Below are 134951 nucleotides of genomic sequence, written 5' to 3'. Positions count from 1 at the left end.
CAATGATTCTATAGTACAAAGGTCGCCATTTTCCTTGCAATTTACTTTTCCTCAAATGGTTCTTGTAAAACACTGGTGTTACCACCCGAACCGAGCAGCTGACTATTTTTGTCGGCATATTTAGCCTGACGTTTATTTGCCTTCTTTAAATGCCGGTGCACTAGAACGAAGGATTTATGCTGTTATTCAAGCGCTATTTTGTGCTGTTCTAAGTATTTTCGTCTTGGTTTTAACAAATTGTCTACCGGAAGTACTACGTCTCTGTTATATAACAAGAAAAATGGTGAGAACTTTGACGACTCGCTAATATTAAACCTTACTGCTGCTAATGTTTGATTCAAATACAAGTCCGACGTTGTTAATTCATTGTCTAATTTCTTGGATAAGACGTCATGTAATGTTCTGTGAAACCGTTCTACTTTAGCATTACTCTGTAGGGTGGTCATATGAAGTCTTAACATGACTTATCTTGGACTTTTGCCAGAACGTGCTTTGCGACCCGGTTGTCGTTTTCTGTACCCGTTATCTGTGATAATTTGTAGAGGCGCACCATATCGGGGAAATATCTCTCTATTAACAAATGAGCAATGTTTTCGGCTGACTTGTCAGGTACAGCAAATGCTTCTGGCCAACCACTGTGAATGTCAACAAAACTCACAATATATTTGTTTCCTGATTAAACTTCTAGGATAAGGGCCTGATAAATCTAAAGGTATGTCTGTTTCCTGTAGGGGAGGCTTCCTTTTCTTCAGACTACGAGTCTGACATATGACAACTATTTATATATTCGTGCAACTGTTTGTATAAATTTGGCCAAAAATACTTTTGTCTAATGGCGTCAAACGTTTTGTCAATACCCACGTGACCATTGCCTTCATGGTATTGCGTAACCACTTCCCTCCTGACATGGTCTGGCACATACAACCTAAGTACGGGCTCATCATCGGGGTCAGAAATATAATATACTATTCCGTCCAATACTATGTAATGTCTGTGCACCTGACTTTTGGCTTTACCGCTTTCTAATTGGTCCCTAATTTCCTGTATTTCTTTATCTTTCATTTGTTCCGTCATTAAGTCAAATCCTTTTAAATCATAAACAGTCTTTTCTGGGATATCTGACGTATCTAACTTACTACTAGCAAACTCTTTAGGATCAAATCTATTAGAATTCAAAGTACAAATCTCAAATGCTTTGTCACTTATGTCTGGCTCATAGGATATTTCGTTACTGTTGCCTAAGGTTTCCATACTCTGCGGGGTGCGTGACAATAGATCGGCACAACTATTCTCGGGTCCTGCTATGTACTCTACTTTACAGTTATAACCAGCTATGCCTAAAGCCCAGAGCTGAATCTTTTTGTTTTGCATAGGAGACTCTAAAAGGTATTTCAATGGTTTATGATCTGTTTTTATAACAAACTCTGCATTATGTAAGTAATGGTCCAATTTTTGAAGGGCATAATGGATAGCAAAAGCTTCCTTTTCCACGGTAGACCACCTTGTTTGTGTATCCAAAGTCTGTGTGATAAATAATACACAGGTCTTCATCACTAAGAGTTTGGGTGAGACATGCTCCTACACAGCTGTCGCTTGCATCCGTATAAAGTGTATATGGCCAACTGGTATCTGGGTATACTAACAAGGGTACAACTGTTAAACTGTTTTTCAGAAAATCAAATGCCTCCTGGCATTCGGATGTCCATTTAAATTTTGCATACTTCTTTGTTAGATTAATTAATGGCTCTGCTATTTTAGAGAATTTAGGAATGAATCTTCGGTAGTAGCTACCCATACCTATGAATCCGCGGATCTCCCTGATATTTTTAGGAGCTGGCATTGCTTATATGGCTTTTACTTTGTCTGGATCAGGTTTAACACCATTTTGGTCTATCACAAATCCTAAATATTTTGTTTCCAGTTGTGCAAAATAGCACTTTTTGAGTTTCAATTTTAAGTGATGTTCTCTTAGTCTATCGAACGTCTGTTGGATGTGCGTCAAATGTTCTGTCATGGTTGAGGAAAATATCAAAATGTCGTCTAAGTACGCGATAGCAAAATCTTCATAACCTTGCAATACTCTAGACATAAGTTCTTGAAATACGGCTGGGGCATTACATAATCCAAATGGCATTACATTGAACTCGTACAAACCGCGGTGGCAGCAGAAGGAAACCTTCTGTCGATCTTGGCGGTCCATAGCCACCTGCCAATACCCCGATTTTAAATCTAGAGTGGTAAAATACTTTGCTTTTCCCAATAAAGCCAATATATCGTCTATTAATGGCAAGGGGTATGAATTTGTCTTGGTAATTCTATTTAACTGCCTAAAATCTACACAAAACCTTTTTGTTCTGTCTTTCTTATCTACTATCACAACCGGAAAACTCCATGGTGACGTGGATCTACTTATCACCTTAGCCTCAAGCATTTCAGTGACAGCGTTGTCTATCGCTTCCCTTTTATTCAATGGCGTCCGGTAAGGTCTCATTTTAATTGGTGGATGTGTACCTGTATCTATTTTCATTTTAACCGTTTTTGTACATCCTAAATCAGTGTCAGATTTAGCAAACAGGTCTTGATTCCTCGTAATTATGTCGGCAATGTCTTGTTTTTGTTCTGTTGTCACATGAAGTTCATTCGTCAAATCTATCAACTCAACACTCTTGACATCTTTTGTACTACTGGTATGATCTATGGACACTACATTTTGCTCAGGGATACTGGTAACCTTCCCTACTGTACATCCCTTCCTGAGTTTAATTGTTTTGTTGGTGTTATTAGCAATCATAACCGGAAGTCTGAGGTTGCTGTTAGTTCTAGCTATAGAGTTCGTGACCATTAAGCCTGGTTCCTCATACACATATCCTTTGTCTATAGCGGACACTTGTAATGTCGTATTTTTAAGATATTCTCTATTTTTAACTTTACCCTCAAAAACAGAAACAGTTTGTGGTTTTAGAATTACTTCCTTGTGATTTTGACAAGTGCAGAGATATGAATATCTTCCTCTAATGGTACATACGCCTTACGTATTCTGAGACAGCCTAAATCGAAATACAATCGAACACCATTGTTTTGCAACCAATCTCTACCCAAAATGATATTCCTATTCATGTCCTTGACCACATAAAACTTGTGCGTCAGAGTCTCGTTTCCAACCTGGAAACTTAGAGTTGTCGCCCCGTCAATAGTCAGTGAACTACTGTTTACGGACTGTAAGTAAACCTTGTTTCTGGTCAGCGGCGGAGGATCTTTCAATCTCGATATACCCTCCTATGTATAAGCGACACTTCTGCTCCTGAATCTACCAAGGATCTAAATTTTTGCTTCCTAATTTTAACAAGAATGGAGTTAGTATTAGTTGCCCAAGTTTATTTTCGTATGTTTTTACTCTATTTACTTCCCCCTGTCATCGGCCTTAGCATGACAGGAGTTCTCTAGTTTTTTGTAGGCTGGTTTAAGTTTAATCGTGGACACCTGTCCCTCTTGTGTGGCCCCCCACACTCTACATTCGCAACTGTTCAGTGCTCTGCTGGTAGGCGTTCACTTGACGCCTCGTCGTGGGCTTTCAGCAACCACTCCTACACTGCGTATACATGACCTAGTTTGTTACAAGAGTAACATCTCTTGTTCCGGAGTGGTTATCTTCCATAGGTTGTTCCTAGATGCCCACCTTCATTGTGTGACATTGGTCCCGGTCATTGAATGAAGAGCAAACCTCTTCCTTAAGAATCTTGCTTACGTCTAGCTACAGCCAGTGCAGCAGCAAGCGTATTGGGGTTGTCCCGCATGATTCACACGCAAATAATTGTGGTACAAACCCTTTGTAAAAAAACCAATTAATCTTGTCTCTCCACCGTAGGGCCATTTTCTACGGCGTCGGGAAATGCGTCTTGCGCCACGTAATCATTCTTTCGCAAACAAGATTTCTACATTTTCGTTTTTGTTTTGTTTCATGGAGGCCAAAATTTCTACCGCGTCCTTGCACGATTGTATTGCTACAAACTTTTTTTTATCGTCACTAATTTGCATGGCTGAGGAATAGCGCTTTATTTCCTTCATCAAGCATTTAAATTTCTTGGCATCTCCCTCAAACGGGGTTATTGCAGTACCCACCCCTTGTATTGCTACGGCAGCATTTAAACTGCCGACTTGTGTTGCCAAATCTTGCATGGCATTAGCCACTGGATTGGTTGGTTCGACCATGACTGAATAGGTATAGTAAAAAGAATTAAGAGCCACTTACCCTTATTACGAAGTCTGGTCAATAGCAAGGTGGCGGAGAGTCTGCAAATCGTTGTAGTCAAATGGGGCATAGTAATTACCCTGTGGCAGTAGCCTTTCTCCTACCGGTCTTAAGGGAACGTCGCGGCGGACCAATCCTCTTGGTCTATTACGTCTGGGTAGTTGGGTATCGGTACTGACTGTAATGTCGGGCTTTTTCTTTTCCTCGAGTTCCTTCAGTTCGTGGTCAGAAGGTCTGACAACTGCAATAATTTTCTTCTTCCAATGTACAGGAAAGTTTTCTCGTGCCCGTTGAATAATAACTTCGTTGTCAGAGTTCATAATACAATGCACTTCTTTGTATAATATCCTTTCTGTTAATTCTCGATCCTGGTCACGGCACCAAAAATCAATAGTAACATATAACACTTCAGGTGTTCATATGCGTATTGAAATGACAAAAGTTCAACAACCCAAGTTCCAAAGGTTCGAAGTTTTATTTAACATAATTCACCAGGTATGGCTCCACGAGAATAACAACAGGATACGTTACAACTATAGTAAAACAGTGGACCAACGACCGTCACACTGGTGTATAACTAAGTAATTTTCTTGGCGAAAAGTTCGAAAGTTCCTATAACATTTTAGGTTTCATATGGCCGAATGTGAGTAGCCGGAGACCGCAGGTTGGCGTCAGCAAAGGTTCTCCGAGCTGACTAACTCCGCAAGTCTCCAAGGCTGCTTTTATAATATCTGTGACATATGAATGTCAGCGATTGGTCAACTCCCCTGCCCACAACATTCCAGCGGGAGTCAGCATACCTGTTCTGCCCCAGGTCGGCTGACCTGTATCTATACAATCAAATTGTGTAAATTGAACTTAATTGATTTGTATTAATTGATACTTTGACCATCTTGAAATGGTACTCTATTTGGCTCTTGACCAACTGCCACGTACGTTCATTCTTTCTACCCATCTATTTTATTAGCCTGTGTTATCTCCATGGTCCATTATCGTCCAGTTAACCCATTACCCTAATGCACAATACACACCGTATTAGCATTGTTTACGCTACCACAGGAAAACATGATTATGTTGCACTAATATATATAATATAGAATTCATATCTTGAAATAGTAATGAAACAGGATCATGTAATGATCATGTAATCATTACGTAATAAGGCCATTGTGTTACACCGGTTTCTTTCTATCACGGGCTCGGAGTTGGATTCTTCAGCTGTAACAGTTGCTGGCCGTAGAATCTGTGTCAGAAATGGTCTGTCTCCAGTATCTTTTGCTACCAGGGAAAGTCCATCAGGACTAGGCTTGGTGATCAGCTGAAATTCCTGGATGGTCAGTCTTCTGGTCAGAGCTGGTCTCTCTTCTCTGGTGACAGGTACTTCAGCATCTTCATCTTTAAATGTCTGGCCCTTATTCTTTGGAACATTTCCAGACTTGAAATAATTGTTCCTTCTGTCTAACTTCATATTGGTAATGGTCAGTAGTGGTCAGCACTGGTAAGTCAGAAGTAGTCAGATGTATTAAGAATACAAAATCAAACTGACCATTTGATTGGTCATTGTGATATACACATCATTGCCTATTTGATAATATAACATCAAAGGTGTTTCAGAAACAGGGAGAGCCCCATAAGTAAACAGAAAGGCCCAAAGAGAACATCCCCTCTGCCTTTGGCATGGATAGTCTGTGTATGTATGCAAGTGGCTGTTAGTTAGTCCAGTGGATGTCATTCACGGTGATTGTCATTGCAAAGTGTATGTAAAACTTGAGTTAAAATCTCGGTCTGATAGGGGTTTTCAATTCTCCATAACTCCTGTTTCATTTTACCTACGCTGATTCTGTTTACGCCAAAATGCTCACAGTTGATAATATTTATTTCAAAATTACAAAAAAAGTGTCCTATAATATTATATGTATAACTTGTAAAATGTCTAGCAGCCATTTTCGCAGTATGGGTGAAATTTAAATTCAGTTGTTTTGTACTCTCCATTCTTATGGTCAAAATGATATAGCGAGGACTTGTTTTAAGAAATTTGAACTGCTTCCCTCTCAATGCGTAGTAACCTAATTGTCTTTTATGAAGCAAATTGAAAACATTTCACACCTAGCTAAGTCCTGAACCCAATGACTTGACACCCTTGCTGCTCATAAACTATCCGTCATTGGAACAGTAGTAAGTCATTTTCAATATCAAACTCTTGCTTCTTCAGGAACGTTATCCACGCATGTTATATAGTAGTGTCTATCACACGAATAACACCACAGCCATTCTGTACCATCACCATCAAAGAGAGTTGTGTGCTCATTTAATGTTGTCTGTCCTTCTAGTAGTATAATGTCAATTGCCTTCTTTTCATAGATAAAGCATGGCCAACATTCTTCAAGGCTTGGTTCCCGTCCTTCAGATCCTGATTCAGAAATGAGGACTATATTTTTTCTATGATACGCATAAGTTATATTTCTAATAATTTAATGTGAAGTTGTAAAATAACATTTAAAATAAAAAAAAATTTCGTATTCCAAAATCAAAGGGAATGATTCACAACGAGTAATTACCACAGAAACAATAAAGGAAGTACCAACATTTCAACCGTATCATAATCTAAAAAATCACAAAAAAGTGACTGAAATAAAACTATTTTTAGAACAATCACCAATGCCAATACTATAATTTGATACATGGCAATGCATGTAATTCCTGACGATCATAAAATTTTGTTTGCAATTGACTTCTATATAAATATCGTTTCGTGAAAAATATCACCACATAGACATCTGAATGAAAAGCACATTCCAACAGCATTGAGGATTCCTTCTCGATCTATTCTTAAAATAAGCTCTAAGTCACAAAGTACACTTTCAACAAGTCAAAAATACTTACTTTTTGCAGAAATGTGTTCTGTCACCGCTCGACAGTCTCCTTGTAAACACCGGATTGGGATACATTTGAGATACGAGATTTTGAGTGTGCAAACACAACTTCAATCAGATACTAGATAACAATCATAATGCAAACGGGTCTTCTGATTGGAGTAGAACTACGTGCTTTTGACACACTATAGATTAGGGTGGAGATTTTTTAAAGACTCGGCAAACCCTTATTAAGTTAGTAAGTGTTTTGCTTTAAAATGCAACTCTTCCTTATTGCTTGAAAGAATGTCAATCACATTTTGTCTCAAAACTCAGTAGATATTGGAAATTAATTCTTAAATTCAGAACGTTGATACGGCCCCTAATGTAAAACATTAGGCGTTAAGACACGTACTTGTTGGTAATAGCCATGTTTATTACATGATGAATGATAATAATGTTACATGTACCAAAGCAACATCTCATCAACTCATACTAGTACTTCATGCTGTGTCTCGTATCAGAACTGTCCATCTGGTGGGCTGTTCCAAGGCCATGTGTTCTAATCTTAAGATCTCCGCCCTTTTTAGGTCGCCTGAGCTGATTTCATTACAACTAATAGAAAATGTACTTAGATTGTATATCTTTAAAAACTGTTTTTACATTGGTGAATCTTTTTTTTTGTTTCAAAACGCTACTCTTCCTTAATGCTTGAATGGATTTCAACCAAATCTGGTTTGAATTGGGAGTGGGGGATCATTTCATGTGTTGACGGGCCAATAAGAATGTCGTAATAATTTGTATTCAGATATTTGATTCAACCCCTAAGGACTTGTGGAGCAGGCATTTTGGTAATCTAGATAATGCTCTATTCAAAAATTTAGGTTTGTGAAAAAATTACCATGTTTTTCCTACAATTCAATAGAATTGCAGAAAAGGTTGTAGCATTGTGAAAACACAAATCTTTCTATACATTTTTAGAATTTTTTTTCTTTCCTCTATAGTCATGTATGTGTCAGAACACTGATCAATAAGGTTATCTCTGATGAAAACTTGATTCCAAAGACCTTTGCCAAAACATGTATTTCATTATGACGAACAAAAAAATGGGCTTTCTCTCATTACCTTCATACGAAAATAGTTATGGTATAACCCTTTGGTGAAAAATCCAACTATTTGTTGGTCTATCACGGCATTACCACCTACCCTATGCCCGTTATATGCGTCTTGTACTACATCAAGTATATGCTCGGCATACACTTCTACATTCTCGTCCTTCTTTTGTTTGATCGCGGACAGCATATCAATAGCATGTTGCGGATCTACCACGTCAGCGAAGCGTATTCTTAATTGAGTTTTAAGTTGATCCCAAGTGATTTCTGGTTGAAACGTCAGCTGTCGCTGAATAAAATCTCCTACCGCCCCCTTTGCTGACTGGAAAGCTACGAATTTAACTCTACCCGTCGGGGTCTCGGTTAAAGTGGAATAACGTTCTGTCTTTTATCCACGTTTTGAATTTCTTGGGATCTCCATCGAATGGAGTTACTAATTGTGCCACGCTTTGTACTGCGATAGCTGTACTTACATTGTTCATCTGTACCGCCAACCCTTGAATAACATTACCCATAGCTTCTACCTCGGCCATGATTATTAGGTATCGTAAATATCAAGACTTAGAGCCACTTACCTAGTTATGGAGTCTACGGGTCCTCTTGTTACAAGCGGAGCGTAGTGATTACTCTCTCGACGTGGATTTGACGTTTCTTCCTTCTCCGTGAATAGTCTAATTTGTTGCGGTTTGAGTTCCCCTTGGTCGTCCTCTTGCTCTTTGAGATTCCTGTTCCTTTGCTTTTTTTTTTCTTCCAGTTCGATGCTGTAGGAAAGTGGTCTTACAACAGCAACAGGTTTCCCTTTCCAGTGTTCTGGGAAGTTTCTTCTGGCCTCTTTGATATAGAGTCGATTGAAATCTCTTATTATGTGATTGCTCATACCACTTCTCTGGTGTAATGTTAGTGTTCTTTTGAAAATCCTGGTCACGGCACCAAAAAATAAGACATATATAACACTTCAGGTGCTTATATATGCTTAAAATAACAATCCAACCCGGTAGTACAGGTTCTCTAGTCTTCACATGCAGTTAAAACGAAAGAGTTCGAAAAGTTGAAATAAAGTCTACAGTTAACAAGTTTTAGGTTCCATTGGCCGAATATGGAAATGAGGAGAGAGAGTAACACTGGTGATGTTCTCTGGCCAGTCGTTCTCCCCAAGTCTCTTAGCAACAGTGCGAGCCCCTATTTTATAGACAACGATCACGTTGCCAAACATGGGATATGGTCAAGTGTTCCTAACCCTACCAGAATTTGCCCAAATTTGGTAATACTCCGGTCAAAATATGCTGATCTCACAAATTGAAGTTTCATAAGTATTCAATGACGTAGCTCCAGTTCTATAAACTGACCATAAATGCTTGAATTATGTATTTAACGTGAGACCTTAAGTACTTGACTCTGAAAATGTCAACACTGACCACACTTGACTTTGTGTATCCCGTTACTGACCACACTTGACTTTGTGTATTCCATTACTGACCACTTCACTTTCGTATAATCTTGACTCTAAGACTATGTACCTATCTAATTCCTTGACCGATAAACAGTTTGATAGCTCTGCACTAAATATCTTCAATTATATAAAATATATTATTAATTAACTCTGATTGGTTATTAACTGCATAATTATTAATCGGATCTTATTTTGTTACAAATGTTACATGTACCAAAGCAACATCTCATCAACTAGTACTTCATGTTGTGTCTCGTATCAGAACTGTCCATCTGGTGGGCTGTCCCAAGGCCATGTGTTCTAATCTTAAGATCTCCGCCCTTTTTAGGTCGCCTGAGCTGATTTCATTACAACTAATAGAAAATGTACTTAGATTGTATATCTTTAAAAACTGTTTTTACATTGGTGAATCTTTTTTTTTGTTTCAAAACGCTACTCTTCCTTAATGCTTGAATGGATTTCAACCAAATCTGGTTTGAATTGGGAGTGGGGGATCATTTCATGTGTTGACGGGCCAATAAGAATGTCGTAATAATTTGTATTCAGATATTTGATTCAACCCCTAAGGACTTGTGGAGCAGGCATTTTGGTAATCTAGACAATGCTCTATTCTAAAATTTAGGTTTGTGAAAAACTTACCATGTTTTTCCTACAATTCAATAGAATTGCAGAAAAGGTTGTAGCATTGTGAAAACACAAATGCTCGATGCTCAAAATGCTTTGTTTCTATACATTTTTAGAATTTTTTTTCTTTCCTCTATAGTCATGTATGTGTCGGAACACTGATCAATAATGTTATCTCTGATGAAAACTTGATTCCAAAGACCGCTTTGCCAAAACATGTATTTCATTATGACGAACAAAAAAATGGGCTTGGTTTGTTTATCAAGAAAATGGGTTTTTACCTTAGTGATTCTCATTCTACTATTGTACATCAATGCTACCAACATATTTTTCTCTCCCATATATCATCAATGAAAGAAACGGTTCTCCTTAATGCTAGGGTAAATTTCAACCAAATTTGTTCTGAAACGTTGTAGGTGGGTTATCATTTCTTAATTTAGGAATTTGATTTGATCCTTAGGGACCTGGGGCGGAGCTCCAAATTGCAAGTTAGTCAGTTTTGCTTTAAAACACAACTCTTCCTTAATGCTTGAAAGAATGTCATTCACATTTTATCTCAAAAATCAGTAGAGATTGGCAATTAATTCTTAAATTCAGAAAGTTGATACAGCCCCTGATGTAACACAGTAGGCGTTAAGACACGTACTTGTTGGTAATAGCCATGTTTATTACATGATGAATGATAATAATGTTACATGTACCAAAGCAACATCTCATCAACTAGTACTTCATGTTGTGTCTCGTATCAGAACTGTCCATCTGGTGGGCTGTCCCAAGGCCATGTGTTCTAATCTTAAGATCTCCGCCCTTTTTAGGTCGCCTGAGCTGATTTCATTACAACTAATAAAAAATGTACTTAGATTGTATATCTATAAAAAGTGTTTTTACATTGGTGAATCTTTTTTTTTGCTTCAAAACGCTACTCTTCCTTAATGCTTGAATGGATTTCAACCAAATCTGGTTTGAATTGGGAGTGGGGGATCATTTCATGTGTTGACGGGCCAATAAGAATGTCGTAATAATTTGTATTCAGATATTTGATTCAACCCCTAAGGACTTGTGGAGCAGGCATTTTGGTAATCTAGACAATGCTCTATTCTAAAATTTAGGTTTGTGAAAAAATTACCATGTTTTTCCTACAATTCAATAGAATTGCAGAAAAGGTTGTAGCATTGTGAAAACAAATGCTCGATGCTCAAAATGCTTTGTTTCTTTCTATACAATTTTAGAATTTTTTTTCTTTCCTCTATAGTCATGTATGTGTCGGAACACTGATCAATAATGTTATCTCTGATGAAAACTTGATTCCAAAGACCGCTTTGCCAAAACATGTATTTCATTATGACGAACAAAAAAATGGGCTTGGTTTGTTTATCAAGAAAATGGGTTTTTACCTTAGTGATTCTCATTCTACTATTGTACATCAATGCTACCAACATATTTTTCTCTCCCATATATCATCAATGAAAGAAACGGTTCTCCTTAATGCTAGGGTAAATTTCAACCAAATTTGTTCTGAAACGTTGTAGGTGGGTTATCATTTCTTAATTTAGGAATTTGATTTGATCCTTAGGGACCTGGGGTGGAGCTCCAAATTGCAAGTTAGTCAGTTTTGCTTTAAAACACAACTCTTCCTTAATGCTTGAAAGAATGTCATTCACATTTTATCTCAAAAATCAGTAGAGATTGGCAATTAATTCTTAAATTCAGAAAGTTGATACAGCCCCTGATGTAACACAGTAGGCGTTAAGACACTTACTTGTTGGTAATAGCCATGTTTATTACATGATGAATGATAATAATGTTACATGTACCAAAGCAACATCTCATCAACTAGTACTTCATGTGTCTCGTATCAGAACTGTCCATCTGGTGGGCTGTCCCAAGGCCATGTGTTCTAATCTTAAGATCTCCGCCCTTTTTAGGTCGCCTGAGCTGATTTCATTACAACTAATAGAAAATGTACTTAGATTGTATATCTTTAAAAACTGTTTTTACATTGGTGAATCTTTTTTTTTGTTTCAAAACGCTACTCTTCCTTAATGCTTGAATGGATTTCAACCAAATCTGGTTTGAATTGGGAGTGGGGGATCATTTCATGTGTTGACGGGCCAATAAGAATGTCGTAATAATTTGTATTCAGATATTTGATTCAACCCCTAAGGACTTGTGGAGCAGGCATTTTGGTAATCTAGATAATGCTCTATTCAAAAATTTAGGTTTGTGAAAAAATTACCATGTTTTTCCTACAATTCAATAGAATTGCAGAAAAGGTTGTAGCATTGTGAAAACAAATGCTCGATGCTCAAAATGCTTTGTTTCTTTCTATACAATTTTAGAATTTTTTTTCTTTCCTCTATAGTCATGTATGTGTCGGAACACTGATCAATAATGTTATCTCTGATGAAAACTTGATTCCAAAGACCGCTTTGCCAAAACATGTATTTCATTATGACGAACAAAAAAATGGGCTTGGTTTGTTTATCAAGAAAATGGGTTTTTACCTTAGTGATTCTCATTCTACTATTGTACATCAATGCTACCAACATATTTTTCTCTCCCATATATCATCAATGAAAGAAACGGTTCTCCTTAATGCTAGGGTAAATTTCAACCAAATTTGTTCTGAAACGTTGTAGGTGGGTTATCATTTCTTAATTTAGGAATTTGATTTGATCCTTAGGGACCTGGGGCGGAGCTCCAAATTGCAAGTTAGTCAGTTTTGCTTTAAAACACAACTCTTCCTTAATGCTTGAAAGAATGTCATTCACATTTTATCTCAAAAATCAGTAGAGATTGGCAATTAATTCTTAAATTCAGAAAGTTGATACAGCCCCTGATGTAACACAGTAGGCGTTAAGACACTTACTTGTTGGTAATAGCCATGTTTATTACATGATGAATGATAATAATGTTACATGTACCAAAGCAACATCTCATCAACTAGTACTTCATGTTGTGTCTCGTATCAGAACTGTCCATCTGGTGGGCTGTCCCAAGGCCATGTGTTCTAATCTTAAGATCTCCGCCCTTTTTAGGTCGCCTGAGCTGATTTCATTACAACTAATAGAAAATGTACTTAGATTGTATATCTTTAAAAACTGTTTTTACATTGGTGAATCTTTTTTTTGTTTCAAAACGCTACTCTTCCTTAATGCTTGAATGGATTTCAACCAAATCTGGTTTGAATTGGGAGTGGGGGATCATTTCATGTGTTGACGGGCCAATAAGAATGTCGTAATAATTTGTATTCAGATATTTGATTCAACCCCTAAGGACTTGTGGAGCAGGCATTTTGGTAATCTAGATAATGCTCTATTCAAAAATTTAGGTTTGTGAAAAAATTACCATGTTTTTCCTACAATTCAATAGAATTGCAGAAAAGGTTGTAGCATTGTGAAAACAAATGCTCGATGCTCAAAATGCTTTGTTTCTTTCTATACAATTTTAGAATTTTTTTTCTTTCCTCTATAGTCATGTATGTGTCGGAACACTGATCAATAATGTTATCTCTGATGAAAACTTGATTCCAAAGACCGCTTTGCCAAAACATGTATTTCATTATGACGAACAAAAAAATGGGCTTGGTTTGTTTATCAAGAAAATGGGTTTTTACCTTAGTGATTCTCATTCTACTATTGTACATCAATGCTACCAACATATTTTTCTCTCCCATATATCATCAATGAAAGAAACGGTTCTCCTTAATGCTAGGGTAAATTTCAACCAAATTTGTTCTGAAACGTTGTAGGTGGGTTATCATTTCTTAATTTAGGAATTTGATTTGATCCTTAGGGACCTGGGGCGGAGCTCCAAATTGCAAGTTAGTCAGTTTTGCTTTAAAACACAACTCTTCCTTAATGCTTGAAAGAATGTCATTCACATTTTATCTCAAAAATCAGTAGAGATTGGCAATTAATTCTTAAATTCAGAAAGTTGATACAGCCCCTGATGTAACACAGTAGGCGTTAAGACACTTACTTGTTGGTAATAGCCATGTTTATTACATGATGAATGATAATAATGTTACATGTACCAAAGCAACATCTCATCAACTAGTACTTCATGTTGTGTCTCGTATCAGAACTGTCCATCTGGTGGGCTGTCCCAAGGCCATGTGTTCTAATCTTAAGATCTCCGCCCTTTTTAGGTCGCCTGAGCTGATTTCATTACAACTAATAGAAAATGTACTTAGATTGTATATCTTTAAAAACTGTTTTTACATTGGTGAATCTTTTTTTTTGTTTCAAAACGCTACTCTTCCTTAATGCTTGAATGGATTTCAACCAAATCTGGTTTGAATTGGGAGTGGGGGATCATTTCATGTGTTGACGGGCCAATAAGAATGTCGTAATAATTTGTATTCAGATATTTGATTCAACCCCTAAGGACTTGTGGAGCAGGCATTTTGGTAATCTAGATAATGCTCTATTCAAAAATTTAGGTTTGTGAAAAAATTACCATGTTTTTCCTACAATTCAATAGAATTGCAGAAAAGGTTGTAGCATTGTGAAAACAAATGCTCGATGCTCAAAATGCTTTGTTTCTTTCTATACAATTTTAGAATTTTTTTTCTTTCCTCTATAGTCATGTATGTGTCGGAACACTGATCAATAATGTTATCTCTGATGAAAACTTGATTCCAAAGACCGCTTTGCCAAAACATGTATTTCATTATGACGAACAAAAAAATGGGCTTGGTTTGTTTATCAAGAAAATGGGTTTTTACCTTAGTGATTCTCATTCTACTATTGTACATCAATGCTACCAACATATTTTTCTCTCCCATATATCATCAATGAAAGAAACGGTTCTCCTTAATGCTAGGGTAAATTTCAACCAAATTTGTTCTGAAACGTTGTAGGTGGGTTATCATTTCTTAATTTAGGAATTTGATTTGATCCTTAGGGACCTGGGGCGGAGCTCCAAATTGCAAGTTAGTCAGTTTTGCTTTAAAACACAACTCTTCCTTAATGCTTGAAAGAATGTCATTCACATTTTATCTCAAAAATCAGTAGAGATTGGCAATTAATTCTTAAATTCAGAAAGTTGATACAGCCCCTGATGTAACACAGTAGGCGTTAAGACACTTACTTGTTGGTAATAGCCATGTTTATTACATGATGAATGATAATAATGTTACATGTACCAAAGCAACATCTCATCAACTAGTACTTCATGTTGTGTCTCGTATCAGAACTGTCCATCTGGTGGGCTGTCCCAAGGCCATGTGTTCTAATCTTAAGATCTCCGCCCTTTTTAGGTCGCCTGAGCTGATTTCATTACAACTAATAGAAAATGTACTTAGATTGTATATCTTTAAAAACTGTTTTTACATTGGTGAATCTTTTTTTTGTTTCAAAACGCTACTCTTCCTTAATGCTTGAATGGATTTCAACCAAATCTGGTTTGAATTGGGAGTGGGGGATCATTTCATGTGTTGACGGGCCAATAAGAATGTCGTAATAATTTGTATTCAGATATTTGATTCAACCCCTAAGGACTTGTGGAGCAGGCATTTTGGTAATCTAGATAATGCTCTATTCAAAAATTTAGGTTTGTGAAAAAATTACCATGTTTTTCCTACAATTCAATAGAATTGCAGAAAAGGTTGTAGCATTGTGAAAACAAATGCTCGATGCTCAAAATGCTTTGTTTCTTTCTATACAATTTTAGAATTTTTTTTCTTTCCTCTATAGTCATGTATGTGTCGGAACACTGATCAATAATGTTATCTCTGATGAAAACTTGATTCCAAAGACCGCTTTGCCAAAACATGTATTTCATTATGACGAACAAAAAAATGGGCTTGGTTTGTTTATCAAGAAAATGGGTTTTTACCTTAGTGATTCTCATTCTACTATTGTACATCAATGCTACCAACATATTTTTCTCTCCCATATATCATCAATGAAAGAAACGGTTCTCCTTAATGCTAGGGTAAATTTCAACCAAATTTGTTTCTGAAACGTTGTAGGTGGGTTATCATTTCTTGTAATTTAGGAATTTGATTTGATATATAACCTTAGGGATATATGCCTCCAACCAGGTAGTACAGGAGTCTTCACATGCAGTCCAAATTGCAAGTTAGTCAGTTTTGCTTTAAAACACAACTTCTTCCTTAATGCTTGAAAGAATGTCATTCACATTTTATCTCAAAAATCAGTAGAGATTGGCAATTAATTCTTAAATTCAGAAAAATGCTTGAATTATGTATACAGCCCCTGAAAATGTAACACAGTTTGTGTAGGCGTTAAGACACTTACTTGTTGGTAATAGCCATGTTTATTACATGATGAATGATAATAATGTTACATGTACCAAAGCAACATCTCATCAACTAGTACTTCATGTTGTGTCTCGTATCAGAACTGTCCATCTGGTGGGCTGTCCCAAGGCCATGTGTTCTAATCTTAAGATCTCCGCCCTTTTTAGGTCGCCTGAGCTGATTTCATTACAACTAATAAAAAATGTACTTAGATTGTATATCTTTAAAAACTGTTTTTACATTGGTGAATCTTTTTTTTGTTTCAAAACGCTACTCTTCCTTAATGCTTGAATGGATTTCAACCAAATCTGGTTTGAATTGGGAGTGGGGGATCATTTCATGTGTTGACGGGCCAATAAGAATGTCGTAATAATTTGTATTCAGATATTTGATTCAACCCCTAAGGACTTGTGGAGCAGGCATTTTGGTAATCTAGATAATGCTCTATTCAAAAATTTAGGTTTGTGAAAAAATTACCATGTTTTTCCTACAATTCAATAGAATTGCAGAAAAGGTTGTAGCATTGTGAAAACACAAATCTTATTTATTGTTTTCTTTTGAAATCCTGGTCACGGCACCAAAAATTAACGCCTATGTAACACCATACAGGCGTAATTTGAATAAAGTTCCAACCCAGGTTCTTTTGGTTATAACGTAAAGTTTTATTTACACATCGACGTTAAATTACACAACAGGCATCATCCCAGGAAGTATACACAGGTGAGGCGAAAAGTTCGAAAAGTGAAACAATCCTACGGACTTAAACAATTTTAGGTTTCAGGGCCGAATAGTGAGAATTGAGGAGAGAAAGTGTATAGAGGTGCTGCCGGTTCAATCGCTCTCCCCAAAACTCTCTGAGTAACAAACTACACCTCGATTTATAGATTCTGGTCACACTGCCCATACGGATTTAACCTTTGACACGAAACTGATAAGAAATGTGACCATATTTGGGCATAAGTTGTGTATTTCTTGATCATGTGACCACTCCATCCCCCCGATACTTCACCATCCTCTTCCCAATTTTGACCTACCAATTCTAATGGTCAATTTATGTGATTTTGGCCAGGTACTAACACTTGAGAACAAAGCTTGAAGATACATACTATACTATTTAGGCGGTCCTGGTCAGGATTTCAATTTCGTAACGAAGTTTGACATCCCAATTCTAATAGTCAATATCAAAGGCCTCAATAGCCATTTCTGTAATTACCCTCACGTTACACATGTACATTCCCCTATAATGAGTTAACCAGTCCACCTGCGATCTCAGGTGCGTCGTTATGGGATACACCGACTGACCTGTGTGTACTTTCCTGTATATAAGATACATACGTATATAATGAATATATGTTTGTATATATTACGTAATTGACCCTTATTTTGTTACACCTATTTTATAGACAACGATCACGTTGCCAAGCATGTGAAATGGTCAAGTGTTCCTAACCCTACCAGAATTATCCCAAATTTTGTAATACTCCGGTCAAAATATGCTGATCTCACAATTTGAAGTTTCATAAGTATTCAATGACGTAGGTCCAGTTCTATAAACTGACCATAAATGCTTGAATTATGTATTTAACGTGAGACCTTAAGTACTTATCTAATTCCTTGACCGATAAACGGTTTGATAGCTCTGCACTAAATATCATCAATTATATAAAATATTATTAATTAACTCTGATTGGTTATTAACTGCATAATTATTAATCGGATCTTATTTTGTTACACTTTCCTGTGTCGATTCAATGTCTTTCCTGTGTCAATTCAAATTATGACGTCTTTCCTAGTGTCGATTCAGTGTCTTTCCAGTGTCGATTCAATGTCTTTTGTTGCATAGCATCGTACAGTGAACACATACATGTATTTGATAACAATTAGCTGGTTGTTCATTGCTTCTTTTTAAAAGTCATAGTACATAACCATCCGACATGTTTCTTCGCTCTCTAACTCGGACCCGTACATTGCCCCGCTCTCCTCTCTGTCCAGTGTACCGGCTTCAACTCTCCCTCGGACTCTCTCGCAATACCTAATATCCCCTATAATTAAGTTTTACAATTTTTCATTGTGCATATAATTAAAAGGGTACGTGCGTCTAGGAGTACTTGTTATCAACTCCCCATCCTTGATCTACCTTGTACATTGCTTCTTATCTTGTTAAATTACATATATGTTCGACAGCGCGAGACATGAGAGAGAGCATCTATCTGTCCTGGTCAATCATACCAGCGATATTCTGCCACGGTGCTTCAACACTGGGTGCACACCCCGCCCGTTATCGTACGGGCATCACTACCTGTCACTCACGGGATTGTTTACCTCGGTCCAGCATTGACTGACTTTTGACCTGATGACTTTAACTAAGATGCTGCTATCTACGATACTGTAACAAAACAGGGTTTAAATATATTTTTACAAAATGCGGTTTCGATATTAGTGTAACTCGGATACATAAGTCAATAATCTTCGACTGACTGGTTGATTAATTTTATCAATACGTAATATTGGGTAGACTGGATGGGAATTATGAATGCACACCGATATTTCGTAATTGTATTAACAGTGGATAGCACTGATATCTTCTATTCTATTCTGTAACACAGCTGAGTTTTCATATGGGATTGGTTGAAATAAGTTAGCTTAAACAATAGTTTGTTTAATGTTCAATAGTATATCAATATAACACATATAGGTAGTTCACAGCCCCCGTGGGTGTGGATAATCACTTGCATATATATACACTTAGGTTGGTGTAGTCTGGGCCCCGAGAATCTTATCAGTGGGTGTACAGCCTTGACCAGTTAATTAATTAGAGACTATTCCCACTTCCTTGATAAGAGATCTTTAGGTTAGAACACACGGCCTTGGGGAGCCCACCAGATGGACAGTTCTGATACGAGACACAACGTGAAGTACTAGTATGAGTATATGAACTCTGTATGTTGACGAGATGTTGCTTTTGTACATATAACATTATTATTATTCAACATGTAATAAACACGGCTATTACCTACAAGAACGCGTGTTTACGATTACAGTGTAACAATACATATCATTCCAAAGTTACCGTTAAACCTATTTTTTACTCATTTTGTTACACTTTCCGGTGTCGATTCATCATATGATGTCTTTCCAGTCTTTCCAGAGTCAATTCAGTGTCTTTCCAGTGTCGATTCCATGTGTTCCCAGTGTCGATACCATGTCTTTTGTAACAACGTAGGTTAATTATATAAAACAATACCCAGATTCTAATGAAAGTTTATGATCCTTTTATTGAGACTAAAATTACACAGTTCTTAGGAGTTCACAACCGAACCGGAGTCCCGAGCGCCCTTTCACAGGCCAGGTGACACCAGTCTCAGCGTCGTGGCCGCTAGCTATCCGTGCTTAGACAGCCGCTTCTATTTATCTGCTCTGACCACTGGAAGTCAGCCAGCACTCCTGGTCAGCGTTAAAAAATCTCCCCGGTCGTAAATTTCCTCAAACAGCAAAGCAAATACATTAAGGTTGTCATTAGCTTTAGAAGTAAACATACTCGGGAAATGCACATCGCTGGACACACGATTTGTAAACATAGGTCGATTAAGTTAACAACACAAATTTCCACAATTTGTTGTATAACATCAACACGTTTTCTGGTTTGATCGTATAGTTTTTATTATGTCCATTGCGCTGTGTCTATGTCCCTCAGCCACACAGGCCTCATAGGATTATGATGTCCACTCTCCCCCTCCGCTCACGTGGTCTCCCCCCCCCCCCCCCCCACCTTAATCTTCACACCTCGAGCGTCGCTTTCAGTCTAATCTCTCAGACCCCAGTATGACTATTTTATATCCGCAAAATAACTTTACACCATGAGAACAGAGAGAAAACATGTGTCTAATTGCTGCTAATGTTTCAACTATTAACCTCTTAAGGTTATCATATATTATTGTAACTTCCACACGGACTCGCAGAATTAATAATCTTATAAACAATTAAATCATTGAAATCATTAACTTGTCGCTGTTGACCACTGTAAGAGAGATTGAAAGCTTCTCTCGCCAATTAGATGTCAACCATCTCCACTGACTATTGAGATTAATGATTGCAGGTGTCCATTCCAAGCTAACTTAATCGGAATTTAATTGGAGATGAATTCAGAATAGCATTGTATTGGTATAACTATCCTTCTCTCTGCACCACTCTATCCATGCTTGGTTAAAGTATATATATATAGAGAGAGAAAAAAGAAACATACCGATTTATATTATACATCCCAACAACCAAAACATACTAACTTATACTACCAATTACCAATGATTAATAAATTGTAATTAATTAATAAACTTGCATTTTACAGCTATTTTGTCACAAAATCTATGAGTCATTGAAGAAATTTTGAATTGAACTTTGTTTCAATATCTTTCTAGTGTTGATTCAGTGTCTTTCCAGTGTCGATTCAGTGTCTCTCAGTGTCGATTCAGTGTCTTTCCAGTGTCGATTCAGTGTATTTCCAGTGTCGATTCAGTGTATTTCCAGTGTTGATTCAGTGTATTCCCAGTGTCGATTCAGTGTCTCTCAGTGTCGATTCAGTGTCTTTCCAGTGTCGATTCAGTGACTTTTCAGTGTCGATTCAGTGTATTTCAAGTGTCGATTCAGTGTCTCTCAGTGTCGATTCAGTGTCTTTCCAGTGTCGATTCAGTGACTTTCCAGTGTCGATTCAGTGTATTCCCAGTGTCGATTCAGTGTCTTTCCAGTGTCGATTCAGTGTATTTCCAGTGTCGATTCAGTGACTTTCCAGTGTCGATTCAGTGTATTTCCAGTGTCGATTCAGTGTATTTCCAGTGTCGATTCAGTGTATTTCAAGTGTCGATTCAGTGTCTCTCAGTGTCGATTCAGTGTCTTTCCAGTGTCGATTCAGTGACTTTCCAGTGTCGATTCAGTGTATTCCCAGTGTCGATTCAGTGTCTTTCCAGTGTTGATTCAGTGTATTTCCAGTGTCGATTCAGTGTATTTCAAGTGTCGATTCAGTGTCTCTCAGTGTCGATTCAGTGTCTTTCCAGTGTCGATTCAGTGACTTTCCAGTGTCGATTCAGTGTATTCCCAGTGTCGATTCAGTGTCTTTCCAGTGTCGATTCAGTGTATTTCCAGTGTTGATTCAGTGTATTCCCAGTGTCGATTCAGTGTATTTCAAGTGTCGATTCAGTGTCTCTCAGTGTCGATTCAGTGTCTTTCCAGTGTCGATTCAGTGACTTTCCAGTGTCGATTCAGTGTATTCCCAGTGTCGATTCAGTGTCTTTCCAGTGTCGATTCAGTGTATTTCCAGTGTCGATTCAGTGTGTTCCCAGTGTCGATTCAGTGTCTTTCCAATGTCGATTCAGTGTATTTCCAGAGTCGATTCAGTGTCTTTCCAGTGTCGATTCAGTGTGTTCCCAGTGTCGATTCAGTGTCTTTCCAGTGTCGATTCAGTGTATTTCCAGTGTCGATTCAGTGTCTTTCAGTGTCGATTCAGTGTCTTTCCAGTCGATTCAGTGTCTTTCCAGTGTCGATTCAGTGTATTTCCAGTGTCGATTCAGTGTCTTTCCAGTGTCTTTCCAGTGTCGATCCAGTGTCTTTCCAGTGTCATTCAATGTCTTTCCAGTGTCGATTCAAATTATGATGTACAGTATTTCCAGTGTCGATTCAGTGTCTCTCAGTGTCGATTCAGTGTCTTTCCAGTGTCTTTCCAGTGTCTTTCCAGTGTCGATTCAGTGTCTTTCCAGTGTCGATTCAGTGTGTTCCCAGCGTCGATTCAGTGTCTTTCCAGTGTCGATTCAGTGTCTTTCCAGTGTCTTTCCAGTGTCTTTCCAGTGTCGATCCAGTGTCTTTCCAGTGTCATTCAATGTCTTTCCAGTGTCGATTCAAATTATGATGTACAGTATTTCCAGTGTCGATTCAGTGTCTTTCCAGTGTCGATTCAGTGTCTTTCCAGTGTCGATTCAGTGTCTTTCCAGTGTCGATTCACTGTATACTACTGCACGTCGTATACATAGACCTGTAAGTCCAAGTTCCAAGCAATATTTTTGTTCGAATGCATTACAGAAATTTACGAAGTACAACACATCAAACTCAGTAATCCGCTCTCACAATCAGGACCCAATAGTCGAGCGGACCATAGACAAAAGCTAGAGGTACCAAATTAATCTGCTTGTCTAATACTCCTCAACTTAGCTGAATGGCTTTCCTTTAATACATTCAAGGGGAAAGTTGACGTATCACTTAAATTACACAGCAAAATCATCCCCAATACATCAAGCATTTTTCTGTCCGACCATATCGTTTTCAAGCCGACATTTGGGCTCGCACTGACCATAACTGACCATAGGAAATTGGATGTTCACACGACTTATAGCATTACAACATTCCGTTCGTGACTTTAAATGCTTGGCCATAGCCTTTCAAGTATTCTTTCTGGCCGTATTTAAGAATATAAGTTTATTACAACAACACCTAAAGTATGGCCGTAAAGAGTTGCAGAGTCCAGTTCCCCGGTATCTGCACCTGAATGACCTATACTGACCAGTACAAGATGTATGGTCTCTGGTTCTGGTCTCGTGTGATAGTTTGTTTCATCGTACACCATTTTAGCCGAGATATTTGGATAACGTCACCTCTTGTTCATCTTTATTCAAGGAATTGTAAACTCGGAGAATTTTACACTTTGTTAAAACCAAACTTTAGGAGAGGTTGACATATGACAATGATATGGTGATTTTGGCGATATCACAGGTTAAAAGGGTACATTTTAATGGATACACTGACAGCAGCAATACAAACACAATTCACAAAACAGTTTTTTCAAACACTACAGCACAGTATCGATAAATACTTGGTGTTAGGCACATGTGTGCTAAAAGTGTAATGTCTTTGCTATCCGCCTGTCAGTAATCCACCCACCATAGATCGAACAGGGTTGATGAGTGATGACTTTCCTAGTGGTGTTATAACATCCAGTCATTAAAGCATATCCTCCTCATGAACGTTGACATCTGGACTCTACACTGGCCCCGCTCTGTGATATAGAAATTGTAAATAAGACGGAGCTTCATAAATCTCTCTCTCTCTCTCTCTCTCTCTCTCTCTCTCTCTCTCTCTCTCTCTCTCTCTCTCTCTCTCTCTCTCTCTCTCTCTCTCTCTCTCTCTCTCTCTCTCTCTCTCTCTCTCTCTCTCTCTCTCTCTCTCTCTCTCTCTCTCTCTCTCTCTCTCTCTCTCTCTCTCTCTCTCTCTCTCTCTCTCTCTCTCTCTCTCTCTCTCTCTCTCTCTCTCTCTCTCTCTCTCTCTCTCTCTCTCTCTCTCTCTCTCTCTCTCTCTCTCTCTCTCTCTCTCTCTCTCTCTCTCTCTCTCTCTCTCTCTCTCTCTCTCTCTCTCTCTCTCTCTCTCTCTCTCTCTCTCTCTCTCTCTCTCTCTCTCTCTCTCTCTCTCTCTCTCTCTCTCTCTCTCTCTCTCTCTCTCTCTCTCTCTCTCTCTCTCTCTCTCTCTCTCTCTCTCTCTCTCTCTCTCTCTCTCTCTCTCTCTCTCTCTCTCTCTTGCATATGTCTAATGTAAGACACCGGTCAAACGTGAATGAGGTTTGAGGTAGGATTTCATAAATAAACAGCTCACCAAGATAAATTCTCCAAAACGGCAACACCACTAGCACAACCCAGCATGCATCGCTCTCTCTCTCTCTCTCTCTCTCTCTCTCTCTCTCTCTCTCTCTCTCTCTCTCTCTCTCTCTCTCTCTCTCTCTCTCTCTCTCTCTCTCTCTCTCTCTCCTTTTATAGGCCTACATCAACAGAATTTCTAGACATACTGAGAGGGCACAAGTTCATCCAGGGGACAGTAGTCGTTATCTAACCAGCATTTATAACATCTACTAAACTTTCTCCCGGTTTTAGAATAATAAACACCATTGATGAAAACTTCAAAATAAAGATGGATAAGCTATACTGTAAGAATTCAGCAGGGCAATTTTATAGAAACTCGCGGGTTAGTACCCAGTCCTATTACACTTGTGACACTCCATTACAACGTACCTAAAATGAGTTTGCATTTCTTGTTTTTTTGTTTTTTGTTTTTGTTTTTTGTTTTCGTTTTTGTTTTCTTTACCTGATTTTGAAGTTTTAGAACCAGAAGTTGACGAGACAGATATTCAAAAGCCTTTGACATCTCAGTATGCAACCTACATACTTATTCTGATCAAGTGCCCTTCTCCAGTTCTCAATGACTCAGAATTCACAGAAGGGTGTATGGAACTGTAAAGTGTCAAGATAATTGGTCTATAGTTTCCTTTGTTGATAATACTGTTGTGTCTTGGACCAAATTAATGTCTGATTTCATCATTAAATATCTAAGTCATTGCAGATCTTAAGAACATATGAAACATTTTTGTAGGGATTTTTAATTTTTGAAATAAAATTAGAATACGCGACTTTCATCAACCGATAAACACAAAAAAGATTTGGAAAATAGATTAATTAACAATAGTGACCGGGAGCCAGTCCAGGACACATTGCGAGTACCTTACTAGTCTGTATATTATCAGGATCCGATTTCCTACAGAAACAAGGTACAAATAAACATTCTGATGGATCATTCATTACCACCAACGCGATGTCGGTTTTATGTGCCTGTAATAATCTGTCTATTGTGTGCTTAACCATGGACATAGAATGTAATACTGGACGTCCCTAGATGTTTTATGGATTTCTTTAAGATCTCATGCCGAACATTTTGTTTCAATTAGCGATATGAAGATGTGTTTGGTTCTCAAAGTATGTCTGTTGGTTTCGTTGTCGTTAGTCCTTTTTTGATTGGCAAAGATTTACATGGTCGAAAGCAGAAAACCTTTCGTCATCCGAAACACCTGGTCTTATTCGCCGGGATCACCGTGACAAACGCTGTTTGTCGAACGTTGAATACTTGATAGTGACGTCGATGGAGTTGCCGAACGTTGAATGTTAAACGCCGTTCGCCGAATGCTAAACGGTAATCCCTGTTTGCTGAATGTTGAATACTAAACGCTGTTTGGCGAACGTTGAATGGCGAACCCTTTGGGCGAAACTTGAATGCTAAACCCTTTTTAACGAAATGTGAATGCTAAAGTTTTTTTTCAATGAAGGTATAATGCTAGACGCAGTTTCCCGAATGTTGGATACTAAACGCCGTTTTCCAAATGTTGAATGCTGAACACTGTTTTTCGAATGTAGAATGTTAAACGCCGTTTCCCGAATTTTGAAAATGTACGCTGTTTGCCTAATGTTGAATTCTAAACGGCATTTGTCTAATGTTGAATGCTGAATGCCGTTTGTTAAACGCTGTTTGCTAAAGGCTGTTTCCCAAATGCTTAACGCGAAATGTTTGCCAAATGCAGATTGTTTGCCAAATATAGATTATTTATCAAATGCTGAATGCTAATAATGATGCTTTCCAAATACAAGTGACTTTAGCAGCAGTAACTATGTTTTTGATATGCAAAGTTTTTTCTTCTCATAAAAGAGTTAATAGCCATACGAAAATGTTTAAGATGTATGACAAGTGGCCATATTGAATATCTAAAGATACCTTATGTATGTTATCACTAGATTTAGGAAGTACTGATAGAATCTAAAGATATGTTCCAATAATCACAAGGTTTCTGTTTTTTAATTAATTAGAAAATGTATAAAAGTAAGTTTTGTATTGAAAGTGGATTTCCCTAATATACTGTCTTAGAAGGTTGGTTTGTTGATTCACTCTGTGACATACGAAAAAGGAGTGACAAGTTCCTCCTACAGCGACAATGATGTAATTATGGTGATCACTAAGTTTCCATGTGGAAAGCCCACTATTTATGACTGTCTCTATTAGCTCTAGTAGCTTGCAATGTCTATCAAGATTTTTTCTTTCTCATTTTCATTGATACTACAAAAAATTGTACAGGAGTTGTATGGAGAGTATCATTTGCAAAATATATACCTTACCAGCCTTTCTATGGTGTGCTAGAAAAGGAACTTTTGAATCTATCAATAGTTGGAAAACTGCCAATATCATTATAATCAGCATATCTTTCAATGTCCACTCAAGCCATTGTCTTTATCTACCAATACTTGCCTGCTTTTGCATGTTTTCAAACAATTGTCACAATTTGTGTTGATGTGGAATCTGATAGTCCAAACAGAATTTTTGTGTCCTACATTAGAGAGGCATTTCACATCATTAAACAAATGTCCTTAAATAAGTATATGAAATAAAACACAGAAAAATAATGCAAATTTTATATTTTATATTATCTGAGCAACAAATACAAGCATATAAACAAATATAACTTTTTTTCAAAAAATACTATATACTTAATTATAGAGACATGAATGGTTCATCCTTTCCTAAACACCTGTTGAGACTTAAGTCAGCCCCTACATCAGGAGGTGATTTCTATTCTGTCCCTATACATCTATATGTATACCAATTCAGTTACAGAGGGGATACAATCTACAAACATTTTAAGATAACAATTTCTACTGCTTTTAAAAAAAATTACATAAGGTTTTTTTCCCGATATTCAGAAAATTGGAAAGTGTTAAAGACGGATAATAATTCAAATCTGTGTTATACCAGAAGTAAAATCGTAAGGCAGAAATGTTGTAGAATGAATATTTTCCCCATACAATGCAGGAATACATCCAAATGGATAATCTTGTCAAGATATTATGCAACTGTTCACCATCCATGTATGTTTAGAAAATCTTTATACATGTATACTGTGTTTAGACAGTATAACACAATCAATGTAAATTCCTGATTGATTTCTTCATTATTACAAATCTATTATATAGAAGCTGGTTGGTACTGCATGGCCTCCTGACTTTGAGGGTAGGTTTGGATACCACAGAGAGGGAGAATTGTGTGTTCACCTGTCTAAATCAGCGTAAGATCTGGTATTAATGTTACGATTTTGTGCTCTAGTATTCAGGTAATTAAGGTACCATAATTGAGCTACTAGAAATACTTACCATGAAAAGTTGAACGATTTCCACTTCACATACATAACATCACATAAACTAAGGAGAGAAAGGCATATTAAAACACACAGGGGAGGTCACTCCTGGTCATGAAAATTAAAAGTTCCATCCCTAAGATATTAAATGCAATACATAAAATATTTCCATGAGATGAGGTTGGAGATTTGGTTTTCCAAATAAAGATTTTGAATCAAACCAAATATTCATGTCAATCATACCAGTTTTAGCAAAGAAAACCTAAGAACAACTTCAACAAATTTTATTTCAGAGAAAGTCCCCATTTTTATAGCTCAACACTCACAAAAGAACTAAATGGTAACACGGGTTAAGCATTTGGATGAAAGAATAATTTCTAATGATTGCAGAGAACGTCTCCTCTATTTAAAGTCCAGCACCCTCCACAAATAGGAACAAAAAGTAATACAAAAATACAAAACAACTTTAATTATAACTTAAATCATAATAACAATTATTATTCCATAACTAATTAACATATTTTACGATAATTAATCATATTGTAAATAAGTGCAACCTTGATCCAGTGATTATAACTTAATAAATCATCTGATTATTCCCTTTTAACCTTGGACAGAGGTCACCAAATGAGTCTCATAAGGTGGCAACATCCATCTGTATTACAATATTAACACAGGGTCACATGTGCAATAAGCATTTACCAATACATTATACATACTGATGTATACTTTACACATTGATTCATCCCTTCAGTGTTCACAGTGTGTTAATCATATAGTAAACTGACTTTCAATTCTATTCAAACAATTAGTTTTAAATAATCATTAATAACATTTCTAAGAATACTAAATATGATATGATTAACAAAACAATGGAATAAATGCAAAAACTTGCATGCAATGAGTATTTTGTGTTCACATGCACAAATCTACAGATAGCATTCATTCTGTGAGTGTCTGAAGGCAAGACATCCCCACATTTTCACTTATGTCAGATATTTAGAATAAATTATCATAAGTCAATGCAACTGCACACAGCACCAAGAATATTTCTTTTTTACTCAATCATCAGTCATTTTTAGGGTTATTTTTATAACACATCTATATAGAGACAATATAATGGTGTCTGTATTTCTTTCTAGAATCAAACCTACTAGACACCTTTTTTGTGAAATTCTTTCTGTAACAGTAGAGTCCATCATAAATTGATAGTATGAATTAAAGAATGATGGCGTACATAATTTATTATCAGTAATGTTCTTAATACAGTGTAACAAAAATAAATACTACAGTAAACTGTCCATTGTAAAGTCAGATAATCTAAAGTTTCAGCTAAATATTTATCTCTATAATTGATAGCTTGGTTTAAAACTCTGCACTAAGTTATCTGACATATTAATTAGGTCTACATGATGTCAAACAGTTGTCTCTCCACATTATGCTGTGTCATCAGTTACTCACTATATCCTACCATAGCCAACCAATGTGAGTTACTGTTGATGTTACAAAACCTTCTATGCTTCTTAAACACAATTATGACCATCGTAAGACAATATTGCTTGCACAGAATAAAACATATACACAATAAAATATTTATTACCACTAACATATGGAACTGTACTCAAATCAGAATTTTAATCATAAGTAACAAAAAGCAAAAACAAACTCAAAAAAGCACCAAAATGCCCCTATAACCTTTATCAGTGACTTATTTCTACATCTTATTACTGTATTAAATGCCATAGCAGGCACTTTAAACTCATTAAAAATATTTATTTATATAACTTACTCAATACAGTAAATAATTTTTCTAATTGCATTATGACAGTTTGTGTTAAAAATTATAATCTTCATCTTTGGAATCTTCGTTAATTCAATTCAATAATTCAATTTTTAAAAACCTTGATTGTTAGAAGATACAAGTGTAAGATCTACAATGCATTAGATTGTATCTCACTCCAGAATGATACAAGCAACAATTGTAAGACATTTAACTGTAATGTAACATTATTACCTGACTCTTTGAAGTCTACTGACAAGTGAGCTTAAAACTAATCAGTATAAATGTATAAATGACCAAACCTACCAAATGCTCATATCTCTTACACCATGAAAGTTAATCGTACGATCCCACAATTAATAACATGTACATCAAAATCAATATCCTATACCTAATATAAACAGTGACAACACTGAACACAAAGTGAATGGCACATGTGAATTGATATGGTATTTCTTTTCCTTCTACTATACTATATATTGCACCTTAGTCAAGGAGGTCAAAAAAAGACATTAATTACTCAACTAAATGTATAAATCAATTGTGTCCATATTCAATTGGCCGTCAGTTGGCTGTCATGTCCAACATTCAAACTGAAAAAACTGATATTACAATTGGCAAGTAACTAGAGTTATCTCCCATATACAATTGAAAACTAGAAGTAAAATCAGTCAATAATTATTAGGATTACTTGTATCATACAGCATTAAAGTGGCTTCAAATGTTTACAAGTTTAATTTTGTTTTCAAACTTTCAATAATTATTAGGATTACTTGTATCATACAGCATAAAAGTGGCTTCAAATGTTTACAAGTTTAATTTTGTTTTCAAACTCAGGTTTCCTGTGAGTCAATTCTCAGTGACTTTTCTTACAAAGATATAAAAAAGACACTTTCACTTCTCTCCCACATTTTACCAGACAAAAACATCTTTCTGAATGTTTAATGTTGAGCTACATAACATTGTAATCCTGAATACTGAATTTCACATGTTCAGTCTCTGATTTTACTGACCGTCTTGTGTTCCACTTTCACTAACATTTGAGTTATCACATACTATAACTGTGCTATGTCAGTCTTATATGACTTGTTTAAAGGACAGTAAAATTCCTAAACCACTACAGACGGGAATGATCAATCCTTACATACTTCAACTTTCACCATTCAATGAGTATCAGGGAAATTGAGGTAACAATAAAACAAATAAGCTGGCAAATGACTGGAAACTTAAACAATACATCCTTTACAGTACATGCATGCAAGAACGATTTATTAACCAAGACTAAGAATTTTTCCCTAGAAACGCTATGCTAAAACAGGAAAACAAACATTGTGATCTGTTTTTTACAAGTAACACATGAAATGGGAAGTTTACAATAATTTCCATCTTGTAGAAAATTTGCTTCTATATGACACTCTTGAAGTCATTTTGGTTCTGTATCTATCGTCTAAACTGTGGTGATTAAATGCTTTTCATGACGTCACAATACATCTAGATCACACACGAAAACAGAGATCATTCACAGAACACAACAATAATTACATCAAAGTATCTTCACTACATCATTTGTTTTCATATGGAATTCATGAAACCTGCTTGTCATACATGTACAAATGTATTGTAAAACAAGTATAAATCTAGATAATTACATGATTATAAATGAGTATGGAAAAATTATCATGAAAAATATAACAGTGAAGGAAGAGGCTTCATGATGTCAAATTGATTGGCAGGTTTCCAACTGTTTAAGTGATTTGATTTCTCGGTTACTTAAACAGAATGCTACTGTAGTAGTGCATCTGTAGTGACTGATATAGTGAGTATTCCTCACTGCTAATACAGTAGTACATCTGTAGTGACTGATATAGTGAGTATTCCTCACTGCTACTGTAGTAGTACATCTGTAGTGACTGATATAGTGAGTTTTCCTCACTCCTGGAAATCTAATAAAATCTAAATGACGATGAGTGAATTGCTGATTAACTTCTGATTTGCAGCTTTAGCAAATCAACTTAGGAACCTGTCAACCAGCCTACCAACATAAAGCCAGTTATTCTTTAATGACAAGAACCATTTCATTGGAATGAACTGCCAAAAACATATTAATCAAAATGGAATGTCAAAGACAATCACACTACATGTGTGATTTTGAACTGTGTATGGACTATGAGCTTCCAGGCAACTAGCAAAGTGATTTTGATGTATGTGCAGGGACTTCCATTGTGTTAAGCATTTGGGGAAAAGTCTCAGTAGGCCATTTTTGGGGCAAATCCCTTCAAAAACTACAAAGAAATAAGGATAATTTGGTAAATAATTTGCGTCATTTAGGGATGATATGTATGTAGCTGCTTATTTGTGTAAAGTCAGCTACATGCCTAACATTCCATGCCATGAGCAAAAGTTAGGTAAGCAGATGTGTTATGCACCAGCAAATACAGCAATTATCAGACAACTAATATATCCATGTTCTTTTCTTTACCCTATGATTCATTTATAAACTGGAAACTTGTACACTTGTGTAATAAGAACCTACTGGAGGTAAAACAAATACCCTGATTAAAAGCAATACATGTACAATAAAAATGCAATCATGTTTAATAAGTTTTTCTTGTCAAAATAATTGTTTTATAGTTTTTAACTCCAGAAAAAACATCATAAGGCAATCACATTATTTTTTTTATAGGAGCGTCTCTATGAATAAAAAACTTCACCCTACAAAAGACAAAATATTGATTTCCACATTTAGCAATCTTAGCTGAAAGTTACATTCTTTAAAATTTTAAATGTTTCTAAAAATTCAGCACTTTGTTTGCATTTTGGTCACATTCCTCCAGTACTCAATTTAAATGTAAGGTATAAGCAAAGGACCTTATGCTCAGTGCCTGATGATCAAGTAGTTCCTGTTTGACCTTCAAAATGTAGAGCACCAAATAGCTAGATAGGGAATGTGCTACATAGATATTGCATGTTGACAATACTGTGTATTTAATGACAATTTAATCAAAGTTAACACCAAATTTTGGTTAAAAAAATTGTACACTTTTTGAAGTTGATGCGGGTAACTTAACTTAATGATGATAAAGATGTCTATGACACTAAATGAAAATCAAAGAAAAGATATTAATTTAAGAAATGGTGGAAGAAAAAAAATGAACCAAATGAACATGTATAACTTTTATAAGTTTTCCTTTCATTTGTAGAAAACACAAGTAAAACACATACATGTATATGTTTCTTTCGATTTTGATAAGCTTTCTTCATATGGCTTTTGACCTTGTCACCAGAAGATCTTCCATCAAGATGATCATGTTGGATTTTCTTTCATTTTTATGGATGAAAAAGATGAAACTTTTCTGTTTCACAGTTATATATATGAAGAGACTTACAATCTCTGACAGAGAAACAAATCTGATGATGATATGTAGGTATGTACAGGTGAGCTTTAACATCAGTTAACCGTGGAGAATGTAAAGACCTACAGGATAAATGCCTGACATTAGGTTTATAGAGGGCTAAGTGTGGTGGTCAAATTCATACTGTATAGTCTAATATTGGGAAGGATTTATTTTCGAAATATAAAGTCATTAAAGAGAGCATGAAAATAAATACCCACCAAATGTTTTACTGTGAATCAAAGAAAATAGGTCTTTATACATGAATGCCAATGTGTAGACATGCACAAAGTTTAATCTTTGTGTACCCAAGAAAGAAGTTAAATAATAGTAACCTTAGAAAACTATAGAGTGAAACAATCACTGCAACATTCAATATTCTGTATGCATCAAAGTTGAAATATCTTGACACAGAATGTAATACACGTCATAGTGGATGTGCAAATTGATCATTGAATTAAATTACTGACAAGAATTACAATCATGTCTCGCTTATGCTGCTTCGTTACTATGGTAATATCTGAGCAGAATGCAGTGCCCAGTTTCCCCCTGAAGAAAATTGGGGGGAACAAAAATAATGGGGTTAATTTGAATCAATATATGTAAACACCATAGATACGTTGCTGTCCTCTTTTAATAACGATACATTTCAATTGGAAAGGGAAAATTTTGTAAATTCTTTTATTTCAAAATCACTAAAATGTAACATTTTGATTCCGAAAATATCACTGTTTTAGAGACGTAAAAGTACTAATTTCCTGTACCTTGTAATCCATCTGGTGGCCTTAGATGTCCCGACTACAATGAAGGTATATTCCAGGTTTGATTGGAAATACACTACTTCATGAGAAACTGAGCAAAATGCAAGCTGGACCTTAAACTTTCAAATTTGGATAAATTTTGACTATGAAACTGTCAGAAAAAAAATCATCATAGTCTCACTCCCCTCGACTTTTTGTTGCAGAGAAGACAAATAATTGAAATGGCATTTAAAATTTATTGCAATAAAGTAAATGTATTTAGAGTAACTGGATAATTTAGCCCACAGACGAGTGATTAGTTAGTGATCACATGGTCCAAGTTACTTACTTCATGAATGAGGAAGGCAGAGGGATCCTGCTGAAATATTTGTAGATAGTATTATTTTTTGTGTCAAGATATTTCGACTAAACAATAAGAACCCACCAATGGCTAATTCTAGTAATTAGCTGTTGTAATATTGCCTCATAAAGTGGCGGTATCCACGGTTTTAAGTAAAGACACCTATGACATGATTTAACACTAACACTTTTAGAAATAGTTATATAACAAACATTTTTTATACACTGAATGCATGGGTTACTCCCTAGATTTCTTCATTCTTCAATAAGTCAACAACTGTATATCACTAATTACTTTGCAGAACCCTTTCACTCAACTTTCAAAAGTTTACTGAATTCTTCCTGTGGTTTAGACTTCCAGGAGTCTTTTACTCTCATCCTTTTCAGCTGCCCATCCCTGCAAAAACAATACTGCATCAATGAGCACTCTTTCCATCAATCACACTATTTGAGGTCATTAATGGCTTATTACTATATTACTATCAGGGGAGATAACTGTACTTTGGGTGATGATAACTGTAATTCATTTTGGGTAATGGCATGAGTTATTGAACTATACATACTCAGGGAGTTTATGTTAACATGACAGATGCAGAACATGCATGTATTTATTAACTGTTCTTATGAGTAAAGAGCTTGTCATACTTTAATGTCATGTCCTGTCTACTCTCGTGCTGATCCCATGTTAGCTTCAGATTACAATGCATATCTTACCATTCTAAATCAACTAATCCACCTCGTCTCGCAATTTCCTTTTTCACTCTATTTGCAAAAGTAACTGCATCTTCATTAACCTGTCAAAACGGCAAAAATGTTAAATATTGTTGACAATCATACTTTTAGGGCCTATGAACCCAACATTTAGCAATTGATGTAGTTAAGTAATGAAAATGAAATAGATTTTCATTGTTTACTCTTTTTTATAGGTAGATGGGTACCATATATCTGCTACAAGTGTCTAACTTACATTTTTCTCTATAGGTAGGTAGGTAGGTACTATACATCTGCTACAAGTGTCTAACTTACACTTTTCTCTATAGGAAGATAGATACCATATATCTGCTACAAGTGTCTAACTTACACTTTTATCTATAAGTAGGTAGATACCATATATCTGCTACAAGCATCTAACTTACATTTTTCACCATAGGAGGTAGGTACCATACATCTGCTACAAGTGCCCAACTTGTCAATATCTGGAAAACATGGCTTAACATCCCCATTTTACTGCTGTCCCAGAATGCATCACCAAAACGTGGATCATACTGTATACAAAAACATATAAACCTATGTACAATAAATTGCATAAAAAGCATAATTTATTCAGTTCTATTAAACATGAAACATTTTTTTTATAATGCTTGGCCATTAATTCTGTACAAGGGACATGAATCCTGACAGAGTAATTATCACTAGCTTCTAAAGAATAACTAGGTTATATCATTATGAAAACAAGACTACTGCTGTGTGTAACAATTCATGCCCATCAAATGCCAAAGAAAGAAGGATTTGTTGTAACAAGAAGATAACAGCGGCATAACTCTGACAATGCCTGGTCACATGAAAAACCAATAAAAATGTCAAATCCTTATGATTCTTCCACCACCATATCAAATTTTAAAGGAATTGAAACAGAGAATTTCAAAAATTGTTGTCTTTTCTATACAATGTCCATATATAAGGGACATAATTCTGCTAAAACAATAGCAAAATTCTGTAACAAGAACTCTTTTGACTATCTTGGTATGGTATGTTTGAGGCAAGATTCATTAATATTAGAAATAAAGAAAGCAGTAACAAGGTAAAGTTAATGACAAAATGACAGCACAGGGCTTACCATCATATGACCCACTGTTGATGGGTGTATAAATTGATATTTGGAGATAAGCTGAAAATTAGCACTCAAGACTTAATACCAATTGACTTTCCAAGCTTATTGGACAAAACTGACCAAAAATACTGCAGAACAGCTATGAAGTGGTCTTCTGAGACAGTAGCAATTGGCCTGTACCTGTAAGGTGTAGCCTATTCAGTTAATCATAAACAATGGTACATACCTTTATAGCTACTGGATATATTGTGGAACCCACTTCAAAACTCCCCTTCTTAAACATCACTACTGAAGTATTGTTTATACAAGTACCTGAAACAGATCATTAGGACATATCTGCTTAGCTTTTGCCAAAATCCTCAGGTGAATGAGTCAAGAGACCACACAAATTGGGACAGAAAGCAACAAAATTAACAACGTATATCACATCTCTTACTACATGTATCTGGTTTACTGAAGAGCTCTCAGAAATGCATTATGCAATGTACTTATTCTTTGACTAAACACCAGAAATATCCACCAGCATGCCAGCATTAATCAACTCATGAGAGAATGTTTACATGTATACATACAGGAAATTGTATGATGGGAGGTAACTCTTACATAATTCAAGTTTACAATATGTCAAATGTCAATAAAGCATGATTCTGTCGAATCATTTGGACTACTCCAGTAAAACTCTTTGAAATAGTCTGTAAACTGATTTTTGAGATGACTGCTACAATCCAGACTTGTATATATCTCACCTTCAGGAAATATCAATATCGGTAGTTTATCTTCATTATCTACATGCTCTTTTAACCTGTAACAAACAAAATAACATTACATGACAAACACAATCACTGCAAAACACTAAAATTCTGTTGCTACAATAGTAAAAGTGCTACATTTACATACCAGTGTGCAGATCAAAATATTTTATGTATTCATGGCAAACTATGATGTCTGTTTTTGAGTATTTTGATCAAACAAATTGTATGCTCATATAATATGTGAAAGAATCAATGAACTATGACATATTCCATTGTCCATGTCTTCTTTTACATACCTTCTAGCTACTAAGTGTCTGTCCCTGACCTCTGACCTTTCAAACCAAATATGGGATGTGGCCCTGGAGAGGGCTCGCTGCACAATACCAAGAAATCCATTATGGGCCTGTCCAACCTAGTAAAATACATAAATATATACTTTTAGTACCATTCACCATGATAAGTCAAACAACATGTTCCTTATAACATAGTGTTTTACAAAATTTAACAAAAATATTTTCATATACCTTATGTGAAACACTAAACAGATTTTCCCCATAATCATCCTATCTAATACAAGAATAATGAACCTTGTATTTTTTTCCCATTTTTCTTTCTATTTCGTACCTTGTCTGAAGCTTAGAAAAAGAAATCTGTCTGAGAATGATATGGCAACTAATTGAAGATCATATATTTTCTCCCAGATTAACTACAAAATATTTCAAACAAGCACATACTTGTACAATTTTACTAGGTAAAACAAATTGCAGATTGTGAAATTTCTACCTGCTCACACTCCCACCAAGAGAACTCATAATTTCAACCTCTAGTTCATGTTGCTCTTAATATGCAGTTATCATATATCTGTACAGTCATGTAGCATGCTGTGCATACATTTTTGGTAACAAGATAAAATCAAAATTTAATGTTTAAAGATTGCCAAAATTTTAATTGTTCATCATATATCTCTGACATAATTCATGATAAAAATTCCGAAGTAGTACAACCAAATTGGTTACCATAGCATAACAACTATCACAGGAGAGAATGATAACATCAATTGGTGAGGTATGGTTGGCAACACATATTCCATTCTTTGCAATGTTCTCTCGATTGTGGAATGTCAGTACTGCAGAACATGCTCTTGCCAACATACGATGAGACATCAGACTCGCTCGTTTGTTTAATCTTTTCTTTAGACTGGAAAATATTAAAACATAAAATTCAGAAGAGTTTTAATTCTGTAATAATAAATGAGGTATGTGAGTATTTTTGGAGTAGAATTTAATTTTGATCCAAGGTTTCAATTTATTATCCAAGAATGCCAATCTTGAATAACTTGCAGGTAAACAAAAACTTATGCCATAGCATAAAATTAAAAGACCAGTAAGTTTATCTCTGATATTGCGAATGAGCCTAGTGCTACAGAATAACAAGGGACTAGAATCATTTAGCCAGTTTGATTTATCATAACCAATAATATATTTCAAGAATCAACAAATTAAAGAAAAAGATAACACCACATCTATTAAATTAGCTATATAGGAGCAGAAAAACATCTGTAATTCTATTTGGCTCCATTACTTTATTGTATTAAAACTCAAAAACATGAACAGAGGAGACATCCTAATCCAGACATTTAGAGCAGAGAAGGCTGGATATTGATGGCCAAGATACCATATCAGTGAAACAAAAAATGCATCCTTGTTGGATAGAGGAAAGGGTGGATGGAAATTTGATTAGTGGATCAACAGAGTAGTGAGAGCTAGATAGTGGGATTAATAGAGTAGTGAGGGCTAGATAGTGGGATTAACAGAGAAGTGAGAGCTAGATAGTGGGATCAACAGAGTAGTGAGAGTTAGATAGTGAGATTAACAGAGTAGTGAGGGCTAGATAGTGGGATCAACAGAGTAGTGAGGGCTAGGTATTGGGATTAACAGAGTAGTGAGGGCTAGATAGTGGCATTAACAGAGTAGTGAGGGCTAGATAGTGGGATCAACAGAGTAGTGAGGGCTAGATAGTGGCATTAACAGAGTAGTGAGGGCTAGATATTGGGATTAACAGAGTAGTGAGGGCTAGATAGTGGCATTAACAGAGAAGTGAGGGCTAGATAGTGGGATCAACAGAGTAGTGAGGGCTAGATTGTGGGATTAACAGAGAAGTGAGGACTAGATAGTGGGATTAACAGAGTAGTGAGGGCTAGATAGTGGGATTAACAGAGAAGTGAGGACTAGACAGTGGGATTAACAGAGTAGTGAGGATCAGATAGTGGGATTAACAGAGTAGTGAGAGCTAGATAGTGGGATTAACAGAGTAGTGAGGGCTAGATAGTGGCATTAACAGAGTAGTGAGGGCTAGATAGTGGGATTAACAGAGTAGTGAGGGCTAGATATTGGGATTAACAGAGTAGTGAGGGCTAGATAGTGGGATTAAAGTGGGATTAAACAGAGTAGTGAGGGTTAGATAGTGGGATTAAAAGAGTAGTGGGATTTGGGATTAACAGAGTAGTGAGGGCTAGATAGTGGGATTAACAGAGTAGTGAGGGCTAGATAGTGGGATTGACAGAGTAGTGAGGGCTAGATAGTGGGATTAACAGAGTAGTGAGGGCTAGATAGTGGCATTAACAGAGTAGTGAGGGCTAGATAGTGGGATTAACTGAGTAATGAGGGCTAGATAGTGGGATTAACAGAGTAGTGAGGGTTAGATAGTGGGATTAACAGAGTAGTGAGGACTAGACAGTGGGATTAACAGAGTAGTGAGGGCTAGATATTGGGATTAACAGAGTAGTGAGGGCTAGATAGTGGCATTAAAATAGTAGTGAGAGCCAGATAGTGGGATTAAAAGAGTAGTGAGGGCTAGACAGTGGGATTAACAGAGTAGTGAGGGTCAGATAGTGGGATTAACAGAGTAGTGAGAGCTAGATAGTGGGATTAACAGAGTAGTGAGGGCTAGATAGTGGGATTAACAGAGAAGTGAGGGCTAGATAGTGGGATCAACAGAGTAGTGAGGGCTAGATAGTGGGATTAACAGAGTAGTGAGGGCTAGATAGTGGCATTAACAGAGTAGTGAGGGCTAGATAGTGGGATTAACTGAGTAATGAGGGTTAGATAGTGGGATCAACAGAGTAGTGAGGGCTAGCTATTGGGATTAACAGAGCAGTGAAGGCTAGATAGTGGCATTAACAGAGTAGTGAGGGCTTGATAGTGGGATTAACAGAGTAGTGAGGGCTTGATAGTGGGATTAACAAAGTAGTGAGGATAGTGAGACAGCTGAAAGAATGATGGCACCTGGATTTATGAGGCTAAAATGTGTATAAGACTGAATTCTGATGGGTCCAGGGGGAAAGCAAATATAAGTGGAACCTTTTTAAATCCTCTGAATAAAGAGTAACTAGGCCTTAGGTTTAAACCATATATATTGTAACTTTACAGGTATAAACGTGAGTGAAGGAGACCAGTGTCCTGTGACTTTTTTTTTCAGAACAGAAATGGGTACATGTAAATTAATAAATATATATTAATGTGATAGTACACCTACTTGCTTTCTGGTAAATAGCCAATAATGGCTGTGGAGAGTATCAGCCAGGACAGACCTGTACAAAGAACAAGCACTCTGAAACAAAAATATGATGTATCATGTTATTCTGAATCAATCATAAGACCTTTATCATTAATATGTTTAATCAAACAAATTTTGAATAGACTTCACACTGGGTTTCATATCATTCCAAAAGAGGGTTTTGATTGACAAAATTCAGAATTCATTTTGCATTTTACTGAGTCCGTTGTTACTCACTCTGTCATAAGGGTAATATATTGAGGAGACTTACGGTTTCATATTCTGAAATGCTGATGAAAAAAATCCATTGATGCTACATGTTTTATAGGGCCTTAAGCACGACATAAGCTTAGCAATTGTGATGTATACTTGGAGTCAAATCTGTGTATGAAGGTCACTCAAGGCAACAAAGAGAAGTGGTCATTATAGGCAGTTATTAAGGTTAAACGACCATGAAATGTTTATCATACTGATCCAAATACAATGGCTTTATATAGGTAGCTAACTGTTGGAGTCTGAGTACATATATGTACAATATCAAATGACAAGAAAAAGGATATATTTTAAATCGTCATACAGCAGATGAGAAAATATTAAATAACAAAATCAGAAAACAATTATTAAAACAATAATTTTGTAGGCTTAATTTGAGATCTTACCTGAAGGGCAAGAGTATGAAGTACCTAACAAAACATCCCAGGCACCAAAGAATAGTCAGACGCACACTACAAGTAAAACAGAAAATAGGTCTTGAATAACCACTAACTACGAACATGGCTCGTTCCATCATTCAAATTTTGTCAGTCCGTTGTTGTGTTGGTTTGGTTCTTAAATTTCTCATTTTCATCGATGCCATAATTACCTGATAAATTGGTAGCCTAATGTTGTTCTTGTTAGAAAATTCCAGCTTTTAAGCTCTACAATGAAAAATCAAAAATGTTAAAAGAACATTTGCAGTAAACATTAGGCATATATCACACCCAGAATATTACCATTGACTGTTACAAAAACATAGCAATCTCTACTGAATGTTGGCACCTTCAGTTCCTAATTATACAAGCTTATATTACACTGTATGATCTACAAAACTAATTTCGTATTTTACGGATTGTGTTTAAAATGATGTATTTGTTGATTTTAACACAAGAAACAACCATTTTGTGATGTTTTTTGACAGTTGTTTCAATATGTGTGGAGACATAGTCTTTTTGAAAAATCTTTCTTCTGTCAATATTGAAACGTAAAAGATGACCAACCTTCAGCTGTAAAACACTGTGTTACATCATCTTCGATGACTGCCTAGGGAAAATAAAAACAGAGAGACTGAATACAATGATCATATGGTCTACTAAACAGTGAACAACTGATGTGCGTGGTCTTTGTACAAAGGCTAGGGTATATTGCAAGATAAGCAATATATAATCAGTACTCAGAGTTACACATTTGAACAGTTACATATGTATATCATGTTTACAAATTTAACATCTTGTATTCCAAATGCACTAAAATCAATGACTTTTCAATTTAGTAAGATTAATTTGTCCTATTTCTATTTACTTGATAGAAGATTTTGATATAAGAGTATCATGATATGGAAAGGTCATAATCTGTCATGTCGAAAATAATATTCAATAATTTTCTGTGATAAACATGTCATACATGGCCCATGTCACTGTATAAGTTATCACTCAACTACAATCTTCTGTAACAAGTGAAAGATCAAGATTTAAATCAACCAACTTACTTCAACTCCACATTTTGCAAAGTACATGATATCAGAAATATGAAATTCCTTTTTCAAGTTTGTGATATCATATTCCGGTCTTTGAGATGGCATCTTTAAACCTCCCATGGCAGAGATGGAAATGTCACGACGGATAACTTGCTGATCATGACCTGGAAAGTAATCTATCATTATTTAGGGTCACGACCAAGATGATCATTTTAATTCAAAGGACATACAGATACATGGCATTAACATGATTACTGTATAAATCTAAAAACTAATCATTAAATTTGAGTCTGTACAGGTACAATCTATGCTCAATAAAAACTAATTGTGTTGATCACAAAGACAATATTTTTCTAAAATTTTTAATTAACATAATGTCTGATACAAGAGGTCCAAGAGGAGATGCCCAGTATTGCTTGATCTTAATTCTTTGTTCTTTAAATGTTACTTCCTATTTTGAAGAAAAAAAAAATCATAAGTTCAAAATCATAAGTTACAAAATAGGACTTCAAACTTTGAGGATGTTTTACTTACATCAGATGCTAAGCTTTTATTACATCAGAATGTTGATATATATTTTTCAAAAAACCAAGCAAAATAATATTTTGCCTTTTAGCCAATTATTTTCATGTCTGTTTTAGTACGAAGACATTTGTGAATTTTAGCCAAACTTAAAGTTTAATCATTTCTGATCATACCACCAGTTAGTTCATCTTATATGAATGTAGCAAATATAAGTCAAAATAAGTTTGAGAAGTGCATCCTCACACATCCGATACAAAATTCAATTAGTAAGACATTTATAAATACCATTTTCCTTTTCTCCTCTAATCAGTTCCTCATCATCTTCCTCCTCTTCTTCAGACTCTGATCGACTATATTGTTTTCTGTGAGTTTCATTGTATAAAGCTATCCTCTCTTGCCCCCACTATAAAACATATACAAAAATAACATTCAGATAACAAACATTTTAAATCATAAACAAAGACAGAGCTTCAATTTGTATAAACTTTTAAATTATGTCATTAAATGTAGACACTGAATACAACAGAGTTAAGTGTTTGGCTAATTAGCTCTGACTGGTTTGGCAGAAGATAGAGAAAATCATGTAGACCTCAGATATTATCACAGCAGATGATGTTTGTTTCCCTTCAGTTTTAACAGACTGTTTCCTGATCTATAAATAAACATTCAGTATTTTGGATGCAGTGATTAAGCTTTTGGAGTCTGTGGTGTTGCACCTTAGCTATCAAACATTGCTGAAATTAAGAAGTTTTAGGTTAGTGTGCTCTTCCGTATCTGAACTTTATTTTGAGGAAGGGTAATCATGAGCTGGTATGTCTGTGTAGCTGTTGTTTAAAATGTAACAGACTTCCAAGTTCTAGTTACTTTTGTCATCCTATTTTGGTCTACCTCATCCACAAATGTATTTTGTACATGAAAGTCTCCTTCCTGTACAGGAAACATGGATATATAGACCTCAGATATTATCACAGCAGATGATGTTTGTTTCAAAATCTGTGCTAAATCAAATGTTATACATGTATATAGAACATAAGTGCTACATGATAGTCTACGTGCTTCATGGTAGATGTATTATACTTCTAAGAAGTTAGGAACATAGGACTCTAAGATACATTTTTGCATGCTGCGTTAGACATGCCTAGTCATCTTTCTTTAATTGGCACATTGTGTTTTCCAGTCATCAGTGATAGCAATAACTGAGCTAAATAATGAAAACTAGGAAAAATATCATTTGATTGTGAGGACTTAAAATTCTTCACACAAACCAATAATAACAAGATTACTTTAATTTTCATCACTACTAGCTACAAATGTAAAGTTTCCTCAAGCCAATCCATCAACAGAACAATCAGGCATTCATTGATGCTATTAGATATCATACATTATAACAGGTTAGGAACATCCTTGAATTTGCAAAGATGCACTGGAAGACAAATACATCCTCTCATTACAGTGTATTTTTATCCTCTGAACTGAGACACATTTAAGTACAGGTAAGTCTTAAATTGATTTTTAAGATAATTGGACAAAATGGCATTTTCTCATTCACAGGCTGGGATACTTATCTGATAGGCAACATTTTGCAAACAAAAATATGAGAAATATGTTGTCTACTTTTTACACAAATTGATAAACCAAACTATTGTGCAATCTTGCCATTGAAAACAATGAAATCTTTTGTCAGAAAAATGCTGGTGATCGTGAGAACATTCCAAATTAGATTCACCAACATGTGTATGATTTGCTGTGGCTGTCCGTTGAATACACTGCACAGAGTATGGTTTACTGAATTGTAAACAAATAAGATAACATATGATCAACATTTTCTTTCAATGTAGTTTATATACTTACCTTGGTAAGTTTATTGTGAATTTGTGAATATGCTATTTTGTCTGATTCTTAAGCTTGCATGATTTATATTTACACCAATATATCTCAGTTCAGAGGATTAAGATCCTCTTTAATGAGAGGATGTGTTGGACTTTCATTACACCCTCTCAAAATAAACCCAAATAACATTTTACCTCAGACTATGATTTTAGCACTCAAAATACTAACAAATATATTTTGGGTATCCAACTTCATGTTGCACTTATGTTCCCCTTATCTGCACACTTTATCTTTTTCACACTCAGGTCATAGTGTAGGCATTAGATGTTGGTGAGCGTTAATCGCACATCATATGATCTGGATAAACAATGGGTTTTTAGCTGCCGTGAATATAGCAATATACTTGAAGTTTGGAGAGAATCTACAAGTTGTCAGTGGTCAGGTGTGCCTCTAACAGCTACCTGAGTACTGTATAAAAATCAGAGTTGACAGAGATAACCAGGAACAAAGAAACAGTCTCGATGAAAGACATGTTGGCTAGCACGACAAAGATATATGATGGTAGCAGCGTCCCTAGCAACACCGACAAACAGGTAAGGGGAAGACCCCTCCGGTCTAAATCTGGCACAAAAATAAACCAAAGGAATCAGAAAATTCTATATTCGCTACAACTTCAATTTATGAGAAACTGCTGATAATGAGGATGGTGATTGGACCTATTAGGCTTGCAACACCACATTTTTGGACCCAGACGTGAAAATGCTGGAATGTGAACGATGAACTTCAATTTTCTGCACAAGATGCCAAGGTTTCTACAGAAATCTGACTCAATGTGGTTCTGTATGGCTTGCAAGGAAGTTAAACAGAAAAATATAATTACTGATTTAAAAATTGAGGAGAGATATCATGATATTATGAAGGAGTATGAGGGAAGAATATCCACACTGGAGGATTCGATCTCAAATAAATGTAATGAGGAGACAGTTAGAAGAATAATTATGGCAACTAGAGAAGCTGAACCCAGCTTGAATCCGCAAGAATGGCCAAAGCCACAGTCTAACAAGAGGGTTGCATATATAGAACCAGATATTACTAACATCATGTCAGAAATTAATGAACGGAAAGAGAGGGAGTGAAACCTAGTAGTCTTCAGTGTACCAGAGTGTGGAGATAGAGACACGAATGCTAGAAAACAGCACGATACGGAATTCACCAATAAGATGCTGCAGAAATGCAAAGTCAACACAGGTGATAAACTAGTACTTAAGTCTGTGAGAATAGGGAGCTATCAGAAAGACAAACAAGGCAAGGAGCAAAAAGGTAGACCACTGCTGGTGTCACTTTAGAGTCTGGAAATAAAAAACTGTTAAAAAATATCAAGAATTTACACAAGGAAAATGTATTTAAAAACATTAGGAACAGTAACGACTTAACAAAGGCTGAAAGGGAACACAAGAAGGAATTATGAAGAATAACCAAAGAAAAAAAAAGAGAGCAGAATTTGTCAGAGGAATTTACTTTCAAAGTCTAGGGCCCACCATGGGCCAGGAAAATCACCAGAATTCAAACTACAACTGTATAACTGAGAAAACTGCAACCAATTGGAACACAGCACATGCAGCTACAAAATAGGACAAATGTAAATCAAAAATAATAAAAGACTTAAAATGCTTTCATACAAATGCAGATCAGCTTAAAAACAAAATGTCTGAATTGAGTATTAAACAAAGAAAATCCAGATATAATAGGAATTACTGAAGTAAAGGCAAAAAACCATCTTTACAGTCTAAAAGCATCAGAATTCAGTATAGAAGGGAACCAAAATTACAGTATTTTTAGTAAAAAGGTGGAAAATGACCAGGGAAGAGGCATACTCATCCTAGTCAACAAAGAATTGTATACTAATGAAGTAGTAATAAGTACATAGTTTCAAGAAAATTTGTTTCTACAAATCTGAACACAACAAATTAAATCAATCCTTCTAGGTCTAATATACAGGTCACCTTCGACATCTGATGAGAATAATTATGCCTTGCTAGACTTACTAGAAGAAGCAGCTGGTAAAGGGCATGAAAAATTTGTAATGATGGGAGAAAACACAGAAACACACAAATTTAAATTCACACACAAACTTTAAGACAACTTTATCTTTCAAAACGTCAATCAGCAAACTAGATGGAGAGGTAGAGATAACCCACACATCCTTGATCTGGTTATAACAAAAGATGAAAACTCACTTTCAACAACAGAACATCAGAGTGCACTTGGCAAAAGGGATCACTGCACACTTTTGTTTAATATATTATGCAACATCAATTTAAGTTTACTACTAAAAACGAAATAATGTTACAAAGTAGCTAATGCTACTATAATTAATGAGGAGCTAAGAAACAAAAACTGGATAATAAAACTGACATATACTGTAGATGAGAACCGGCAACAATTTAAGAATACCCTGAAGGAAATAGAAGAGAAATTTGTCCCAACCAAAATTATAACTATAGGGAGAAACAATAGACACAGCTTTCCAGCAAATCAAGAAACACTAGACACATCAGAAAGAAACATTCATCATCCAGAAAACTGCTAGAAACGATCAGGAAATACACAAGGAATATAACAAAATACGCAATAAAGTAAGGAAAGTAACCTGTAAAGCCAGAAAAGAGTATGAAATGAATATTGCAACAAAGACAAAAACCAATCCGAAAGTAATTTGGAACTACATTAAGTCAAAATCAACTACTAAGTCTGATATTGGAGATCTACATTCTGATCCAAAGGACAATAAATTAGTCAGAATAACAACAGACAACGGCAAAGCAAATATCCTATGTCATTTTTTCAGTAGTGTTTTTGTAAAAGAACAGGAAAACAACACACCAGAACTACCGTATATAAAAAACTGATCAAAGAAGAAATGCCTAGACTCAAGGTGAAGGAGGCAACTGTTTTTCAGCTATTGATGAGACTCAAACCAGGAAAATCACCAGGACTAGACAGTCTTCACCCTATGTACCTAAAAAAATATCGCATCATCAATATCGAGTCCACTGACAGGAATTTTTAATCAAACGCTATCCGAGGGAACACTGTCAGATGACTGGAAAAAAGCTAAGATCTGTGCAATATACAAGAAAGGGGACAAATGCATAGCAGGAAATTATACACCAGTTAGTCTAACATCTGTTCCATGTAAAGTTTTGGGAACATATCACAAACTTCACAAGAGGAAACAACTACTTCTCTCCAAAACAGTCTGGTTTTATATCTCGAAGATCACCTATCTCCAGTTATTAGAGGTGATGGATAAGTGGAACGAAGCTCCAGACAATGGTCAAATTATTGACCGTGTCTACATGGATTATCAAAAAGCATTCCATACTGTCCAACATAAAACATTAATCAGCAAACACAAGTTGTATAACTTCTCAAAACAATTAATCTCCTGGATATCATCATTCCTAACAAACAGAAGCCATAAAGTATCAGTGAATGGGGAAGTCTCTGAATGGGGCAATGTAACTTAGGTATCCCACAAGGATCAGTCCTAGGACCAATATTCTTCATAATATTCATAAATGATCTGTCAGATATTGTCCAATTGGATATGTTTCTCTTTGCAGACAACACAAAGATATTTAAAATAATAGAGAATAAAAACCACTGCACTGAGCTACAGGAAGACATGGAGACTATGTGTAATTGGAGTGACACATGGTTACTTAGAATGCATCCGGACAAAGGAAACATCAAAACACCTATATCACCTTAATGCTGCATACAATCTCAAAGGAAGATACCTCCAAATAACAACCAATGAAAAAGATATTGGGGTGACCATAGACTCAGATCTTTCATTCAATAAAGATATATGCAAGAAAGTTAAAAAAGCAAATTCTATGTTCGGTCTCTTAAGAGAAACATTTCAATTTATGGACCTATAATCATTTGCTACTCTGTATAAATGATTTGTAAAGTCTCAGCTGGATTATGCTAGTCCAGTGTGGTCTCCATACCTATGTAAGCATATAGATATGATAGATGGAGTCAAATGCAGAGCAACAAAGTGTCTTCCAGGAATGAAGGATCTGGACTATAAGGAGAGATTGAAAAAATTAAAACTTCCAACATTGGCCTTCCAGAGGGTAAGGGGAAACATGATTGAGCTGTACAAGATGGTAAACGGTGTATATAACAGGGAATGCTGCAGTGCCTTATCATTATAGGAGGATGCATCACAAAGACATAGTGGTAGAGGAAACTCCAAGAAGATATACCCCAAGAGATCAACTGGCACATGAAGAAAAATAATTTCTGAATAAGAACAGTTAAAATATTGAACAGTCTACCGGAAATAACAGTATCTGCACCTAGTGTAAATGCTTTCAAAAACGCCCTAGACAATCATCGGAAAAATCAAGGACTATTCTATCACTACAAAGCTCAAATAACTACATAATTTATCTTATCGAGAACAGAACTGTATGCTATATTTATATGTCACACATGTAACAAGTTTTTGTAATGGAGTCTGGTTTAGAGGACTTCAAAATTCTGCACCAGAAATAAACTTAACTTAACTTGATGCCAAAGAGGTTTAGCTGTTCAGGCCTAGTCAATAAGTATACCATATGATTACCTTAAATATTTTTAGCATCAAGTCTGCGTATTTCCTCCGCAATCCCAGACTCTTCCCAAGTGATGCCAGTATTACAGCTAATAATATCAGAAAGGCAAGTGGAGTAAACAACAATGTTAACACGATGAACAGTTGTTCGTCCATCTTTGGTTTCTGTGACTTCGATGTTCCTAAGCCAATCAATCGTTTCGTAGACGGGATGGTTGATCTTCGTCAAATGGGCGCTTATAATTAAAGCTAATAGTCAAAGCCGATCAAATATCCGGAAATTACGTCTATACACGCCGTAAGAGGTACAAACTGCAAAGTACAAGATTTTAAAAAATTCAGCGGTCATCCAATGATAACAGCCAACAATACTATGTAGAGATATTTTTATAATAACGAACAAAATACATAAAACTGAATGGAGATGAAAGATATCACATCTTTTATATGCATACTAATATTATATTATTGTATTTCTGCATTCAAACAGAACACTGTCTGTACTAGTATTTACAACCGTGAAGTCTAAAAATGTAAATTAGCTTATTATGAATATTTGCAACACACTACATGTACTTGCTTACATAGATATGATAAAAATGTACACAGTAAGCTTAACAACACATAACATCCAATTTTAATTTCAGTAGCGCAAAAAATAGCACAATATCAACTCATGTAGTACACTTACATATCTTACATAGGTCTACATTTATATACTTTAGATAACTGACATATCATGCCATACGGCCATGTCATGAATATCGTAACTTATCTGTAAAAAACACTAATATCACGTGATAAGTAATTCCTGTATTGATGACGTCATACGATTATTGTTGTAATGAAAAATGGACCGTCCGCGTGGATATAAGTCTGTCTTACAGGGTAATTAAATCAAGAGTTTTGGCTTACTGTTCAGAAATATAAATCAGTACTTACGACAGCGTACAAATTATTAACTTCGTTTAATTAATTCCTTATTATACCGACACTCGTGTAAGATCTTCTTTACATACAACAATAGCTTTTTATACTTGTGTTCTTGTTATTATTCCTTATCCATTTCTATAACAAATGTTCAGTTTAACATGTTATCACAGATTTATTGTTGCTTTGAGATCACTGTGATTTTATTATTTTGATTATTATGAAGGCAATTTTGTGCTCAAGCATATCAATATATTTTGAATAAGGAGATTCCAGGTTTTATCTATTTCTATTGAAAGGACATGTGTCTTTAGCAGCCGGTTTCCCATTAACTCAAGAAGTCTTCTCCAAAGCATAGTCGACTACTTTCGAAGTATATTGGTATTATCGAAAACTATCCAAAGTCATTTGGGTTAAGTGTCTCGCCCAATAACACATCCACAACGGCTGGGTCGATCCGTGATTTCCTTCCTAAAGCAAGCAGCGTCTGAAGGATCGGAAACCACATCCTTGACCTTTACCAGAGATTTCAGTGGTCCAATGAAACCTAGCTATCGCCACCCATTTACTGGTTGTATCTTAATGTATCGAAACATATGCTCTGGTGATTATTTACAAACAAACTCCGACATATCATGAGACGATATTTGGTTTGCATAGCTTATTTGTTGTTTTATAACAGAAAAAATACTGTATCAAGAAAATGCGTACTTTTCATGCCTTTTAGCTTATCATTTTGATATACTAAAACAACATTTTAAATAACTTCAGATTACTTAAATAGCTTTTATTTGATTAATTAAAATAAGTAAGTAACTTCTAATGGGTGTTTTAAACACTGATCAGGTTACATTCCACAAAACCACGACACAGGGAAGTATTTTTTAAGTAAATAAATGTAACGTGGAATTTATTTTAAGATTAAGAGTGAATGTTATAGAAACTTTTAAAAGATACATGTAACAGAACTGGTCGATATTCCAACTTCCTGCAGGCAGTGCAATTAGTGAAAACCTAATTTGTAACCATCATGTTGGGGTCAATCTTTCGAAATTAAAAAAAAAACTTATTAAGAAATGACAAAAAGATGATATTATGACGAGGGAGAGAGAGAGAGAGAGAGAGAGAGAGAGAGAGAGAGAGAGAGAGAGAGAGAGAGAGAGAGAGAGAGAGAGAGAGAGAGAGAGGGATAAAGAGAGCATGATCCTGAACACGTTTAGTTTTACCAACCAAAAGCCGAATGTGCACATTGTAATACATCGTGATGACAAATAGGAAAATAACTTTCAAGAGCCTTGATCTTTCATCCTTTCATCCGTGACAACACAATTTCAAATCTATATGTCTGTACTTCGTGACTAAAGACTACGTGAACCTAGTCACGGCTCAACGACCAAACACAAAATTTAACACCAGGGAAATATCCACCATCCTTCTGTAATATGTCCCTTGGCAAAATGCCTGTTTATAATTTTGAATATGAGACCTAAATGTCTCTGTTTGATCTTGTTTGATTGTAAAGGAAAACGTACCTGTTGATAATTCGTGGCTTACTTAAATAATTGAATCAATGAAATTTGGAAACTACATGTATTACCGCTTGATAGTAAAATTTATAATTGGTCATTTATTGTGATGTCTGATAGGACGGATGGGGAACGGGTGATAAAAAGGCCTAATGCCGAGGTGTGAAAGTGAATTGCCCTGGGGGGTATAGCAGTGATGTCCAAGACAAAGGTAAAATGATATTGAGCCAAGTGGTAACATGGGCCATACTAGGGTTGGTGTAGTCAAACGTCTGAAATATGAGCTGTGCAGAGATGATGGCAATATTGTGAGCAAAGAATGACTTTTTAGATGGACGGGAAAGGGTATGCAATCATGGGCGTGAATTTATAGTCATGGTACATAATGAATTGTCTAGAAGATTTTACTTGAGTTACTCAGTATCTCCCTACATATGTATATAGGTATACGTACAAATGTGTGTACACTTGACTGTATTTTCATTACAGTGGGATATCGAATAAATTTCGAATGAGAAGATAATCTACATACTCTGACATAGTCCAACAACTGTCATTACTATCCAGTCACTTCGTCCGATCATTCAATTCAGTTCTATTTCAATTCACTTTATTCCGTGTGCAAAGAGCTTATATGATTACATATTAAAGACATCCATAATATAACTAAAGTTTGTACAAGATGGCGGAGAACATTAGCCACCATATATATCTAAATATATATATGCATGTATACATATACAGAAACATAGATAAGGCATAGCCCACTTCGACACAACATTATGACGTCATCACGAAACATTGATAGTAAGCATCCTCAACAGGAAGCCGGCTAATGAAATACCATAAGACAACAATATATTTCTTTGTACCAATGTAGAAATTGATGAGCACATTTTTTAACTCATAACTTTATGAAAAGAGTACGGGAATCAATATATAACCATGTATTAATTTCACATTCATGTTACATTTAAACAGTACAAGATGTATTTAGTAACTCATATATGTAATAATAACTTTCTCTTGGCCGTAGCATGAATTAGATACCTACCAAAATTACGAGGATTTATCTTTTATTTTACATTTATGGCTTGAAAACGGTTGAATCAATTTGAAAACAGATGGTCGACGATAGGAGTATGGTTTGATATATAATAATATTAATTCTTGAATATGCTAGACATAATAGTATAAAATGAGTTTCATGCTCAACTTCGTTTTTGTCATACAGCGTGCACAGTCTTTGAGTTATATGAAGGCCATGATATCTCACAATCTCAACGTTTAGTGTATACGCATTCAACCTATATTTAGAAATAATCATTTTCTCTTTAAAGTTAGTGACTTGTGAGATAGGATTGTGTTGGATTCTGTCTATATGTAATACACTTTGAAGAATTATCAAATCCATTTCTTAATTCTCGAATAAAAATATCCTGTATCCGTTATTTATGAAATCAGCTGTGACAACCATACATCACCAAAACCCAAAAAGCTTCTGTTATAAATGAAAAACTCAGTTTGCTTTACAATTAGGCTTCTTTGTATTTAGTTCTAATAATTCATCATAACACGCCCTCAGTATACATTTATCAGCCTTTAAATGTTTCAGCCAATATTTAATAATAAATACTCTCCGCTGTAAAGAAAAAGGAAAACGACCGAGTTCGAAATAAACCATGGAGTTCTTAACATTTTCCTTCACACCCAGTAGAGATTTCATAAAAACTAGATGCAGTTTTTCTATCTGTGGTAGATTGTCGAAGCCCTAAACCTCACAGCCGTACTTCAGAATACGTGACATATAAGTATCCTATAACGTCAACTTGGTCTTTCCGTTCGAGATAAACTTTTTTGCCTTTCGACATAGTAGAAAATAGGCCGTTTTGCCTTGTGTAGTAATATTATCATGTGCAACACCAAATTAACCATTATAATTCAATACCAAGCCTAGATAACAAAACTGATCTACCATTTCTATGTCTTTTACATCAAATTTATACTCTCTTGTTTTTTTCCAAATACCACTATTTTAGTTTCCAACGATCTGAATACCACTTTGAAAAGGCCAAGAATAATTTGAAGCTCATCTATTATTGTATTATATTGACGTCTCGTTCTACTTCTTTAAAATTCACAAAAGTATCTGAAAGCATTCTGAACCCAGATAAAACAAAATCAAGAATGATTCTCGTTAAAAATGAGTGCACATGTAAGTATCAACGTCAACATAGTATATACATTATACACTTCTTCAATAATGCTTGCATGATTCGTCATTATTGTTTTATTTAATGTAAGTAGATCGGTCAGTACATATTCACACCATTGGTTATTACTATACATATGCCTTTGAAACTGCATTATACACTAAAAGGATAAAGAAACGCAGGGTGATCTTTAAACCAGAAATTAAGTATGATATCGGGCTTCATTTAAAATGAAATTTTGTATACTTACAGATAAATTAAAGCTTAAAAATTTCCAAAGTCTGTATTTTGCATTTGACAATTGGTTTAGAGGTAATAACGATTAAATTGAATGGACCCATAGGATTTTGAAATTGTGTGTCCGCCGTTTGCTGTGGTCACGGCCCTTATTCTTCTGGTCATCGAGTTCATGAGAGCGTTAATCCGTCTTATGGGGATGTTGTCCCACTCTTCAATCAGAGCTCTGGTCAACTGCTCTCGAGTAGCAGGGAGTGGCTGGCGCTTTCGAACCTGTCTATCCAACTGGTCCCAAAGATGCTCGATCGGGGACAAATCAGGGCTATATGGCGGCCATTCTAGTGGTTGAATGTTGTTGTTGGCCAGAAAGACTTGGGAAATCCCTGCTACGTGGGGCCTAGCATTATCCTGGTGGAGGGTTAGATTATGCTGCTGTAAGAAAGGGATAACATGGGGTCGGAGGATCTCATCTCTATACTTAGCTGCTGTTAAATTGCCATCAATAACAACCAATTGTGATTTTAACCCGTGTGAGATTCCTCCCCACACCATTACTGAACCGCCCCCAAACCTATCCCTCTCTACAACACAAGCGTCCGTAAAACGTTCGCCACGACGTCGGTAGACACGTTGACGGCCGTCAGATCGATAAAGACACGTCCGTGAAGAAAACTTGTCTCCACTGCCTCAGTGGAAACCGTCGTGGAGCATGTGCAGCGACCCAGGCCATACGACGCTGACGTCGAGCAGGGGTAAGGTGTGGACCTACGTAGTGGCGACGTGCTCTTACACCAACTTCTCGTAATCGATTCCTTACAGTTTTTGAACTTATAGGACGCCCATGATTTCCACGAACATTAAGTACACTCTCAACGGCAGTAAGGCGCCGATTACGCACATGAGAGACGACGATATAGCGATCCTGACGTCGTGACGTTACGCGCGGACGTCCTGAACTAGGTCGATCGGCCAATCGCCCAGTTTCCCGAAGACGTCTTACAAGACGTTCTATCGTGGAAACATTAACACCAAAGTGCCTAGCAACCTGATTTTGCAGCTGTCCTTGCATTAGCATCTGAATGGCCTGAATGACCACTCTGAACTGAGACCAGAACAACACGGTGCACGAGATTCTTGTTTTTTTCCTGCTACATTTACCAGAGCTGTGCACTGTACCGTGACTAAATTTTCGATACATGACAAGGTGTAATATGACCTAATTACTCAACCACACAGTTTCATTTTATTTGGATAACTCGTTTTCAAAATATCGGAATAAATGTTACCCTGCGTTTCTTTATTCTTTCAGTATATATAGACGAACGAAATGTATAGAGTGATAAGCTTATAAATTGTTGATATTCACATACAGTGAACTTTGTTTTGGTTAAAATTTGCCTCTATACATTTTCTTAACTACATATGAATTTTCGAAGATAACAAATGTACTTTGATCAGAAAACGATACAACTATTTGCTATATATAAAGAGCAGTGCGTGTTATTGACTCATCGATACACGTACATTGATGCCGTGTTTACAGCAATGGACTTTGAACATTTCAGTGAAATGAAATTGTTTGTCATATTTACCTAAAAAATGACCTCACTAATTTTTAATTCAAGTTTGTCAAAGTTATATTTACGTCTTGGAAAGTTACTATACCAGACAGCCAGAGGCATACATTTGGAGAATTAGACATAATAATGCTTTTGTTTCACACTGAAGCTGTCAAAATAATCGTTTTGTTTAAAATTTGTTAAGACTATGACGGAGATTCATGTGTAGCGGTTTCAACTAAAAATGACAAATCTGATTTTCATCTAAAAATCATTTATTTGTAATGTAGAAATGTTAAATTTACTGACCAGAAGCATATATTTTGGAATTTTGTTAAAAAATTGGTAAGACTATGACGGAGATTCATGTGTAGCGGTTTCAACTAAAAATGACACATCTGATTTTCATCTAAAAATCATTTATTTGTAATGAAGAAATGTTAAATTTACTGACCAGAGGCATATATTTTGGAATTTTTATTTACAAAACAGTATATTAGTATTTTACTGAAATGTCACTATATGATATATAGTAAAAGTTCTAAATGTTCACCTGGAATGAGAAATCCGCGCATGTGCGACGCGGTATGTCCTAAATAGCTGCATATGTGATAGTTTTACCTGTATCATCACGGGCGTCATGTTTTGGTGGGAGTGTCAGTGTTACTACAAACCGATTACATAAAAAACATTTTAGTTTTCAACATTTTCCACAGTTGTTTCTACCTACATGTTAAATAACCTGGTCGTATTTAGGGAATCTCTCTGTGTGTAATTGGTAGTAATTTGGTAGAGGCATTCGGGTGTCTTGTTAGTACTGTTAGGTAGAGGCTTTCTAATGTGAATTATCGATTTTTTTATATCGAACTGTCCTCGGTGAATGCCATTTAAGAAAACTATCGGTGTGTAAGGGTTTAATTTGTTGGTATATAATTGAGATTTAACTACTAATTGGACATTTGCTAACCGGAAGATAAGATTTCGGAACTCTAGTCAAAAATAGTTAATGAAAGCATATTGTGATTAATGCATATTCTTTTCTAATATTGAGGTAAAACAAAACGAGGAGATAATGCCCTTGATTGGTAAATATTCTAATTCCCCCTCTAATTGTTAAAAGTGTAACCCCCAATTCTGATTGGTAAAGAGTGTAACCCCCTTCTGATTGGTAAAGAGTGTAACCCCCTTCTGATTGGTAAAGAGAGTAATTCACCCTCTGATTGGTAAAGAGAGTAACTTACCCTCTGATTGGTAAAGAGATTAATTCATCTGCTGACATAGAGGACGAATGTCATTTTAATTGATCTGTTCGAAATTCCAAAACTCTAAATCCCGTTTTATCAGAGGTTATTTCAAAAAGAAAAAGAAAAAATGTTATAAGTTAAAGTAACATGATATTCTATAATATGTAAGAATAGTGTCTCGTAGAGTAGGGAGACAAACAATTATGGATACTATAGCAGAATAAGACTATCCTCTTTCTTTATATGTTATATACTGATAGGCCAAGGATGAAAATTGATATAAATTCTCCTACTCTGATTTCCAGTCAGTGCTTGCTAGGTTTCTGCCTTCAATAATACGTCTACTTGACTTCTAGATATGAATTTGATAAAATCTACAAATTAACGATCGTAAATATTCTACCCAACGAGACGATTTCTATGCTTCTCTATTGCCTATATGGTACTATACTTCAGGAATCAATTTATTTATAGCGAACTATTCTTTTGCGCGTGCAAACGTTCGTAACGTGATGTCACGTCTTTATTTTGTTTATTTGTGTCACAGTTTCTGTAACATTATCACATAAAATGATTAATAAGTGGTTATCAACCAGTAAACATGTCGTTTTATTGACAATATAATAGGATAAATAAATATGAAGTTATTGAAATAAGAACGAAAGTTAAACGAAACGTGCGCAGGTCAGTATACAGTTATACCGTATCACTGCTGTAGATGATGGTCCAGTTGCCATATTCGATAAGGTATCTAGATAGTGAGTTTGCATTTGCTTGTGGTTTTTCACTTTGATTATTTGTGCAATTTATGAGAATTATTTTTTTTTCTAATTATTTACTGATTCTATCTTGCGTTTTTTTCTGGGTTATTCCAAACTTTCTGAATATTTTTAAACAACATTTTTATTATTGTTTCCCCTACTAATTTATACTTTTATACCGTTAACCAGAACTATTATTTAACATTCATATATTTTTTATTGTTTCTTTAGTGCAAAAACAGAAGACAAGGGAAGTAATAGTTAGAAGCATTTATCTTGAAGCTATTGACTAGCCGCCTGCTAAACGATCATGTAAAGCATCTGCTTATAGGTTGTATAGTGTGTAACACATCACTTACGTAGAAAAGGTATGTAGTACCGTAATGTAACGGAAGAAAAAGACTCCATTAAATGTGTCGTGATGGCTGGGACCTGTCGTCTGCTTTGACAAGTGTAGCATCGTTTGTAACCAGGCCTATTCACCTCCTGACAGGTGAACCCTCCGGCACCACAACCGAGACATCTTTAGAAACAAAAGACACACACATACACACAGAAGGTAAGTGCATATTTACACGGTATTTTCATCTTTCTTTCATTTAAAATCATATTTAAAGGCCATATTGAGATTCGAACATAACGTTTTTCTTATTTAAAATTTACTTATTAAACATATATCTAGATTGTCTTCTGATAACAGCAGATTCCTATGTTCGTTTTAACACGTCGACATAGGTTTGACTGGTGTTGATGTTTTCATGTATATGATGTGCTGTACAAATTTGTCAAACAAAAACTGTCGATGAAGATTTATTTTAAGATGACTATCTGTGATATTTATGATTGAGGTTTCATGTTTTGGCTATAATTTATTTCGTTACTAGCTACAATGTAATTATATTCAGCTTACTTTACCATAAATAATATATGAGTAGATACATATCTCACTTGCAAACAACATTTAGATGTTATAGTAGCATGTGGTACATTGCTCGTAATTTAGACGTGTTCTTAGTGGTAAAACATGACTATTTGTTTTTAGTGAGGCAATAACTCTCGTGATCAATGTAATTGATTTTGTGAGCCGTGTTAGTGCATATTTGAAGACAGATGTCGATGACAGTTTATGATGAATGATTGTCTATGCTGTCTATGTATGCTTGCTGTTTTTTATCTGCAGTATAAGAAATGGTTGTATATTAATAACAAATTATTGTCGGACATTCAGGTATTTCAGGAAACTGTTTATCTATACGAGTGTCAGTGAGTATTGTATATTCATGTCTACAACTGGATTTTACTTCAGACAAAATTATGAGTATGACATTTCGATCAAAATTTAGTGAACTAGATATTATTCCTGTTGTATCCTGTTGGACCCTTAATTGTTACTAGAGGATAAAACTCTTATATTTTTACATAAAATAGTTATAGATAATTTATTGCGAAGATCAGGTTAAAGAGGAAGAAATTCCACATTTGAATTTCTTGTATAGCGCGATTGGGCTACGAGTGTGTCATCTTTCTTTGTAACTTCAAGAAGCAATGTCGACCATACATAGGTTACCTGCCACATTGCATCCCATGTACTACATGCTTCACATAGATAGGATCTGACACGAGGTTTCCTCATTTCAAACATTTTTTGTTTATTTTAACGAGCTATAGCTTATTCGTCAGGAACATATGGTCTTATTCTCCTTGTACTTTTTCAGGAGTCCCCCTAGAATTATTGAATTTTGAGTTATTGTTTTCTTCACATGGTGGCATTTTGGTGTTGTTTTGAAAGGTTCAAAGAAGACAACAATTGTAGCGCTTCTTATGGCTTAACCCCTTACCAAAGAAGCCCAAGTGCTTTTAACCATATGTTTCATATTTATTTTTGCAAATTCTGGTTTCTATGGCTTTTTCGAAATCATACATTATAACTGATGTCTTCATCTTGACGTCATCGTACAATCGGTATTATTTAACATGACGTCATTATTGTCATATTACATAGATTTAAAAGTGAAAATTTGATAAAGTGTATCAAACAAAAGTCACGCTGGTGTTAAAGATTTAATTTTGTATGTTAATTCCATTCTACACGCTAGTGTTAAAGATTTAATTTTGTATGTTAATTCCATTCTACACGCTAGTGTTAAAGATTTAATTTTGTATGTTAATTCCATTCTACACGCTAGTGTTAAAGATTAAATTTTGTATGTTAATTTTGCTAGTGTTAAAGATTAAATTTTGTATGTTAATTCCATTCTACACGCTAGTGTTAAAGATTAAATTTTGTATGTTAATTCCATTCTACACGCTAGTGTTAAAGATTTAATTTTGTATGTTAATTCCATTCTACACGCTAGTGTTAAAGATTTAATTTTGTATGTTAATTCCATTCTACACGCTAGTGTTAAAGATTAAATTTTGTATGTTAATTCCATTCTACACGCTAGTGTTAAAGATTTAATTTTGTATGTTAATTCCATTCTACACGCTAGTGTTAAAGATTTAATTTTGTATGTTAATTCCATTCTACACGCTAGTGTTAATAATTTAATTGATATATTTGCAATAACAAATTAACAAATCATAAGTCATAGTTTTTTTTTAATTTTGTGTAGCTATTTGGAGTGTAGCCAAGCTATCCACACAGATGATTTATGTTAAACGAGAGACATTAATTGACATACACTTCCTCCTGACCTTTTAACAGTTGAACTCCGTTGTGAATTTTTAGTCAGTAATGGTGTACACGGGTTACTTCCCTTTAGTTGTATTAAGTCACAAAAACAGTATACAACGAACAATGGTGTATTGTAGGTTTTACATAATAAACAAAAAATTGCTGTAAGGAACCATGTATTGAAAATTTTGACACAGACAGCCGGTTTCATTGATCATATTGAGCGTATTAATGTTGAGTTGGTAGCCATCAGTAATACGAAAGGACAAAGGAGAGAATGGATTGGCCAGACACTTATTACAGTAATACAAGGGTGCATTTAAAACCATTCTATCATACATGACATAATTTCCCTTGGTATTCATAGATTTAATGGGACCCACCATGTTGACTTACGTAATGATACACTAAACCTTTTACTGCTACATAAAGTAAAATATAATCAATTGTGTTACTGAATTTTTAACTTTTTACTTGTTTTCTTCTTGACACTTTATCATATTATTATGAAAATCTTTTCATTCTAAATAATAGTATAAATACGTTATGGTACATTACATGGTATCACAATTATATACCTGTATAGGAATTTTAAAGTTATCAACATATGAAGTCTTATGATGCTCAATGAAGAGGAATATTGTTACCTTCCAAAGTCTACATCCTGACACTTTCAACAGATAAATAACCGACATTTAGCGATGTTCACTGAGTTGTTAAATTAACTAGATAAGTATGTACTTACTCTACTAACATACAATTAAGTATATGTAAACATAGATGTGAACAGAATGTTCAAAATAACGATTACATTGTCGCGAAAACAATTCTGTTACACTTTTAATGTAGACTAAGTCTTAGAATAAAAAAACCCACAAGGAAATGAAAAGTGGGTTTGACAACGTTTTGTTCAACAACAGGTCACAGATGTCCAAAAGTCCATGTTTGATCTAGTTCTAGTTCGGATGACAATTATTTGAGCTTGTTATTATTTAAGTATGTTCATTCATCTTTTTACATTGCTTTTATGTTCTTGTTTATCATTCCAGCTTCTTATAATCATGCGGGTGGTCCATTCTCCATTATTATGGCTGACGTTAGCTGCAGTTGTGTCGGTAGTGGTGAAAGCACAAAGTAAGTTGTCATATTTTTACTTACGTTCGTAAAGATTACACTTATCTACATGTAACAGGCCATAATAAAAATATATGATTGACGATTCACTATTATAGAATAGAACGAATAGTATAAACTTCTTACAGCTATTTACTTTTCTATTTGTTGCTATTTTAAAATATGTAATTTGTATCACAAATGCGGTTTGTTAACTTAAATGTTATAAGAAATAAAATAGTATACATTTATCACATCATCCCGTGAATTCGCCCATGTGATATCTTTATATGTATCCCTAGTGTAATATACCATGAGGCGTGTCGCATTGGCTTAGCCGCCAGTTAGAAATTTAATGTGAAGTCATAGTAAAGACAATGATGTCATGAATTGAAAATTCAGTAAAATGCCTGCTTTTGAGTGTCTACTACATTTTGACTTTAAATTCTGACAAAACGTGAATTTCTGAATCATGTGATAAAACGTATCCAATATCAGTTTTCATTTCATATATGACTTTATAACATTCATCTCGGACTTTTCAATTTATGCTCGCCAGGATCGTAAAAATGAAATCTCATATGAAATGAAATTCAAGATCTTAATTATATTTGTATATAAAGAGATTTAAGTCATTTGATATGGCAACACAATGATGGTGTATGATGTTTGATCCCTAAGGTGAAGTCGAGATAGAAATGGCATAAAAGTGAAGTAGGAGAGGGTTGATAACAGAACGGAATATCTTCAAATTATACTTTAAGACAGCATTGTTGTTATTTAAAAGCCATGTCAAAATTTTTGAGATTTGACAATCCTAGTAATGCTGTAAAAGTGTTCGTGTCATTGACGCTTCCTTATAACCTGCGCTACTTTCTAATAACTGGTTTTTATTACTTTTCAGTGGAATGTATCAAATACCTCAGTAGTGCAGAGGGATTATTTAAGAAGCCTTTCTATATGAAGTCCCATTATCAAAACTCTGTAATCACCAATGTGACATTAATTGAACGTCATTCATACTACAAGTGTGAACCAGCGGAGGATAAGTATGGAATAGACAGCAGTGGGCAGGAATGGTGGGTGTTCAGGGGATGTGGCGGAGTGTTCGACATTGAGGAATGTTCTCAAGGAAGCCCTCTTCAACTCAAGGTCAAAGAAGACATACCTGCTGAACAGAGGGAGATGGAAAAGAAAACCATGCAGGAATTTGGAGTTTCACAGGTGGGAATTTTATAAATCTTGAATATGTACTATCAAATCTAGCAGTTCCATTGTTGATTGTATATGAGCAATGGTTTGGTTTTGTAAAATAAGCAAGTAGTTAAGCTATTTATATATTCAGTTCTGGCGGTTTAACTTGGATATTTGATGATTATCCTGTCTATCGATATTTTTCACAATTGCCATGTAACATTAATGTTTCGTAAACCTTAATTTAAGGATTTTACCATTGTTAATTTTGTCACCATACAATCCATTTTATTCTTGAATATGTACCTTCGCAGTCATCATCATCATCATCATCATCATCATCATCATCATCATCATCATCATCATCACGGCGTGAATGTCATTATTGTAAATTATCACAGAGATTATTTATTACAGGATTACTTACAGGCATTTGTTTTGTTTCATATGAACATGTATGTAGTAACAAAATCACATGAGAATATCTCTTAAAATGACTGTAATTTTACAATGATAATGGATTCAAACCTAACTAAATCATGCTGACTTTTGACTCCCAGCCTTGACTCCTGGTAAGATCTGGTTACCAACGACCCCTAGTTTATATGTATTACTGATACGGGATATTTAATATGCATTGTAACATTATAATATTGTTTTATTGTCAAATAATTATAAATCGTTGTTCCTTTTCCCTTTATTACCTTCTGCTAAATAACAAAAATCATATTACCCCTAGTTATTCTAGTTATTCTAAACCAGTAACTCTCTTTATAATCATAACAATTAACACACCGGCTCTTTGCAATGGTAAACATCCCGTAAATATATTTAATTAATCAGATTTCAGGCAGGTTTCTTCTCTAAATAATTGCTTGTTACATGTAAACGGTATGTGATACTCTGTAGATTTAACGACTTTCAAAAGAAAATGTTTCCTTTTTAAGAGAAGCTTCATTTTGTAAACATCTAAGAGGTAATTTTAACTTAAAACAGACAAGTGAAAAAATATAGTTTGGCTCGCTAAAGAGCACCTGTCATACTATACATAGCAAGATATTTCTGTTATGTACATTAGTTAATTTTTTCACGTGCTGTTATAGGCAGTTAAAATTTATCACTAAATACCAATGTTTAGACATTGAAGTGTAAGCTGAAAATAGTAAATTGTCCCTAAAGTATTTTCTATGTATATCCTGTATTTCAGAATTCAAACGTCTCTGAATTTTCTGTTTTCAAGAAACTTTCGTTTACAGAATTTAATTTATAACTTTCATGTATTGTTTTAACTGTTTTGAGTCTCGTTTATCAGCGAAATTACGTAATCTGGTTAATTACCTATACAGATTGACATGTACAAATTTCAGACAAGTGCCGAGATAAAGGAATATGGTAAAGATCACAGAGAATTGTGTTTTTTAGTTAGTGTGTGTCATTAATCCGTTTACGTTAGTCTCAACTAAAAAAGTGTTTATATCGACTTTTTATTGTTGAATTTTTTAGTTGTATTAGAGAGATAAATGCACATGTTTCTCTTTAAATGATCTCTCTAATTAGGGAGGCGATCTCTGCACAGCAATGTACTGCATCAATTAGAATTTTCCAGGGCCCCAATTTTTCGTTAATTTCGTTAATAAGCCAAAGTAGTAAAAAAGTATATACTATTGAAATAAAATTAATAGTGATAATTATAGTTATTTAAAGATTATTGCCTGAAAAATGCATCCTTTCTACTTTTGACTATTGGTAAAGCGCGAAAATTTTAACCATCGAAAAACACAAAATTCATAGTCACATATGTGAGTTTGTACAACCAAGTTATTCATCATCGCTCTATCGTTCTAGAAAACATTTTTATCACCCGTGCTACGCGTCTGAAAGTTAATAAGAATGATTGATAGATTTAATTGAAGATACTTTCCCTAAATATATGTATCATACATAATGGAAAAACTTCGTGACGACGACGTTAAGTGTTTTTGAAACTAATACATTTAGAAGCTAAAAGATTTACGAATATATATAACTTGAAACAATACTTTTATGCTGAGTTATTTCAAATAGGTTAAACAGTATATGAATAGAGTGTGGGAAAGACCACAAAATGCTGCTTACAAATATATGTATTGCTATATATTTAGTTTTAGTTTATATCTACAATTAGATTTTGTCGTTGGGAACTAATATATCACAATAACATACGCATAGATGTAGAATAATAAACTACTAATAATGGTTAAGTGGGAGAAAAAGTTTATTTGGTAATTAGTTCAAATAGTATTCTGTGTAACAAGTGTAACAAATGCTTGTGGTATATAGTGTTAATTGTCAGGAGTCCAATGATTCCACTAAAACTGATGGGTTGCATATCATTGTAACGTTAACGGGCTTCAAATGAGACATTGTAAATACTTCTTATACAGGTGAAGAAAACCGGTTTCTTGTCATATGATGCGTGTTGTAACGTATTAAATAAAATCAACTAATCAGTATTTCATATTCTCTGGACTTATAATTGGACTCAATAACTGATTGCGATCTTATAGGATCTACGAATTCTGAGTTGCCATCTGAACATTTGAGCTTAAAGCGCTTTATGCCAGCAGACTCTCATTGTCTTCGTTCATGTCTTTCTTAGCAGATTAAATACTGTTTTGTGAAATGTCATATCGTATGATGACACTCGTTAAGATGATTTCTATATTATCTAAAGTAAGTTGGAATAATCTTATTTGTATAATAAGCAATATTCATTCTCTAATATGTTTGTTTTTCATTGCTTACAGAGGGAACTGACCAACTTTTGAATCTTCAAGACGGAGATGAATAGCGTTCTTCTGTATGATATGCTAGACTATTTATAACAACATTAAAGGGAAGAGTGTTAAGTGTTTTGTTGTGATATTTTATTGATTTCCATCGACGATCTTGAGCACATGTCTCGAACGTTAACAAAGTTTGGTATATTTAGAAAAGTATTAAATGATAATAATTCAATTTGTACATTTAGTCAGCAATGAACTGGATACATTTGAAAAAAACGATATCGTATGTAATGCTTAAGAAGAGCAACAAGGAGGTAAGAGTACATTTTATGTTAGCAAAAACAGAGTTCAAACTCCAAATTAATGATACGCCAGCAAAATATGAAAGCAAATGAAAGATTTACCCGGATATTTACATAACAAAACATTTTACTTATCAAAGCATGTCTACTAATTCTGTCGTTGCAGTGATACATAAAATGTTTAACAAGCAATAACAAACAGCGGAGATTTCAGGCAGTGCATATATCAGTTTAATATTTAACAATTTTATTTGCCACAAAAATGTACTTATGCATTCAATATATCCAGTAAGAGTTTTGAAATGTACAAATCACGAAATTGAACGTTCTATTGAAATGTTATTGCAACAAAAGAATCTGCACTTTACGGAAAACAGGTAAATGACAGTATACAATATATATTCTTCATTTTTCTATAGTATTTCAACGTTCTTTTCCATGTATCGGTCATAAAACCACAACATGGAGTTATCAAGGAGATATAAGTTACTAGTCCACAGTATTGAAAAAAGATATTACGATCTATAGGCCTGAAAATGAAAGCAGCATTATGGAAAGGGTAAATATTCAGAGTAGGGAAAGTGCCTAGAGATAACAATTAAATGTCCACAGTATGGAAACTGCATGGAGTGAAATTTATCAGTCATAATAGTCCGGAGCTACTCGCCTTTGGTTGTACCTGCAAAGGAATAAGAATATTTTGTTAAGTGGAGAATTTCAATAAAACATAAATCAAAAGAAGGCATCGAAAAGGATACATTTGAAACGTGTAACACCATAATCATGATTTAATATCAACAGCCATCATCGATGTTGTAATCAAACTATCCCCAGTTTGAGATTCGTGTGCAGAAATATGGTCTCATTCCAGGTATTGGGAAAAAAAATTATATTTTAATCGGGAAATATAAAAATAAGCACAATTTTACGTTGAGATGATGCATGGAAAGGTTTTTTTCAGGAGGCATGTAAGCTCATAATGAAGGATATTTTTATTCTATTCTATTCCCGAATGATACTTACTTTTTCATAGCATTGTATCGTACTTCAAAATAGTCGATACTGAAAAACAATAATGTAAAGTTAACATGATATGAAAAGGTAAAGGGAAAAAACAACATAAATGTTTTGCGTTAGCCTGCAGCGGTTCGTGTTGACTGTTGTTGAAATTTACGTTAACTGGAACTTCAGAGAATCAGTAATAGAAGCACATGCCTTGCCTAGTTAAGGATCCGTAATACGGAGTTCAGCTTTGACAGGGATCAGTTCCTTATTGTAACACAATATCAATATTTTTGTGCTCGCAAGTTTCCTTATGTACCCTGCTTATACAGTATTTAGTTTCGATAGCAATTTGACATGTCTACATAACAGAAATAATTATGATATTAATAATGTTTTTGTAGACCATGAATACTTACTCCTCATTTTCAGGTTTTACGTCACTGTAATGATAGGAAGATGCATTTACTTTAACGTCCATGTAGGGATGTAATACTTAGAAATATGCATTCGAAAGAAAAATACTATGACTGTGCATTTACAAAATATCACGACACAGTCAAAATAATTATTATCATTTCTTTATAAAAAGGGGGTTTTACAGAACGTTTGACACATTATAACACACATCGTACTAACGATAACTTTACTTAGTAAGATTTGACATACATGTGATTTCCGGAATTTTAACAGCCCTGTCTGTTTTTGTGTGTAAATCATTAGGTTATAAAGTTTCAAAAAATGAAGGACAAATTAGAAACACATCTGAAAAATGCTTACTCGTCATAACCTTCATCTTCGTTCATTTTTCTGTAATACTTGGATGTTCTTACGGCAATCACAACAGCGGGAATAGCAAACATCAAACCCCAGCCAAGTCCGAACCAGAAACCATTCTGTACAAGTACAAAAGCGCATGTAAGTATTCAGTCACGTAGATCAATGGCCAGAGAACTAACATTATTCTGTACGAATGAACCCAAGTCGTTTTCACTTTCCATGAAAGGCAATATCGTCCACCAGTTTTCTCAACATTACATGATTGAATAATTATCGAACGTTAGCTATACAAAACAGTGTAATTAAAGTGCCTAAGATGCAAATATCACTAAAAGTATGGTAGCTGAGTACCCGAATAATTTACACGTACTAGAGCATCCACAGTGTAACTGCACAGCATCGTTGTCATTGATTCATAGAGTGTCCACAAAGGTAGGCATTTCGCCAAGTCGTTGTACACCTGAAATATTCAATATGCTGTGTTCTACATCTGTATTAGCTTATACTTAACTAAATTATTTATCACCTGCAATCAGGTTGTTATCTTTACACCGCAGTTACTGACTTTTATTTGATTTCATAATATGCTATTCCATTCTGTCTTTTGTACAATCATGATTTATGCGTTTCATAATATGCTACATATTGTACTTTATTGGCTTGTAGCAAGTTGCATTTTTATGAACTTATTTATATACATTAATTGAAAAAAAAAGGTAAATGTTTTATTCAAATCATGAGGTGTCAATGACTTTGTAGTCATATAACTTACGGTCCGTGAAAAAACTTCGATACATCGAAAAGTTCAATTAAGAAAATTTCGATTTGTAAAGTGGTAAGTTAGTAGTAATATATAGAAATAAAATTCGGGACCGAACAAAAATTTCAATACATTGAGAAATTCGAATCATCGAAGTCCGATACATAGAAGTTTGACTGTATCTAAAACATTTCCTGAAGAACAATTGTAGCAAAGTTTCTTTTGATTACACATAGATTAACAAAAGTGGTGAAACCTATCAACAATACTATTCAGATTGTACAAAAGACACAAAAGTGAACTATACAGCTGTTTCGTCCTTATAAGACCCGTCATTGATCAAAAGAGCATAAATTTTAAAGCCTAAGAGGCGACTGAGGAAAATCCAAAGTGATTAAAAGAAAAGTCTAAGTGGGGGAGTGCACTTGCCCCAAAATTAAATAATTTCGTTAATTTCATATTTCAGAAAATGTCAGTGCCTACCATCTGAAGTCTTCAAGATAGTACAAATGACACAATATTTCAAAGGCGAAATATATGCCACGAAGTATATACGTCAACAGAGAAAATGGAATATTCTGTTTCTCGATTCTATTCCAAACTCCAATGATATCAAATTGAATACAAGATGATAGATGAAACAGTATAAACATAATTCTGACTATATTCCTTTAAAAAAAACTTACCATATCACGGACTTTGAGAATATAACAATCAACGTAGGATAACATTTGGTTTTTAAAGGCTACAGCTGCTGACGTTAAAACGGAAGTGACGTTATTTTGAATTTGGTCATCTGCTGCAGCAGCTGTCGCCAGAACGTTGTCAATCTGGGCCTGTCAAGTACAATGATTGATTAATATATTTTAACCAGTGATATATAGGTACCATGTGCTGTAATTTTTTCTTTACGCTGTTTCAATCTATGAAGAAAAGCTTTATCTTGGGAACAAGCTCTAGAATATCAAATCAACTGCGACAAGTCAACACCGCCCTTTTGGGAAGCAGGAATTGTACTGTCTAGAAACTAAATATTCAAATTTAGGACGTATACATCTTGCTGATAACAGCTTCTGAATGTGAGACTGTTGTGTCCTAAATTTCACACAAGAAAACTGTAAGACAGGATAAATAACTTACTGTTTATTATATTAAATGAATCATCATTATATTTCTGTGTGTGGATTTTGTTAGTCTTTGGCACAGGTTTCAATAAGTGTTTCGATTAATTCTGCCTTATATGAAAACAGAAAAGGCAGTTCCCATGCGCATGTTTGTTGAAAGATCTTTGCGCCTCTCTATCCATCGACATGTACAAAAAGTAGTTTAAGAGAAACAAAATCAAAGCTGAAATATCATGACAACCTCCCAAACATAAATAAAGCGTGTGAGGAACTCCAACTACCATTGGGAGAATAGACAGTGTAGTCAAAGTAATCTCACATCTTATCGAAGTTTTGCACATCAACCCATTAACATAACAATCTATCTTCTGTCCATTTCTATTATGATAAACTGAGTACATGTTTAAATTCACACCTTTATTTTAGGAAACGACAGCGAATAGTTAATAGCTGATAAATTGGATTACGTACAAAGTGTTACATTCGGTAGATAAATGTGCGTCATACATTCGGTACTTACTGTTACTCCTCCAATGGAATTCTCTAGAGCGCTTAAAGATGTCTGTAGAGTCGACTTTAACATAATAAAAACATATTAACGCTTGATATATTAACCTATTGAATTACTTGATAAAGTCTACAAAATAAGCTTATGTCACTGATTTTTTTTGTTATTAACAAATAAACCACTAAAGTCGAAGTGAATGTAATTATTCTCGCAATCATTTTGAATTGTAATACCATATATCTATACATTTTCAATTCATGAGATGAAGTACTGAGCAGATGAAAAATTTATCAAATTGAATAGAATAGATATATATGTGAATAAATGAAGTAAGTGGTATCTTATTGTCAGCAAAAGAGGAACTCGTGATGAGGTACAAAGTGTAACTGATTACCTTAGCTGATTCTACAGCAGGTAAATCGACGTCCCTTATAGTTGTTGTTGTCGAGATATGTGTCTGCCATCTTGACTAGAACAACACATTATAAAACAAAAATGATAAATACCAACAATTAATTACCGCATTTTCAAAATAATATTTCAGAAATGAAATACCGTCTACCAACCCACAATGCCCCGTTATACCACTGCGGTTTTTTCTATCCTTTTGCATGTCATCAAAATTACAAACATTGCCTGTCACCAATGATAATATCGCTTATGCTTCATAGGTTTTAATTGATTTTGATATAGTAAAATAATGTTTTTAATATTGTTTCAAAGATGAAAACTTCTGGCTTACTAGATATTTTATAAAATTCTAATTTATCCAGAATCTTAGATACAATCTCCGAAATTTTTAAAATTAATGTCTTTCTTAACTTTAAATCAATGTTTTTTCCTTGACGTATTGATTAATGATCAACAAATGTGTATAACTGTTTATATATGAGTTTGTATGATCAAATGAACACTAAACAGACTTGAATTACCTGTGATGTACCAGTACATTGACTTTTAATCGCCGTCATGGCAGATATAGTTGATGTAAAGTCTACTGATGTTATACTTTGGGCAAGCTGTAAAACCAAAACCACGAATATCAAAATATTGTAAACAGGGAAGTAAGGTAAAGGTTTATGTTCAAAGAATATCAGGACAGAGCTCTAGATTAGAGTTGTTATGAAATATGGATACTGATCTCATCTTTAAGCCCACACACACGCGCGCTTGCTTGCGCTTTTAGCATTCATTCTTCATTTTGCATTTTTGGAAAAATCTCTAAAGGCATGTTAATGTATCTCTGTGATAAAAAGGATTATAGAATTTAAATAAAAAATAAACTTGGGATGGACGATGATTTCTTTGATTTAGAGTTATCCGTGAGGAAGACACAATAAGTAGTAATAATTACATTACATCTATTAGCTAATTAAGTAATTCTAACATTACAAGATAAACTTGTATCTCTATTTTACATCACGTATTACAATATCAGTAGTATAATTTGCGTTTACACTCCTAATTACGTACCTTAGAATCACTAACTCACCGTAGAATTCATAGTTGCAAAGTCTATTGAATCTATACCCGAGTTTTTGAAGTCGTTTAAACTGTTCTGCATGTCCGTCGTTAGTACCTTGTAGTTGGATAGGTCGACATTGTTTGCCATGTCATTTAACTGAGAGTCGATGTCTCCCAGATACTGAAATGTAAATAAAATCAGTAACCTGCCTTAGGTTATTTAATGTTACATTTCCTAAAGTACTGGTTGGTGTAAACCACTTTAATATGATTGAAAGTACGTAAAAAACGTGTGAAGAGCTGCATTGTGGTTAACAAACATTTACAATATAGCAAGTCTGAGAAATGTTATAATTCAATGATAAACACCTACTTGTGAGTAGTTGAGAGCAGTATCCAAAGGTAATATAGCGTCAAGTTGTAACAGTTTGAAAGGTGCTTTATTGGCACGGCATCCGCTGAAATATGTCAATTTAAAAGTGTTCACAGTATTGTACCTTGTGCCTCTGTCGTCACAAAACATGTTTTCGAATAGTGCAGTGAAAATACTTTTATATTTATAACACCTTTACAATTTCAATATTCAAACACTAGATATCATCGAAGAAATATAAGCAAATATAGTTTCAAACTAACCTACTTTAAACAGATTCGTGAGAATGGTACAGTACAAAACAGGAGATATGTTACACCTGGCATCCCTTTCTAGGATGGTATGATAGTCAAAAACAATATAAAAAGAACAGCAAGAGTCAAATAGTTCGTTCAGCCGAGACGGGATTTGAATAAATGAAACTATTAATTGTTAAATTCTTTTATTTTAAACAATATGGTTGTTTGCAACGTAACGTATTAAACTAAAAGTGAAGATTACAAAGTCAAAAGTCAAGCTCAATTACTTAAATTAATAGATGGAGTAGAATATAATTATTCCCAAGTATTACTTATGAAGTCTTCCATGTATTTATTTGTCAGAGTTTGCGGGGTCATGCTTACATGAGGAGGCCGTACATACTGATGGTGATTGATGCATTACTCAACAACATTTCTCCCATGTTAAAACTTGAGAGTGCTCCACTATCCAGAAACTGAAATACATGTGTAGTTATTCTTTACTACAACTTGTCCAACGGATAATAACAAATTACAATGAAATCGTTTTCAACAATATCACTAATTACAGAAAAGAATGGGTAATATAAACCTTTGTCTTTTTTCTTTCACTTTTTTCTTTCTCTTTTTAAAATCGAAATGTTAGTACGACAGCTAATATATAACTTATATATCAAAAGAAGATCTGCAGAGGCAATTATAAAGTACAATTAGAAAAAGAGCAAGTTTTCCGAAAGGATTAATGCCCGTAATTCTAATGCCAAGTTCTACTTAGAAACAAATAAGAAAAAATGGTGCATATCCTCTTCTTCTTCAAAGATATTAGATTTGTGTTTTGTTGCATTCAATGGAAAATAAAACATATTTTCATATAATGTATGGTTTGTAAATTTCTTATTCATCATAGGTTTTAGTGATATCAAACTCCTTACGTCTTTGAAAATGGTCAGGTCGATCATTGTCTGACAGATTTTTTCTAAGTTTCCGCCAATCATAAAAGAAAGTGTGGTTAGCAGCATCAGGAAACCGGAGAGTAGGAAGATAAGCGCTGTGCCTCTGAAACCAAAATTATCTTCAAACCATGGTTTTATAGTTATATGCCAATCTAACCAGTGGTTTAGATATTCAAAATGTCATTTCATGGAACTTCGCATTTTAAGAAATTATTTTTTTTTTCAGAAATTTGTAATAATTCCTGTAGGATGGATGTGTCAAATTACATTTGAACATGTATACCTGTGGGAAATGACATTAACCAATATTCAAAATACAGAAGATTTTTTTCGTTCAATTTTCGTTCTAGTAGATATAAATCCTCTGTTATACAAAACCATTCATCTTTCTGTAAATATACTATTTCAACGTTTATTTTTCACACTTCCGATGATTAAACTATCGCGCTAAACATGATAGTATATTATTCTTTCCTATTACACAAATCTTGTGTATTTCATCTACCTACATCTCGTAAATTTAAGGATGCACTTATTTTTGAGCCCGTCAATATATATTTTCTTTCAACATTATCACTCAATTAATTACTAAAGTAAAGCGATAACTTGGCATGACTTACATCATCATGAGACAGCCACCACAGCTTGGAATACATCCTCTTTCCGTTGGCCGAACGTTCTCTCCCAGGCATGCGCAACCACACAAGATACCAATCAAGAACATCAGCGGGATCAAGGAGAATACGCCCATTAAACCATACCCAAAGTATACCCTGTGTGATGAATATACGAGTGGCTTAGAGACCTATTCAATATCTGGAACCGTTGATACCGTACTGGCCGCAAATTACTACTCCGTGCTGAGCATGATATTTAAAAATTATTATGTATGTATTTTCCAATAAAAATTATGTTGAATTCTGATAGCAATGTTCAAAATAGATGTATTTTCATTCTCTGACAAGTATGTCTGACAGAATAATGAAATGAATAAAATAATGGTAAATGAAATTGAAAAAGTACATGCAATATACAGAATGATAAAGTCAAAATGAAAATGAAATGAGTGGTATGTCAACTAAAAGCAATTGTTTCACACTTTCATAATTTGTCCTACAATAGAAACAAATGTAACATTTAGCTATTACTATATCTCTGTTAGTCCTATTCTTCTTGATATTAGTTTAGATCTATTTACCGATACAGATCGTAGTCCTTTGCAGTCGTGAAAAGAGTTTTCATGTCCGCCTTTATTTTATCAGTACCAAACTCCTGAAATGAAAAATCCATGATCACTATAGTAATTGTGAAGGTATTTAAAACAAATGGTATAAACTACGAAGACAAAACAAGTACCATAATCCAAACTCAAACTCAATTAAACTAGGGGAAAATATGAACAAAAGAAAGATTTACATGGAAACTCCTAAAAGTACATGGAGACCAAATAAGCAACGTCACGTTCTCGAATGAGAGCAAGATATACAAAAGTAGAACCAAAGGCAAACTGACGAGCATCTAACGCGTCCAGCTTCATATCACACAAAGAATAGAATTTTCCTAAATGAGATCACTATGTCCTTCTCTTAGTATGATAACATTATATCTGACGAAAAACGAAAACGTGATGTTCATACAAAAACTGTAAGCATTTCCTGATATTTTCAAATGATTTGAAATTCAGCAAACGCAGGTATTAGATTGAATTTATGTTACAGTGCTTGAAATTAGTATATAAGGTACTTACGGTGTCCAGGTTACTCATAAGGTCATCTATCATGGTGTTTAGGGTACTTTTGAATGTATCCATCGTCGTTTGAAGGGCTGAAATAATGTAAAATTCAGTATTTGTTTTTATTTTATAGGATGTTTCGATCCTTCCACTCACGGACAACGGTATATCACAGCCCGTGATTTCATCAATCTCTACACACTGACAAAATACTTTTTTGTTTTTGTTTTTAATTTTAAGACATGAACGTACTTAATCAAACAATACATTTGATTCCAATACAAAACTTACTTTGTTATGTGTGGCACCATGCTTTAATTTATACGGGATTCATTTAACCAAACTATTAAATTACTTCCTAACGAAACTTGACACATTCAAGATCCATTTTAATGTACTTTTCTAATAATTAGCACCATGATGCAGATATATTTACTCACAATCTCGCACCGTCACAGTGGAGCTGTTAACAGTGACCGCTATGCCGTCCAGCGCAGAACTGGCCTGTAGATGTAGTGTGGAATAAAATATTTGTTGTTTTAGTATCAGTAAAGTGCACAATGTAGACCATGCACTACTGCATCAAAACTAAACAACAACGGAGAAACGTTGAGAAATAGGCCGAAAAACAAATTAATGATTCTGTTTTCGATTATACGACAATATCACATTATAGCAGAAAGAACTTTGACAAGTAATCTTTTTTTTTTCGTTTTCATCTAATTTTTCTTTATAAGTATACATTATATAACATTAAATTTATATCAGTGAAAACAGCAATATATGATGAATGTTATGAATCAAAACGACTGCTTCATTGATATTTTAAGCTTTACTTACCGAATTGGCGATACCAGTGAGGTTCTGTGCCACCACAGCATCCACAGCCGATTGAGTCGACGTTAGATCTGGTAACTTTTGTGAAAGAGGAAACATATTGTAAGGGAAACTGGGATTGCAGGTCATGGTCGCAATGTCAAAACAGGAATATGTCAGAAGGAAAATGACATCTTTTCATTCTATGAACATATTTACCAATGGAGTGGTTCCATAAGAGCGTTTGTACCCCTTTGTAAACATAGTTTTATAGAGTATATGTGCAAAAGCTATATTGTTGTAATACTGAAATGAAATACAGCCTCTCCTGTTGCGAAGTTAGAAAACAACAAAAAAATACCTTACCAAAGAGTTCAAAAGTAATAGACATTACACAAAGCATTATTATCACTATATAATCATTTCTATCATATTGTCCTTTTCCTTTTCATTAACATTCAATGTGATATATATGTGAAGTGATTTATACAAAATTGAAAAGTTGTATAAAGCGTCAATAAGACTTGGAATCTTACTTTAAAACGATACAAAACGATAATAAAAGCTACTTCCAAATGCACGAAATAAAACACGGGTGGACTATTTTCTACTTACCGTGGAAAAATCCGCATCTACAGTAAGTCCAGATGTAGAGAAGCTATCGCAGGCGGTGGTAGGTACGCAGTCACTGGAGCAAGATGATTTTGTAGTGGTGATGTCAGAAGCTAGAGTATTCATCGATGATTCCAGAGTATTAGCCGCACTCTGTAGAGCCGTGATATCAGAAATCACTTGTGCCATGTTTGTACTGATGGAATTTAAAGCTAAAGAACAATTAGATAATACAAAACGAAAGTGAAAGTGTTAGAAGCCAAAATCACCAAATCATTAATGTCTGTTTTATATGAGAGTAGTGTATATTTAATGATCGACAATTAATCATCAGCTGTTTCTAGATATACCAAATATATGTATATGTTATTGGTGATTACGTTACACATCAATATAATCATTCTTTCTACATAAAAATGTACTACTATTTATTGACACGTATCAATACAAATATAATCTGTCAAAATAACTATATGTCTATATTTAGTAAAACCATTAAATGAAAAATATGAAAGAGTGGGAAACTAGAAGACATGACATCCGACAAACAGAGTATTGCATGACACGTGTCACCGTTGCAAGATAACATGCTTACTATCATTGCTTTATTATCTGAGTACCTTTTCGGGAGTAATATTTTGCCATAATTTTATTAAATTAAACTTCGAATGATGTAAACAAGTCGGTATTTCTGTTGTTTCTATTTTCTGAATGTATGAGAAAACATCGATAATTCTTGGCGTAATACAAACCATCTGTTAATTACAATATCCAATATTAATATCATATTACTGAATACTCACTCGTATCAAGGGCGATGATAGTGTCGATGACTGTTGTAATATCAAGTGTCGATCTGATAGAGTTGTATACCAGTGGACCAAGATCTGGGGAATAGTATAAACTTTGAATATCATACTTCCGTATCCACTGTCTGCTTTGTTGTTAGATGTGCAAACGTACATGTTTATAATAGTTTTCTATGTATATCTCATAACGAAAAAAAAGTTTTGAAAAAAAAATTGTGCGTGTTTATCATATCCAAACATTTGTTTCCTTACCTCCAATATCCGATATGATAGATCGACTCACGATGTCATACATATCCAGTGCAATGTATGTAAGCTCCTGAAGAGAAATGAAATTATGGTCTATATAAAATTTTTGTTTGATTTAGATCTATTAAGTAAATTCTCATGTCAATATAAGATAACAAAAGGTATATAACATCATACTTAGTTGTTGAATAAAAACAACTTTTCATTTTCAATTTCAGAATTTCAAGTTATGTTAGAGGTAACAAAATACATAACAAACAAACAAACAAAAACAAATCGCTGACATAATGGCAGGTTTCCTTTCATCGTTTTATAAGAGGGGAGAAAATTCATACATACACTAGCCGAATTGTTGATGTAGGAGTTTAAATCGTCCAGATTGTCGGCGATGGTAATATCGGCGTAATCAAGAGCCTTTGTAAATCGGTCATTTGTGGAATAAACACACGCTGCAGAAGCACTGTAGAAATATACAAACAGATAAAACCACTGTCTTCTCACATAGTTAATAGTTATTATTTACGGTATTGATAAATATCTAAACACCAAAATTACTCACAATAAACAAACTGAGATTAGGAAGAGCGCCTGCGCAAACCCCATTCTTTTACAGCCTTCATTTTCGTCGTACACCTGAAATATAAGTGATTTTTAGACATTGTGTACTTTACGTATCACTCCCTTCACTTTTTATCTTTTAGAATCATAAATTCATCAAGCATTGGCTGTTTTGGATCCAGTAATGCGAAGGAACTACATATGTATCGATATTACTAATACCAACGAAATTCTTACCAACTATGACGGTTAAACTTATTTGTATCTGAATCTTGTTGGTAAATACATACTTCATAATCATAGAGGCAAAATACATATTTCGAAGAAGGTTACGGTACCTGTTTGAGATCACCACCACAATTACCACAGCAACGACAGCAGCAGAAACAGCACCCACAGACCGGCATAAAGATCACGTAGAGCAATCCGAGGACAAAACATATTCCAAACCCCATAGCGTAGTTAACCAGCTGGGGAGAGCAAAGTGATGAAAGCCTTTTAATCCCATTTTTATAGAGAAAGTTTTGATGTAGGACTTAAATATTACAGCAGTGTCTTTAAAAATCGTATCTTGCGAAAAATAAAATGTTCATCTTCTTATGTCCTTTCCAGACAACAGAAGATATACTATTTTTCTCTTTTTTTAAATTTAATTTTTTTCTCTAGTTCACTTATTACAAGGTACAAGTATTTGCCAATGGTTCAAAGATAAGCTGTTTCATTTGCATCATACTATATTTTAAATTTGTAACAGTTATATACTTCTCGCCTGATTACCCCTTATGCTTAACAGGAGCATAAGTTAATAAAAGAAATAACTAAAAATAAAATAAATTGATAAGATGAATAAATGATATGGAATGAAAATGAAAATATGGAAAAAGTTTCAATTAAAATAAAACAGGTACAATTTTTAGATGAAATATTGCTAATACTTGTACTCTATCACTTTATATTTCAATTACGTTCTAAATATTGAAATAAGGAAGCACCCATTATAGATATTAGCATAGTGAAGCATCCGTTCTAAATACTGACATAATGAAGCATCCGTTATAAATATTGGCATAACGAAGCATCGGTTATAAATATCGACACAACGAAGCATCGGTTCTAAATATTGAAATAATAAAGCATCCGTTATAAATATTGCAATAAGGAAGCATCCGTTCTAAATATCGACATATTGAAGGATCATCACTGCGACAACACAATGAAGCTTATTTTCAGATAATGTGAACATCTTAATCGAGTAGAAGAATGATCTGTGTTATTTGATCACTGATCGCTAGAAAATTCATAATGAAGCACGACCATATGTTATTATATATTATAACAGTAAATGTGTTAAACACAATGACAAACTCCCTAGATAGCAGTACACAGTTTCTCGGTGTGGCCATGGGTGATATTTTTGTTCATTAGAATACCCAATTATAAGGTTTTTATTAAAATTTCAAAAATAAATCCTTTCTAAAATTGGTCTCGTCATATTGAAGTGGACAGTATGGGGTTTCATTTTTTTCAGAATAATGTTTTAGCTTTGTGTTGGAGATTACTATTTGGGCAGTCTCGAATCTGTGTCTACGCATCAAAAACCAGCTTTACAAGAAGTGAAAATGTCATAGTATTTACATGTGGTCATGTTATGAAGGATTTCCGTGTTGGAATTTGCTGAAATGTAAGTACTTTGTTACCATGACAGTGTTGTTGATTTCAAGATAGGTATTTAGAAATAAATTTTGATGTCTTTATATTTATAATGAAAATTTTTTTAAAAAACTGAATGACCGTGATGCACTCAATGAGGATGGTATATACAAGTTAATTTAGCACTAAATGTCTACATATCGTTAATTAGCCACTATTATAAACAACAAAATACTCCAACTTCACCTACCTCCATATAACGTTCTCCAATATCAAAATTGTTGTTTAAAACATCTTTGATGAGACCTATCACAAAGAAAAACGTGATACGTTGAATTATATAGTATGAGAATAAACCTTTAGACGACCAAGTATTCAGATTTATAAAAGTTGTACTTTTCGGCGAAAATGTGAAATAATATCTATAAAACACTAGACAGTTAGGAAATTCTTCTTGTATACATATGTATCATCCATGTGTATCATTTGTTTCTAAAAAAAGGCCTTTATACAATATTTCGTTACACAATTGACATTTTTAAAAAATACTCATCAAATTATTCTTTTAGCGAAATGATACCAATAACATTGTTCTTGGTTATGACTGTGTCCGTGATTGAGACAATATTTCTGATGCAGTTTCAACAACAAGAATGCGTTACATATTTGAAGTTATTAGGCCAGGTGATTACAGAGTATAAATACAGAAGTAAAGAGTTATTTTTTCTAATGACATAGGTTTGGTTTGTTAAGATCTTAACATATATTGTAGTTCCGTTATTACGGTAAGTTATCTAAAACGTTGTTTTTCTTTACAGCAGATAGAATTTGCTTTACAAAAAAAGTACTTACTGAAAGGAAAATCATTTGGCTGCACTGTGTTGATGAAGCTTCTTGTAAAGGCGAATAACAAACCTAGGCCATCGTCTGAGTAGGTGTTCACAGTTTTATAGGCTATTCCCATAGGTCCTGTTCCCCAAGTCATGGTTCCATTTCCCCAGCCGGTGTTACCGTAAGTGTCTGTAATGATGCCTGCTTTTGCCACTCCTACCCCTCCAGCTGCCATCAATATCAGGAAACATCCCAGCCACATCCAATCCAGTCTCACAACCATGTTGTGTGTCAAACTGTTTCAGGCTAGAAATATTTCACATGCTTTTACCACCACGAAATTCTTCAACATCCGTAAACAAATTACTCAATTTTGAAACAGGTACCACTGGATCCTAAATCCTATTGTATTTATCTCTCACAAACTTAACTTAGATACCTCTGATACCAGTAAACTTGGAGAATCTATTATAATAATAAATGATAACTACGGTCCATGTAAGTATCTCATATTACTATCAATTATAGGCCACTGGAATAACACGTTAGTACCGGGAGGTACAAGAAAGGATAAAACAATTGTGTCCTACACGAAATTGAAATACATAAGTGTAAATATCAATACGTTTATTTCGTTCCCCATATCATACCGCTCTTGTTAATCTTCTTTATATGGTAAGATATAGCCCATTGGGTTAAACCTTATACCAACACGAAAACATTTGCTAAAAGTAATCCGGATTAATTCGTTTCTATTGTTATATTTAAATACAGGTCATGTCCTGTGATCGATTCGCCTGTATAGCATATCATTTAACTCTGTTGATAATATAATTGACATATAACAGCTCACTGATATTAAAACATACACTTAAAAGAGAGAGTTCAATATTTAGTAATGTTGTAAGTCATGAAAATACATTCTTCACTACCTTTATCTATTGCGTCGCTTAAGTTATCTGTTCAGATATAACACCGGAATAACATTAGATTCTAGAAACTGTGATTGTGGAACCGAAATCTGCTGTATTGTTGAATATAAGGTATTTAAGTAGTCATTTGCTCAAATTTAGTGGCATGCAATTATTTGTTGAATTTGGCAAATATATGTGCATTGATATTGTCATAAGAGGAACTCTTCTGAATTTTCAGCATTTAAATACCAAGTATCATGAGCGGAGATCCAACTGTATGTATTTATGTAACTTGACCAAATAAATACATTTATTTTCTCTGTATGTACATGTTTATGTCTATGGTTTTTACCCAGATTTCTTTGAGTGTTCGTTGTCTTTGCAACCGTAAACATAATAAAACACGATGGTTCTCCTCTCCGTTACAGATTAGTTAACCAAATTCCATTATATTTGTTTCATTTACTAATGATGTTAAAAATCAAGAAATTTAATAAATCTAGAAATATTTTTCTGGAATACTTCTTAAAAAGCACAAGTAGAATAAGACCAGGAGATCCTTAAGAGTAAGTGTCTTTTGACTTCACCGACGACAACCGCCAGGTAAATCTCGGTCAAGCCGTGTAAAGAATAAGGTATATTATAACGGAACCAACAGGCAAAATAACGAGCATAAAATACGCCCAGCTTCATGTCGCAAAAAGAAACAGAGAATATTTCTCAATGAGGTCACTACGACGAGCGTAAGACTTTCCCATAATTTCCACCAGCCTGCATCATTTGTAAACCATGTGTTTACGAGTTTGTCCGTGATTTCTTGCATGAAAATCGTGATAAAGGGAACAAGCCTTTGATATCGAATCAACTGCGACGTTTAAACACTAGAAGTTGGAGATGCAGGAATGTTGCTAACCAGAAATGGAAAATTCACAATTAGAAAATTGAAATCATTACGCTTATCCTATGTTTATGTATAGATCCATTCAACAGGTGTGTCATTTTTATTTAATTTGTCTAGATATTTCCCTCAGAAAGGCCAAAATACAACCTGCTTAATAAACGGTCTCTCAAAGATTTGGTCAATGCCGCACAATGTAGTCAGTCATTATTACAAAAAGACTCTCGCCCATGTTTTTGTTTTGTTTGTTTGTATTTTTAATAACTTGAACACACTGTTCGTTTTCAACAAGATTGGTACACATGTCCAAACGAGTATATTAGACATGAAAAGGAATAAAAAGTTCATGGACAAAGCAAAGTTTAGATTTCGAACAATATCCAGATAACGCGGTGATATCTTGCTGGTTCTAACATAACAACATATTGTGTAATTTTCAGATATAATGCAAACGGTTATTTTTAACCAAAACGGAGACCCGAAATTAATGCAAAGTTTAGAGTAGTTTCAATTCCTCATCATTGTCCGTGTCGACATTATATGACATATTAGAAAGATCTGTTCACAGGAGTGTTTGATTTGTATTGCTGAAAGTCATCACCAGACCCAGCATTTGAATTTCAAGGTATCACTGCTTCGTATCAACAGTTTCACAGACCAACCCTCCTATTCAGAACTTTAATCTTCATCTGATGTCCACGCCGACATATACGGTCCCACAAATGAGTTTGTCTTTATCTGATAGCTCAGACTGTTCGCGAAATTATTATCGCTGAAATCAAATTTGCTGTAACTTCCGATGTTCAACAATTAAAAACTGATATCGATGAACTGAGACTTGAAAATGAAGGCTTCAATCTGAAGTGGATGGCCTTGAACAGTACAGTCAGCGTGAAGGTGATTTTCGGGTATTATGGACGGGAGGATGGGAACACTAATGAGATCGTCCTTGAGGCTATGAGTAGTCTCCGCAGGGTCAGTTCTGAAACTAGAAGTTACCTCCCCTTTAGGACTGTTACAGGACAACATGCAATTACTGCTTCCATGCAGTAGTCCCACAAACGGATATACATATTGTATATGTTACATGGCTCGTATTGAAGAAATTGTGTGTGTTTTGATCTCATTTAGTATAAAATGGTCGTCACTAAACGTGGTGTTCAGTTAATCGTGGTAGGTTTATACATACCTGTATTAATGACATACAACAACTGTTTCTAAAGCGTGCAGTACATAAACATGCTTTTACTGTCGTGTAGTGACGGTACTTGAATCTACACGATTGTGTATAGTGTGTGTATCCAATACAATTCATTGCTAAAGTTTTTGTTGTAACACGAACGATTAGATCACATCGTATCTGTTGTTTGCTCTTACATGGCTGTACTTACGTACTCCCATGTACGTGTCAGTACTAAATGTTAATGCATACCAGATCTAACTTGATCAATTTAAACCTTATCTAAGTTGATCAATGTAAACCTTCTCCATGAACTACCACTACAAAAATACCTCGTAAGCTTAACATTGTTCGTAAACATGATCCTCCATGGGTGCATAGTGATATGCGCAGACTTATTCTAGTAAAAAGAGAATTTACTCTAAAGCTTAATCTAACCAAAACGTAAATACATGGGACCAATATAGACAGAAATCGTTGTGTTGATGCAGTCCACAACGCTAAGGAAAATTACCGATTTTGTTACTTGTAGATTACTTAAGGAAGGTAAACGCGGGTTACATTCTCCACCTTGCTAATTGTTTAATAATTCTCTGCATAACAAATTCATATATTACCCTGTCTTCAAAAAGAACGATCCTAGTAATATCTAACTACAGGGTCCATATCTCAAAGAAGTATAATTGCAAAAGCAATGCACCAATATGATTTTAAATACATGTATGTGCATAATTTTTTTCGTGATGGTGAATTCTTCACGAAACATCAATTTGGTTTTATGATTGGTGATTCAGTTGTCACTCAGTTATTGGTAAGTTGTGTTTGGCACAAAGGACTATTTCATAAGTTAAAATCATGTTGAATTTCAGGATCATCTTTGTTAGAGTAGTTTAAAATTATCTACCTAATAGGCAGCAACGTGTTATGTTAAATGGCAGTAGGTATCCATACTCAAATTAAATCTGGTGTTGCTCAGGGCTCTATTCTAGGACCATTATTTCTGATAATTAATTTCGATTAACGATATTGTATCAAACATTGACATTAGTTTGGTAATTGATAACCCTATTACCTCAGGTCTTAATTTAAATATGGATCTTCCAAACGTTCAAGACTTGACAACTACATGACGAGTTAAGTTTTATGAGACAAAAATGAAAATTATTAATTAGTAGAAAACAAAAGTGTCAAATGCCTGCCTTAACAAGTAAAATGATACGAATTCGTAAAGTGGTACACCATATTACTCCGTCATATGTCTGATAGCATACCCCCTAAACATTCTGAAATCCGTGGTCAGAATACCAGACAAGCAAACGATTTATCGTAGATGAACACTAGAACTATGCATTACAAAATTTTCTCTTGTACTATAATCTATCATAATCTTTGTACCTCTTATCAGCTATGTGTATGCTGGTCAGTTTATGGGAGATGACTAACATAAGCTACACACTTGTTGTCAAATCCCTTTTCACTTTTGTTTATTCTGTGCCTTTTTTGTTTTTCAAAAATAATGAATTTAAGAGTTTTTGCATCCAAAATAATGCCGGTTTGCAAAGGATAAAAGCATTAAAATTGGTAGAGTTACAAATTTATAATAATTTTATTGATTCTTACAGTGATTTTAAACAAATAACGAGGATATTTGATTCTCGCTGACATCATGGTATCTCATTCCAGGCATCTTTGATTTTTAGATACATTTGATGCCTTAATGTCATTCTAAGAGAAAGTTGAGTATTCGAAACGAGTTCGAAAATATCTTATTTAAAAATCTATCAGTTTAGAATTAAACATTTTTTTCTTTAGGTTATCGATTGTCTCTTGTTCACCTATATTAAGACCTAATATAAAATATATTGTATTGATATTTTATCATAAGATATACAGGCATTTTAATTATATGTTAAAAGACCAAATCCAAAATGTTTTGTTAAAAAAATAGCTTGGTATAAACTATATAAATATAGTGAAAACGCACAAAAGTGTATAGCATTTTCCGAATCGGAATCGTATTTAGAATCAGTATAGCCATATCATAATAAAATTATATATGAATAAAATTGCATCATACAGTCGTTTCGTCCGTCTAGGACTCATCAGTGATGTTACATCATACAGCTGTGGCTGGCAAAGATTGACTTTTTACTTCAGACACTAGAGTGGTAGACGGGACAATAACCAATGTTGGTTAAGCTGATACTGTTACAGGTTCTACTAAATTGACTGAACATAATGATTATAAAGTCAATAAGATTAAATTTACTGGAACATTCTCGAAGGAATTAAACATTCACATTTGACCACTCGCTTGTTTTCATTTTATCCGCACTCTTTGGGTACGTTTAACTAGTAGAACTCAACACTACTAACGAACAAAAACCAGTGTTGGTTAAGCTACAACTATTACATCTAGGACTCGACAGTCATGTTAAGAACTAAATCGAAGCCTACCAGATGAAAAGATAGTTTTCATCACCGATAGAAATGAAATGTGTATTTGGACAACCCTCCATGGGTACATAGGAATTGTAGGTGTTTCCCCTAAAAATCAATTGTGTTTCCGTTGAAAATTACTGACATGATTCAGAAGCATATATCGATGAAATAATTCCGTAAAAATATACCAATTTTTCCTCCGACATACTAGATACTTTCGGTATCACTATCAAAGTCATATCCGATATTCTGTTCAAACTTACCAATTTAACGTACTTATCACAAGTTTCCAAGATGAAGTAAAACACAACTTTAATAGGCATATAAAAAGATTTCCAGAATTTCCAATCTACCAAAAGCACATGGAATCCACGTATTTCCGGTGTAACTTTGTCTTTTATGTGCACCTCATGTGGTGCCCACCGAATCAAGGAAATCAAGTTAACTTCCAAACTACAAAAATATATCATGTTCACCGCCAGGTTCCTAATAATACCCCTAACTAACTAACAGAACCATCGAGAATAACATCTAATATTTAGACTCAAAATATTGAAGATAGAGTTGCGATTCTTGCGTGATTACTGGCCAGTTAGCTAAGTGGTATATTGGTTGGTTATTCGTTTCAATAGCTAGCTTTTTGCTTATTAAGCCATTTGCCTGTTGACTAGCTAATTGTTTGATTTGTGCTTTGTTGCCTCGCAAGTTGTTCGGTCGGTCGTGGGTTTGTAGTCATATTTAATGCCTTGGAATGGAGCGTAATTTAGAAGAGATATGAAAGATATATGATTTTTTCCTTTTGAAATCGGTTGTATCGTAAATAGATAAGATTCGTATGCAAATTGTCATATAGGATATAGTAATAATTGAATGTCCCTCTTACCTTACACAGTACATTCCGGTGTTGCTCTCACTACTCCAGTACACATGAATCCCCTTCTCCACCAACCTCCGACTCTCTTTGGATTTACCTGAAACTTTCATGCCATTATAATTGTGAATAGAGTATTTTCAAATTACTGTATCCCTCGAGAAAAATCCTGAACGATATTTTATCACCGGAAACATCTTGGTGTAAGTTTCGTCTACGACACAGTTCGTGCCGTTATTTCGAGGACAGATATTTGTCAGCCTATTGATTCCTATCTACTGAAATACAATCAGTGCTTGTACTATACTGGTGCTTTGACGGAAGATTAAGAGTTCAGACACAAGTTTATCGTAAAGATCTAATTTTGTTTACAACCAGTATTTTGCTGTTCGCACAAATGCTGATTTTCAATATTTAGTGAAAATTTCTCCACTGGGAAGACCAAATAATTATATAATAAATAGAGAACAATTTCTTCATTTATACAGCAATATTCATTTTAAATGACAGAAATTGGATCAAACCCCAGAAACAACATGAACATCTTTCGTAAGTAATACCATTGTTATGAATTGTCTTTAAATACCCGCTGATGTTTTTTCAATCAAGGATAAACTTATTTTTTTATGTTATTGAGCCATGTGTACTCTAGATAAATACACACCATTTTTGTGTTATGCAGTTATATAGATTGTTAATATTTATGATTTAATCACAGATTGTAAAACTTCCGACGTCTTCATAGACTCTTTTTTGATTTTTTTGTTTTTGTTTTGTTTTGTTTTTTTTTTTTGTTTTTGTTTTATAGAGGATGAAGTTCTATTTTTATATAAAGCACATTATAAAGATGGTAATCAATTCCATTATGTAGTGATATTATTTTGGAAGTGGTGATAGGTGTATTTGTGGAAGTAACTGGTCAAGACGATAACTTCAAAACGTTTATCAGAATAGGAAAAATACAAGAATGTCGTGGAATTGAATATTGATGTTTAAGAAATGAAACTGCGTGCAAACTTCAGTACATAGTATTGTTATCCCACAACTACAAATCGTATGTCCGACTTAAACTGACAATTAGTAAGTACGCAAATTAAAACTAATATTATAATGGATAGACCACATGATTATTTAGTGTTATAGTCACGTGATATTACTTTAGAATTGATATAAAACCAGGCATGACTTCCGGCCAGACGTGACCCTTTATATGAAATGACTAATTAATTTGCATTGCGAACCGTTTAGTCAGAAATTAAAAATTTAGTAAGTGTTCTTTTTCATGACATGAATCTGGAGCTATTATATCAGAGAGAATGCATTTTTTCATCATGTCAGATTTTTGTATTTGATTGCCATAATACTAGTAGTTGCAACAACTATGTTTAGAACAACAGATCGTCAAACAAAACTCGATGAAACTAGAACAAAATATGAGAAATAAAGATTTACAAAGAGTACAAGGAAAATAAGGCCAGGCCGAAAGGGTAAACGACAACCACCATGTAAATCTTGGTCAATCCAAATAAGTAGTGTCAAACTAAATGACAGCGTAAACAAAAACAGAACAAGCGTCATATCGCACGAAGAACAGGAATATTTCCTAATGAGTTCATTATGACGGCCGAAAACTTCTTCATCTTTTATCAATCTGTATCGCTCGAAACTCTGTGCTTGAGCTGGTCTGTCACTTGCCGACATATTGCACGAATATCATGATACTGAAAACAAAAAAAAACCCTTTAATATCAAACAACTGTGACATGTTGGGAATGCAGAGTTGATGCTATCCAAAAATGTAAATTTTACAATAAGAAAAAGGAAATGATCACGCTTATCATACAACTTGATGACAAGCTATCTTTGTTCGCTTCGCTTTACGAACAGATAGACTAAGTGGCTGATGTAGAAGAGTCAGTCGTGTATAATAATTCCATGAACATGGTAAAAAAATCAGCAGAAAAGCAGAAAACTTCTCACGGTCTTTGTGACATGTTTTGTTAAACTCGATAAATCAGCCATGAGAGGGACACAGTTTTGTCCATATACCATTAGTATGTATGATGATCTAACAATTCTACACCGAACTCGATTTAGATGTTGTCAACCAGAAATTATCATATAGTTCTCATGTCTGTCTGTGATCATTTCGATTTTTAGATCTGTTTATTGTCGTCTTCCTGGCTGTCAGTGCAACTTGTACGACAGCTCCTAACCCAGATCACTTCACAGAGACGTACACCATCGACACAACCGGATCCTGTAATGGTGGAAATTATGGGTCTCCTCCGATCTGTTCGATCGATTCTTTGAATCGAAAATTGAGGATTGCGAAACGTGTTATGCGACAAGCAATCAACGATATCGTAAGTTTCTATCAGCATTATATATTTCTGAAATCGAAATGATATAACGAATTTGCAAATCAGAATTACCCAAAACCTCCCGTAATTGTTTTCTTTAAAGAAACTACTTTTTGATTTACTATAAATGTTATGTCTTACAAATTTATGTACAACATCTAACTCCTTTTTTTACTCAGGCAGCAACACTCCGCTCCAGTTCACTGAACTGTCGTGACCAGAATATGCACAACTTGCCATTGATGTCTGGTACAGGGTCAGATTTGGTGAGCAGTCCCCTTTCTTATATATTAATCATTAGTATTGAAATTCATGTATGCGTTGTCTTACTAGTGTAATTGTATGTCAACAAAATAGCTAAGCGACATTAATGCCAGGTTAAAACGAAGTCTCGATAACTTTCACTCTCAAAGTTGCTCTCGGAATGGTATCATAATTTTTTTCATACTAACGTGACAGTGATTTTTATGTATAAACGAAGACTATCTTGAAAATATATGAATTGTGTGTCATTATAAAACGTAAAGACAAATAAGACTTCGAAATGAGATGTTATAGGTTACAGACATCTGTTTGCTTCACAGGTTGGCAGTCTCCGGACAGGTGTACAAATTATGACACAAGTTGCTTTAAATATATCTATCACAAATTGTCACACACGAGGACGGTGCTCCCTCAACGTCCTTCAGCCCATTGTTGACGTCATATGCGAGATGAAACGAATGCTCATGTATGTCGAGGTTGACCAAGATATTTTCAGGGCGATCATTACCTATAGAGTCATGGACAGAACAGAACTGACCGAGTTCACATGCGCTAGTCTTGGAACAGCTCTGGACGTCCTTCGGTTTTTAGAAAATGACATTAACAGAATTTTCAGGAATATCTAGATAGATATCAATTTCCTGTTTCAAACAAATATGTGTTGTAGATAAATCCGGTTTTTTATATAACGATTTATATATTTCAAGTTTCATCAATCCAATAATTTCGTAAAATAAGTATGCTGAAAGTATTTGTTTCAAGAGCATACTGTCTTGATTCAGGCTTATGGTACTGTATATGACTTTTGCGATTAAAGACAAAAAACTAGTTTGATGTTTTGATGTTATCAAACGAATCACAAGGTCGCATAACGGTATGTTGTACTGGCTTTGAAGTTGAGTGTTGCTCCATTGAAATGGTAACAGTCTGAGATCAAATCAGGTTAATTCGCTTGTGCATTTTGCTTCGAAATATATAAGGGTTGCAGAGAGTGAAAGTGATCGTAATCATTGCGTATCATGGATGAATGTTATTTTATTTTGCATTAATTTACTCGATTTTCATGAGTATTAATGACGGTCAATATAAACAGACGAAATGTTGCTGAAATGATGAATTTTATTGTTGAATGTTGGTTGAATTTTTGAATGTTTTGAGAAATAATTACTTCCCTTTTTACTCAATTATTATTCATATTCTAATAATTGAAATCGTAAGTATAACGTAAGAAAATCATATAAGAATCACAGTCACAAAACATCAAATAATAAATATGCCAAAAAAGAATCAAGACTAGGTAATGAACCGTTGAAAATAAGCTGTTTTAGAGACTATACTCGGTCTACTCTTGTAGTGGTGTATTGCTTTGTTACTTTATATCTGTTCATTACTTGCAAATAATTTATCTTTTTTTCATTTTTGTAAGACATTAACAACATGGTGAAATCAACTTCATTTGGAATGAAATAAAACAGTCATGAAAAGCATGTATAACTTTTAACTATCTTGTCAACATATGCAAGGTATGTAGATGGCACGTGATATATTTTTCGAATCCAATTTATACAGTTCTTTTGTACGGATTAACTACTAAATTTTAACTGGTAAAAGATACCAAAACAATTGTTTGTAACAGCTCAGTATTGTAAAACATTTCTTAAATAATGCCAATTCACCAAATTTCACTTAAAAAACCCGATATGAATAATTACATATATATTTGACGTCGCTTATAAGAGGTAAACTTTAGAAAAATAAATATTCTGATAAATATATACATGTACATACTTTAATAACTATATACAGATGTGCATACACTTAGATAAATACATAGTCAAATGAAAAAGGGAAAGTAAATTTAATAGCGAGCCCTTTCCAGAGTCGCGTTTTGTATTTGAAAATCAAATACTCTACATAAGCCCTGAGAACGTCATTGAGTGTTATTTTTATATTCCTTGCATAATAATTATATATTCAAAGAATGATTTAAACAATATAGATTTCGATTTCGCTTACTGCAATAGAAAGCTGATTCATCCCAGTGCACACCTGACTGAAGCTCACTTTAACGCCGGGATTACCTTAAGAAAGGCTTCAAGTAAGAAGTTATGTTGTTTTATTCATATCAGTCACCATTACCATAGACAGGTACATTCTGAATGTCGAAGTTGAGATCATGTTTAAAGTCGCTGAGAAGAGAGTGGGCTTTTCTTAAATTCTTGCAGCTAAAAACAAAAAAATCTGTTCTATCTAAACTTCCGAGACGTAATTCAAAAATCTCAGGCGGTACAAGATCAGTGCAAAGTCTCTTTAATTCGCAAATGACGGCTTGCATGGCAGGGAACAGGTTCGTTTCCAGTCTGCTGTTCTGGTGACAACTTATGATTGTGATATTCATGGTGATGTCTAATAGTAGAGATATTCCGTTTCGTAGGGTGCTCGCCTATGTTAAAAAAAGACAGCTAAAATTACTTACAGGTATGTGTAAATTACTAGATCATTGTCATTATGGAGATTCTGAATTTATTTAGTATCATATGATCAGTTATACTTTCCAGGATATACTGGGACATTTCTTCATGTTGGTTATGTCAATAGAATAGAAGTTCTTATAACACAGTTAGTAGAAGATTTAAGTTGTTTTCGAATTTGTACCTATTTGATCGTCAAGAGGCCCATTCAGTCTCTATCGTTCACCTAATTAAGTTTGCTGAAATTGATTATAACTAAAGGAAAAGTATCTAAAACACTTGTATCTATTTCTCCTTAATATACACGCCCCTCCTCCCAAAGGGATTTAAATGTATTGTTTGAAAAAAACTAAGTTCTATTCACCCTTAAGTTCCAACATAAGGAATTGGGAAATTGACCTCGTCCGCCCCTGCCATTCCAGGGGCACGGAACCGACAGTTCATACAAAATTAATCTCTTCACCCAAGCATGTCCCAGACCAAATTGGAAGAGAAAATGGCATTCCTATACATGAAGAATGATTATGAAGATTTTTTTTCAGTTTTCCTTATTGGATCAACCGTTTATACAAAATTGGTTCTTCTTCACCCAAGCATGCTTCATGCAAATTGGGATACACTCACTCAGGTATGTGCCCCCCCAACCCCCATCAAAAGGGCTGAAACCAAAAGTTTCTGACCAAATATGGGCAAAATTCAATCATTTCTACAGAAGGAGTATAATTTTCAGAAATTTTGTCTATTTCCCCATTTTGGCCCCGCCACTATGACCATAAGGGGGTAATCCCATCTTTATACAAAAGCATGCTTCAGACCAAATTTGGATAACAATTAGTTATTACTGAAGACCAAGATGGATCTTTATGAAATTCAGAGATTTTCCCTATGGGGCCCAATCCCTCAAAACCCGTGGAGCCAGATCTACCATTTATGCAAAAATGATTCCCCTTCACCAAAGCATGCTTCATACCACATTAGGACGATATCCTGCAATTGCCGAAGAACAAGATAGATTTTCCCTATTGGACCCTACCCCTTAGGCCTATCGGGAGCAGGCCCATTCTTTATGCATAACTGGTGAACTTATCCACGCGATGCTTCAGACCAAATTTGATTAACAACTTGCGATTTATGGGGAAAGTTGACAGACGACGAACGAACGTCGGACGAACGACGGACGCCGTGGTATCCCTATAGCTCATACAATAATATCCTTTTGCTAAGACGAAAGACTGCATTGACCACTGATAATATGCATTTCTTGTTTTGACAGCAGACAGCTTGAAAGGTGCCAGATTAGGGTGCAAACTTACACTTCTAAACGCCTAGCCTATGTATATCCTGGGATTATTAAAAGTAGTATGGGATAAGTGAAGGTATTGAGGAGTATGAGATAAGATAAAATTAAAGATATATCCATTATTTCAGAATATGATATACATCACAACAATGTACTTACCACACTACGTCCACTAGATACAGGTAAAGCCATTGGATCGAATTCACATAGATGTCTTCGAAACATGACCATGTTATCCTGAATAAACAAAATATCATTTCCAATTACTTGTTTAAGTAATTCAAATAAACACACACAAATAAAATTTCCTTGTCTAACCTCTTGCTATGTTCCGAACACATCCATACTCTACTTGTACGCGTGTCAAGAAAAGCAATATTTCATATTATGTTTTGGAACGGTTACATCAACGTCTATCCGCAGTTATGTATTTTATTTTTTTCAATTAGTACAAAACTAGATTCAGGACACAGGTGATATATTCTACCGTATTGTTATATATTTATATCATATTAGATTATGTATCCTAATTAAAGCAAATATTATCATGTCTTCAGTGTAAAAGTTGAAAATAGATAATGAAAGAAACAAGTAAAGCTGTTATATAAGATATGTTATTTAAAATCAAATATTCTGTACTCAATATAATACAGTAAAAAAAACAATAAATTTGGGATGGGATAATAACTTTATTTTTAAGTTTATTTTCATTGTTTTCCAAAATTGAGACCCAACTATTATATGAAACAAATCATAGGGATTCTATGGTCACAGTAAAACCGCTATGTAAGTGGTTCAATGGATTTGATGCTACATAATAGAACTAACTAATGATTACTTGAAAAGAATGATGTTATAAAACTCCTGTATAACTCCTGAAGTAAAAACTAATTAAAAGTTAAATATAATATTATTAGATATTTCAATACGAGTTAAATGTTCAAGGTACAGCTATCTAAATTTCAAAATACACCGATGTTTATTATATCATATAGCATCATGTTTTTGACTTACGAGTTCACTAATGGCCTCCCGAATGTGAAATTTTGCTAACGTCAACAGCCTATTGAGTGAGCCTATATCACAAATATCAACCTCCGCCATACTTTCTGTGGCTCGGTTCCCACACATAGTTGAGGCCTCAAGACGGAAGAACTGAACATCATTATTTGTCGTTTGTGTGAACATTGGTTCGTTAGGACAGTGGGCAAAAGATGTGGCACATAGTGTTAACACTAGCAGTGCAATAATCATTTCCACTGGGGAAAAAATTGAATAAATTATTACATATTATATCAATATAAAATATAGGCGAATCATGCATATGGCATCACTTCGAAACTACACTGTACCGAAAAATTAAAACAGAGATTTGTCCTTACAAACTTAAATCATTCGGAACGCACTCATTTGATAACAGTTGATCAAACAAATGAATAGATTCATACATGATATTTTAAAACAAATAATTCGTTCTTGATGTAAACCAATGGCTTTTGAACTTGTGATACTGGGATAGCTATTTCCCTATTGTAAAACAAAATTCTTTTGTGAAATAAGGAGTCATACCGAATTTCTACCTATCTTTAGATCTAGCTTGTCATTTTAACTTCAGATAGCAGTCCATATAATTAACAGTATGTGACATTATTGTTTTGTCATTCCTTTGTTTTCATGTCAGCCCCACTTCATGCCTGTTAAATTGTCATCCTATATAATTTTAGTGTCGTCCTATGATTCTTCGTCCATAATAAAATGAATTGCTCTTTATGATTCACAGAAACAAAGGATTAATCTAATATACCTTATCTTTCAAACAGGGGACTCTATGATCGGAGTATAAGTTACATTCAAATATTATTCATATACACACGCACACGTGTATGAGACACGTCCGCCAAGCAATGTTAGTTAAGCACCAGGAAGTCATGTTTTGTTTCAATTCGTCAATGTGAAGTCAAAGTTAAAGATGAACAAAATAACCAAAAACTATTTATCATTACAGTACAATCATTGCAATCTCTTTTATATCTATACTATCAATACTTTGACATTGGCTAACATTTTATAATAACATATTTTAGGTTTAGGTTTAATAACTACTCACATATAGTAGATGGCAGGCAGTCTGGCGTTATTTTCAAGATGATATATAACACTAACACCGTGTATATATAGTCCATGTGGTAGGAAAGTCTAAAGCTCGTTATTCCTGCATTCTTTTATATATCCGCCCACATAATACATTCGAAGTAGCAAATCGTTAAAGATTTAAAGACAACCAAACTATAGGTACGGTTCTGAGAAAAAACAAGTATATGATATTTGGCAAGGTGAACTTCCGGAATTCATTGGGTATTATTTGAAGGGTAAATTTCAAATTCCAAAAGTTTCCAGTGAGACCAACAACTTACTAACTAGAGTAATTTTATATTTGGCTACTCGACAAGAATTTCGACCAATCGAAATGGGATGATGAAATACAGGAGAGGTCAGTTAATGCTTCCTTTATTTTTCCGGATATTTTGCGCTTTGTTTCATTAGTTAGAAATCGTTATGATTTGTTTTGCCCCAATCCTGTATTTTATGCCATTTCACTATGAGCGTAAAAACTGAATATATGTATTCTTGGTCGTTGATATTTGCTTATTTAAAATTTAATTGAAGATGACTGCTTGTACCTTCCGACCAGTTTGCCAAGAATGTATACTGAGAGGAAACAGAAACGCAATTAGGAATTTCCATGTCAACTACGGGAAATAGAAAAGGGTTTTAGAATGTAATTATGGTGTAACTGGAAGATAGTTGACCACTCTGTCATCTACGAGAATTTCATTCGTGTACGTTAAGTAAACCTTTCAAATTTGACGTTGATTCAAGAGTACCCCACTCAAAATGAAGTGCGTTCTGGACCCACCAATATCGTGTGTGCCCCCGAAAGCTGCAGTAACTACACAAACTCTTTTGTTCATTGAATTGATCGGGGTATCAACCCTCCTCATTGGTATACGATTCCATTCCTCATCCAGCGCCAACGCCAACTGAGCGACGTTGATTGGAGGATTCGGCCTACGTCTTATCCTTATGTCCAACTCGTCCCATAAATGTTCTTTTGGGGAGAGGTCAGGGCTGTATGGGGGCCAGTCTAGGGTGGGGACATTGTTTGCTGCGAGATAACCACGGCAAACCCTCGCTAAATGCGGCCAGGCGTTGTCCTGCTGAAACGTCTCTGTAGCGGACGGCCGGGAAATTTCCCTGAATAACGACCAGAGGAGTCTTAAGACCGAAGGCACGCAGTCGAGTACGCACTGTCTTTGGATCAATTGGAACATGATGATGCCAATTGTGTTCCTTGCTGTTTCCGTGGCCGTCAGAAAGCGATTGCGTAGGTGCGAAAGTCGCATTGCCCTATCCTGTCGACGCGTCGTCACACGAGGGCGACTGCCTCGGGGACGGTCTGCAACCCTTCCGGTGGCATGTAGTCTTTGGATGAGGCGGCGATTGTTTGATGGACGGACTCCAAATTGATTAGCGACCTAATTTTGCGGGGTACCTTACATAAAAAGTGCAATGGCACGACCCCTGTCAACTTCGGACAGTCGTGGCATTTTTACGGTGAACTGTTTATGCTTAAAATGTGGGAAATCGAGACGGTATACGTCTGAAGATTCGCACACACAGATTTTGAACCAACCCTTTATACTGGGTTCGAGATATCGTGCTTTTGTCTCTTATTCTTTTGTACAAGCGGCGTGCGCAGTTTACTACCATAGGGACCTAATTCAAATACACACATTTGTCAAGTTTCAAGGGTGTACGTCAAGGATTTAATTTACAATATTAACTTTCTGCTAATTGCGTTTCTTTTTCCTCTCAGTATATATAGAGAAACCTACATGTAAATGATAAAGGTATCCTCTACATTTTTTTTTATAAATAACAAACTTATCTTATCAGCATACAAAATATCGGACACTTTGGGTTTTTCAACCATTCCCAAACCGTGATAAACTAGGGATTAAGAAGTGCCTCTTTACGAAATTTTAAGAATAGTCTTTCCACAACATCTCAGAAAATAGCGATAACAAAGTTGAACAATCAAAATCCACGGGCCACCTGTTGGTGATTTCGATTTTCCCAGTGGTTCGAATAAATTGATCATGTACGCTTAAAGACCAAAGAAAACCTGCATGTGAAATATGATAACAATTCATTCTGTACTTCACAAGAAATAGGGGTAACAAACTTTGTCAAAAAGTCAAAGCTTAATGCTTTTTCTGCTTTTGCTTTTGAGCCAAATATTGAATTAAACTGCAGCATACAGCTGTTTCGTCTTCGTCCTCCTAGGATTCGTCAGTGATGTTAAGATTCTAAGTATTTAACCTAAGAGGCATTAAACATTAACGGCTAAGGTCAAAGATGGCATTCCATTTAAAATTGATCATACACCAAGTGCGACCAAGGAGGAAGTGATATAAGAAAATTAATAATAGCTGTCCCAGTACTTCTTAAGCATTGATAAAGGACTGACTACGCAGGAGGGATGCTATAAACAGAACATCATATGATGATGTTTACGTGACGTGCGGATGAAAGGAGTGAAAGGGAACCTATAATTATCTCAAGATTTGACCATCCTTAATTATAGTAATGCATTATCCGTCCGAAATTTGCATGTGAGATTTAAAGAGAGTACTATTTTAAGGACGAACCTCAAGCCCGATTTGTACAGCCTGTCATATGACGTGGTTTGCCAAAACCTAACCTATATTATCTTACATTTTTACGAGTTTCTCTATCAATTTAATTTAAATAATATAAATAGCAACAGGAATTATCGGTGCCTGTGCGACTTATTTGAATATTTACAACAAATTGGATGAACATATCGGAAGTTTAATATTGAGAATTATAAGAAGATTATAAAACTACAAATATTTCCTAAACAAAACACACAGAATATCTTAAATGCGAGCAAAAACACGGCGTGGAAGTTTATCATAAATGTATATATAAAGTTTGACAAAGAAAAATAATACACATTGGTATTGTAAAATATAAATTCACACAAATTTAGACACGAAGTAGAATTTGAAGTAAGATATGGATAAATGCTGTATTCAAAGTAATAACAAACCCGTACTTTCGAAAATGGACAATAATAAATGGGTAAATGTCAACACGCAAAACAATTCCATATCAAGTACATAAGGATACACAATATCCTAGCAAAATACACAAATATCACATACAAAATATAAAAACAATAATGGAAGGTTACATTTGCAAATATATGAAAACTGAAATGATTTGACGATCTAAATAATATATAATGCATTTTAAATCATACACGTAACATTTTCATATGTTTAAAAGTGATACACTGGGATTCGTGGGATCAAAGACATTTTGTGATATTTTCGTTTCAAACATATTTCAGAAACACCACTTTTACTGATAAGATATTGGATCTTATAATCAAGAACATCATCCTTTTGTCTGCAATGGTATGCTATAATTCTGGTAGATGCATTACTAGGAATTTTTTTCAATGATACGATTATAATTTCGTTTAGTTCTTTCAATCGAAATAGACATAAGAAGTAGGAAAACACATTCATTCTTACGGATGTGTCATTCAAAAGATTTCTCAGAATTTTCGAAACGTTTGAAACACAAGGTTAGAAATCAATCCTATCACAAATAAGTTCTTCCTTTAAGCCCTTTCTTTTCAATACCAAATAAAGAAGTTAAGCTTAACGATGCTGATTTTGGTAAAACTATGAGTATCTTATTGAAGTTTGATTATTTGACTTGGGTTGAAGTTAGTGCGGCAATATAATTGTTAAATACCATATGGTATGAAAAAGGTTTTCATGTCACTTACAGTTCACTTTATAAAAATTAACTTTATGTTCAGTTATTTTAAAGAGAAACGATCAAATGTAAATTAAGCTAGTAAATATATTCCAGTGCTTTCCATTCAATATGAATACAAGCATATGCATAGCATCCGGACCTTTTTTTTCAAAATAAGCCGTTCATTGAACGTTTAGATATAACATTTTGTGAAATGAAAACGTTTCTTGTTTAAACTCAGTTAGTCAGGGACATATTCTATAACCAGCTTCCGAGATCGTTAGTTACGGAAAAATAAAAAAAAAAAAAACTATTATTGAAGATTTTCGAAATCGATATTAATGTCATTTCTAAGGTGTGTTATAGCGGCTATTGCTCTTCTCAGATTGCGACATGTGAAGATAGTGGTATCTGAACGGTCCATCTCCATAAAGGAAATGCTGGCTCGGAATTTGCTTGGTTCAATCGGTCTAGCAAATCGCATTAGTTTCTTCATCTCGCATATCACAGATCGGATGGGCTGGTGGACATTAAACCTACGCTCGTTTAACAATCTGGAATGTTGATGACAATTTATAATGGTCATGTTCAATGCTATTTCTGACATCAGTTCAATTCCGTTGATAAGTGTGTCTGACTGAAAAATACAAAACATCTATTCATTAAAACGTATAATACACAACAGAATTACGTATTAAATAAAGTTAGTGAACCGTTCCTTTCCTTAATTACAAAACATGACCGAAGTGCTTAGAGATCATCAGATAAAAACACTTTTGTTATAGAAAATAATAACATAAGGGAAATAGAAGAAAGACAAGTACATTTCGGTTTAATTTCGTGCCTCAGAATAGTGTTATGGTATCGTTGAAAGCTTTGGGTTTAAATTTCAACTTCTTAAGAACATAGATCGCTATCTGACAATTTGGTCGATTTTAATTGTTAAACTTGGTTACAAACAGAAAAAAGTCAACTAACCAATTTGAAAAAGTTCATGTACTTCAAAAACAATTGGTGTCTAGATAGCAGATAAAAAACTAACTAATGACTCGGCGATATTCATCAAGTCTATTGAAAGATCATTTGAAACTTACCATGCTAATGCCACTTTGAAATCCATTATGGTCGTATGGACTCATTTCACAGACGTCTCTCTGCATCAGTATCGTATCGCTCTGGAATAAAAATTGGAACATCAAAGAGAAACTATCAAGATTGCAATATACTGGGAATGAAGGTGACTGGAATAATAAACGAGAGGGAAGATAGTGAAGGTATAGGTGTTATATTAAATGTAGCACGGGGAACTAGGAAAGAAGACTGATTGTTCACTAAAAAGATCAGAATCAAAAAAGTTTTTACGTTTTTGGGGGTGGTTTTTTTTGTCACGTTTTTTCTTTTTACATTTCTGTTAAAAATATATATCAAACATTCGTTGTCTGTCATACAATGTGTATGAAATGTAAAATTGACACAATTGTTTTAAAAAAATAGTTTTTTTTCTATATACAACTGTTGTTTGTACTTACAAGCTCATTTACTGCTTCTTGGAGGACATATTCGGCCTGTGTCATCAACTCATTCAGAGAATCTACGTAGCACACAGGAACAGATGAGATTCCGGTAGACTGGGTGCAGGATAGTGACGTGTCTGTGGTAAACACATCCAAATCTGCCACGTGTAGGTGTTGGTGTGTAAAAACAGGACCGCTAGGACAGGATGAAACCGTCGTTCTTATCAAAACCAGGAGTAGGATTAAAACTATGGTGACGGTAGCTGGAAAATATATAAGAAGCACTGAGATAATCATACTCAATGTAACCACATCATGGTTTCCATAAGGAAAACAAAACAACTTGGCGAATTTAGAATTACATGCAATCTACAGCAAGTTCAACTTCAACACACGTTTGCATTAGTGACTCCATTTCTTAAAAACACTTGAAATTCATCGTTTTATTAAACACATAAATCCGTATGCATCAAATAGAGTCATCAGTTGTATTAACAACTCATAAAATGATTTTTTTCTACAATTTGAAAAGAATTGCATTTATTGGTAATACCACGGTCAGCCGTCTCAAGCTCAATCGGGTATGTTTTCAACTTAAGGGTTTTTTCTGCAATTCCATTACCACAGCTTAGTATCTTATAGTGTACAAGACAGGTGTCGCTGACGGGGATTTTCAACTTTCAATTCAGTTTAGATGATATGAAATGAGATGGTTTTGTTTATAAAAAAACATCGGAAATGTTATTAGATAAAATGTGAATTAAACGTTTTCTTTTTCCTATATATAAGTTTTAAATGATTATCAAGAAACAAATGGTAATAAACAAGACTATAAATTGTAACATATTTTAAAGAACATAATTTGCATATGACTCGTAAAACTAGTTATGTTTTAAACAACGAATTATACAACATCATACCCGTGTAACCCAAACTAAACTGCATGGTGTCTGAATAGGACAAAAACAGTGACACAGCAAAAACTGAACGAAGGACAATATCGAACATCTGTAATAACAACAGCTTCAGCGATGCATTCATTGGTGTGTATAGTGTCTATTTCAGAAGTGCTATTATTATACATTTGTACCGTATGTACACGTTAATATTTAATACGAAGGGGTTGAAACTATTTACGATGTAGATTTTCACATTAAATCAGAAGACAATTATACAGCACTGTACACAACTTACAAAATAATGCAGTTAAAGTTATAAAATATATTTCACCGTTACCGTCTGGTTTACTAACAAGTTAACGCCATTCTGCTTTGAAACAAGTACTTAGTATTAATGATGGGTCTATTTAATGGTATAGAAAAAGAATTTCCGCAGATATTTCCAAATTCAACCCAAATAATTCACATTCAATACCATGAAGCAGCGTGGTAAAAAAAACGACCATCATAAACAGACGGAGAAACAGATCAATATCATCAATTGTTTACGTGATTTTTTAAGAATATCTTTTTAAATATAGAACTGGTACTTCCCGCATGATAACCAATTAAAGCAGGAACTGGTGTTATAATCTTTGTCAATTTGCATTATGACATAAAAAGCCAGTTAAAAATTTTCAAAAAAAAAACGATAGGTTATATTTAAACAATGAAACCAACCTAACAATAGCCTCTTATTGTCGGTTCATCATAAATTAACTGAAACAAAGGTGTGTACCGTGTTTGGAACATAGGTGTATAACAATGTATTAGACAAACCAGATTTAAGTTACAACCTTAATCACGATAACATATTTGGGGTTGGCACGAACATTGTAATTGATCACGGATGAGAAATTCAAAAAAATGTAAATTGTGTACTTAGAAATCATTGGTTATGATTCGTTCGTATGCCATTCCTTTGTTTATATATATATATATATTTGTCACCAATGTGTACTGAATTACACGTGGTGAGAGGTTGCGTGTAGTACTGATTTACAATACCCTATGCTTACAAAATAACTTCTATACGATACAATTTGCCGTGGATCATCACAAGCCTATCTTAGTATATAACGGAATAAAATCTTGTTATAAATACTCCGACTGTTCTAAGTACATTAACTTAAAAATCTACATCTTTATAAAACAGTACTTAATATCTCACACCAATAATTTAATCAAGACACATAATTCCCTACTCGATTCTGTTTAATTTAATGATTAAATGTCCAATACTACCCTTATACCATATAACTTTTTTTTCAAATCTCTAAATCTCAACATTAAATAACTTCACCAAACATGTTTAACCCCGTACAATATTGAACTGAACCAAATTTATCATATCTGTTAGATTGCGACTGTTTCAGCATCTTAAAAATCTCATTTTAACACAAGCGATTTATTAGAAATGCGGTACTTGTTTCTAGCAGATGTTATAACTTATCCGAAAAGTTTTGTTTTGTTATCTTAGTCATAATGGCCTGTCTTTCTTCTGATTGTAAGCGAGTAAATATCCCCATAGATTTGAGACAGGTGAAGCAAACATAACAGTACACGCTGTTGATGAATGAGGTGGTCTACCTGGAAAATTATTACAATAGGTCTGTATAAAACAAGTAGTGCATCCTAGTAACTCACTCGCTACTTCACTCATTAGTGTCCCGTATAACAGCAAGAACGTTATTATATACTTGTATATAGATGGGCTGTAATGCTTATGTGATAAAAAATAAATTAACGCGAAAAGTCACTGTGATTTTGATATACCTAGTAGTATATCCAAATACCTGGTGTCATTCTTCAGAATTCGTTAATTAAAAAAAAATCCTTTTGATGATAACAGAAGCGAATCTTTCCCCAAGATAATCATCTCTGGTGCAAATTTACCTATAGTAATCAACATAAACAACATCGTAAAAAACAGGTTTTAAAATGTAGCATTGATATAACATATACTTACGTTTGAAATTCATTTCAGAAATAATTGATATTAGAACTAAAAAAATATAAGTGTCTAAAAGACAACACTGGCTCAGATTTTCTATTTAAAGTAATTCAGCGACGATGTTGGTTGTTTTTACATCAACTACATCGTTTATATAGTCAATTTTCTGGAACATCCATTTATGATATTTTAAATTATGGGAATTAGTGATGCAAAAGTAATTAAGAATGTGCTAAACTGTGTTTCCGTTGCATGACATACTGAATATACGTAGTTAGATAAAAGTTAAAACAAGTACAATATATGAGTCAAAGAGTTTCCCGCTTGGACCCATGCTTTGTAATGTAAGGTGTCGGATGGTGATTAATGGCACTCGCTGGTTATTGTCTTCGTCAACATATGGATCCTATTAACACAAACCTTAGATCAAAGACAAACGTAAAATAGTTGGGTTTTTTTATAACCAATGATCAGTGCATTAGATAAGCTTGTATAATACACAGTGGTATGTTTAGGCAGGAAATATAAATGTTTCGGTTTTGTTCAACGAAGAGCCAAAACGTGAGAAAATGACGGAATATTTAATTTTCTTTTCGACACAGGATACTAAGGTTTCAAAACTATTTAAGCGGTATATAAAAAAGCATTGTTTATTTGAAAATGATCTTCATAAAAAGATCAACACACACTCTGCTCCCCAGTAAATAATCTTCAACACCGAAAATAGATAGTACAGTAAGATTTTTATTTATTTTCACAAGTTAAAATCGAGATATAAAAACAATTGAGATACAGGTCTTTATTCAGAAATTTTGTCAATTTTTAATACGATGATGTAATTCGTTTCCTTGGCAAGATTCTACTATAACAACAACTATTACAAACGGTAAATCTTGTATGAACACAGAAATAAAGAAAAATTGTCATAGTTAACCTTGATAAAATATCAAAAAGCAAATTTGTACCCGAATTTTAAGATGTTTACCATGTGTCTTAACGACAGAAAAAGCTCAATCTAAGCTAGGACTATAACCTTTGGAATATATTTATGTTAATTGATATATACCAAACGGCACGTACCACGTGAAAAAATGTCCATCACTAGTAGATACTGAACAAAGCAAGAAATATAAAGTAAATAAAAATAAACACACGGACTGAGGTTGGATGTGTTGTAAAAATCACAGCTGTAAAATAAGTAAGTTGATATGATTTACGTGTCATGTTAAGAAAAACTGGTCGAGATAGAAAAAATGTATGTCGATATCCTCTATCATACTCTCCACCGCAAAATGTAAAGTTTGACATATATGTATTCCGTACATAACACTGGCAAAACGTTCCAACACTATAACTCAGAAGAATTAATATTGAAACCCTGGTAATGAGTATTTTCGAATTTCAACCAATCAATATTAAATTTATTGTCTTCTGGAGTTTTAAGGAAATATACTGCAACAGAAAAAATAAACGTAATATTGTATGTCGCATATTATGTCGTAGGAAACCCTTTAACCTTGTATAGTGGAACATCTGTAAAGGGAAAAAGCATTTTGAAGCAAAGACACAAACACCGGACAAAGAAATAAAATGTCACAATACTAATCTTAAGAACATATCATCTTGGATTATCCTGTGATATATAATATTAAAAAGAACTAACACCAGATTAAAAGCTATCATAAGAAATATCGATATGTCAGTGTCAAATTGAATATTCTTGCAGAAGCAATGCGTATGATGTGACCTTAATAATATCTAAACTTTGCTCAACCAGAGGAGGCAGATACCGATCTGTAGTGTTAATCACTTTACAGCTGTGCATAATGTTCCGAATCTGAACAAACGAGTGTATGACCAGTGTCCAGTTTTGACTACTATTGAAGGCAGTACTGAATCTGTACAAGGTCTGTGTGGTGACAGTGTCCAGTTTTGACTACTATTGAAGGCAATGGTGAATCTGCACAAGGTCTGTGTGGTGACAGTGTCCAGTTTTGACTACTATTGAAGGCAATGCTGAAGCTGTACTAATGTCTCTTTGGTGACAGTGTCCAGTTTTGACTACTATTGAAGGCAATGCTGAATCTGTACAAAGTCTGTGTGGTGACAGTGTCCAGTTTTGACTACTATTGAAGGCAATGCTGAATCTGTACTAATGTCTGTGTGGTGACAGTGTCCAGTTTTGACTAATATTGAAGGCAATGCTGAATCTGTACAAGGTCTGTGTGGTGACAGTGTCCAGTTTTGACTACTATTAAAGGCAATGCTGAATCTGTACATGGTCTGTGTGGTGAGAGTGTCCAGTTTTGACTACCATTGAAGGCAATGCTGAATCTGTACTAAGGTCGGTGTGAAGGCAGTGTCCAGTTTTGACTTATAATTATTGGAAGCCAATTGAATGTGTTTTAAGGTCCATCTTATGCCAGTGTCCAGTTTTTTACTTCTGTTGATTCTTTGTCTGCTGAAAAGCTGTGACAGTGTATATTGTTTAAAGTCTGTTTGATAAACAAACTACTGTTATTTAATGTTGGTGCTGAATCGAATGTAAAACAAAAATGTTATGTCTTTATTTACTTTTCTCTCACCTCAGACAGGGATATCCTATGCTATACCCTATTTAGGTTTTTCTATCACATCAATGTCTAGTTTAGACTCCTTTTTTAAAGACAAAAAATTCTATGCTAATCATACTGATGTCTGCTGAATTAACATGCTTACCATATTCAATATTTACTTTTAATATCATCAGGATGAATATCTTTTACTGATTATCATATCAACAACACCGGTCACTCAAGTACAGGGATTTCTGGGAAAGAAGAACAGAAAAATCTTCTGACATCTCCATTGTAGTGTTATTATACGGCTTAAAAGTAACTAGAATGTACAACAGAAATGATTGTGCATGTTACTTTCAGGAAAATAGAAACCAAATGTAAACTGTTTGGCTGGAAAAAAAGGAGTTTGTATACTGTTAAATAAAGCTGAAAAGTCAACATCACGTTGTGTTGACATGGTTAACAGTATTATTTAAAAACAAAAACATTTGTAATAGATATTTACGTGCAATAACATGTTGTACACACAATCACTTACTAAAGTATCGGTAAAACCATCCAAACCAGAAGTCACATATACATATCCAAACAAACTAAGAATACACCTTGTGTATGTAACAAGAGGTACAAGGGCCTTAACAGTCATCTGACTATAAAGACTTATATACGAAAGAGGCAAAATAGGCCAAAAATAAATGGCTCAGATACTGTATAGCTTCATAGAAGACATTGCTGGGTCATCAAGATGTTTTCTGCAAACTTGAAGTCATATTCTTTATACATGCAGTACACTATTTCCATTTTTCTGGACATATTGCTTGTTGTAAAAACAAGCTACAGGCCCAAATTCAAGACCCTTGGTCTTTCAGTTATTGAAAAGAAGTTGCTTAAGTTTTTTAACACATTTGACCCCTCTGCACTTGAAAGTTGGTCCAATATCTGCACCCTTGGCCTTTCGGTTATTGAGAAGAAGTCATTTAACCATTTTAACACATTTGAAACCTGTGACCTTGAAAGTGGGTCAATGTCATGCCTATTATCTAGTGGTCAATCAACTTTCTATATTTAAGAAATAATTCCTCTCTCTCCATGATGTTTTAGACTAAATTTGGTTGAAATCCATAAAAGCATGAAGAAAGTGTAGCATTTTGAAGCAAAATCTTATCTAACTTCCCCTTTTGGGGCCCCACCACCAAGTCCCTAGGTGTTGAATCAACTTTCTGAATTTAAGAAATAATTCTCAACGTTCCATGATGTTTCAGACCAAATTTGGTTGAAATCCTTCTAGGTATGAAAGAGGAGTAGAGTTTTAAAGAAAAAGTTTATGCATGGCCACGGATAAAGCACAATGACTATGGGTCATCTTGACCCTTCAGGTCAGATGACCTAAAAATGCATGTACCTGTATTACATTGTATATTCATACTAAATATTACCTTGATACAACACAAATCTGGCCAAATTTTAATTTGCAAAAAACCACAAACTAAAATCTAAAGAAATTGAATAAATAAACTTCTGATGAGATTAGCGAGTATGATTGGCTGTTTAATATAGATTTCCTTCTGGTATAGTATGGAATTCAGTGGAATCCAAACAAGTGATATGCCTATATAATCTGATGGCCACTGCCTTTTGAACAAGTTGAGTAAGCCTTTAGTTGTGGGTCAATTCCCTTATTTGCATTTTAAGACTATTTGTTTTCTTGCTCATTTTTTTTGAGAATTTGAGAATTTTTAGCATAAATTATAGAAATTACAAAACATTTGTCCAATTTTACAACATACTTGTTTTCAATGAAAAATACATACTGAACTGTTTTCTTCATTTCTGATTGTTTGATGAGTAGGACTGTTGGTGTATCTTTGCGTTGACCCGTGACAAAAATGTACAACTCAAAGGGGGATAATTAACATGAATGAGTTGATTTAGTTTACTTACAACAAAGTTACTGAAATGAACAAATAGATCAAAACTTCAACTAAAATATAAAAAAAAACATTGATTTAGAAAATTGTACAATTAACATGGAAATTATATCTTAGAGCAATGGTGTAGATATAGACTATGACTAGATGTTATTTCACTTCCTGGGTAAAAACTGTCAAAGTAAACACAAGCATAAGTAAAAATACATCAAAAGAGAACTTTACACATAACAGGTACATTTAGTTGAGTATTTTGTTGTCCATGATTTCAATTTCCATATAAAGCCAGTGTATGACACTTTAAACAGCTCCAATTCAACTTTCGTTAACTGACATTGACTTTCTCAAAGTATTCTTTGGATTCAACAGGATTTGGCTTAATGGTAGCACCATCTGGTATCCAATTGGCTGGACACACTGCAAAAGAAGTATACATCTCATTTAATATTAAACAAACATGGATATTTACATAATGCCAAAGAAACACTGATCTCTTGAGGTTTTCAATGAAAAACATGAGATATCCAGAGAGATGCATTGACTACAAAAATTTTTCCTAGAAATTGCCTTTTAATCTCATCATCATAGAATAACAGTACTCTGTATAATGAAAACCTCCATTTTGCCATTTTGTGGTTCCATTATAAAATAATGAATGGAGTTACATTATCTCTTTACATTGATGTGCCATTTAAGAAAATTTGGTTGAAATCTAACCTGCTGTTCAAAAGGAGTATTTTCTTTCTAGGTTTTTTTCCTTAAATACTTAAACCACATTTTGAGAACTAGCAACCACTGAGTTCCAATGCCCAAGGACATATAATGCCTCAAATCAAGTAAGTTTAAATAGGGAGGGGACCTCAATCCATTCTTTGCTGTTATAATTTGTCCTGTGATGGGAAACCAGACCCAACAGGCCAAATGTTGCAGTGTTAATGCAGTAATCAAGGCCATATTTCAATGTACCATATTTATCTTGAAATTTACCCCCTGGGGCCAATATCTAAAATCTGCTTATTACCACAAATGCCAAAGCATTTGTTTATAATTCTGCTGAATAGCAATAGACATGTACTGCTACATTAAGGAATCAAAAAAGGAAAAAGGTTTTGAGAGTAAAGACACTAATTTTTTTTACTGACAAAATTACTGCAAGGTAAAAAAAGTAGTTAACTGAAGATTGTTCCAACTTCATGAACTACAAACTTGCTTCAAAACTGCCTTTAAAGTTCTACATTTTTGATCAGCTTGTATGAAGAATATATAATTTGACAGGCATGTGATCTTACCTTCACCATGTTTCTCCACAAACTGAAATGCCTGTATGAGTCTTATAGTTTCATCCACTGACCGTCCCACCGGTAGATCATTTATAGTTATCTGTCGCACAATGCCTTCCGGATCTATTAGAAATAATCCCCTGTAGGAAAATTAGATCTAAGTTACAAGGATGTCAATCTTATGATATCAAGACTTTATCAAAGTTTGTAGTTGTGTTAAAGCTTACTGAAAAAAAAAGACTTTTGCAATAATTAGACAGCATACTTGGTGGCACATAGATGCAGGAATAGAAGTAGCTCCCTGTCTAATGATCTGGCAGATTAACACTCACCGTAATGCCATTCCATCATCTTCAAGAAGAACACCATAGTCACGCGAGATCTCTTTGTTGAAGTCTGCCAGCAAGGGATAATTCAGACCACCTAAACCTCCTTGCTGTAATGAAAATTAAACACTGGTATAAATTTGTGGCCAAATTTTTCATTTTTATTATACCTGTATTAGCTGTTGATTGTCATTTCTCATTTGAATATATTAAAGTTCAAAATGATTTTTTTTAAAAAATCAGTTACAACAGATGTGAATAGTAATAGGATTACTAAAAACAAGCTACTTAACACAAAAAGGTTATCAAAGAAATCATATATCTTTGATAAATAGGGAACGGACAAATAAAACATTCGAAAATTCTTTTGATCAATTAAAAAGATGTTCCTACAAATTGCAACTTTTTGTTTACAGTCTTTAATCATTTGTTTCGTCTGCATGTCCTTCTAATTTGATCATACATCTACTATCAGCAGGTTGATACAAGTATAATTAGGAGACTCAAATGTACATATGAATGCTGATGACACTTTGTATTTCTAATGAATCATACATTCAAAATCAACCAATAAATCCACAAATGATAGGAGTTATCATGCTGAGATTTAACTAAGCTACATGTTTAGATATAAAGTTTACCTTCCTTGGTGTGTTGATCCAGGCAAAATGACTGAAGTGTGAGTCTGTGGACACACCTATTACTTCTGTGTTGAGGTCGCGAAATCTTTGTATGTTGTCACTAAATGCGATGATCTCGGTTGGACACACAAATGTACTGAAATATTTGAAAATATTGAATCTTGTGATCAATATATGTAGACAAACTACAGGTAATGGCATTCTTTCACAGATAACTGAAAACACACTTGGAAAAATCTTTTGTAATGTAATAAATAGTCATACATTTGCAGTGAATGTTTTTTATAGACCTTCTCTTCTGTCAGAAGGAAATATTCTGAGGCAAGCAGGATCGAAATGATGTTTTTTTTTTCATCTGTAAAAATCCCCAAGTGAACTTAATGATATGTCTAATCTATTCATAAAGGAGTTTATCATACAGATGTCTTGTAACTGACTGATTGAAAACAACACTCTGTAAAATTCAAAAAAATAAAATTGAGATGAATATTATATTATCAATACTTTTATTTAATTGATAAATTACCACATGACCTACAATAAAGTTACAAATTTTTGGTAAACGAAAACAAAAATTCCTACATGCTGATACTTACAAATCTAATGGATAGAAAAACAGCACAAGATATTTGCCCTTGAAGTCTGCTAAGGAAATATCTTTGAACTGACCCTCAACAACAGCAGTCCCTTTGAAATCTGGTGCTGGGTTCTGGACAGAGGCAGACAGAAGCTTTGAACCTGAAACCAATTTTTAAAATCAGTGCTTTTTCAGGATAGTCTAATCTTGCTATGCTTGAAGGGGAAAAAAGACAAAAGGTCTATTGGGCCTGCATTGTTCATCTGGTATTCAAAGTCTTGGTAAAAGAGAAATGTCAAATTAAGTTGACTCCTGAGACCTTGAATATCAGTCAAGGTTACTTCCTATTGAAAACTTTATTGGATTTTGTATCTTCCGAACCTGTCACTTAAGCTTCCTTTTGGAAAATCAGAAGATGTTGTTTGAAAGTTCAAATTTGACTCCTTTTACCTTGAACATTGGTTCAAGTTTATTTCTTTTTGCAAATTTCAATGGATTTAAGAAACCTACCATCCTCATATCATAATTCAAGATTTTTTGGTTACGGAAAAGAAATCATTTAAAGGGAAAAGCTGACACTGGATTAACAGATGTCCACACAGCAGCATAAGCTTACTTGGTCCTTAACTAAATACAGTATGCTTCATTTAGGCATTTAACTGGTTTTTTATTTGGTATTTCTGGGCTCTCCTGAATGACAAGGTGACTAGGGCAAATTCTATTTGCATTTATGTGCCAACATCAGTTCTTCTATCTTGTTATATTGGAAGGCAACCTCAACTTGTTAACATTACTTGCAATATTCCTACTCATATGGTAGTTAATGAGATGGTAACTTGTAACAAAATGGGTAGTAGAAATACAATTTAGAGAATATAATTTAAAACAGAAATTTAAAGTACAACAGGTTCTCTGGAAACAATAACAACAGGTGTCAAAAGTCAGGCACTGGACCAGGGTTAACGTCCTGTGATGGACAGGCAGTTTGGTAGCCTTAGATATCAAGGGTGTGCCTCACGCACCTAGCCACTGTAGCGAGATAGCTGGGGAGGGATCGTCGATCAGAGTAGATAGCCTACTGGACGGTAAAGTACATCGGGATCCCTGAGATAAGGTTACATGAGCTTGCACGTGCCTTGATAATTATATGCCTCGCGGGGTGGGGTATTGTCATCCAATCGGGGCTTAGTTGGAATTGAAGTGTTTTGGTATTATTAATACTAAGACAATAGACAGTAGCAGGAGAGTAGCGGGAGAAGAGCAGGAGAGTTTGGAGGCTAGAGCTCGGGAGCTAGACAAGTCAGTGCGGGCCTGTAGCGGGAAGTTTAAGCGGGAGATGGGGGTGGACTTGAACAGGATCTTGTGTAACCACGGCAAGAAATAAAATTTAACTCAAATACCACGTGTCGGAATAATTATTGTGTAACAAACTGATTTTGGTAAGCTTATATCCAAGCAATATCCTATAACGATAAATATTACATCATACAAATGCATAATGAAGATATTCTAGAAATTTGAATTTCACACTGTTAAGTTATGTATTTACAGAATATAATTACAGTCTTGAAAAATTCTACTTAAATGTTGAAGTTGCTAGACGTGCTTAAGACAAACAAGAAGTCCATCAACAGATTACTAGTAAATACCATAACTCATTACTATAATTTGTAACATTGCTATTTAGCAGTTGTATCATCTAAGGTAATGAATTCTGACTTTGAAATATAGAAGGTTAATGGGTTTATGGTGAATCTAACCTGCAAACTCATTTCAGCCTAAGCCATTTATTTGTGCAAATTTTCACTTATACATTAATTCTATATGCCAAGATAGTAATAGAACGATGTCTTTGATGGTGCAGAAGTAGAGCAAGTATTTCAAAGGAAACAAGAGGTTCACTGAAACTGATTAATGCTTCCCGCGAATAACTTTATCGGACAAAAAGTTTTAACAAAGGGCAATAATTTTGTAATCAACGGGTTTCAGGCACTGAATCTGGCACACTGTACATCCTCTGAGTATGACCAGAGTACACATTAGGTTTCATTACCCTTGTTTAAATGAAAGAAAACTTATGCTATGGCCATGAAATTTTAACAAATGGCCCTAACTCTTTAATTTAGGGAATGTAGGCCCCTGAACCTGGCACAATGCATCTCCTCTTATTACAATGTATACACCACATTTCATCATCCTATATTTAATGAAAGCAAAATATGCTGCAGACACAAAATTTTAAACATTTGTTTGAATACTAAGTTTCATTATCATAGATTAAAAGAAAGTAAAATAATGCTCTGGATATGAATCTTAACAAAGGGCTATGATACTGTAAATGAAGAATCATTTGGTACACAGTACATTGCCTTAGTATGACTGATGCATACACAAAGTTTCATGATCCTTGCTTAACTGTGGGCAAAGTTATGCTCTGGATGCTAAAGGTCAAATAAAAAGACAAACGAAAAGATGGACAATCAGAACAAGTGGCAACTATATGCTACCCTGAAAACTTTCAGAGAGCATAATGAAATATTAGTTTCTGTTATATATCTGTAATTTTTTGTGCTTAATAAAATGGGTTACAAGCAGATGACTATTTCAGTAAACATAAACAATACAGAATTTATTCTAGCAGCAACAGCTGGTTATAATTACATTCACATCTATACTGTGTTCATACAGTCCAATTTTTTTTTCAGAAGTCCTTTTCAACTTTATTGCTAAAACAATGGGTCCTGCAATGTATTTCCAGAAATTCTATGAGTCCCATCAAAATTCTTGGAGTACAGGACTCTGAAGTTGCATGTAGATTGATCACTGCTTACATCAATATTTTCTATTGTTAAATAATAAATTATCTTAGTGTTAAGTTGACATGGTATCAATTCTATAAAATTTTTATGATAATGTTGTATCTTTATTTATATATGTGACTTTTTTACCTGTACAAAATTGTCTTGTTTGTTCCATCGCCTTAGGTCTAAACTGTTTAAAACATGACTTTGCAGAATGGATGCTTCTACCAGTGCCACACTGCAATAAGGAGGTAAACCTCTTTACCTGGAACAAAAGAAAGCTAACTATCAATCATCAATATTAGACAAGAAATAAACTATAGATAAAGATAAAATTCTTAACAAAATATACATACAATCTGTATACAATGATGTGTTATGTTCTGATAGCTAATTAAAGTGACATTGATTTATCCGTCATCCATCGGACAATGGATTATTGAAACACTTTAATTTTTGTTCGTGACTTTGTCTTTGCTTTGTTTTATGTATGAGGTGTAACTTATGTAATATTTTGCATCTTAATAAACGGGCACTGGAACACCGGCAAATTTGGTTTTAAGTCTACAGGGCAAACAACTGAGCCATACATAGTTGCTTACATTGTGTGCACATCAAAAACATGTACGGCAATTCTAGCATGTTGGTAAAACAAATCTTTTCTGTCATTGGACACTATTTACAGTGAGATGGTTGAATTTTGTTGTTGCAATTTTTGGTGCTTGCATCCCTTTTGCAACATATTCTGATGGTGGGACATGGATGCTGAAAATATGTAACAATGAAATTATTTTAAAAATGGCTGAAATTGAACAAATTTGCCAAAAACATTATTTCACTGACTAATATGATCCGTCACCCATTTTTTCAATCTATGCGAAAGAAATGTGACCTGACTTCACTTGGATATTCACATTTGCCCTATATACACGTATGGCCATATTTATTTGCCGCTGCTCCAGTAACCGACAGAGGGACTCGAAAGTTTGACAATCTACTTGCCCGTACTGTCGTTATTACTTCATTGATCATACATATATGATAAACAGGTTAAACTTATTTCAGTAAAAACAATCAGAGGAATCTATTGCAATATCTTGAGCTAAGTAGGTTCCTTATTTAACAGTCGACGTTTGACTTTGACCTTAGTACGTATTTGAGTTATATAACCTGAAGACTTAGACGAAATATATCCAAATGGTACACTGTTAACTGAACCATTAGAGCATTCAGGACATTTTAAAATAGTACTTTCTTGTTATCTCCATAATACAAAAAGAAAGCCTCAACTATTCATATTAACATTAACAACACACATACTTACACCAAATCTAAGAAACGTGCTACCGGTGGAAGCCATGATGCAATATTCCTCGTTGTTAAAGCTCTTTAGTATAAGCGCCACCTGCAAATCAAACGTTTGACTGATACAAGAAATGTTGAAATTCCTCTGCCTCTCGCGAACGTTTTAGATAAAAGCATTTAAAGTAAAAGATATTCTCCAACGTTGATTGTGATATAGTAATTTATAGGACAACATCAGTAAATGTGATCCAAAGTTGTTGAAAATGAGCTATCTTCCAGGAACGGCGAGTTTAGTGGAAGAAATAGACAGTATGATTTTTAAACATTTAAGTCGTTTGGTCTGGTTTCTGTACAAAATAACAAATAAGATTATTTGTAACTGTTGAATTATATGATAACAATTTCATTCATTGTTTCTGACAACATACAGGTGTGAACATTTCAGAAAAAGATTCACTCACAACAGCATGATCTTGATCCAAATTGGATTACCAAGATATTGTGTGGTACATAGGTTATTGAATTGTAACCAAATTAAACACCAGATGTTTAAAATTTTTGTTTCCTAATGAATCAGCCCAAACGGTTTTGGCTGATATTTCAATATATATTTGTTCATCTTGCACAACCACACTTTCGAGCAAATTTAGGTTATTTGGCCACCATTTCCATAATCTAGTGAAATTTGTTATTATAAACCCACCAAACTTTCAACCGTGATCCAATTTTTTAAAAATCGCAGAGAGATAGTCAGAACTCTTTGGATTAGGATGCTCCCAACCTGATAAATACATACAAATGTCATGGAACAGATACTTGAGCCTTTCTTCTCCCTACTAGCCTAATACAATTTATATTTACATACAAGTTTTTTAATTTGTAATCCATATTATATATATCATTATATTGTTACACCTCAGAATTATTATTTGCACTTATTATCTATTTTGTCTCTAGAAAAACTGCTGGTTGTTTTACGAGATGGAAGAACATTGATTGGATTCCTAAGAAGTATTGATCAATTTGGTAAGTTTTTATATGATTAAAACAAAATATTGGTTGCTGAGAACAAGTCACCATTATTAGAAATTTCTGTCTATATCAAAAATAAATAGAGCCTAAAAAATAATGATAATAAAATGGAACACTGGTTCATTTCAATTTTAAAGGGTCCATGTCCCACTGATCCCTTCCAAGATTCTTCTTCTTGCAAATTGTATTTGGTTTTTTGAGCATTTAATTTGAATCTCTTAATTTTTTTAACAGCCAATCTAGTCCTTCAAAGAACAATTGAGAGAATTCATGTTGGTAAAAAGTATGGCGATATTCCACGAGGAATCTTTGTTGTCCGTGGAGAAAATGTGGTGCTTCTTGGAGAAATAGTAAGTACAGAATTGTTCAGCTTAAGTATTTCACATTTAACATGCGTATGTTTCTTATTTACGCTTATATCATAAACAAGGCAGAGAATAGAATAGAATTTCTATTAACAGTAGAACTTGAAATACATGATAAGTAATATCATCTTAGTATGGTAATTGAAAAATTATTTGATATTTGTTTTGATTCTGGGTACTTCTGTAGATTAGAAAAATTAATGATAGACAAAAGATTCCTAGAGTAAAAATCCAAATAGGATAATGAAAAGGTTTTAAAAATTTATTATTTCCATCATAACCTTTCTTCCATGGTTGGTGCCAAGATCCATCTGCTTTTATTTGTTTGAAAATACATTATATGATATACTATGAAATATCTGTAAAATACTGGACAAATTCATGTAAGAAAATGGAACCATATGAATTGGCATTCGGGAAACTGATTTTTTTTCTGTGAAGTATCATCTTTTAGATGAGAAATTACTTTTATCCTCTGTGTAGTGGGCACATAGAAAAATATCCGGATGATGTTGTTTCAACAATACAGATAAACTGTGAGAGAAAGAATTTAGTGTACAGTGATTACAAATGCCAGTAAATGGTAGATCTCAATATTTTTATTGGTCTCTCAGACATACTTAATGCTTGTAATCAGAGGTTACATATAGGAACAGCAAATTTAACAATGTGAAGTTAATGTAGTCATTAGTTACACTATCCAATGTAAAGGAGGTTGGGTCAACTCTTGTATTGGAACTTTCACTTAATTATTTCAGATACTTTTAGCTGTCAGTTCACTTGAATTTAATGGAATTTACTATATCTACCCATTCAAGATTATTTTGTAATACTTCAGGATCTGGAAAATGAAAATAATCACCCACTAGAGGAGGTACCTATCGATGATATTCTAGAAATGCAGAGAGAAGAACAGGTACAAAAACAGCAGGCAGAGGAGAGAAAGAAAAAATCCATGCTGGAACAAGGGCTACAACCACATTCAGAAATGCATGAAGAATACCTCTGATACGAAATGGACAGGGGTGTGCAGGGAAACTGAGAATTGTAAACATGGACAAATTTCTTTTTAAGGGTGTTATCGATCATTCATATTGACAAAAATGTCTCATTTTTCTCATTTTTAGATTTTGAAAGTTACCAGTCCAAGGGAGATAACTTTGACAATATAAAACATTTCAAAAAGTTATTGATAGCAAAGGTATGTCGGAGGTGTATTGTACATTTGCTTGTAAACACCAATCTGAAAATATCATTCAATACTTAAGTACATGAACATTTCATATTCATCATCAACTTACATTGCTGGATAATGTATGGGATTTTAATTTCTTCCATTTTTCCAAAAACGATTTTTCATTCAGGATTTGAAATTGTCCTTAAGTTGCAAAAAGGATATTCATGATTAATTTTAGAAAGCTTGAGCTTCTTTCAAAATATTATAATTTGTAACTTTCTAATTTACAGGAATTTGTGAATTTTTTGTTGGAGTATGTGGTATTTTGTGTATTTTTCTATATTTTTTATTATCATTCACAATCAAAGGATCAATCATTAGTTTGTAGACAGGAAGCGTAAGTACAGTTTGCTCCGTTAGATAGGAGTCTGTTATTTTGAGCTTCACACATATACAAATTAAAGTTATTGTCCCGTTAGATAGGGTGAAATATATGATCCGAAGCGTTCATTTTTTTCTTAAAATTTTGTGCAGTAGATTGTGTACAAATTAATGGAACTGATCCGTTAAATAGGAGATAAGTTCTTATTGATAATGTATTTTTCAAGCGTATTACAGTCATGTTGTGTACTCTGCTGAAATTTGCAATGTATTATCATATGATTTGTGTCCTAAGTATGCTATTTGTCTTCAAAGATTTGGTACAGAGACAAATAAATGATATCAACCATACAGTGTGTGTTAGACTATTGATTCATTACATGAAGATTCCAATAGTTTTAGGAGAGTGTCCTTGTTATTAAATGCTATTTCTGAGGAGTACTACCGGAAAATTTGGACCTGGTACCCTGTCTACCAATGTGTTAATCATCTCATGTCGAGAGCATAGCTCATGTTGTCCATTACCTAATATTACCGGATATATGGAATGCCTCTTGATGTGGCCAGGTGTCTAATACTGAAATTTGATCTCGGGATCCACAACATAGAGTTATGACTCTTTTTTCACCACACAAAACATTGTCAACGATGCAAGTCCAATATTTTGATAGTGCAATCATGAATTATCACAGGTTTTTATTTAGATAGCAGCTACTTAATAATTTTGCATCTGTAATAAGATATCATGCCTCTTGTTTATACAGTTATGGCCCCTTTTTCACAGTGTGACTTGAACTGGGTAATCTTAATTCTTATTTCCCCTTTGTCTTGTTTAATCTGCCTTTTCAAAATTACCTGAAATCATGCCATAGACTTAATTATCCAGTAACCTTACATTGTTTATCCTACTTGGGAGAGAATTTATATAGGCTTTTCCTGTTATTCAATCCAATTGACCATGAAAACTTGCCAGTCAAATTTGATTAAATGAAAGCGAAAATGAATTGGCAATCATACGACTGACTTTAGTGTGAATATGAGGTATTTTTGCACATTTTCATTTATTATAAAAAAAACTGTATGAATTCATTGCTTTTTTTCACTGATAAATTATTTCATTCTTAAAGACAATTTTTGTTTTGAAGTAAACACATGAAAAATTGTTAATTTAGTAATATACTTTATTTTTAGATAACACACAGTTTATAAGCAACAGAAACATTGAAAATAGGGATATGTTTAACAACAAATTAGTGTCAATAGTTAGCCTTACAGTTGTATCTCAGATACTAAATGTTGTTTTAGTGAAACTGATACAAACCAACTGTATCATGGTCATCATTATTTCACTACACTAGCATGTTCAAGTGAACAGCAAATAAGATGTAAGATATGATTCAAAAGTAAAGCATATGATGACTCAAGAGGCGTGGGGATGGAGGAATCGGTCCCAAGCCTAAGTGACACCTTGGAGCCAACGGGTGACCAGAGTACAAATGATTTGGTTCCTGATTGTTTGGAAATTTGTTATCTTCTGCCATTTGTGATTTCCATTTGTTTCGTCGATTTTGGAACCAGACCTTGACCTGTGTCTCCGAGAGATGGAGAGTTAGGGCTAATTCTGCCCGCTCTGCACTGGATAAGTAGCGTTTCGCATCAAATGCGGCTTCTAGATAAAATATCTGAGCCCTTGAAAACACTGTTCTCGTCTTCTTCTTCAATTTTGTATTATTTGTTTGTGAACTGCTTCTTGAAGATTCCAGCTCAGTTTGAAGTTTCACAGTTTCTGTATTATTGATCTCCGTTATGGAGACACCTGACGTCGTTTCTCCAGTGACGTAACTTGGTGGCGCGTGCTCTCTTAACTCCTGGCATGAGCGACAGCCACACGTCGAGGCGTTTTCTGTAAAGAAAAATGAAGACAGTTGCTACACAGTAACCAACAGTGTATTGTTAAACGGTGCTAGTCAAAAATGATCATACTTATAATAAGAATGAAAAACTTATCATACATATCACAAGGAGAGGAAAAATTACAACACAAGGAGAGGATAAATTATAACACAAGGAGAGGAAAAATTATCACACATATCACAAGGAGAGGAAAAATTATCACACATATCACAAGGAGAGGATAAATTATCACACATATCACAAGGAGAGGAAAAATTATCACACATATCACAAGGAGAGGAAAAATTATCACATATAACAAGGAGAGGATAAATTATCACACATATCACAAGGAGAGGATAAATTATCACACATATAACAAGGAGAGGATAAATTATCACACATATCACAAGGAGAGGATAAATTATAACACAAGGAGAGGAAAAATTATCACACATATCACAAGGAGAGGAAAAATTATCACACATATAACAAGGAGAGGAAAAATTATCACACATATAACAAGGAGAGGAAAAATTATCACACATATCACAAGGAGAGGAAAAATTATAACACAAGGAGAGGAAAAATTATCACACATATCACAAGGAGAGGAAAAATTATCACACATATCACAAGGAGAGGATAAATTATAACACAAGGAGAGGAAAAATTATCACACATATCACAAGGAGAGGAAAAATTATCACACATATAACAAGGAGAGGAAAAATTATCACACATATAACAAGGAGAGGAAAAATTATCACACATATCACAAGGAGAGGAAAAATTATAACACAAGGAGAGGAAAAATTATCACACATATCACAAGGAGAGGAAAAATTATCACACATATCACAAGGAGAGGATAAATTATAACACAAGGAGAGGAAAAATTATCACACATATCACAAGGAGAGGAAAAATTATAACACAAGGAGAGGATAAATTATCACACATATCACAAGGAGAGGAAAAATTATCACACATATCACAAGGAGAGGAAAAATTATCACACATATCACAAGGAGAGGATAAATTATCACACATATCACAAGGAGAGGAAAAATTATAACACAAGGAGAGGAAAAATTATCACACATATCACAAGGAGAGGAAAAATTATCACACATATAACAAGGAGAGGAAAAATTATCATACTTATCACAAGGAGAGGAAAAATTATCACACATATCACAAGGAGAGGAAAAATTATCACACATATAACAAGGAGAGGAAAAATTATCACACATATAACAAGGAGAGGAAAAATTATCATACTTATCACAAGGAGAGGAAAAATTATCACACATATCACAAGGAGAGGATAAATTATAACACATATCACAAGGAGAGGAAAAATTATCACACATATAATCAGAATGAGCTTACTCCAATTAAATGTTTTTTTGTCAATGTATGAATGTTTGTATACAGAAAGTCAACCTGATGTATAACCCATTGTTCATTGGCTATATAGAATGTGTAACACATCTTATATCTAACGTGTCCTGAGACAGACAACTGTCGTTAAGATATTCCTTAATTTTAGCAGATAAAAGTTGTGATACCTTGTGTAAAGCCTTTTTTCCTTAACTAAGGACATGTTTTTAAAATTTCCAGAAACAATAATAAGATGTGGAAACCAGTAACCTACTTTTTTATTGTGAACATATTTTTCGTTAAATGCATACAATTACTACTTATTAATCAATGAAAGCACGTTGGTCATTTAGGATACAGTTTAATGTTTGACTGAAATTGTTTTGAGGAATATTACCGAAAAAAGGGGTTAACAAGTATGTTTAATGTTAAAAGGCACGAATTTACGACTTATTAGCTAAAATTTTGTTTTATATCGATACTTCAGATATTACAATAAGCGTTATTCACGTCAGAAAATGTGGTCATTTTAATGTACCGAAAAGCCCATTTTGCTATTATCAGAGTACATTTATTGAAAAAAAATTATTCCATCTTTCAGACTGTATTTATGATGAAATTTACGTCACCAGCATCACAGCGTTTACAGGGTTTTTCTAAATGTCAGACTGCCGTCGACATACATTGTACATGTATTTAAACAACATAAATGATAAAAGTGCACTTAAGAATTAAATATCAAAATGATTTTAATTCACAGAAATCCAATATAAAACTCGTTGAGTTAAACTAGATATTGTTCTTAAAATGACACCTGTTTTAAGGCTCAAACTTAATCAGTTTGTCTATTTTACACCTTTAAATGACACTTGTTTTAGGACTCAAACTTACTTCTTACATTTTCAAAGAATACTTTATCAGCATCGAATAAATGTTATTGTTATTATTTTTTCTAAGGTTATGAAAATCAGAGTGAACCGTAAAAATGGAGATCACAATAATTAGTCGTAAAGCCGTCATGAGATAATACAACCTTCGTTTTAAAATTACCCCCAGTGTGGAATTATTGTCCACATATGGTAGACGGAGACGTTTTAAAAATGATCTTTTTAAATATATGGAGGTTTATGAAATTGTCACTATCTTTTTGCAGATGAAGTTTTTAAAATTATCAACATTGTAGAACAAATATAACAGTGTTGAATTAATTCCATTTTATAAGGAATTACAGAATACATTTTATATACTTGGGATTTGGAACTGATCCCAAACCGTTGGTGCTGTTTTTTTATTCCTAAATAATTCATTTTACAAGTGTATTGCATAGTGGTTAAGTTAAAAGGAATCATTAACGTGGCATTTTCATCATTCCTTTTATGTTCGTTTGATATCTTTTATATCACCTACCACCTCACCCCTTGTACTTGTATTGTTTCTGTATTTCAAAACTCCCACTGTCCCCTTATCCCCTTCCTTACCGCATCTCAATCACATAAGTCCTTCCTTCTATTAAACAAGGCAGTGGTATCACTATAGTGTTCACCATATGACATTTGAAATAAAACTTGATAAAAAGACTATATTTACCGTAAGATCTGCTGCATGGTGATTTCTGTTCCGATGACTCAAAGCACTTGTAGGGACTGTAGTATGACTCCGTACTCTTACGCCTGGCATCCGATTCTGTATCCTTGGTTAAGATGTCTTCAATAAAGAATGATTTGCCCGTTTTTCGTTCAGGAGAGTTCGTCTGTTCTGTATGAGAGGATTCGTCGTCACCACTCATGATTTTTTCTTTAAATCTACTATCGATTGGATTTAACTTAAATCATTTAATTGACTCACGGCGTCAATTCCAAAAGAGTTCGCAATGTCATCAATTTTTCTTAGTTAATCGTTGAGGTTCATCAGTCTTGAAATTGTATGGTTTGGTATTGTCTTAAGATTTTTATCAAATACAACTTAAAACGATTAAAGTCTTCGCTTAAAACAGATTATTCCTAAGTAGACATGAGGCAATCATAACAGTAGTGATTCATGTGGTCAGTCTGAACTTGGTTTGTAAAATGACTTCTATGACTAACGAATGGTCAGTTTATTTATCCAAAGACGTCGATCACTTATTGTAATAAAACTGACTTTTCAATGTAAGCTCATGGGATACAGAAGCGTGTCCATTGGTCATTCAAATTGGTCTTCTCAAATTTAAATAGTTACGACCATTCTTTCGTGAGAAGGAGTCAAGTGAAGTTAAGTGAGTACGGGGGCCTTTGACGTGTCTATCGTAATTACTTGAGCATTTTTGGTTTGATGTTAAACGTGATAAGTCTCGATATCACATTGTAATTCTACCTTATTTATACAAGTACGGATTTCTTTCTGAAGCTTATCTTCCATCGTTACCTGAGGCAAAAGCCGGTAAAATGGTTCGATAATAAACGCCTTTAAAATGATGTATTCGGAAAAATTATCTATTTCGCCTTTCATCACGCTTGAGAGATTCGACCAATGAAAAATGATACTAATTACAGAATTAACCAATCGGCGACTTTGTTATATGATTAATTGACCAATGACAATACAAGTAATGATTACCTTCGTTAAGGTGTTGCAGCCAAGCGTACTGTCCACAATGGAAGTCGTAGCTGCGAACATAAAACGTATCATTAGGGTTTGGTTTCTTCGGCAGAAAATGGCCAAAGGGAAGATTGGCCGGAGAGCGCTGGACCTCGTAACTTGTAATTTGGCCTGTTTATAAGCCGAATGACGTCTCTCGACATATGGCGGACACATTGCACAAATGGCACTCTTGTTTGGACCTCATTGACGGACAATAAATAATCTGAAAAGAAATATTGACCATAATTTGTTATCCGCTTGCTGTCAATGAGAATATTTTATTTCAACAATGAAGATGGTAGCTTATAACATGTTTGCTCACGTGCTCGTCTTTGATAGGTTGTCAGTGGCATGGTGTCCGTTTCTGCTTTATTAGACCATTTTGAAACTTTTGATGGTAAAAGCTTTCGTGTAAAAGGTCACCATGAACTTGTAGGATTCTAAGAAACAAAGTAACCGTGACACACCTGCTTAGAAAGAAACAAATTGCTTATCTTTTATATCAATTATCAAACTAAATCCAAACATGAAAACCAGCTTTACATTACCTTTGTAATAGACATAGAAAACGTCCTTTTTTTTACCTGATTTATTTAATATGTTAAGTATGTCTATCAGCCAGTCTGCAGTTATCTTGTGTTGGAAGTATAGAAATCTTCCATGAAACACCAGATGGATTTACCATTATGTTATTCACTAAAAATCGACTATGATTACTGAAATATATAAAATATATCATTGAATGTCCAAATTCTTTTTCAGTGAAACTACATTCATCATTCAAAATATGGAAGAATGTATGTAAACTGCTTGATATAAACAACATTGTACAGGTCTTTACACTTAGTCTACCATATAAGATTAACCGTAAGCTGATGTTGTTTCCATGGTGTCGTCTGTACCATCCTAGACCTTAAAACCGGAAGTCTTAGGGGGGGGGCGTTTTCGAGCAGCACTCCTCATAAGTATATCTGTCCTAAATGATAAACCAGAAGTATTCGATATAGGATTAATGTTAAAGCAGTTTTGTTTTGTAATCATGTACATATTTTGCTCTTCTTTCTTTATTTTTATTATTATTATTTTTTATAAATCGTTTATTAATCTAAAGTTTAAACACCTCCTAAAATTGAATTATATATGAACCATGGGTCTAGTGTACATCCCATATAGGTTTTGCCATTCCTTTCGATAACTTTTGTGTTTTTTTCCTTTGTCGCCGCCTAGGTTTCATGATATAAGTCTTTAGCATTACCGACGAGTCCCATAAGGACGAAACAGCTGTTTAAAGAAATTCAATTATCTAATTAATTAATTTATAAATATTAACGTCAGATTATAAACTCATTCATTGATATTCCAGATTATTGCATGGGTTACCACGTTTTTCCTTGTGAGTAGAAATAAACCACACAGAGAAGAGAAGGGAGAAGAGGTACAGAGGGACAAACAGCGAGTTGGGTCCTTCCCAGGCATACCCTGGCCATTAGGTCTAATGACCACTCAATGCTGTGGACAGCGCCAACGTACCTTGTATATACTCCCACCCCATTCCTCCCCCGAAAATAAACATGAAGTAGAGAAAATGGAAATTTATTTCATTATGTTGACATTAGTTACTACTGGATTTCTTCGTCATCAATTTCCTCATCAGTTCATCGTCATCAATTTCCTCATCAGTTCATCGTCATCAATATCCTCATCAGTTCATCGTCATCAATATCCTCATCAGTTCATCGTCATCAATATCTTCATCAGTTTATCATCGTCATCAATATCCTCATCAGTTCATCGTCATCAATATCCTCATCAGTTCATCGTCATCAATATCTTCATCAGTTCATCATCGTCATCAATATCCTCATCAATTCATCGTCATCAATATCCTCATCAGTTCATCGTCATCAATATCTTCATCAGTTCATCGTCATCAATATCCTCATCAGTTCATCGTCACCAATTTCCTCATCAGTTCATCGTCACCAATATCCTCATCAGTTCATCGTCATCAATTTCCTCATCAGTTCATCGTCATCAATATCTTCATCAGTTTATCATTGTCATCAATATCCTCATCAGTTCATCGTCATCAATATCCTCATCAGTTCATCGTCATCAATATCTTCATCAGTTCATCATCGTCATCAATATCCTTATCAATTCATCGTCATCAATATCCTCATCAGTTCATCGTCATCAATATCTTCATCAGTTCATCGTCATCAATATCCTCATCAATTCATCGTCATCAATATCTTCATAAGTCCATCATCGTCATCAATTTCCTCATCAGTTCATCGTCATCAATTTCCTCATAAGTCCATCATCGTCATCAATTTCCTCATCAGTTCATCGTCATCAATATCCTCATCAGTTCATCGTCATCAATTTCCTCATCAGTTCATCGTCATCAATTTCCTCATAAGTCCATCATCGTCATCAATTTCCTCATCAGTTCATCGTCATCAATATCCTCACCAGTTCATCGTCATCAATATCCTCATCAGTTCATCGTCATCAATATCCTCATCAGTTCATCATCGTCATCAATATCCTCATCAATTCATCGTCATCAATATCCTCATCAGTTCATCGTCATCAATATCTTCATCAGTTCATCGTCATCAATATCCTCATCAATTCATCGTCATCAATATCTTCATAAGTCCATCATCGTCATCAATTTCCTCATCAGTTCATCGTCATCAATATCTTCATCAGTTCATCGTCATCAATATCCTCATCAATTCATCGTCATCAATATCCTCACCAGTTCATCGTCATCAATATCCTCACCAGTTCATCGTCACCAATATCCTCATCAGTTCATCATCGTCATCAATATCCTTATCAATTCATCGTCATCAATATCCTCATCAGTTCATCGTCATCAATATCTTCATAAGTCCATCATCGTCATCAATTTCCTCATCAGTTCATCGTCATCAATATCTTCATCAGTTCATCGTCATCAATATCCTCATCAGTTCATCGTCATCAATTTCCTCATCAGTTCATCGTCATCAATATCCTCATCAGTTCATCGTCATCAATTTCCTCATCAGTTCATCGTCATCAATATCTTCATCAGTTCATCATCGTCATCAATATCCTCATCAGTTCATCGTCATCAATATCCTCATAAGTCCATCATCGTCATCAATTTCCTCATCAGTTCATCGTCATCAATATCCTCATCAGTTCATCGTCATCAATATCCTCATCAGTTCATCGTCATCAATATCTTCATCAATTCATCGTCATCAATATCCTCATCAATTCATCGTCATCAATATCCTCATCAGTTCATCGTCATCAATATCCTCATCAGTTCATCGTCATCAATATCCTCATCAATTCATCGTCATCAATATCCTCATCAGTTCATCGTCATCAATATCCTCATCAGTTCATCGTCATCAATATCTTCATAAGTCCATCATCGTCATCAATATCCTCATCAATTCATCGTCATCAATATCCTCATCAATTCATCGTCATCAATATCCTCATCAGTTCATCGTCATCAATATCTTCATAAGTCCATCATCGTCATCAATTTCCTCATCAGTTCATCGTCATCAATTTCCTCATCAATTCATCGTCATCAATATCCTCATCAGTTCATCGTCATCAATATCTTCATCAATTCATCGTCATCAATATCCTCATCAATTCATCGTCATCAATATCCTCATCAGTTCACCGTCATCAATATCCTCATCAGTTCATCGTCATCAATATCCTCATCAATTCATCGTCATCAATATCCTCATCAGTTCATCGTCATCAATATCCTCATCAGTTCATCGTCATCAATATCTTCATAAGTCCATCATCGTCATCAATATCCTCATCAATTCATCGTCATCAATATCCTCATCAGTTCATCGTCATCAATATCCTCATCAATTCATCGTCATCAATATCCTCATCAGTTCATCGTCATCAATATCTTCATCAATTCATCGTCATCAATATCCTCATCAATTCATCGTCATCAATATCCTCATCAGTTCATCGTCATCAATATCCTCATCAGTTCATCGTCATCAATATCCTCATCAGTTCATCGTCATCAATATCCTCATCAGTTCATCGTCATCAATATCTTCATCAGTTCATCATCGTCATCAATTTCCTCATAAGTCCATCATCGTCATCAATATCCTCATCAGTTCATCGTCATCAATATCCTCATCAGTTCATCGTCATCAATATCCTCATCAGTTCATCGTCATCAATATCCTCATCAGTTCATCGTCATCAATATCCTCATCAGTTCATCGTCATCAATTTCCTCATCAGTTCATCGTCATCAATTTCCTCATCAGTTCATCGTCATCAATATCTTCATCAATTCATCGTCATCAATATCCTCACCAGTTCATCGTCACCAATATCCTTATCAATTCATCGTCATCAATTTCCTCATCAGTTCATCGTCATCAATTTCCTCATCAGTTCATCGTCATCAATATCTTCATCAATTCATCGTCATCAATATCCTCACCAGTTCATCGTCACCAATATCCTCATCAGTTCATCGTCATCAATTTCCTCATCAATTCATCGTCATCAATATCCTCACCAGTTCATCGTCACCAATATCCTTATCAGTTCATCGTCATCAATTTCCTCATCAGTTCATCGTCATCAATATCCTCATCAATTCATCGTCATCAATTTCCTCATCAGTTCATCGTCATCAATATCCTCACCAGTTCATCGTCACCAATATCCTTATCAATTCATCGTCATCAATTTCCTCATCAGTTCATCGTCATCAATATCCTCATCAGTTCATCGTCATCAATTTCCTCATCAGTTCATCGTCATCAATTTCCTCATAAGTCCATCATCGTCATCAATATCCTCATCAGTTTATCATTGTCATCAATTTCCTCATCAGTTCATCGTCATCAATTTCCTCATCAGTTCATCGTCATCAATATCCTCATCAGTTCATCGTCATCAATATCCTCATCAGTTCATCGTCATCAATTTCCTCACCAGTTCATCGTCACCAATATCCTCATCAGTTCATCGTCATCAATATCTTCATCAATTCATCGTCACCAATATCTTCATCAGTTTATCATTGTCATCAATATCCTTATCAATTCATCGTCATCAATTTCCTCATCAGTTCATCGTCATCAATATCCTCATCAATTCATCGTCATCAATTTCCTCATCAGTTCATCGTCATCAATATCCTTATCAATTCATCGTCATCAATATCTTCATCAATTCATCGTCACCAATATCCTTATCAATTCATCGTCATCAATTTCCTCATCAGTTCATCGTCATCAATATCCTCATCAATTCATCGTCATCAATATCCTCATCAGTTCATCGTCACCAATATCCTCATCAGTTCATCGTCATCAATTTCCTTATCAATTCATCGTCATCAATATCCTCATCAATTCATCGTCATCAATATCCTTATCAATTCATCGTCATCAATATCTTCATCAATTCATCGTCATCAATATCCTTATCAATTCATCGTCATCAATATCTTCATCAATTCATCGTCATCAATATCCTCATCAGTTCATCGTCACCAATATCCTCATCAGTTCATCGTCATCAATATCCTCATCAATTCATCGTCATCAATATCCTCATCAGTTCATCGTCACCAATATCCTCATCAGTTCATCGTCATCAATTTCCTCATCAGTTCATCGTCACCAATATCCTCATCAGTTCATCGTCATCAATTTCCTCATCAGTTCATCGTCATCAATATCCTCATCAATTCATCGTCATCAATATCCTCATCAGTTCATCGTCATCAATATCCTCATCAATTCATCGTCACCAATATCCTCATCAGTTCATCGTCATCAATATCTTCATCAATTCATCGTCACCAATATCCTCATCAGTTCATCGTCACCAATATCCTTATCAATTCATCGTCATCAATTTCCTCATCAGTTCATCGTCATCAATATCCTCATCAGTTCATCGTCATCAATATCCTCATCAATTCATCGTCATCACAACGAGTCACTACGAAAACTGTTTGTTACATTAGATGTTATTCTGCTGTAAGCCTTTGTTACAATCTTTTCATTACGTAAACAAGACGTAGCTGGTCGAATCTATCCGAAATATGGGTAAAATGAAATGATAGCTGGTTACAAAACATATCTTTTTATCATTTACACAAAAACTGTATGTCATATCAGATACAAACCCATTTACTTTGGTTTTATATTAGATTTTTAATTCCTATGGTATCATGTTCTATCTATGCATCTCCTTAATGTGGTATCGGCTGTAATCACAGTTACCGATGGAGCTATTTCAATAAGAAACATGACGGCGATACGTATGTTAACTCTGTCGTTCTAAACGCATCGTAACACTTATCTCTATCTATTTATTTCAAAATGTGTGCTACTGAATCATATTATAGCCATTTTACAGACACAGAACACTATGGTTTGATTTTCTCACATCATTAATGCCCTATAACCGGTACGTTTGATGTAAGTAAATGATGAAGAGGAATGTGAAATGGACGAATGACATAAAACCGCTCCCTCTAGAAGCACGAAATTACAGGGAAGGCTTCTAAATCGTCGTCATTCCATGTGTCTTTTAAGAAGGATGACCAGTGTCCAGTCCCGGGCGACAACAGGGACGGGACGACCTCTGATTAATGGGCCCGATAACGCAACACCAAGGTTTTTATGATAACATCTTGGTCTTTGTCCACTAACCGGTCAGCTGGACCTAGCTTGACCGCAGCAGTAAATTTGAATTGGTCACTTAATGACCATTTGCAGCAAACAAGTGGGTATTAAGATCTTACGCCAGACAAGTGCCTTTCAGCTTAGGGTAGGTAAATATCAATTTTCTCCCCGTGCGAAAAAATTACACAAGGTGTTTACGTTCGATTTCCGAAGAGACAGTGTGTGTAGGGTACCGAGGGCCCCGGGGAATGAGTCTTATTATCCGTCGTAAGGAGAAACTGATATTCAAAAGAAAATATTTAAAGTATTAGATTTGACGATTTGACTGTAAACGCAGAGAGCTGTTAAAATTACAATCTTTGTGTAATAGGTTTTCGTTACTTGTATGGAAATTCCCATTAAGATCGTCAATATAACGCTGAAAATGAAAAGTACTCGTAATTTATCTAACGAGGTTTATTCAAATATTGAGACAGGCTTAAAGGCTAAATTAACAAATATTTTTACTAAATCAAGTTCATTAGTGTGGTAATCTAGAGCGAATTTCTCAGTTTCCTGTGCCAGCAGTTCCGTTCATACAAAAAAGTGTCAACACTGTTTTCTAAAGTAGGTAATCTATCGACTACGTAATCGATAAATACTCCTTTACTAGCATCATTCCATTTTTTGTGTTTCGACACATAATTACTATTTTCGAAAACCTCAGTATTGCTACAAGTATTACATTTTATGGACAAACACAGATGAATGGAACAGTGTACATCTGACAATAAGCAATAAACTTTATTAAATAATTCAAAATTATCTATACAAAAGTCAGTCACACTAGTGTTTTCATTTTCCGACCCATCTGTCATCACTAATCGGCTATTTAAAATGAAAACATTACAATGACTACATAATTCTAGTAGGTGTTTTCCATAGTGATTTAACATTTCATCCGGGGAACATCTTATTTTTGGTACATAAATATCTTCAAACTCATGAACATCTGAAATATCAATATTTTCATCAATTATCTCAATAAAGTCAGGTGAATCTGTTGTTCTACTTTTAAAGTCGCCGAGTAAAAAATATATCTAACGTCATTACAAAAAAAAATCAGCAATTCATTTTCAACATCATCAAAACATTCTATTGAAGAGTATTTGGAATTAGCAGGGGGTAAGTAAATTATACAGAACATTGCCTTCATGATTGAGAAAAGAGCTCTTCATTTTAACCCATCGCGTATGACTGGTGTCTGTTTTTAAATGATATATATACTTTGCACATTCATTAGTAACATTAACAGCTATACCACCAGATTTGAACACAGATAAGTTTTTTTTTCTATGTTTGCACTGTGTATCCCTCTATATCAATTGAGTCTGCGTTATCAGTCTTAGACTCAGTAATGCAGATCATGTCGTATTGTTGGAAATGCTCCATAAATTCTGCACATTTAAGTTTACTTACAAGTCCATTTACATTTATGCAAGTTACTTAAAACGTAGAACCATTAAGACATTTGGACGGTTCTCCCTCCGCGTGCTCCTAGACAGTTTTGAGATATGTCTCTTTATCCGATCGAACTGCAGGAGGTTTTAAACCCCGCTGTGGGTTATATAATATATGAAATCTAGGATTTTCGGATGTGAATCTTCTGCCTTTAACAGGAGGAGTTACTCTGGATTTGTTGGAATGAGATGGGTTAGGCGATTCCGTACGACTGGGTGGTCCGAACACATTAAACGAAGGACGCGGAGAAATGACAAAGCTGTATGTAGTCTTGTGATAAGAAAAGTTTTAATGATATACGTACTATGTTTATAAACGACTAGTTGATTCCGATGTTAAAATAAACACTGCGTAATCAAAATGTACTGATATCGTTTAATCGGTTAACTATAATGCATAGTGAGTATTAGTGTGCCCTCTAGTAAGAGGCGACTAATGTGCTATCCAGTAGGGAAAAACTTATGTGTTACTTTCTTGCAAAAGATGGTTAGTGTGTCTTTTCACGGGGTTTCAAGATCTGTTTCTATCTTAAACCTAAATAATTACAGCGTGAATGCATGTTTTGTTATCATGTCAATATCATAAACACCCCGAAGAAATATTACAATGCAACTAATGATTTATATAAAATTGTGTGTTTACAAGAGAGAAAATATAATTTTTTTGTGCGAAAGTGTTTTTAAACAACGTATCATTATGGAACAACACCTCTAATTGTGTTAAAAGTGCGTGTCTCGTTGCGGTCAGTGCATATGTAAAATGTTTCAAACCCTTTTGTATCCGGAAAAAAAACTGGCGAAACCCTCCTCCCATGTCAATAATATTTTTCCTACCTCCCCTACCTTTCCCCTAACCCCAACCACCCCACCCCACCCCATCACTAATGCTGTTTTTAACACACTGACTTATGTCAATCTGTTTCCTCGTACCCTCTCTCTCTCTCTCTCTCTCTCTCTCTCTCTCTCTCTCACACACAAACTCACGCTGAACAGCGACATGTCAACACGTTTTCTTCGAGTTACTTCCCTTTATTTTTGTTCGCAAACTGAGGAAAGATATTTCGTAACATTGTTCACATGCAATAGAATATATAATCAATTATATTACTATCTTTTCAAACACCAATATCGGTAAAAAAAGAATCAAAAATATGATAACATATGATTCTTTTTTTCAGACAATGGAAGAGTTGACAATATGAAAGTGTCGGATCAACTTACCTTTGAGTAAGTTAACGTAAATAACATTACAAAATTAATCTAATCATATAAAATCACGCTTTAATGATATGGTACTTATTTATATATCTATAAAGTATAAATATAATACTAAATTCTGTTCATTTTAATAAAATAAACATATAATATATAGCAAATTTATTAATAATAAATATGACACGGAGAATAAAATTCATAATTTATTTGATATATTGTGTTTAGTTTGGCATGAATTTGTCTCAGTAAGGGAATTCTTACCTGCAGCCCTTTGGGCTACAGTGAGCGTGATGAAGATGGGTTCTGATCGAATGATTTAAAACCCACTGGAGATTGGGACTTGCAACCCCCCTTTCTTCACTTCTGACATTCCAACTGAGGCAATAAAATTGCAGCTCAACACATGGGCAGGAATGGGAATATCAAGCAATAGATAATGTAACCACCCTTGGTAGCTCACTCTCGATGTTCAAATTGAATTAAGTGGATAAATCCTTATGAGATGTTATATATTATCCGTTTCACCAAAAAACTACAATTATCTATTCAGGTAAATTGTGTATACACGTGCCATACAGTTGTGTTTAGATGGTACCAAGGGAGGCAACTGTAAGTAAATTCTCTGACCGTCTTTTTGTTATTATCAACTCTTGTCTCGGAAATATGTTTTGAGTGAGATTCTTTTAAAATGAAGATGAAAGATATACTCATTTTGTAGTGATCAGAATCCTTCTTCTTCACACACCTTATCGAGAACTACAACGTGTCGCTTGGCAGAGAATACGCGTAACTTCTGACATGCTATGCACCGACACTTACATACCTTGTGTCCGTGAACGTTGAAACAGACCGAGGGGAAAATGCTATAGGAAGACAAAGTAACTTTATGTTTGGCTTACCAATCCGCTGACCCGTTGCTATCAGTCGGGCATATAAATCCCCTAGAGAGTCATGAAGGGAAGCATTTTCATTAAATTGTGGATTTCGTATTCCGTGTGTATTTGAACCAAACCAAATGTCCTTGCAACAGTGAATGGAAAAGTGGAACTCGTTTGTATAGGGGGAACAATTCCCTGAAATGACTATGATGTTGCGAATAATTCGAATTCCTTAAGAAATGCCGTTACATTTTCCTGCGCATCACTGGAAAACTTCCGGATCTTAGAAATGTCCCTGGTAACTTTAATTAATGTAACTATATACTAAATACTGTACTGAACCTAGTTCCTTGTGTTTTGAGAGTGAGGCTGTCCGGGTCTAGATTCACTAGTAAGTCCTTCTGATACCACTAAATGTTACCCAATATTGTAGCCGCTTCTATTTTTAAAATGTCCATACATATTTCATTTTCTGGTGTGAACATCTATGGTGAATTCAAATTGGTACATCATTTAATCTAGTTTGATTTACATGTACTTTTGATATATTATTGTCACACACCCATCCTTAAATATTGATGAAAATTTAACTATTGTCATGTAGGCGTGATATCATTGGGTGACAACTGTAGTAAAAATCTCTTACTTTCTGTTATTATAAACTTATGAAATATCTCGATGTTTGTTATAAAAGTAGCAGAATAAAAACCAAGATGAAAGCTGTAGATATTTTGTTGTGTTCTGGTTTTTGTTTCCTCCCACAATATACATCAACTGCAATATTCCACAAAACAACACCATTTCTAAGTGTTATGTAAGAAATGGTCCATAAATGTCAACATTTTTCCAACGATATGAAATTATCATTGGTTGAAACAAAGGAGAGTTAATTCATCAGGGAAGTTTTTTTTTTTTTTTAACTTTTTATTTTTAATGAATTTTCATTATATGTACATCACATGACAAAAAAACAACCATACACATGCTCCCTCACATGCACACACACACATACATTCACATGTGGGATAATGAATTCATCATCATCATCATCCATAAACTATGTATACATTATTATCATTGTACTGTTATCATCATCATCATCAGCTGCAGCATCTATACACAATCATCACCATATACATGTATAACCATCATCATCCATTCATATACACATCATCATCATCATTCATTCATTCATTCTTATACAATGTGTTCATCGTCATTCATCATCATTATACTGCTATCATCATCCTCCTCATAAGCAGCATCTATACACAGTCATCACCATAACCATCATCATCTTCATAATCATCACTATCTCCATATATTCATCTTCATGATTACAATGCAGCATGATCATCATCCTCATCATCATCTATTCGTGAATACATTCATCATCACCATTGTTATCCTCATCATCATCATTACCACACATACATTTTTTGCTATACACTCACACGCAGGAAAAAACATACAGTTAAACACACACACACACACAGAAAAGGAGAAAGGGAGAGAGAGAGAGGAGAGAAGAGAGAGACTTGTGCCACTTGATGTAGTAAGACTATTTGAAAATGCAGTGTGTTGAAAGCCACTAAAACTTTATCTTCAGTGAAATAAAAATAAATAAATAAATATATCAACACGCACTGTCAGGGGATGGGTGTTATTTCTAGTAGCTTGTCCCATTTTTACCATCTATTGAACAATTTTGCCCTATTTTCTTTATCTTGTACAGTGTATATATACTTTTGTATAATGTAAT

The 134951-nt window shown here is 34.4% G+C and overlaps 7 protein-coding genes and 1 non-coding gene across 8 annotated transcripts; 3 read left to right on the top strand and 5 right to left on the bottom strand.

The window, feature by feature from the left end:
- Window positions 1-33969: 33969 nt before the first annotated feature.
- LOC132565410 (glycerol-3-phosphate acyltransferase 3-like) lies at window positions 33970-48816 on the bottom strand. The gene is made up of 14 exons (XM_060230052.1): window positions 48673-48816; window positions 42486-42603; window positions 41688-41839; window positions 41200-41242; window positions 40806-40860; window positions 40603-40668; window positions 39923-39997; window positions 37405-37585; window positions 36685-36800; window positions 36383-36438; window positions 35863-35948; window positions 34942-35070; window positions 34520-34599; window positions 33970-34202 (listed from the first exon to the last, which is right to left on the bottom strand). Exons 1-14 carry the CDS (start codon window positions 48814-48816, stop codon window positions 34115-34117), a joined length of 1389 nt encoding a protein of 462 aa, XP_060086035.1. The 3' UTR covers window positions 33970-34114.
- A 12052-nt stretch (window positions 48817-60868) lies between these two features.
- LOC132565418 (uncharacterized) lies at window positions 60869-64944 on the top strand. Its single transcript, XM_060230058.1, has 4 exons — window positions 60869-60941; window positions 61825-62144; window positions 63482-63506; window positions 64901-64944. The coding sequence occupies exons 1-4, from the start codon at window positions 60869-60871 to the stop codon at window positions 64942-64944; spliced, it is 462 nt and encodes a 153-aa protein (XP_060086041.1).
- An 876-nt stretch (window positions 64945-65820) lies between these two features.
- LOC132565416 (prominin-1-A-like) lies at window positions 65821-79924 on the bottom strand. The gene is made up of 26 exons (XM_060230057.1): window positions 79663-79924; window positions 79061-79116; window positions 77499-77630; window positions 77162-77235; window positions 76942-77062; window positions 76606-76672; window positions 76348-76431; window positions 75548-75756; window positions 74957-75031; window positions 74557-74620; window positions 74132-74208; window positions 73583-73656; window positions 73005-73157; window positions 72364-72487; window positions 71816-71907; window positions 71193-71277; window positions 70848-71000; window positions 70288-70374; window positions 69750-69824; window positions 69368-69421; window positions 68410-68559; window positions 67334-67423; window positions 66964-67079; window positions 66603-66626; window positions 66205-66243; window positions 65821-65860 (listed from the first exon to the last, which is right to left on the bottom strand). Exons 1-26 carry the CDS (start codon window positions 79922-79924, stop codon window positions 65821-65823), a joined length of 2577 nt encoding a protein of 858 aa, XP_060086040.1.
- An 18592-nt stretch (window positions 79925-98516) lies between these two features.
- LOC132565431 (uncharacterized) lies at window positions 98517-100662 on the bottom strand. The gene is made up of 4 exons (XM_060230072.1): window positions 100638-100662; window positions 99733-99980; window positions 99298-99378; window positions 98517-98840 (listed from the first exon to the last, which is right to left on the bottom strand). Exons 1-4 carry the CDS (start codon window positions 100660-100662, stop codon window positions 98517-98519), a joined length of 678 nt encoding a protein of 225 aa, XP_060086055.1.
- A 2688-nt stretch (window positions 100663-103350) lies between these two features.
- On the bottom strand, window positions 103351-114080 carry LOC132565396 (peroxiredoxin-like). Its single transcript, XM_060230035.1, has 7 exons — window positions 114045-114080; window positions 112868-112985; window positions 109939-110080; window positions 109343-109478; window positions 108708-108811; window positions 108385-108515; window positions 103351-107512 (listed from the first exon to the last, which is right to left on the bottom strand). Exons 1-7 carry the CDS (start codon window positions 114078-114080, stop codon window positions 107421-107423), a joined length of 759 nt encoding a protein of 252 aa, XP_060086018.1. The 3' UTR covers window positions 103351-107420.
- A 163-nt stretch (window positions 114081-114243) lies between these two features.
- On the top strand, window positions 114244-117333 carry LOC132565412 (U6 snRNA-associated Sm-like protein LSm1). Its single transcript, XM_060230054.1, has 4 exons — window positions 114244-114334; window positions 114983-115051; window positions 115292-115407; window positions 116261-117333. The coding sequence occupies exons 1-4, from the start codon at window positions 114289-114291 to the stop codon at window positions 116429-116431; spliced, it is 402 nt and encodes a 133-aa protein (XP_060086037.1). The 5' UTR covers window positions 114244-114288; the 3' UTR covers window positions 116432-117333.
- A 1044-nt stretch (window positions 117334-118377) lies between these two features.
- On the bottom strand, window positions 118378-122045 carry LOC132565435 (homeobox protein HMX3-A-like). The gene is made up of 2 exons (XM_060230076.1): window positions 121847-122045; window positions 118378-118883 (listed from the first exon to the last, which is right to left on the bottom strand). The coding sequence occupies exons 1-2, from the start codon at window positions 122043-122045 to the stop codon at window positions 118378-118380; spliced, it is 705 nt and encodes a 234-aa protein (XP_060086059.1).
- Window positions 122046-132550: 10505 nt separating this feature from the next.
- Window positions 132551-132679, top strand: LOC132565436 (U8 small nucleolar RNA). The gene has a single exon (XR_009554924.1). It is a non-coding gene; the product is annotated as a U8 small nucleolar RNA (small nucleolar RNA).
- The last annotated feature ends 2272 nt before the right edge of the window (window positions 132680-134951 follow it).

The sequence above is a fragment of the Ylistrum balloti genome, unplaced genomic scaffold (genome assembly GCF_031769215.1).
Source record: "Ylistrum balloti isolate Yb309-2 unplaced genomic scaffold, AGI_CSIRO_Ybal_v1 Utg369722, whole genome shotgun sequence".
Taxonomy (NCBI): Eukaryota; Metazoa; Mollusca; class Bivalvia; order Pectinida; family Pectinidae; genus Ylistrum; species Ylistrum balloti.
The sequence above is the reverse complement of the archived record's forward strand: the minus strand, read 5'-3'. Positions and strand labels throughout refer to the sequence as shown.

What these genes read in the sequence shown, in the direction of transcription:
- LOC132565418 (XM_060230058.1), top strand. Translation starts at nt 60,869, where the DNA reads ATGCGGGTGGTCCATTCTCCATTATTATGGCTGACGTTAGCTGCAGTT. An exon ending in GGTAGTGGTGAAAGCACAAA is followed by an intron (nt 60,942 to 61,824) that starts GTAAGTTGTCAT and finishes ATTACTTTTCAG; the next exon opens with TGGAATGTATCAAATACCTC. An exon ending in AGGAATTTGGAGTTTCACAG is followed by an intron (nt 62,145 to 63,481) that starts GTGGGAATTTTA and finishes TACAAATTTCAG; the next exon opens with ACAAGTGCCGAGATAAAGGA.
- LOC132565410 (XM_060230052.1), bottom strand. Translation starts at nt 48,816, where the DNA reads ATGGACGAACAACTGTTCATCGTGTTAACATTGTTGTTTACTCCACTT. An exon ending in ACAGTGTTTTACAGCTGAAG is followed by an intron (nt 40,861 to 41,199) that starts GTTGGTCATCTT and finishes TTTTCATTGTAG; the next exon opens with AGCTTAAAAGCTGGAATTTT. An exon ending in AGACACTTAGTAGCTAGAAG is followed by an intron (nt 36,439 to 36,684) that starts GTATGTAAAAGA and finishes TGTTTGTTACAG; the next exon opens with GTTAAAAGAGCATGTAGATA.
- LOC132565412 (XM_060230054.1), top strand. Translation starts at nt 114,289, where the DNA reads ATGAGCTATCTTCCAGGAACGGCGAGTTTAGTGGAAGAAATAGACA. An exon ending in AAGAAGTATTGATCAATTTG is followed by an intron (nt 115,052 to 115,291) that starts GTAAGTTTTTAT and finishes TTTTTTTAACAG; the next exon opens with CCAATCTAGTCCTTCAAAGA. An exon ending in TGGTGCTTCTTGGAGAAATA is followed by an intron (nt 115,408 to 116,260) that starts GTAAGTACAGAA and finishes GTAATACTTCAG; the next exon opens with GATCTGGAAAATGAAAATAA.
- LOC132565396 (XM_060230035.1), bottom strand. Translation starts at nt 114,080, where the DNA reads ATGGCTTCCACCGGTAGCACGTTTCTTAGATTTGGT. An exon ending in GCACGTTTCTTAGATTTGGT is followed by an intron (nt 112,986 to 114,044) that starts GTAAGTATGTGT and finishes CTTTTGTTCCAG; the next exon opens with GTAAAGAGGTTTACCTCCTT. An exon ending in TGTGGAGAAACATGGTGAAG is followed by an intron (nt 107,513 to 108,384) that starts GTAAGATCACAT and finishes CTTCTTTTGCAG; the next exon opens with TGTGTCCAGCCAATTGGATA.
- LOC132565416 (XM_060230057.1), bottom strand. Translation starts at nt 79,924, where the DNA reads ATGGTTGTGAGACTGGATTGGATGTGGCTGGGATGTTTCCTGATATTG. An exon ending in ACATCAACAATTCGGCTAGT is followed by an intron (nt 76,673 to 76,941) that starts GTATGTATGAAT and finishes ATTTCTCTTCAG; the next exon opens with GAGCTTACATACATTGCACT. An exon ending in TTCTCAAAGTCCGTGATATG is followed by an intron (nt 67,424 to 68,409) that starts GTAAGTTTTTTT and finishes TGAATATTTCAG; the next exon opens with GTGTACAACGACTTGGCGAA.
- LOC132565431 (XM_060230072.1), bottom strand. Translation starts at nt 100,662, where the DNA reads ATGCAGTTTAGTTTGGGTTACACGG. An exon ending in GTTTAGTTTGGGTTACACGG is followed by an intron (nt 99,981 to 100,637) that starts GTATGATGTTGT and finishes TATATTTTCCAG; the next exon opens with CTACCGTCACCATAGTTTTA. An exon ending in AAGAAGCAGTAAATGAGCTT is followed by an intron (nt 99,379 to 99,732) that starts GTAAGTACAAAC and finishes TTTTTATTCCAG; the next exon opens with AGCGATACGATACTGATGCA.
- LOC132565435 (XM_060230076.1), bottom strand. Translation starts at nt 122,045, where the DNA reads ATGAGTGGTGACGACGAATCCTCTCATACAGAACAGACGAACTCTCCT. An exon ending in ACCATGCAGCAGATCTTACG is followed by an intron (nt 118,884 to 121,846) that starts GTAAATATAGTC and finishes TTTTCTTTACAG; the next exon opens with AAAACGCCTCGACGTGTGGC.